The sequence below is a fragment of the Scardinius erythrophthalmus genome (genome assembly GCF_964197995.2).
Source record: "Scardinius erythrophthalmus genome assembly, chromosome: 13".
Taxonomy (NCBI): Eukaryota; Metazoa; Chordata; class Actinopteri; order Cypriniformes; family Leuciscidae; genus Scardinius; species Scardinius erythrophthalmus.
The window spans coordinates 24729695-24873246 of NC_138233.1; the positions used below are offsets into that span (position 1 = coordinate 24729695).

Sequence of the window (143552 nt, forward strand, 5' to 3'; positions counted from 1 at the left end):
GGTGCTCTTTGTCACTGTCAACTTTGAAATCTGAACTACTTCTGCTGCGAAGCCTGATAAGAGACTAGTCCTCCTCTCCCTCATGTTTGGTGAATGCTTTCATCACTGGGTATCTAAAACCAATCAATTACCATGATCAATATGTTTATCTAGGAAGTGGATCTTGTGAACTGGTTGTGAAGGTGAAAAGGAGGAAAATGCATAAAATGTTCCAACTTTAATCTGTTGCAGGCGGCTTCTGGTGTATCACTGGTCCTCTTCGGCTGGATATGACCTATGCTGGCTGGCTGCCAGTTTGCTTGCCCTGCCTGGTGGAAGTTTGGCTCTGACTTACACTCTGGAGTCCTGGGGCCTCATTTATAAAACTGTGCGTAGGAACCTTACTAAAAGTGTACGTACGCACAAAAGCCAAAAATGGCGTACGCAAAAAAATATTCAGACTTATAAAACCGTGCGTACGCCAGAACCTGCGCAGAATTCACTTTATAAATCCCAGTCAGCGGAAGATTGTGCGTACATGCGTCTCCACCCAAAATAACCATATATGGAGCTTACAACGCCTAGTTTTACTATGCAGATCCTCATCTACATATCATTTGCATATGATTATTCATCCACGTGATAACGGATTATTAATCATATGCAAATGATATAAACGGTACAAGAAACATTACATTAATACAAATCAAGTAGTTGTCTATCCTTGCCTTGTTTTTGAATAGCCTACATAAATCAAATAGTGTAAAATACATTTCAGAGAAAGTCTTTTCCACTTGCCGAATTGTATTTTTAATTGATTTATATTTTTAATGAAAACAGATAGGCCTTGGGCATTATTTGCACGAAACTATTTTCTCAGACAATCTGGTATTATCATGATAAGCAATTATCTCTGTGGTTAAAACATTAAAGCACGCCACAGGAAAAGTGTTAAAAAACAATCGCATCCACAACAAATATTTCTATTGATTGAATATAAAAAAAAATGTTGTAACTTTTCAGTATGATTTCATGTTTAAGTGTTTAACTCCATAATTTGAATAGCATATTTAATCTAAATGTTTATATCAGAAGTAAAACATTTAAACTTTATTTAAACTGCGTCAGTTTCACTAAACGGCCCAACGCGCTCGCTGGCGCGGACATTTAAGAAGGAATGGATATTTGCTTCAAGTGACAGGCTTGGTGAGTGAAATTATATTTGTATTATCTTTCTGTATTATGTTTAATTTTAATTCTAAATTCTAAAAGTGACCAAAAAGACATTTAACTCCAACTCACCATCGGTGTCGCCAAACTGCTCCGTCTCCAAAATGTGCGTACGCATGGGTCAGAGTTTGCGTTTAGGTGCGCATATTTTCACGTCAAGTTTTTCTTTATAAATCCCACCTTTTGCGCAGGAACTGGCGTACGCATGTTTTCAGCCCCATTTTGTGCGTACGCAAGCTTTATAAATGAGGCCCCTGGACTGCACTGCATCTCACAATCTCTGACAAAAAAAAAACTTGGATATCCTGTTGCAGTGTCTGCAATAGAGGAATATAAAGGGCAGGTCGAGTCAGGGAGGCCTGCGCTGTGATTGCTTGCAAAGAAGTGGAACATTCTGAGAAAAACCTTCAAAGACGCGTGAAAGGGCTTGTTGTGGGATCTGAGTATACATCTGGAAGAAAGCCATTCATCCCTGTTGGATCTGAGCAGGAGTTAGTGCGTCTTCTCACCTTGCTTTCACAGAGAAACTTCCCGTTAAGGAGGACTGTCTCTTGCTTTTGAGTTTGTCAAGATAAATTGCATCCTAGGGTTTTCAGAAGAGAAGCAAAAGGTGGGCAAATGCTGGTTCTGGGGCTTTATGAAGCAAAATCAGGGAAATCAGTAAAAATCTTAAAATAAAGAAATCAGGGGCTATATCACCAGCTACAAGGATGAATGAAGAAGAGCTGGAAACATGTTACAAAATCACCCTGGATGCCTTGGGAATTAATAAATGAGGATTTTGTGGTCATACAAAAAAAAGTAAAGGGGGTATAATAAATACACTAAAGCTTGGTTTATACTCACCGCGTTCGCACGGCAAAAATTATGTCGGTGTGGGTGTATGTGCGCGAGACCCCATTTCACTTGGCGGTGTGCACAGCATTTTTTGTGACTTTCCGCACAGCTCCGAAGACGCACGACGAATCTAGCTGAGCATATACGTGTCATCACACCGGCACCCAGTTTGGGCGCGTCTAAATTAGACGCATACATTTACAAAATGAGCCTACAATAGCATAATAAGCCTTTCTAATGAACGTAGGTCCATGTTCAATAAAAATGTTCACAAAACTAAATGAAAATGTTTAGTGAAATTTAGAAAATATTTAAGAGATTAATTTAGAACTGTACATGTTCTCATATCCATATATTTTGTTCTAATGTCACGGTGCAGGTATGACCTCACTTTGACGTCCTATCGGCAGTTTGCATCATGCTGGTTCCCTCGAGAAAAACCCAATAGGATTTTCTCATAGGCTATAGGATTATAACTAAAAACAAGCTCTGTGATCAACAAAAGTTTATGATACTTGCACGTTTTGTCCATCAATATAATTATCACCGAGTAACATATTTTGAAGTCGAAATGCAGTCGCCAGAAGTTAAAAGCTAAAGGTAGGCTATAAACGAAGTAGGCCTACACCACAGTCCCACAACTTCAATGTTATACCATCACTGAGCTTCCGACAACTCTTTCAGTTTTTATCTACAAACATTATAAATTTAGATTTTTTTAATTTATTTTATTTAGCCTTTAGAAAAACCTTTGCTGCATGCTAGAGCCAACAGGCTGATGCCAACCAAGGCTTCTGGGCTGCTCAAAATTGTTGTTAACAACATTACACAATATTTGCAAGCCTTCGTTCTCCTGGCTGCTTGATGGGTTCTGTCCTGCTATTTCATCAACATGCATGTCATGGTAGCTGCTTAATTTGCTCGTTGCTAGGATCTTAATCATATCTTGGCCCCTCATGATGCGCACTGGTTTGAGATCAGAATAATTCAGAGCCACTAGGGCATTTTCTGCATCACGGCGATGTTCGAAGGTGTTCACAAAACTATACCCATGAGACAGGTTGGTGTTAGTTTTCATCTTGGCACTCTTGCACAGGACAGATGAGGCTGAATGGGATGAATATTGTATGTATGCAGCTCTTATTTGACCGTTATCCTCTCCTGAAAACCAATTGTAGGATGCTGCCATTTCGATTGTACTTCAAAGAGGATTAATTTTAAAAAAGTTCTTAGAGCATGACTGCTGTGTAGATGCCTTAGGCAGATCAAGCTAATCATATAAACTGACAGCTTTGCTCAAAATATTGTAAAATTCTGATGATGTCATTACAACAGTGACGTCATCACAGGTCAGAGCTTTATTCCTCAACAGCAAAACAATTAGGGTGATTTTAGTATCGTAATATCATCATTTATAGCAATAGGCCTATAAATTAAACCCCAATAAATAACGTAAATAAATAAAAAAGCAAAAATGTAATCAAAGCTGTGGCTTTGAAAAAGCAAATCCTCCCCACAGTATGGGATTTTGGCAGTAGGCTATATCTTAAACATTGGTTTTCCAACACCAACATGGGTTTTCATTTTGGGATTTATTTTTGCCAGTTTTGTAGAATGTAGTATTTGCAAGTGTGAACCATAAAAGAGCTTGTTTTCTTCAGGGGCAAGTCAATGCTGTTTGCATAACCCAAGAGCATTGACAAACACCTATGTTATTATTAGTACTTTTATTTTGAAATTCACCTCGGAAGTGAAATTTTATTTCGTAATCGTTTCCTTTTTCACGTTGTGCGCGGTTGCCAGAGCGCTTGGTCTTATTTTACTTCGTGCGACGTAAAGGACTTCACCCCGAAGGTTGAGAAGAAGAAGAAGAAGAAAATGTAAGTAGCAACTTGTTGCATTCGAATAAAGGATAATGTTATATCACTTGTTTTAAGTAACATACTGACTATAATAAACCCGAGCTGCAGAATTTTAGATTTGCTGTTTAACGGTTGCTGTTTAACGTTAGGCCTTGTTGTGCACATTTAGTCCCGTGGCTTTTTCTTAGTTCATTTCATCACACTTCGTCAATGTGTTGCGTTTAAAGCGGCTATTATAATCGTTCATGTGTCAGAAATGTTCGCATAAATAAAGTTTTACACCAATATGCAATTAATGTAAAGTTAATTTGATCGTTCGTAAGTGAGATGAATGTTATCGTATCAGTTAACCTCGGATTTACGCTCAGCGGACACTTACCTTGTTTAAAGCTATAAAAAATAAACAAAATTGTGATGTGGGATGTTTCTTAAGCATTTGAAAGACTTAACGTTACGTTATTAATATTTTTTCCTGAATTTTCTTCGTCTGCACTGAAACTGGATAGTATCATTGCGATCTCTACCATTTTTTTTATGTTGTTAAATTCATATTTCTGCATTATAGATTCATAATATCATGGATTCATGTTGTTAGCTCTGACTTGCACTGTTCCGATATATTTTCTTTACTAATGCATATAACTTTATGCGTATAATTTCAAACTAACTTAATCAGTCTTCTCGATACAGTGTTATCATTCTGCAAGGTATGCCATAAGCATAAAACATTCAAATCGTATCTGCTGTAGTTACATTAATGCCTTGCATCATAGTTATACTCTTCCACCACCCTTTCTGGTCTTGACATTAATTTGTATTTCATTACTGCTCAGAATCTTTTAAACTTAAGGATAAATGTAGCTAGTCTCACACAGCCAAACCTTCAGACTGACAACAGAAGGTCTGGATTCCATCAAAGACTATAGATTTAGAAAGACTATTCACTCCTATTACTTATGAATGGGAGAAACTGCCATTTCAGAGGCTTTGCAAATATGGCTGCAAAATGAACAGACTTTCCTTGAAAGGGACTTTGCAACTTTCATTGGCCAAAGACCAGCCAAGAGGCCTGACTGACATGTAAGCAGCAACCAATTACAGTTCGTTTTGTTCTGCATCACGTTTTGGGGTGTGAAAATGGAAAGTTGATGTTCATACCATAACAGACCAGCATGCGACCAATAAATCATACTTCCAAGAACGTTGTTCAAATTTACTGCCCAAATGGCTCATCAAGAGACCTGTTTGAAAAACACCTAAGTCTGTTGGAAACATCTGTAGACTTTGTTCTAACAATTTCAAATCAGGCTTGGAAAATAATACTCTTCCCATATCCCATCGGCAAACGAGTAAAAATATCTCTTCTTTTCAACTAAGTGCCTCAAACTCTTGGATGTCTTTTAAAGAGTCTATGCCATGAACTTCACATACTTCTGAAAATCCAGCGTTTAGTTGATCCTGATTAGCGCTCATTGTCACAGTTGTAAACATGAAGGCTTTCTTCTTCCTTGAGGAGGCTTGGCGTCACATTGGCTTTGTTTCCAGGCAGACCATTAAAGAACGCAACGCAAATCTCCTGGAAATCCTGTAGAATTCAAGCAATCAGATGACGACTAAACTCCCAAAGTATTTCCTTTTTTTTTTGTGTGCCTTGTACATCAGAAGTTTATCCAATGGACTGTAGGCATGACGACTAGACCCACTTGTACAGTGGACTCTTCCCACTTTTCATTTTTGAAATGTGGAATTTTTCAGCGGCCTTGGTTCCAGAAGCATTTTTCCTTTAGGGATTTTTTAAAGTCTTTGTTAACTGTATTTATGTGATGTTCTTCAATTCGAAGATAAAAACATTATGCAAAAAAACACAACAATCTCCAGTGGGTGCTATGCAGTGATATATGGCTGGAACTCTATTGCTTTTTATAATTAGGAGTAAAACATATAATTATTTCTATTAAAGGTTGCGTTTTGCACTAGTGAGTTCGGTTTAAAGGTATGTTAAATTCTATTCTTAGTAATTTTGGTTTGTTTTTATATTTTTCACCAATATAGTGCCTACTATTTTGATTGTTCCTGTCCATGTGAAACTTGTTCATAATGTCCATCAAAACTTTTCTATGTTAAGTGATTCGATTTTTATTTTTTACTTTTATAACAGTTTCATTATTTGATAACCTTTTAAATGTTTTTTTTTTTTTTTTTTACTTCATGGTACTGGCACGGTCTGCATAGCAGCCCATTTTATACACTTTTCTTAGAACGTCATTTCAGCTTTCCGATAACAATACTATCCAAAAACAGCGATGAAAAACTTTTGCATCATTTGTTTCCATCTGAATAAAATCGTAAAAAATAGTAGCTTGTCAAGTGTGACACGATTGACTATATTCTTTCTATTTTTGACCATTTTGATATAGTCTTTTCCATTGTGACCACCACAGTTTCAAGTCACAGTTAATGTGTAAAATTTCACTTTTCTTCAGATGAAGATGCTAATCTTGTTCAGATAATCATGTGCTCTCTTTGCACCCTTATGTTTCACTTGAGCCCGACTATTGGTTTGTCTGTTGTCAAGACGTCTTGATGCCAAATTATTTTTGCAGTTAAGCATTAAAGTTGATTAGCTTTATTTCGCTTATTTTTTTGCTCATTGATTTCTGTTTTTTTAGTTTTTGGTCATACAGTACAACTTAAAGACATGAACACTATCTCTCTTTGGTTCTCTCCTGACCATGAAACTGCAATCCTTTCCCTGTCTTTCCCTTTCACATTTAAGGATCTAAATTTGATTGACGTTTTTCCCCCTTCAAAGCTCTATTGAACTTTCTTATTAAATTATACTTATTGCTCTTCATGGTACTTGTAAATCTTCATTTTATGGTCTATTTGGTCAGTGTACCATTTGTACCTCTGTCATTGTAAATAAGTTTTACTTCTGTTACTTGCATTGTATGGATTTGTGGAGCTTACTGTCTTGCTTTCCTATGCCACTGCTAACCATTTTGTGAGCATGCTAGAAATCATTGCTCCATTGTGTTTCTGCAGAGCTGTTTCATTCTGGAGGAGCTTCTTTTCTCGATCCAGGCTTAAATTGACGGATTGTTTTTCTGGGGACTTTTTGATTCACTTTGTTCTTCTCTTTTTCCACTCGCCCAAAGCGCCACAATTTCAAAGACATGTCCCAGAAATTGACCGGTTCTGATGCTCAGAAAGGCTTTGCTGTTGGTCGTGGGCTTTTGGCTGCCGCTGAGACTTTGAACTTTAGTATGGGTGAGACGCACTCGGACCCCTACGGCTCGTCTTCCCAGTCACATAGCGGCATGTCTGGTCTGGGTGGAGGGGAGGGAAAAGACCACGACTCTCAGCTGCACCGCCGAGCAGGTAGCCACATTAGCAATACCATGAAACTCTTCGCCAGCCTAGGTCTGTCGCCAACTGATCTGGACGCACTAGCACAGGTTCCAGAGGAGAACATCAGCGTGGAGACCTTGCCCCATCTTATCATGCAACTTAAGAACCGCAAGATGGAAGCCGGCCGCCACATTGCTAGCGATCTGACGACTCTTTCTTCAGAAACTTCGTACAGAGGCGGCCGAGACGATTGGGGCGACATGCAGGGCGGAAGGTTGGACCGTCCCAGTGGGCAGGCTCAAAGCCGCTCACAAGGTGACTTCGGTTATACTTCCATGCAAGAAACATCTGGTCGAGGGTACGACATGTTAGATTACAGGAGCGGTAGCGGCAGAGACCGCCAATATTCTGAGCTTTCCCGTGACTCCTACCGCAGCCTTGGCATGTCAACATCATCAGCATCTGACGACATGTTAATGCAGAGAAGAATGGGCTCCCCGTCTCAGAGAAAAGTGCAGGATTTCTTGGGAGTCATGCCCCTCATGTTTCCCCATGTGTGCTCCCTTTGTGATTTTGATGTGCACTCTGTCATGGTGAGTAATTCAAGCTGCTTGGCTCCCGCACACACACTTCACTTCCTTTTCTTGAGTCCTACTTGTTCAGAAGACCATCTTTAAACATCATTTGTTGCATTTAAATCAGCACCTCTTAGTTTTGCTCAGAATCAATTTTGTGTAAGAGAAAATGGCCCTAAATCTCATTGGACACTTACAGTATACACTGCTGTTAGCTGTATTTCTGACTTGTTCTTTAAACTTGGTTCCAGTTAGGACAGTTAGTATCTAGAACTCTTTTTTTTTTTTTTTTTTTTTGATCAATTACAGTACTCATTTGTAGATTGCATTCATAGCCAGGAAGGGTAGCTTGCCAAGTTAGCTCTGATTCAGTATGTCAAGGCTTTGAATTGCTATAGATTTCACAGCTAATCACTGTTACATAAAGGTCATGTATATTTATTAAGGATATTTTATGTTTAAGGAATGGACTCAACACACGACAGGGATTCGTCACTCCGAAAACCGCAAACTCCTTCTGCAAATGTAAGTAGACTGCTTTGTGAAAACTGGTGAACTGTTTGTTCAGATGTTAAACTATGGAAACTTGTTTTTCAATTGAACATTTTAAAAGATAAATGCCACTTTTTATTTACTTTCTCCTCTCGCAACTGAGAGCTATAAACTAGCAATTGTATATCATGCAATTCTGACCTTGTAACTCACAATTATGAGTTTATATCATGCAATTCTGAGAAAAAAGTCTAGACAAAAGTCAGCATTGTGAGATGAATAAGTAGCAATTAGCTTTATTTTTTGTTCAGTGGCAGAAATAAGCTTCAAGAGAAAACCCTCTTGATAGTCATTTAGAAACAAGCCTATGGCCTACAGTAGGTGCAGTTCCGCTATGGATCTTTTGGATCAGACATTATCCATTGGAGACCGTTCAGTTCATGGTGATCACCAGAAGCATTTTCCACTGCTGTCTAGCTTGAAAAAGCAGCATCATAAATTAGCCTATATGACTTGTGCACTGTATTCGGAGCCTTCTTAAATTCCTCACACAGATATTATGGAGCTTATGTAAAACCTCATTTGTTCTTCTGCATATTCACTTTTATTGGAGTGACAGCATTCCACCAACAATATAATGACAGAATTTATTTTTGGGTGAACAAAATCTATTAGTAAAAAAATAATGAAGAAATCCAGATTATCACCCTTCAAACAATCAAAGTGGAGCCCTCAAAATAATTCATAGTGGTTTAATGGACCCTTTTCACAGACTGCGATGGCACGTTTCCACATTTATCAATATTGCAAATCTAGTAAAGTTTTTCATATTTTTTTTATTTTTTTTTATTAATGCACATTTATAATGCTATACTGTGTTAAATTATCTTGGCAGTAAATGGTAGAAAATTAATTAACACTGCTACAATGTTGTTTCTAATACAATGGCTGAAGGATTGACAGAAATTTTGACATCTTGCTCTCTTCTGATCAACGTAATCAATATCTCAGTATTTTTACCCTTTCTGCAAAGTTGTGGAAACACTATCATGGATTTTTTTTTTCTATTGGAGCAAATGGGAATACAAAAATTTAGATTGCTGTCGTCTCCCATTCACCACTATAGAATTGTACCAAAATATGACAACTTCTGCTTCTGAGAACCCCAGAAATGTGAAAAGGGTCCATAAAGCTAATTAACCTTTTGTTTTTAATGAACCTTTTAGGTGTTTAAATGTAAACTAACCTCACCTCGTAAAAAATTAATAATCATCTGATTATAGTATTTGACAGCCTGTAATCCTAGTGCATTAAAAATGTAGGATTTCTAGAGATGGTTGCTAATTCGTGCTGTTGCAGTCTTTGAAATTGAATTTTTCATTCAAATGTCATTTAGAGCTCAGTCATTCAAAAACAACTGAAAACTCTTTCCTGTTGTTTTATAGGTACCCGGACTGGGATCCTCAAATGCCCTCTAGTCGCATGTATGTCACTAGTTTTTTTTTTTTTTTTTTTAAATAGGGCTTTCATAAGTATGATACATCCTGATTATTACAAGCATCTGTATAGAGAAGCATATTAAAAATGAATTCTTCTCAGGTCGACATCCCTTTCCCTGGACACAAAGAGTCGTTCGGATGGATTGCTGGGACCAGCTCCAATTGGTGGTGGTCTACAGAGAACAGGGATGAGCTCCAGCTGGGGTAATAAATCTGTGAGATGATGTAGTCTGGTCTGCTATCCTTCTACAAGTTGATCTTTTGTTTGAATGTAGGGTTTTACTAGTGACTTTGATTAAAGGTGCACTAAGTAACATTTTCTCCTGTAAAATAAGTTTTACCCCTAAAGCACTAAATAATACTCATATATGATGAATAAAGATTCCAGTTAATTCAGCATCCTTAGAAAGAGTCTCTGTTATCTTTAAAGGTGCACTGTGTTAACTTGTACAAGTAACTTGTTGAAGATGACAAACACTTTTCTTGTGAAGTCTCAAGTCTGCAACATTGACAGTGTTATTGAACTAAATGAGCTGAGTAATGATGGCCTTTTTAGAGCTGCTTTACAGCTGAAATTGTATTCTTTTCATAATTGAAGAACTTTGCAATATTAACACTGTTGGTTTCCTGTGTCTTTTTGTTAAGCTGCTTAATTTAAATCAGTCACACAATTTTTAAACAACTTTTTTAGGCTCTGATTCCAGTGTGGGAATGACAAGTAAAATGACATCATATGCAGCGGCGCCCAAGGTAATAATTCACTGAATGCGTTTGAAAAAATCTGTTTTTGTTCAAATTGCAGTTCTGCAATTAAAATATTTGTATATTTTATATATTTAGGATGTCCTTTTCAGTATGGGATCTTTTGTTTGAGTGGATGGATATCTTGGTGCTTGCACTCATAAATATTTTTTATTTTAGATAAGAAGTAGGGTTGTCGTGGCAAAATACGAAAGAAAACCGATGTCAACAAACAGCCTGTTTGACTTGGCAAAACCCTTTGGCACCATCTGTGAGCATCTAATACTGAAAAACAAGGTAGTATCTATACATGTATGAACAGTCATTCAAGATCAAAAGTCACGACAGTGTAATTGAGTAAATCTTTCTTTCTCACTCTCAAAGGCTTTCCTGGAGCTGCAGACTCATGAGGAGGCTTTGGCCATGGCTAATTATTATCAGCGAAAACCAGCCATTTTGCATGGGAAAGAGATACACATTTATTTGTCAAAGGAACTGATGGCAATTGAGGTAAGATGAAAAAAAAAATATATATATATATGTTAAAATGGCCCAATTAAGCTTATTTGCTTTATCATTACAGAAAAGTGGAAGGCCAGGCAGAGAAACTAGGCCTGTGAAGAGAGGAGTCAGCCAGGTGGTGTTTTTCTCCAATTTACCACGAGGCAGTGACAAGAAAATGGAGCTACTCACAATATCTCGTAGATTTGGCACTGTTGAGAAACATCTCTTTCTAAATGATGAGGCAAGTTACATAATATGCAGCAATTTCCAGAACATACATTCATTTCCAGGACATACATTTTTAAAATGTATGTTTTGACCATTTTTAAAACAGGCATTTGTTCAAATGGGCAATGCTGAGGATGCAGAGATGTTGGTGAAATACTACACTGTCAATCCTTTGACTATCAATGGAAGATCCATTCGACTGAACATCTGCACAAAGTATAAGACTCTAACGTAAGTTGTCCTTTCTATACAGAGAAACCAATGATATATTTAGAAAGAAAACAAAACCAAATGTGCTCTACATGATGTTCCAGGGTCCCACCAGGAAAGGGCGACCAAGGAAGGGAAGAACCAGCCCGTAAGAGCAGCGGTAGCAGCAGTTCCACCAGCAGAACTGGTGATAAAACTTCATCAAAGAATCAAAGGTCCTCTACTTCCAAAGCCAGAGAGATCTCTAATGAGAAAGAAGAGGAACCAAAGCCTGAGGAAGTAGAGGCCCTGGGAGACGGGGCAGGAGATGAAGCTGATGTTATGGAAGCACGTGATGGAGACGAAGAGGGTTTTGATGAAGATCCCTCTGCAGATGATGTCGACCTATCATGTGATCCAGAGCAAACCAGTGAACAAGCACCAGATATTGATGACACCAACCTAGAGGATGAGGAGGATCCTGAAGTGCAGCAAGCCAGAAATGCATCCAGCGATGAGACCATAGAAGACAAAAAAGACTCTGGTGAAAAACAGGAAGAGACTCCACTGGAGGAACCTGTAACATCTGAGGCTGAGCAGGAGAATACAGATGAGCTTCCTAAAGACCTTGAGGAACAGAATGATGACCAACCTGAAGATGAAGATGCTGAAGAGGACAATGAAGAGCAGGTAGGATCTTTTGCACATTAGCACATCATCTGAAATGCCTCTGCTCAAGCCTTTCTAAGGGTGCTCTGATCAGGTGATCACCGATTACAAATCACTGGAAGCAGTATTGGCCGATCACTTATACCGATCACCGAAATAAATAACAGGACTATGAACTAAACTATCCCTAACAACAGTGTATTTTAACAATGTAAGTGGCGAGACCACACTGAACGCTGTGAGTGTGTGTTAGAAATCAGGAATGGTGCAGAACATTGAGCTTGGTACGTTTTTTTGTTTTCAAACCAAACTTGGGTCTCCAGCCGACAAAAAAGTGCCCCTATTATGCTATTTTAAAGTTTCCTAATGTTGTTTTGGAGTCTCCTGCATGCATCAAAGGTAAAAAAAACTGATTAATTTTCTCATAATATACATTTGCACATCACCACATTTCAGTGATTCTCAAACGACTCGTCAGATGAATCAGTCTCTCTAAATCCCTCCTTTCCGCTAGCTACTCTGTTCTGATTGGCCAGACAACTCAGTCTGTTGTGATTGGTTTACCGCGTACAGTGCGCAATGCGCATGTAGAAAACCAAAACGTCCATTGCCATAACGTCAGCTCTGCTTGCCTTGAGGCTTCCTACACCGTAAACTAAAGACAGTAACGAACAGCGACATCGATTTTACCATATCAATCCGACCGCGAGTCCGATGATGAAACATTGGAAGAACTATTCATTCAACCCAAACCTCCATTGCAAGGACGACTCGAGATGACTTTCTCAGTGATACACTAACTTTACTCAGTTTGAGGTACATTATGAGATGTTCTGTAATTCCTCACCATCAGCATTAACAAGTGCATGTCCATCAACAAACCGATTATTTTACTTAAACTTATTTATTTACAGAGTATTTTTCTAATTTATTGCGGTGAACATGTGGAAACCGTATCAATAACAGTGCATACTTTAGCCGAGCTCTAGCGTGAATGACTGATGTAACACAAATGTTGGTAAAACAAATCTTGCTCCATGCGTAATCTTTCCTCAAAATAGTGAGAACGACAGACAATCTACATTAATAGATAGAGTTTTAGGTAACAGTGGCCCACAACTGATCAGCAGAAGTATTTAAGTAAGACAGTAATAATGTGAATTAACCAGTTAGCAGGAGAGCAACACAATATAAAACTCAAAACTAAGTATTTTGAACACCATCTTTCAAGAGCAAGCGGTTTGCGAATCCTGCATTGAACTCTGAGATTTGAGAAGCTGTCGTCAGTAAAATAAAGGGAACACAGTTTAGGATTATAGGCCTACTGCTGTGATATCGTGGTAAAGATGAATTTTAACCACTTCTTCACATGCTCGTCCTTGGGCAGTGGAAAAAAAACTGGCTTTACCTTAACATTGTAGAGCACAGCGTCTTCTCAACATGCTGCTATCCAGTATCCACAGGAATCAGATGCAGGTTTGAGAGCGTTCAAGTTTTCCCTGGTGTCTGCGCGTGCAATATGCTAATGTTTCGTCTTGACGTCACAACGAAATGAAATCACGTCTAGCTAGTGCGCTTGCCATAATGTTTACGCATTAGGTCAGTAGACAGTCTTTTGTGGCTGTTCGAACATATTCGACCACTCGAATGTGTTTTCGGCTACCTCTGGAGGCAGTTAAATTCTAGTGAGGGAAACAAAAGTCATGTCTATTCTCAGAACAAACAATAGAACTACTGTATATAAAATATATTCACATCCGATATTCGAGGAAGTTAAATTAAAATGTTCAAATTATACTTTCATTAAGTTGATACGCTACTCCACATAAGAACAGACATGCCAACTAGTTACTGACCTGATGCAGACACATAACTGAAGCGGACTGATAGCGTCTTGGTCTGGAGCAAGGTTTACTTAAGGTCACGTGAAAATAAGCGGGGCAGCCAGAAATCTACCCCAATGGCTCTCTATAGCTGCGTTTCCACCGAACTTACCGGGAACAATTCGTCCCAGGAACTTTTTTCCCCCCAGACCTGTTGCTAGCCACGTTTCCACCGCGGTCTAAAGTACCGTGAAGATTAGGCAAATAGTCTGGCTTTACAGTTCCCACTGGATTTCATCCTCTGAATTTAAGCTTAATAAACCCTGAACCTCGTCGTCGGTCCATCGGTTGTATTTTTTAAATTCCATTGTTGATTTGAATAGCAGACGACTGTTACTGCACGCACCGCAACAGATGGTGGTTGAATAAAATGCTGCGTGGAGTCAACCAATCAAAATGCGGCATGAACTCAACCAATCAGCATGTTCAGTGCCGAGACCGGCTGCGCCTCCTAGTATCATAAATACATGCCTGCCGAATCCATGCACTACATTGTTTTATATCCTGCTCACCTTATGACTTAAAATAGTCAAGAAAATCTGAATAATATTTGTTGCAGAATGCTGAACACATTCATAATTTATTATTAATTCAGTGTATATAGAGGTCTATGTTTTAGGGCTGGGGTAAACGATTATTAATTAAACGATTAGTCGGGCGATTATTTTATCGATTAGTCGACTAATCTAACGACTAATTGGAATTAATTATATTGTCTGTTATAGGGTTGTGCCGATAGACGATAGTATCGTGTATCGACGATAGACAGAGATATCGCCGATGGCAGATGCCTTTGACGATATCAATACGATAACTGTCTCGTTTTCCTATTAATGTATTAAATCATTATTATTATTATGAAGCTAGTATATTTACAATTATATTTGCCTTGCCTAAATTCATAACAATAACCACACTTGCGACATCACATAACCACACATGCGACGTCACCGACGCGCGCGTATGAGGACTCCTCAAAGAAAATATTTTTAAAACAGACTAAAAAAAACTACATCCCACAACGAAATTTAATTGCAAGGTGATCCATTCACAAATTGCCAAGAGTGCTTGTTTTAACAGACGCATCATTCTTATACAGAGCCAAGATGAAGACGCGGCATCGTTGTTCGTCAGTAGCCTATTTTGTTTCCATAGCACATTAACAAAATATTTAATGACAGTAAAAACACTAAAAACAGTACAATTACAAAATATTAATTATAATAATAATATCAATAAAATTATATAGGCCGCCTAGGCCTAATAAAGTTACACGAAGCATCTGTTGAACTCTGCCTGTGAAAATCACAAGCAACTTCGAACTTGTTTAACAAGAAATATTCTTCTATTTTTTTCACTGTCAATAATGTAAGTCCACAAGAGAAATATTAAGCCAGTAAATTAAGATGCTGTAGCCTACCGTTAGGCTATATCCACCGTCGTCTCTGAGAGAACGCGCCGTTAATGCAGTGAAAGCGCAGTCCGTTTCTGCTTTCACTTTCAGGGAATGAGCGCGTTTACATGCACGTTATTAACTCGATTATGCTGAATAAACTGACAATGCATGTGGTCATGTAAACGGATTAACCCATTTTCCTTTATCAGAGTCAAGTCATAAGTAAGTACCGATCGACTTTTAGATTTTTGCCTCTGATTTCTCCCGGCATTTAAAACCCGCGTTATTTGGGCTTATTGAAGTGCGGTGCGCATAAGTGAAGTGCATCCATACAGAGGAGGACATATCGCAGACTCCGACTCTTTCTTGACCCAATGAATTAAAACGTGTTTTCATGATCTCGTGCAGAAGCAGCCTACAGTCAAAATGCTGCATCTGTAACGGCATGAGAGGATAATGTGTGTCCGTAAATTTCCCGCTGACATGTTGAAATATACAAGAATGGTCAGATACAAGAATGATTAGGATCTTTTTTTTTTTTTTTTTACCTCACTATACCAGGAAATAACTTGATTTAGCCTAATAATAAACACTCCACCTTTGCTAGCAAAATAGAAAAAGATTCTCATTTAAAACGTAGTAATAAAACAAGCAAATTGATGAGTAAATAAGCAAGTTAATAATCAAATAAGTAAGCCCCGCCCCCCTCGCGATAATATCGTGTATCGCCGATCTCACAGGCTGACGATAGGACGATATGAAAATGGAGCATATCGCGCAACCCTAGTCTGTTATTCGCATATCTCTGTCGAACCGTTAGTCCGATGGATTTCAAACTCGACAGCTGTCTGGGCACGAATAAGTGCAGTGCCAAGTTTGACGTTGTTTGGATGAGAAATGCAAAAGATATCATTTAAATATATCTTAAAAGAAGCATTCAGAAGGTTGTGGTTTAAAAATAAACATTCTGACATAAACACTCTGTCAGCTACAATGTTTACTTCTGAATAATATAGTATAAACGTGATAAATCCATTTTGATTAATTTGAGTAAAAAATGTGTTTTCTTTACCAAGAAAGTGGCAAGATGAAAACCACTATTTTCTGTTTAAAACTTTCACATAGCATCTTTAGGTTATAATAACATAAATAATTCAAATCCAAATTTAGATGTTCAAATATTTATTATAAAAACGGATTATTTTTTCCCAAAAATGCAATAAATTCATGACACTTTTTTTCAAAATGCAATTAATCCATTGAATCAATATAAAAGTTATTTTTCATATTGAAACTGTTGAAAATAAACAGCAAAGTAAGTTGATCCACACATATGACAGCCTCTGAACTCGGTCAATACTAATCTTACATACAGGCACGTACTGGACTAAGCATAGGCTACATTCAATCAGCGATCGCTAAGAAATACCTCCTGAACTTTTTTGACGGCGATCAGCTGTAAAATGGCTTGGTCCTGCGGCCTGCCCGGAGTACAAGAATTGAACGTTTTTTAAAAGATCTCCTGGGGTTAACGTGTCAGCGTGACTGAAGTTTGATGTTGTCGTGAGAGAACAAGCAACAGTCGGCATTACTCTTCCTCCCGCGTGCCTCATCTTCTTAATCTCCTCACATAAATGATTAGATTTCGATGGCGTACGTATTTCTTCCCTACGGCAGAAACCACCACATGTTCATCAATGCCGTCAAATGTATTCATTTTTTTGTTTGTTTGTTGATCAAAAAGTACAAAGTAGATAAGGAAAACTAGGATGCCGGGTGTATTCAAAGTGCCGCCGTTACTGTTTACAATGCGTGTAATGGTGCGCTGTGAATGGTTGAGCGGATTTATAGCATTCTGCAGAGAAAGGAGACTGGCGTTTGTCGCGGTTTGGAAAGAAAGGGAGATAACATGACAGAATAACACAGCAGGCGGTGTGTGTGTGGCGAGCTGTACCTCCGGGAATGGTGCAAAAAATAAATAAATAAATAAAGAAGCGTCAACGCAAAAAATATGACGTTGACATAATCAACGCACCGCTACAGCATTACTATGTTTGGATGAATATTTTCGTTTCGGCTTGTCATAGTTCACTGAAAACTTTAAAGGTGCTCTAAGTGATGTTGGGTGATGTCACTTCTTGTTAACGTTTAAAGTATTGTCAAACAAAATGGAGGCTAGCTAGACCCTCCCTCCTCCTCATCCGCACACTAACCCCCCCCAAACCACACCCCAAATTTTTCTTGTCGGTTATTGGCTGGAACAGTATGTTTCGTGGTGCGGGTGAGCCCGGTGAGGAGATGCTGTATGTGACACAAAATGTTTTGGCCTAAAAAATGTGTGACATCGCTTAGAGCACCTTTAAATTATCATTTACTCACCCTCATGCAAACAGTGCAAAAGCAGAATGTGCTCATGAATCTTTTCCACAAAATGAAAGCATACAGTGACCAGAGGCTGTCAAGCTCCAAAAAGGACCAAAAACATCATAGAAGTACACTGTAAAAAAAAGTCACATTAAATTTATGTTAAAAAACTGGCCACTGTGGTTTTACAGGATGGCATATTGGTGCCTGTATATTTTACTAAATGCATTACATTACTAAATGTATTACATTAATATACCAATCTTCTTGAACTACCATATTCTGCCTTTACCTTAAAATGTAATGTAGAGGCCTCTGGGAATGGCATTTTACTGGTTTTTATATTTTTTGTTATTAAAAAAACATTTATATTATGTTTATATTATATTTTTCACTGTGTATGTTACAATAACTTAGTTAACCAAAAAACTTATTTTTATTATTACCATTTAAATAATATTTTGTAACCATTTTTTTATATTCCATAAGCTGCTATATTCCAAGTCTTCTGAAGCTGTACAATTGTATGGACCACTTTTCTGATGTTCTTTTCATCTTTGGAGCTACTTCTAACTACTCCTTTAATATAAATCTCATGTTCACTATTTTGACATGCAGATCTCCTGACTATCTTATCTGCTTCTAGGATAGTCAAACTGAAACTGACTTTCCTGAGAATATGGATGAGTTTGTTACTCTTGATGAGCTAGGAGAGGAAGAGGATGGCGAGAGACAAGACTCAAAGTCCAGATCTACAAACACATCAGGTAATGTCCTTGAGTAGTCGATGGCTTTAGCAGTGATCCTTCTTTGGACTGAGTCGACTCGACAGTGTTAAATATTAATAAAATGTTACAATCATATTGTTGATAAACTACAATGTCGTTTTTTGTTTGTTTTTTACCAAAGTCAGTCCATTTATTAATGCCTTATTTCATCTTTAATGTTACAGGAAGCGCCAAGGATAGTGGAGTAAGTCACTTATTACTTTGGCACTTTAAAATGTTTTAAAATAGTTTACAACTAATCTCTGTGCATTGATTTATTGATTGTATTAAATATTAATGTGTGTTTTGGAATTGTAGGGATTGAGAGTTGTAAATGTCGTTGGATTTAAACGTGGCTACGGTTATCTAGATGAAATCCTTAATCTTGCCAAGCCATTTGGTAAAGTGGTGCGGCACCTGGTCTTAGACGTGAGGCCTGAGGTAACAGCTCTCAGATATTCTGTTCTTGGTAGTTTAGACCACTTCACTCACTGCAACTTTACCGTAGCTATCCATACATATTTCTGCTGCTAGCCTAGGGTTGGGAATCAAAAATCTATTCCAATTTTGGAATGTATACTTATGGTCAGGAACTGGATACTTGTTAAAATTACTATTCCTCTTATCGACTCCTTTGTGTGCATTTGAAAATGACTTTAAATTGACCATTCGTGCGCAAAGACCCACGTGTTGTTTTCTGTACTGCACAGTAGGGCTGTTGGAACGAATTCCGAAATTCGAATATAATTCGAATATTTAAAAAATCAATACTATTCGAATGCTGAAGTTCCTGTTCGAATATTGCTTTATGTATATTTTAAAAAACATTATGCAATATTTCTCGCTTACACGCATGTGAAAATGAAATGCTTTTGTTTCGTCTGATGAACAATAACGTTTTTGAATCGTAACACAATTGTGCACGTTATCCACGCTGTATCATAACAATACAAAAATCGCGGAGAGCAATGTCTCCACGGAAACGGAGATCACCACTCCTGACAATTTGATTCCCAGTCTACACTACAACGTGAAAACGGAGTTTTCAAATGTATCCACTTTGGAGTGCGTTTACAAAAAAGCCTCGTTTTCATTAATAAAAACGCCGTCTCAGTGTGGACGGAAGGCCAAAACGGAGAGAAAAATATACATTTCCAAACGAAAACGTTTACCAGCTGTCCGCAAAAAGGCGATAACAGACAAACTGACACGGTTTATCTGTGACCAATCAACATCACGCATTTGCATTGGCGTAGACTGTGTAATGTCGTAAACATTAATAATAGGATGAATTTGAGCATTTAATATTCGAATATTATTCGAATATTAAATAAAATAAGGAATGGAATTCAAATAGTATTATAGAGGAAGATTGACAGCCCTACTGCACCGCACACTCATCCAAAGTGTGTGCACAGAAAAATTGATTTTTAGTGATGACTATTGCATGCTGTTTTCTGTGCTGTTAAAATATCCTCGTAACACAGTTAGTTAAAACGCATGTGTAACAGTATATTGGATCTGTGCAGCTCTTAAAGTGATAGCAGCCTAATATTGCTGTTGCCTTCTCTATAATAACATTAATCAAACAATAAAAGATTAAATAACTTTTGTAACTACACTCACCTAAAGGATTATTAGGAACACCTGTTCAATTTTTCATTAATGCAATTATCTAATCAACCAATCACATGGCAGTTGCTTCAATGCATTTAGAGGTGTGGTCCTGGTCAAGGCAATCTCCTGAACTCCAAACTGAATGTCAGAATGGGAAAGAAAGGTGATTTAAGCAATTTTGAGCGTGGCATGGTTGTTGGTGCCAGACGGGCCGGTCTGAGTATTTCACAGTCTGCTCAGTTACTGGGATTTTCACGCACAACCATTTCTAGGGTTTACAAAGAATGGTGTGAAAAGGGAAAAACATCCAGTATGCGGCAGTCCTGTGGGCGAAAATGCCTTGTTGATGCTAGAGGTCAGAGGAGAATGGGCCGACTGATTCAAGCTGATAGAAGAGCAACTTTGACGGAAATAACCACTCGTTACAACCGAAGTATGCAGCAAAGCATTTGTGAACCCACAACACGCACAACCTTGAGGCGGATGGGCTACAACAGCAGAAGACCCCACCGGGTACCACTCATCTCCACTACAAATAGGAAATTGGACAGTTGAAGACTGGAAAAATGTTGCCTGGTCTGATGAGTCTCGATTTCTGTTGAGACATTCAGATGGTAGAGTCAGAATTTGGCGTAAACAGAATGAGAACATGGATCCATCATGCCTTGTTACCACTGTGCAGGCTGGTGGTGGTGGTGTAATGGTGTGGGGGATGTTTTCTTGGCACACTTTAGGCCCCTTAGTGCCAATTCGGCATCGTTTAAATGCCACGGCCTACCTGAGCATTGTTTCTGACCATGTCCATCCCTTTATGACCACCATGTACCCATCCTCTGATGGCTACTTCCAGCAGGATAATGCACCATGTCACAAAGCTCGAATCATTTCAAATTGGTTTCTTGAACATGACAATGAGTTCACTGTACTAAAATGGCCCCCACAGTCACCAGATCTCAACCCAATAGAGCATCTTTGGGATGTGGTGGAACGGGAGCTTCGTGCCCTGGATGTGCATCCCACAAATCTCCATCAAATGCAAGATGCTATCCTATCAATATGGGCCAACATTTCTAAAGAATGCTTTCAGTACCTTGTTGAATCAATGCCACGTAGAATTAAGGCAGTTCTGAAGGCGAAAGGGGGTCAAACACAGTATTAGTATGGTGTTCCTAATAATCCTTTAGGTGAGTGTATATTTGTAATGTATACTGTATATTTTATGCATAGTGCAGTTATTTTACATTTGATTACAGTTTCTATACCTGAAAACCTTAAAACAGTTTATTTCAATTGTATCTTTGTTCAGTTGTTTTTATTTGTGCAATTGCTTTTTTTTTTATTACTGAGTGTTTACTTGTCTTTGATAATGCTTGAAATGTATATTAATTTGGCTGTTTTATGGTATTTTTAAGCCATAGGCAAAAGTTCCTTGTGCAAGTGTTCTTTAGCCTGTTGATTTTTGTTCATGGTATTCAGCCACAATGAAATGTTTTGCAATATGACTTAGAATAAATGTGAATGATATAAAAACAAATTAGGAATCAATAAGAATCTGAATCAATAAGCAAAATCGGAATTGTTAAAATTTAAACAATACCCAACCCTATGCTAGACCATTTAATAATGCAATGCATGTATAAAATGTTTATTATCCATTGACAAGCTGCATTTATTTTATTGCCATTTAGCTGGAGAGAACATGTCTTTGTGGCATTCTGTCAGTTGTAAATCAGAAATTCTTAGAGATTTTTCCTTGAAGTGTTGTGGTTGTGCTCTGTGTTAGGCATTTCTGGAGTTCTCCAATGAACCAGAGGCAAGAGCAATGGTTAGTTTCTACAGTGGAAATGTCTTGCCATCTGTGTGTGGAAAACCTGTGAAGGTTTTTCATTCACACACCTATGCAACCATCCAGGTAAGACTTGGGCTTATTAACTCTCCATGAATAATATGTGAATCTAAAATGAGCAAAATCAAACACCTATATCTGTGTAACATCTAGAGTGGCAAAGTCATCTACGTTGGTAATGTTCCACCCTTCAAAGGCTCAGATGCATCACTTCTGAAAATCGCAGAACCATTTGGAAACATCAGAAGATATTTTCTGAATCCATTGCGCAATGAGGTAATTATAAAAATGGAACTTTCTATTGGATTTACAAGGACAAAATAAACGATATTTGTATGTTTGCTCAGTGCTTCATTGAGATGGAAAGAGGGGAAGATGCTGAGAAAATGGCAGAGGCCTACAAGGAAAATCGACCTAAATTTGAAGGCAAACGACTGGTTGTCTACGTGAGCAGGAAATATAAGCAGCTCAAACGTGGGTCAGTTGGACATTCAGACTATTTTTTTATGGGAAATAATAAAATGGCTTTCCAAAGAATGTTACATGGCATCTGTTTGATAATATTATCTTCTCACAGACAAAGACCACCCAGCCCAGAGACCGAGGATAAACGGCCACTCAAGAGAGAACGCTCCAAGGAGGATGAGGCTCAGAGGAACTCCTCTGGGAAAAGTAAAGACAAAAAAGAGGAAGAACCTTCTGTCAAGAAAATCAAAGTGGATGAGCCTGTCGCTGATAAAGCTAAGGAGATGGACAGTCATGAAGAGAAGGAAAGCCAAAATATTTCAGCAGAAATTGTTCCTGAGGAGAAGAAAGAGTCAGAGGAGAAACAAAGCGAAGACACATCAGAGCTCCAGAATATGGAGAATGAATCTGTGAGAGACTTCATTATTTTTGTTCATATAATGAATTGGATGAGGGTAGCATCCTTACATTAGTGTTGTTAGCAACATTGGTTTGTTTCAAAACACTGCCATTTTGAAACAAACCAAATGTCATCTATCAGAATATTAGAATTTTCCAAAATGATTTCAACTGCTGATTCTAAGATTTTTTTCCAAGAAAAATTCCCATTCTCCCACTTACTTAAATATGAAAGTCTACCATCACTTACTCACCCTTATGTTCTTTCAAACCTTTGACTTTTTTTTTTTTTTTTTTTTTGGGGGGGGGGGGGGGGGGGATACGAAAGAAGATATTTTATCTTTATTTTAGTAGAAAATAAAGTTGTCCAGATATAAGCGTGTGAATAGACAAACATGGTAGGCTGTTTTTGGACATTAAAACTTCTCATAAAAAGTTCCCCAAGCACTAGACAAAAGATTGTACTTTAAAAAATAAATAAATAAATGCTTTCTCACTGCTAACAGGATATACTTAATCGAACCACTGCTTTGCTTGATGTATCCTTTGACCAGGAGGCTGAAGATGAAGAAACTGTTGCTTCAGAGAAGAGTGTGAAAGCTGAGGAAAATACCAATACAACAGCACCATCTGAAACAAAGCCTGAAACTAGCCATTCTACTCTAGAGCCATATGATCCTGATGTCCCAGTGGGTAAGATGACGTTTGACATAACCAAGCTATTCATTTAGTGTTTTATATGAATTTTCTTCAGCTTTTTGGACAGATGTGGCACTAAATCAGTTTGGCTTGCTATAAAATGCTTTAAACCAAACCATAAATGTGTTATAAAAAGCGATGGACCCCAACTAAGGAAATATTTCATTATAATTGTTTCATTATTGTAAGAAGCCTCATTAATGAACCTCATTTGTCCTGTTTCAGGAGTGGAGTTTGTGAAGATGGGGTACTACTGCAGAATCTGCTTCCTGTTTTACTCTAATGAGGACACTGCTAAGAAAATTCACTGCAGTAGCCAAGCACACTATGATAAACTTAAGGTGATTTTTTTTTCTTCTTTATTTGTCCTTGATCATGATGTCAGAGCATGATTTAGATCTTTATGCATTACATTTTGAGGATTCACTTTTTTTATTAGTAAATGTTTGCATTATTACATTGACATTTTTGTGGTTTTAAGTATATGTTTTTTTTCTTCTTATCAGAAATATTTGGAAAAGGAGAAAGCCAAAGCACAGAGTAACGGGACAAAGAAATGAACCATTGACGCTGGAACATCTGTTAATATGTCCATTGTGTCCCTGTGATTTGTTTTCTTTTTCTTTTTTTTAGTATGTTTAATTTTTTTCTAAAAAAAATTAGACTGAGGTATTGCTTCTTTTAATGTAGTTATTAAAACTGGTGCATTCATAAGCAACTTCTAGCTGTTCAGTCATAGCAAATTAGATGTGAAGTTTAACACATTTTATGCCTTAATTGCTAGTACTGTTTTTGTTTTTTCTTTTTTTTTATTAAACTTCCAGCATTCCTCATACTCTGCCTGAATGTTTTTAATAATTCTTCTGTTTATTTTCTATTTTGTGAAAGGAGAATATATTCATGACCCCTTTGTTTAATGTAATTAATCAGTGTTACCTAGCATTTTACAGTAAAACGGCATAAATATGAGTGAATGTCCAGGTTTTTTTTTTTTTTTTTTTATGTACTATTCTACATGTGTATGGGTATGCTTCTGCTTTGGGGCAAATTAAAACATCACTATTTAGAAATAATGGTCAATTGTTCTCCTATTTAGAATTTCTTCAAACATAAGGCATCCCAGTCAGGGGCGGACAGAAACTAAAAGGGCTTAATATGACTGACAGCTTAATTTCCTTAGCTATTTTCTACAATTTTCTTCCTTCATATCTGTCCTTTATCCACCTCTCCTTCTCTTTATTGAGGTATATTTGCCTTATTTCAGGGTCTGCATCACAACATGCCCTGTAGCGTTGGTGCTTTTCTGCAGCAGACAGTGGAGCTATTTCCAGACAAATAGCCTACATGTAAACCATTTGATGTGATGAACAACAAGCTAGAGCGCAGTGATCACGGAGGAAGATTTTTAACCTGTTTATTTACCATATTTTCAAAATTACAAATAATGTTATGCTTTACCCCATAGGTGATTCATTCTAAAACATTGAAAAAAGGGTGAATTAAGGAGTGATATTTACTCTGCTTGTTGTAAATAGTTTGCCAACAAAAACTATTCTACTTTCTGAGAGTCATGTGATTAGAGGGGTGTGTTCAGATCGACTTTCCATCAGAGTAATAGACATTCAGTTTAGGGACACAACATATTTTATAGACTTAGAGCATTAAAAATGTATTAATAAAACAATATATTTTGGTGAGGAGTAGCCTATTATAAATGAATATACAACAATATTGAAAAACTTGCACTAAATTCATAGTAGCCTAATTATTTTAATTCATCCTGGGTATAGGCCTATATTCTGTTCTAGATGGGGGTTAACTATGTAAGATAAGCATAAACAAGTATTGGCCCATTTTTGCCCAAAATATAACACATTATGTCATGGATGCTAGGTATGACAAACGGAATTTGTCCAAGTTGGGTAAATTTCTGTAGCGGTGAATGAGAGAATATCAAGAGAAACACTCCACAATAGTGTTCACAACTTTCAAAAAGAGGGAAAAATAGAGGGAGATTGATAACGGCATCAGAATGTTACTGTCAATTTTGCAAAGAGCGTTAGCTAGTGTTGTTTTTTTGTGCAAAGGTAATATAATGCTAACTATAGTGTTAAATGAACATATTTTTTAATGAACATTTAAAAAACTGCAGGATTTACGATGCTGATGACCGTTAAAACGCGTCATGACAGTATGAAAAGGGTCTATTAGTGCGACGAATAACGTAAATGACATGACAGTTCGAGAAATTTGAGAAGGTCACGAGTAGTTTGCATCCCTGGTTATAAATGTTCGTTTAAAATTGTATAGTTCTTATCTTACCTGACATTCTTCGTAAAGGTGCCACGGCCACGCTTGACTTCCCGCTCAGCTTCTGTGAAGACCAGGAGACCAGGGACAGTTGTAACACGGGACGGTTGTAACACTTTGAATTCCACCAATCAGAAACAACCTACAGTGATGTTACTCACTGTGCTCATGCTCCGTTAGTTTCCCTCCATTCTTGCAAAAAGGGAGCCACATCTGAAACTTCTTGACGGAGTTATATAAAAAATGTTGATATGAAGTAAAAAAAATTCATTGTCTATGAATTCAAACAAGTCTTATTAGAATCACTGTTTTGTAAGCTACAAATAGAAATGGCTAACAAGTGTCAAACTAGCAGTCAAGCTAGCTCACATGAGATGAAAACATGGTTGGTGATACTGTATCACCAACCAAGTTTCATTTTGTAAAAACTAATCAAGCTAAAAAAAACTGCATAGTTTAGCTTTAATGTGCAAATTAAAAGTACTTAAAAGTAGGCTACTTTAAACTTTTTTTGAGGTGTTCTACCCATTAAATAAATTTCTTGTATTATAATTTGACAGTTTCACCTCTTTTTTGTCATGTAGCATGAAAAAAAGGTAATCATTCCTTAAAAACATTAAATGAATAGTCACAATAACATGACTGATAAATAATATTTTTCATTTTGAGTATATGATTGATTAATTATGTATATTTTAGACATGTTACAACCGTCCCTGACGTGTTACAACCGTCCCTGTACACTGGGACGGTTGTAACAGTGGAGATACTGTATTAAAATCAATTTTGCAAATTGATACATATTTCATAAAACCACTTAAATACATTGTTTCAGAAGTTGACAGATTGAATTTTATAATATAACAAATTGGTTATTCCAGTATAAATGGTTTTTGATGTATTGCTAAAATGGCAAAAAGTGTTACAACTGTCCCTGGTCTCCCCTAAACCCCGCCTCCTTAGATTTGATTGAGCTCTGTTTCACCTTTAGGTAAAGTTGACGGAAAGAAATGTCACTGTATCGTTACTAAATTACAGTTAGTATTAGGGACAGTCGTTTTAATAGCCGTTGCATTAGGAGTATTGTTTTTGGGTCCGAGAGAAGGGAATAAAACTGAAGTTGAAAGTACATGAATCTTGACACATGCGCGTTTTACGACAGGGCTGACGTGCTTACGATACAACCGGGAGCGCTATTTACAACAGAGGACACAATACTTTATGGGTTATGCTCCAATTCAAATGTGATACAGAACTGCATTTGTTTCTTTTTCAAAATGGTGCGTATGTGTGCTTTTCCTGGATGCTTCAACAGACAGAAAGCAGTGAGATTACGTCCGCGGGCGTTATCTCCAGCGGAAAGGCTGACTTTCCACAGATTCCCACTCAATGATCCTGAGCGACTGAGGCTCTGGCTGCTCGCGGTTCAACGGGATACCAGTTTACCCATTCAGTCTCTCGAAGTTTTGAGGCTGTGCAGTGAACATTTCTCACGAGACGATTTCAAATCAGACGAGGGAAATGTACGACGATATCTGAAATCAACAGCTGTGCCTGTGTTGTTTTTAAAAATTGAGGTATGTGAGGAGAAAATGTAAACTCTGATGAAAACGAAACCCGCTCCGTTCTAAAACTATTGTATTAACCCTTTAATAAACGAAGACACTGCAGCTAATTAATTTGTTCCACAGAAACTGGAAGGGTTATAACACTACTATTAGAACTTTATTATTTTCTGTGTAGTGCATTTTATGACAGTGCACTATATCTGATTTTCAACATCCAACAGCATGATGGGTTGTTTTGCGCCGATATGATAACAGATAATTCTTTATATTTGAAAGCCGATAACTGATATTGGGCGATAAAGTACACATTTTTATATAATTTTGCGAGGCTGATTACAAAAACAAAAGTCTCACCATCAAAAGCTATGTCCCAAGCACACAATTATAATGTTCTCATAATTTTATGTAGCCCGTATGATAGACTTGCGCTGCACATGTTGCACTTAACTGCATATTTTCCTTTTTTGAAGTGATTCCAATCATATTTCAAGCAATTCAAAACCACCATGGCGAACAGTGTGCATCTGAAGTGTCTCAGCTGAAGGAAATAATAATCCATTATTTATCGGCTTTAATATATCGGCCAAATTTTCTTATTGGCCCGATAACAGTAACATTAAACATGAAGATCGGCCGATACCGATATGGTGACCGATATGTTGTGCATCCCGAGAATTTAGCCCGGACAGGTTCCTCAAGGGGTAGACAAAGATTTATCCACTTCTTGTCTTTGCTGTTTTTTGACCAGGATGGTGAAAATGAAGAGACTGTTACTCCTCCTCCTGTTTTATCTGAGAAGATTGTGAAAACTGGAGAAAAGGGCACTTCACCTGCACCACGTTTAATAAAGCATGAAAAAAGCCATGCTGCTCTTGATAATGTCTCATTTGGTAAGATGGCTTGGTTTTTGCTTATAAATGTTTTCACAAATCCATACATTTGACCTCACAGCCTATCCTGACAAAGAACATGGTGAAAAAAAAATATTTGTTCAAAAAATGCAACAAAAAAAAGGCAAGCAAATAGCACTCTCTTTATAATCCTTCACAGGTATGTGAATCACTGCAGCTTAGCATGAACTCACTGAGTTCTGTGCTCTCTCGAAAATTCCAGTTATGATCGAAGTGTTATTACAACGAATATCTTATTAACATGGTGTTTTTGTTGTTACAATGAGAGGATTCGTGAGAATGCAGAACCGAAGTAGTTTTGACATCACTAACTGTGACACTGTTATTGTACAAAAACGTCTCTGAAACAAATGTTCCTTCTTTTTTTTCCCATCTGAAATATTTGGAAGAGGAGGAAGCCAGATCACAGAGCAATGGAGTAAAGAAATGAACTCGTGCTGGATTTTCTCTTCATATGTCCATTATGCTGCTTTTTTTTTTCTTTAAAAATAGTTAGACTTAAGGGGTTGCTTCTTTTAATGCAGTGATGAAATTTGGTGCATTCATAAGCAATTCCTAGCTGTTCTGTTTATTTAGATGTGAAGTTTAACACATTTTACACCTTAATTGCTACTACTACTACTACCGTTTTTGTTTTTCTCTTCTTTTATTAAACTTACAGCATTTGTTTTGTGTGTGTGTGTGTATTTTGTGAAAGGAGATATAATATGAACTAATTACTTCATTGTTATAATGTAATTAATCAGTCTTGTTCAGATCACATGGGTAACTTAAAACAATCAAATTATTTTGTAAACCCCTTAAAAGTAGTTTTTGTATATTTTATTTTTACTTACCACCATTTGACAATGGTAGCCTATACTTCAAGTGCTTTGTAATACAGAAACACTAAATGTCCAGAAAATATCAATTTTGGTTCTCCCTTGTAAGTAAATCAATGTCTCTGTCTCTGGTCTATATGAAACCTCAGATATTTACAGGTATTTTTGGAAAGTAAAAAAAACAGTGGGCTTTACCCTTTTACACTATATGGTTTAACCTTGGCAGCCAGTTTTCTCTGCTTTACTTTAGTTAATAGAGTTATTGTTACTACTGCAACATCACCAATTACAATAGGTAAATATTGACATACATTTCATTACATTGGTGCTGAATGTCAAGTTATCACAGTTTTATTTTTTTAAAGCAATTATTTCTAAATAAAATATTATGAACTGACTGGTATGTGGTGACTTTTATTTTTTAAAATATTGCGTTTCCGGTTTAAAAAAAAACGAGACAAGAAGAACAGTCATCATCTGATCTGCTGCTTTACAGACCTTCAGTGATCATTTTTTCCAGCGTGTGTAGGTGAGTTTATATAAATGGTTAAGACTAAATTATTAGTTTCTACGTAATATCTGTAATTTGGTGATGATGCGTCATATCGCATTAGCGGAATTATGGCGCTTAGCACCAGGCCCAAACGCAATCGATTCAGCATTCATGCAAAACAATCCCAAATTGCTCTTTATGTTGGAAAAACGAACTCCATCCACGACTCTCCCACTGAGGTAGTTTATATGAAATCACCAGCTTTGACATGCTATATATATATATATATATATATATATATATATATATATATATATATATATATATATATATATATATATATATATATAATGCCGTTTTAATATCTCTATTGTAACTTCGTGTCAAAGACTACATAGAAGTTCTTTGTAAAAATCCTGTTGAAATGAAAGCAAAAGTGATTAAAAGTTGTGGGGAGACTACACAACAGTACGTTGTAAAACCATGTTGAAATGAAAGCAAAAGTGAATAAAGTTGTGGGGGGGAATTTTTTAAAGGTAAATGTATCCAGTTAAAGTTGCTTTCTCTTATCGATGTGTATACAATTTAGCCTAAAATATTAATGAACTAAGAAAAGTTTATGGACATATGTATGTCATTGTATTGATGTACCAAGGTTATTTGCATTACTAATTGTCATAGTACTGGCTTGATACAGCTGAAGTTTTAAAAAGCAAATCCAGTGACATCCACAAGTGTGAATGATTTGATTTTTCATCTCAAGGTAAGACTGAAACAGGTGACGCACCTCACTGGATTCATCGGCAGATCTTTCACCTGGAGCTGTCCTCTACAACATTTTAATATCAGTAAGGAGATTCTCCTTATTGACATCTTTTTAACAGGTGAGCAGCAGCCATCACTGCAAGAGTTGCTTTGTTTAACAGTACCTGAAGGGTCCTACACTCATTTGACCACGTGGAACTTTGACTTTGAGACATGTCTTACAATCATCCATATCGAAACCCGCCAGACGATTTCAGCGCAAACAATGACAAGTACAAAGACTCGCAACGAATCCATCCCCGGGAGTCTAATGCTTACATGTCAAGAATTAGGAACACATCTCAAGAGCAGACATCTCTATCTTCATCAGAAATGTCGATCTTCCCACCTGGTAAGGCTTTGTCGTTTCTGCATAGCTGTGGACTGGATGCTGAAGACCTGAAAACTCTGGCCGAGCTTCCTGAGCATCTCATCACAGCCGATGCTCTTCCTGACCTTCTTGCAGAGATCAAAAAGAAGAAAATGTCTAGCACTTCTAGGTCCAGTGCGCTCCAAGCCAGTACATCAACTCGCTCCTGGGATGATAGGAGCCACACTCAGTCGGTTGAGTATCCATTAGATTTGCCCGTGCGTCAGTCGTATTCCCTTAATCGAGAGCAGGTTCCAACCTGGGATGACCCCTGGGGAGATGTCCAACAAACAAGCTCTCAAACACGCACATACACCAGTTCAGAGCCAAACTATGTGGTTGAGTACAACCATCTGAAAGACAAAAAGACTTATTTTGATAATGCGTCGCCTTATGCCCCAGAACCATCAAGACAGAAAACGTCAGTTGTTTCGCAGTCTTACGCTAACTACAGCAGAGACGTCGGTCAATCCTCACATCTGTCCAGTAGGGACATAAGTCAGTCCTCACATCGCTCTGGCAGAGACGTCAGTCAGTCCTCGCATCTGTCCAGTAGAGACATCAGTCAGTCCTCACATCTGTCAAGCAGGGACGTTGGTCTTCCGTCACTCCTGTCCAGTAGAGATATCAATCAATCCTCACAGCGCTCTAGCAGAAACATCAGTCAGTCCTCGCATCTGTCCAGTAGAGACGTCAGTCAGTCCTCGCATCTGTCCAGTAGAGACATCAGTCAGTCCTCGCATCTGTCAAGCAGGGACGTTGGTCTTCCGTCACTCCTGTCCAGCAGAGATGTCGGTCCGCCCTCAGTTTTTTCCAACCGAGGCATCGGTTCGCACTCACTCATGTCCAGAAGAGACGTCGTTCCCCCTTCAAACCTGTCCAGCAGAGACATCGTCCCACCTTCGTTCTTGCCCAGCAGAGACGTTGGTCTACCCTCGCTCCTGTCCATTAGAGACCTTGCCCCACCGTCACGCCTTTCCAGCAGAGATGCCAGTCAATCTTCTCATCAACGGAAGAAACCGGTGATTCATATAGTGCCTACAAGGAAGGAGGCGTCAGATTTCCATGGGAAAACTCCACCAGTGTTTCCCTATGCATGCGTACTCTGCGAAATCACTGTCCTCTCTAACAAGGTAAGTAGCCTTTTTGTTCTCAGATTCTACATTACCAGCTATTTACCAGACAATTTCAGGCAAATATACACATGAGCGTACCTGGGCATATGAGGTAAGTCCAAGTAGCATGTTTATTATCCATGTAGGAAGCAAAGCATTAAAGGCATAGTTTAATCCAAAATGAAAATGATGTTATTTATTTATCCACGATAAAGACAAAAGTAACATAAAAGCAGTCACCTTGCACGCTATATGCCAAATTTTCAGAAGCCTATAGATAGACTAAAGTCATTGTCCCTCTGCCATTGTCTTTAAATCTCATTCCTGCTTTCACATATATGCGAATTTGCTGCATCATGACCGGTCACGAGACATGCAAGAACCAACGAAGTTTGATGTCACTGATGCCATACAGGGTGTGACGCATGCTCCTGCAGGAATGAGATTTTAGAAATACGGTGGAATGTAAATTTTTCACAGAATAATGACTGGATAATTGACTTACTGGTCATTGTGCTTTAGTTTGACTTATTCTGTTAAGAAATAGAACACCCAAAATTCAAAATCTAGTTGAATTTGATTTAATATTCAGTTGGAGGGCTTGAGATTTATCACTGTGAAATCAGCACAAACAGTATGCATGACATTTGTATAAGCTTTCATTTAAAATTGACATCCATAATCTGTATGGACACAGAAAGTCTGTACATTTACTTTGATTGTCATATTATAAATTATGGTGAGTTATAACTGAATATTGAGAGATGTTACTTGTGTTTTAGGACTGGTCTGTGCATGTAAAAGGACCCCAACATGCTAATAGTCAACTCAGTCTTGTGGAAAAGTAAGTTATTTTCAACTTTGTTGTCAATCATGTTGTCGCTAGATATTCATTTCTGGCCAACACAAAATGTCAAGTGGTTTAAGAAACATATTTAACATGACACATAAGTCAATGTACAAACAAAGAATGTGCAATTCTTTGCGACATTTTATAAAGGAGTAATAATATTTTGTATTTATATCTTGTTTTATTTTGTGGTATAACCTCTTTGTGTACCATTAGATATCCAGAGTGGGATCAGACAATCCAATCTGCTCGAAGGTAAAATTATTCCCCTATTATATCTTTCGTAAAAACACAGCACAATTCCAGAAATTTGTTGGTTTACATGCTAAACGTATAACTCTTCAACAGAATTGAGTCCCGTTCCGAGGATTCAAAGTCCAGATCGGCGCAGGAACGAGGTAAAGCCTTTTCCCCCTCCATAGTCTTTTGATCATCTTTAAGATGTGCTCTTTTATTTTGATCGTGTTTTGTTTTTTTCAGGTGGAACCTCAAGCAGTAGAAATGGATCGTCAAGCAGCAAAATTGCAACATCGAGCAGTAAAAGTGGATCATCAAGCAGTAAAAACCTGAATAAAACCCAAGCCACAACAAAGGTGGGTTTTTGTTTTTGATGTTCTGTTAGCAAAAATAAATTGTAAACACCTGATATAGTTTTACCATAAATTTTTCTCGCCATGAAAAACATGCCGTTGCTGCTGTAAATGTTATAATGTTTTGACATTATTTGACAATATTTGAATACAGTGCAAAGTGGTGTGTGTAAAGTTCGAAGTGGATGAAGTGGACGAAGCTTACTTGAGAAAATTGCTTGGCCAGTTTGGAGCGATTGTCAAAATTATCATGTTTCCTAAATTGGTATGGCATTTTATTTTTCATTTATATATGGGCCATTCTACAGAATTGGTTCAAAGGCAGAGTTGGAAACATCTTGAAAAAATATCAAGAAAAATAAGTATGTATGTAAACAAATTGTATAATATCCCAGGTACACATTTCTAGTAATTGTGCAGTTAATTCTCATATTGTATTTTCAGAAAGTTTTGGAATTTTTTTCTTCTCCCCAAAATATTTGGAATATTTTTCTTCACTACCAAAATGCAATAATATATAATTTAATAAGAAAGGTTATATTAAAGGTGCCATATGTAAAAATTGAGGTAAAAATATCCAAAAAATTACCTACATGCATCAAAAGAATGAGAAGAAATAAGGGCGATGATGTTATTAAAAAAGTGTCAAGTTATAGTGCTGCAGAGATATCAACCTGAATTAGCATTAGCATTACTAGCCACGGCCCGAGAGGTGTCGTAATACCAGTTTCGGCCATGGGAGGCGGTATGCGGGCAACATAACCACCAGTCAGTCAAACATGCAATACACGAATAACTCGCACGACTTGTGGGCATACTTGAACCTGATGTCAATCGTGTGGAAAGTAGCCTACAGCCCACTACTACATTCAAATAAAATCTGATAAAAAAAAAAGGAACAGAACCAGAGTAAACATTGGCACTGCTTTCCATCGCTGGAGACAACTAATGGACATGAAAGAAATGAGGTTCGACTCCAAACTTGCAACATTTCTTTTGGATTGGTAACGTTAAGTAAGATGCTGTTAGTATTTCGTTATAAGTTTGTTTTATATGTTTGTGTAGTTTTTTCGGGAAGTTATAACATAGAAACGTATCGAAGGCTGTTCGATAAACGTATATATAACGCACATAAATATAGTATTGTAATAGTACACATAGCACAATCTCTATAGCTCTTTTTTCTTGCCAACTACGTGACCTATATTATGTTTATTAAATGGCTTTCCTGAGGTAAATCTGACATAATTGTTCTCCAGCTGTGTTATTGACCTCTTCACGCTGATAAAAAACACTGATTGGTCGATATTATGTATGAGGAATACATTTTGGTAAGTTGTAGCCTACTGTATCTTTCAACAGAGTTCGTGTTTTTTTTTACTATTAGCTAACGTTAGTAGAGTTGATCGGTTCACGTGCGATAGGGATCTGTCGTGTAACAATTACAAGCGCCAAAACGGTATTTATTGTTTGAATTCAGTGATAAAATTGACAGAATCTGAGAGCTGAGATTTTTTTTATATCATATAACTAACCTGCTCTGTCTAGTCTGTCGGTCTCCGTGTCCTCTTTGCTTCGCGATTTTTCTGTGCGTGAGAAAATTGATGTGTGATGTGAGAGCGTGTGAAAAGTGTCAATTGCGTGTGTCTCACGGTGAATGCGTGAGAGTTGGCAGCTCTGAATAAGTTACGTTGGCGCTAGCTTGGTCAACATCAGGGAATGCTGTCTGTCAAATTAATGTAATTTAAACTAACAATAAAAATGTAATATGAACAAAACGAATATGAACATATTCACTGGTAAAGGTGAATGGGAGTAGCTTGAAGATGTCATATTCATACTCTAGAGTAGACCAACTCACTTTCTGGAGGTATACTGCCCCCGTCTGGTATGGAATGTGGTGTATGAATTTATTTTTTTTGAAGGATGGCACCTTTAAGCTATTAAGATTTTCTTAATATCTTCTACCTTGTAAAAAAAAAAAAAAAAAAAAATATATATATATATATATATATATATATATATATATATATATATATATATATATATATATATATATTGTGCTATTTTATTAAAAGTTTTCAAAGGTAGGGGTTTGACCGTTAGTATATAACCGTGAGACCGACGGTTATAGTTGAACACCGTCATTACAACTCTATAACCGCCAAAACCGTGTTATTAAAATATTTTTTACAAACATTTTTTATCATAGAGAATGTTTAAATACTAATTAAAAACAATTGTTAACAGTGTGTTATTAATGGTCTACGTCGTTTCCAACTGTATTTGATTCTTTGCCAAGTACCCCTTGACCGACCGCCAATCATTTGAGATAGAAATAAAAGCTATGATATAGTGATGTGCCATCATTATGAGATTTATGAAACAAATGAAAAACATTTGCAATAATAAACATTAGCAATGAATATTTGCAATCGAGAGACATGGTTTTTTGCTTTGTAGAAAACCTTTCTTTAAAGCGAATTTCGTTTTGTACAAATTGTATCTTAATTTTAATAAATGTTTCATCAATCAATTGCATGTATTTAATAAATAAAAAGCAAATATAGGAGACAATATAATAACCGTGACATGGAGGCTCCGATGCACCGCGTTCACTTGCATTGCATTGTGAAGTTGAACTAGAGCGCATCTCATCGTAAATGAATGAAACTCAGCGTAGGCCTATGCCTCATACATTAGCATTAAATATCTTTGCTGCATCCTTTCTAGAACAAACAAGGGCTTTCTTGCGGCTCGCATAAGCAGAGCATTGCGTCGTCCATAGACCGCAAAACAAGCGGATGGCGGGCGGGTGCGGCTTTGAAATCTGGTCAGAAAACGTTGGTGCGGATGATGGGTTATGTGATGCGGTTGCGGATGAACTAATACCCCATTCACGTATCTCTATTGATAACAACATTGAACACTACACAAATATTAATTTTATTCAAACTAAGTTGTCCTATAACTGACGAACGTCGCACCCCCCCCGACGACGGTTATGTTACGAACCGTCACATTTGACTCATGTCATAACCGTCATCACCAATTCTGAAACCGGCACACCCCTATTCAAAGGTAAATCAGTAACAGTTAAAATAGCATTTTATGGAATTACACCCCAAAAAAGTATGCTTACTTGCACAAAAAAAGTTTTTGGTAGTGACGTTCCTTAAAGTTACACACAGATTTTCAGACTTTTGAACACATTTACCTCAAAATGATGGGATGTAACTACGAGAGAGGGACATTTCCTGGTCAAAAATTTAGAGGTGTGTTTAAGCCAATCTCAAAGTCTCAGCCAATCGACTAAAACATTGGTTTTGGTAGTGACATGAAAATGTGGGACAAGTTTCATGATTTACAAAGAAAAACTAAAAATAAATTAAATATATTTTTTAAAAACAACAATGGAATAAAAAGCAAAAATTATTTCAATATCATTTTCATAAGTTGAAATTTTAGGGGTTAGGGTTCGGGACACCCACCTTTCAATTGAAAATACCCAATAAATTATATTTATATATATAAAGCTTACTGATATTTTAAATAGTATTGTGGGTTCCAATAGATAACAGAAGGATCTTAGTAAACATCTAAGATTTTAATACTTAGGCTAAATGCTTTTTAAAAGTGTTTTTTGGTTGTGGACAGCAGTTTGCACCATTTTTGTAGAATGGCCCATATAACCCCTTTAACACATTTATTTGAATCTATTTTATGCTTAAATGGGCTTTAGTAATCGTTCTTGTAATTTGTCAATAAATATTTACTTTTTGTAGGCTTTTGTGGAGATGGGAACAGCAGGCCAGGCAGAGGATATAGTAAAATATTTCTTACACAACCCCTTGTGTATCAGAGGAGAAATGATACAATTTTCTCTGTCTGCAGCATTCAGTTTCCTACAGGTGAATTATGATCATTGGAATTTTATGTTAAATGCTTATGTTGAAAGATTGAAGATGCTGTAGACTAGACCACCAAATATGAGTACCCTTTTCCTAAAATTTTAACTGCAGATAAAGCTGGATATGGTGATTATGTTGAATGATTCACTTCAACTTAATGCACTCAGCTTCTTGCTTCCCAGTCTACGGCACCTAATTCAGTTATATCTTGAAGGTGTCAGGAATATTTTCTAAGTGTCTTGCATCCACTTGATTTGTTTTAGTTTAGAGATTCGGCACTAATGTTGATTGAATGATTTCCTTTATTTCACAGAGTTCTCTTGTTGTGAGCTTTTCACCATTACCTTCTGGAGAGGGCATAAGCTCGGAGTTGACGGCCATTGCTAAGCGTTTCGGATCAGTAAAACATTCGCTGTTTCTGCCAAGCCGGGTAGCCAAACTTATTATTGTGCAAAATTTCTATTCACTTATTCTTATGCCATGTTCGGTCTCTTCAGTTACCTATATATTGTAAAGACTCTTTGTATTTGTACAGGGATATGTGGAGATGGCCAGTGTGGAAGAGGCCAACAAGTTGGTGGAGCACTATTCAACCAGTTCACTCAAATTAAAAGGAAAAACCATTAACGTTTGCTTCTCAGCTGAGTACCAGACGCTTGGGTAAACCCATTCTGCTGATTTTATGCTGACTTGTAAAAACACCTTGTTTTTTTTTTTGTTTTTTTTTAATTTGGACATTACTATGCTAGTGATATTATGAACTTAATTTAATGTAAAAAATAAATAAAAAATCCAATCTGCTTCTAAAATGTTAACATGTTTGTTATTTCGCTCCATGGTCCAGTGATGTTGACAAAGAAAAATCACCAGTACCTTATAGCAGCAGGAGGAGGAGGAATAGCAGCCCAAAAAGGAGATCCCGTAGTTCCCGAAGAGACTCTCCCAGCCCCAAAAGAAGAGCCTCTGAAGAGAGGTCCAGGTCTCGCAGGAGTCACGACTCTAAGAAACGAGAAGAAAGTCGCCGCTCTCGCGAGAAAACCAAGGAGAGCTCTAGACGGGACAGCTCATCTAAATCCCATTCCAAAAGAAGCTCTCCTTCAAAAGACCAGAAACCGAAAACAACAACAGAAGAGAGTGTGGAGGAGATGGTTGAACAAGACAACAATCAGTCTGACATCATGGGGGATGATAGTGATCTTGAAGGAGTGGCAGTTATAGCAGATGACTGTGAAGAACTGAATTCAGAAGATGAGCTCACAGTAGATGACGAGCTAGATGATGAGGAATATGAAATCGCAGATTCTCTGACAGAACAGGATACACTTGAAGACATCCAAACTGTGAAAGAGTCAAATGATGAGACTAAACCTTCAGAAATGGACACGTCGAACGTACAGTCAGAGACATCAGAGTGTGTACCAACTGCTACAACTTCAGATAGATCAACTGATTGTAAGGAAGCCCAGGAGCTTCAACAAGGAGAGCAAAAAGAGATTAAACAAGAAGAGCTTCAACAAGAAGAGCAAAAAGAGCTTCAACAAGAAGAGCAAAAAGAGCTTCAACAAAAAGAGCAAAAAGAGCTTCAACAAGAAGAGCAAAAAGAGCTTCAACAAGAAAAGCAAAAAGAGATTAAACAAGGAGAGCAAAAAGAGCTTCAACAAGAAGAGCTTCAAGGAGAGCAAAAAGAGATCCATCAAGAAGAGCTTCAACAAGGAGAGCAAAAAGAGATCCAACAAGAAGAGCTTCAACAAGGAGAGCAAAAAGAGATCCAACAAGAAGAGCTTCAACAAGGAGAGCAAAAAGATGAAACAGTGGAAATGGAAGAGGTAAACACAACTGAGAGTAACATCTACATACATTTTGAAGTTCAGCAGCTAGGGAAACAAATCATAAAATTGTCATGCCAACTGTCAGTCTCCTATGAGCGAAGGATGGAGAGGAGGTGCGTTAAAGTAAAATCCCTGCCCTCTATTCAATATGCCATTTCACTTGGAAATACTGTGATCAAGATCTTGACCAAAAATGTATGCACCTCTTGATGGAAATAAATGTTGTGATGTTATTTCCATCAAGAGGTGCATCAATTTTTGTATTGACAATGCAAGAGTCAATCACTCTGTAAAGTCTCCTCCAGCACATCCCACAGACTTTCACTGAATTTAAGGCTTGGTGCCAATTCATGTGTGAAAGTGATTTGTCATGCTCCCTCACAACCATTCTTTCACAATTTGAGCCTGATGAATCTTGACATTGTCATCCTTGAATATGGCCATGATGTGTCTTCCTACATGGTTGATTAAGAAATGAAAAGCTACACACTCCCATCAATTTTCAGGTTTAGAAGAACTGTTGCCAAACATATAACATACTAGAAACAATAATGATCCAGTCATAGACTCTTAAGCATTTGCCTATTTAAATCCAAACAGCGACTTTTCTTACTTGTTTTGACTGTATTGACAGTGTATTTCAGTTGATTTGGTAGTGATACACAGTTATTAATAGCATTATATATTTAAAAATATAAAGAAACAAATCTGTTTTGTTCTGTTTGTGTAGAAGGCAACAGATTTTACAGGGAATCTAGAAAGCTTGCCCACCCCAGATGAATTTGAGGAGGAAGTGCTGAAAGAACAAGGTATTTATTTTGCTGCATGTTTGTGTAGTTTTTTCTTTATTAATTTTGGAGATTTCAGAGATAGAGGAAGTATGCTTATTCTGTTTTAGGTAATAAAATGGAGATCTCCGCTTCAAGCACTGAGGTTAGTCGGTTTTATGTGATTTCTTCATTTATTTTTATATACGAAAAAAAAAAAAAGAATTTTAAGAATTTTGAGTTCTGTATAATTTACTTAATTTCTTTAGGAAAAGTATGGCAAAGTTCTTGAGGTGGCAGGTTTTCCAGTGGCTAAAAAATTCAGTGAAAAAGATTTGCTGAAAATTGGGGGAAAATACGGAGATGTTGTAGACTGCAGTTTGGTTCGCTGCAATCGAAAGGTAAAATGATTAAATTCAACATTGAAGAGAAGGAAAAAGTGTATGCAAACCATCAAACTGTTCATATGCAGTCTGTAATTCTTGTATTTCAGTTTAAAACATTATACTTGCATGCATATTAAATGTGCGCCTCTTTGAAACTCGCACAAAAGAAATGGATGTACAAGTTTCAATAGATGTTATCAAATACTTCTGTCTTACTCTTAACAGTCACAAGTCCAAAAATAAAGAAGTCAAATGATACTATCTTTGTGAAATTATTAGCAAAAATAATTTATATAGCCTAAATGAATACATTTCAGAAGATTCTCATGGTGGTTATATGATGTTTTCATTGCAGGTGGAGAAGGCATTAATTGAGATGGTGAATGCTGCTGATGCTGTGAAACTTGAAGCTGATTCTAAAAGGCAGCGCATTAGACTAGGTGGCAAAATATTGAGGTTAACTGTGTCAAAGACTTACAGCCAAGTAAATGAAGGGTAACTTGAAATTTCTCAAATAAAATCCTTTTCCTATTGCTTTATTGTGCTTGGGTGTTCTGATGTGCCCAGTCATATGAGAATCACAACAGATGATGTTTGATTCTGTTTCAGGAAAAGTGTTGACTCTGACTCAGGGATAGCGGATGGTCAGGAACATGTTGAAGAGAAAAATAAGGAGCCCTCATGCTTATTGACGTCCAGTGAGGAGAGTACAGTAGTGATGGCCGAGACTAACACCTCTGAAGAAGCTGCTGAGACCAACACGGATGCAATCATGCAAACCTCTAGTGATGAGGAGGTAAAGTCAAGAAATAATTTAACTCTGGGTCTAAAATGAATCTCTAATATAATAAAATTGTCTTTTTCTGGGGGCCACAAAACATGTGTATCATTCTTTTTCCAATACTTCAGGAAGAGTATGGTAGAGTCCTCCGGATCAGAAATCTTCCAATGCCTGATGAATACAATGATGCAGATTTTCTGAGCATCGCAGAACCATATGGGAAAATAAAACGTCATTGGATGTTTCGCCTCCATCGAACAGTTAGTAAATACATATTCAGAAAAACATATTCAGTGGTTTCATCAATGAAATCTTACAATTCTCTCTTTTTTCCCCAGGGATTGATTGAAATGGAAAATGCCTGTGATGCTGAGAAGGTTGTATCTGCGGCCAATATGGATAAAATTACAGTCGCTGGAAAACATCCCAAGGTTTCAGTGTCTACCAAACATGCCCATTTAAATAAAAGGTATTGAATTGAATTTATGTACTTAATGCACTTGACTGTTCATGGGAAAATGCACATTCAGAACTTTGAATCCATATGGAGAATCTTTAACTAAGAGTCAGGGTTGCAAAACATTTTTTTATAGTCAGCAATTAATTGAATTATCAATTAGTCAAGGGATGTCACTTTACAGTAATGAAAGATGCATTTCTATTGGAAAAAACATTTGAAAAAAGCTGCTTTGGAAAAAGTGCACAACCCAACACAGTCACCATTAGATGTTACTGAGCTAAGTGCAACAGAAAAAAAAGTTAAGTAACTTTGAAATATTTATTCTAATTAAATATTTGTTGGACGTTAAATGTAGGTTTAATTAAATCCTACATCTAACAGGTATATAAAAGTCTTTTACAATCACAGGAAATAAAGTGGAAAACTGGAAAAACTCTTAATTCTGTGTTATAGCATTGTTTATTTATTTATTTATTTATTTATTTGTTTTTAGCCTACAGTGTGCATTGTTTTTGAAGGAAAACAATGTATTTTTCCATAAAAGACGTATAATTCTGAAAATAATAAATCATTGCGTCACTATACTGATTTAGCATCTTTCTGTTTTGTATTGTTTGCTAGGTACTTTCTACATGGACCTAGTGATGGTTCTGTACAAACATCTACTGAGTTGGAGAAGGTAAATGATGAATCCAAAACACAAAACTGTTGTTTTTTTTGTGTGTGTGTGCAGCCATCTATCCAAACAACAGTGAATGTTGAGGTCAATTATTGTCACTATATTATTTTGCAATTTAAACACCTGTCAAATCCTTGTTTTGTAAGCTTTTAGCTGCTGCTTTGCAGTATACCTACTGATACTGTGTGTTTGATGATGAATTACACTGGTTTTAGGAGTTGTGGAGTGATAATCAGGATAACGACTCAAAGGAAGATGAGAAGCAGGTTTCTGACGTTGATGGTGGAAATGGAATGGAGGCTGAAAATTCTGACTGTTTGTCAGAGGCACAAACACCCATTATGGATCCAGTGGGTAAGAGCATGTTTCACTGCACACACTTTAGAAGCTGCTGTTACAAGCCCAACCCGGAAAGATCTGTGTAGGGTTCCACAAACCTGGATATAAGTCATTTTATTATGATTAAATAAAATTATGATTCCCAGAACTGAAGCTGCCCTGGAAATATCTACATAGCGATGGAAATATCTATAGAGCTTCAACGCATTTAAAGGAATTTTTTACTCAAAAACTCACCCTCAAGCCATCCTCGGTGTAAATGAGTTTCTTTTTTCAGCCGAACACACTCAGATATATATTAAATAATAGCCTGGCTCTTCCCAGCTTTGTAATGGCATTGAATAGTGCCCGAGTTTTTGAAGCTCCAAAAAGTGTATTCATTACAATAGTAATCCATACAACTCCAGTCTCTTAATAAATGCCTTCTGAAACTGTGCACGTATGGCCTTTAATGAAAGCGTTCAGGAGAGAGTGGAGTTCCGGCGGAAGGGTGACCTCTGACCCGACATATGGCGTATGATGTAAACTTAGTTGAGAATTGACGAACGCAGAAGCGCAGAGTATAGGGAAAAACAAAACGCCAGTCACGAATTAGAAGTCTAAAACGAGAAGTTTTAAGTAAAATTGCCAAACCACATGAACGCGTGTGTTCAGAGGTCACCCTTCCGCCAGAACTCCACTCTCTGGTGAACGCTCATAAGGCTATTGCCGGTAGACAGTGATTATAGTTTATAAAGTTTTAAATATGGATTTTTTTCTCACAAAAACCCTTCGCTTCGCTTCAAAAGGCATTTAATAACCCACTGAAGTCGTATGGATTACTTTTATGATGAATGCACTTTTTGGTGCTTCATGACCTCGGGCACTATTCAATGCCATTACAAGCTGGGAAGAGCCAGGATATTATGTCAAATAACTCCATTTGTGTTCGGCTCAAAGAAGAAAGTCATTTGCACCTAGGATGGCTTGAGAGCAAGTAAATTATGGGATATTTTTTGGGTGAAATATTCCTTTAATGAAAATGTGTATGGAGCTAGTATTGGCTACCATACAAGAAAAGCAGAAAGGCACTCATGTCTGTGCTATATGCATAATCCAGCTCTGCCTCTGCACAACTGATCTGTTGCACTTTACCAACAGGGACAGAGTTTATTCGACCGGTGGTGGGTTACTTCTGCAGCTTATGTAATGCCATCTATGCCAGTGAGGAAGAGGCCAAGGATAACCACTGCAGGACCCCCTTGCATCATCAAAAGCTGAAGGCATAAATATTTTGCATATCTATATATCTGTTTGCATGTGTATCATATTTGATATTTTATCTGTAATGTGGTAAAACAAAATCTACAGGACTTAAATATTTATGTTCTTATTCTCTTTCTCTTAGGAGCACAAGGAGTGAAACAGTTCGTCATAAACCTTGACTGTAATCAAGCCAATCCGGAAATCCTTCATAGACATTCATGATGATAGCACTCTTGTTTAAGGGATAGTTCACCCAAAATTTTTTATGTCATCATTTACTCACCCTTGAGTTGTTCCAAACCTGTATTAGTTTATTCTTCTGTTGAACTAAAACTTCTGTTGATCTTTTGAAGAATGTTGGTAACTAGACAGTTGACGGTAGCCATTGATTTCCATAATAGGAGGGGAAAAAATACTATGTAAGTCAATGTTACCGTCAACTGTCTGGTTACCAACATTCTTCAAAATATCTTCTGTTGTGTTTGGAACGACGTAAGGGTGAATAAATGACAAGTTGAACTAACCCTTTAATTCACATAATATGTTATATGTGTTGTGATTTCATTTCACCCTGTTTGTTGTGGTGTTTTTCTCTCTCATTAATGATTTTATTAGTAATCAAAAACATTTTATAGTAATCTACAAAAACAGTCCTGTTGTTGTTAAAAGGCTTGTAATTTCTTACAGTGTACTGTATTAAACTTATAAGTAAAACAGAATACAGTAATATCGGTTCTGCTTAAATAAAGTCATATCCAGCTGTCAAATACGCGCGCTTGTTTTCTTGATGCGGGTTTTGATTGGACGGATGAAGTCTGTCTCCGCCCCCAATATGCCGTTTCCATGGCGATCCAACATGGCCGCACACGGTAAGCAGGACGCTGATGTGTGGAATTTTATTGTAACGACTTGATTTTAGCTCAATGTCGTCACGCATTAACCTATGTTTTATTGTGAATACAGTACGTGTCTTTAATGAAACCAAATAAACTGTTTTGTAAAGAAACGAGCAGTCAAATAGTGCCCTTCTGTATCGGATATAGAGGAAGCATCGTCTAGCTAAGTTAATGGTGGCCATTCATAACACTACTGTGTTGTCATGGCATGCAAAGAAAAAATGATTGCTGTTTTGCATTATCTGTTGTCTATGAATCTGAACGTTTATTTTTAATTTATCTGCTAGATCGGGGATGATTGAATCGGGTTACCAAGTTAGTTGTTACCGCTTGTGGCACCAAAACATGGTGAAGCTCGACTCGTTTTGTCATTATTGTAACATACCCACTTTGTTCTTGTGGTATTTGTGTTGCTTCTGTCTAATAGATACTGTAATTTAGAAGTTGCAACTAAAGCTCGCTGTCTGAGAAGACTTCCAAAGGATAGGATTTTTTCGTTGATGTGTATAAAAAAAAAAAAAAAAATTCATGAGACTGAAAAATATTGATAACCAAATGTTATCTAATGTTAAATATTACCTAATTATTTTCATGTATTCAACATAATTTCTTAAAGTTTGCTAAAAACAGATCTATAAATATTTATAGTGATCAGATTTGTGTTAGATTTAGGACCAAAACACAGAGTTCCTCCAGACCTACGTTATGTTTATTAATTCAGTATTTTTTACTTTTGCAGGAAGACAAACTGTTGTATCCTTTCAGGTCTTTCATCCCTTCACTTGACAGTTTCCTTGTTAATTACACGTATATATTTGTATGTTTCTTCTTAACAAAGTCTCTCAGTTGTCCTCCACACCACTGCAGATCCTGTTTCATTTGAACGGCTGGTATTTTGCAGCATTCTTCATCGCTGAGATCCTTATGTTTATCTATAAAGGTGGGGTATGGACTCATATATGTACTCAAGTTTATATACAGTGCCGCTGCTAGCCATTTTGGTGCCCTAAGCATAATTCCTTTATGATGCCCCCCACCCCGACCCCGAGACAAAAAAAACGTTTGTTTTTGCCAGTTTAACTTTTTATTACCGAACATATAACTCAATACCAATAACACAATAGCAGCACCACAGTATAAAACTTAAGAACACTAAAAAGAGAAAGTAAAATCTTCACAGCTTTGCTGACTTTGTAAACATATGTAGAATAGCCAACACACACTACACATTTGAGTGCAAACTTTTCTTGAGTAAACAGAATAGCAAAATAAAAAAAATATCAAAATAATCCAGACATGTTTTTCCCAAATTCAATGTCACTTTTAATAAATTACAATTATTATACAAAATATTCAAACAAGGAATCTTATACCGGAAAAAAAATATAAACATTTAAAACTGAAAGCATGGCAGCCAAGGAGTTATCCCCCTTTATTCCTTATTTATCAACTATTTGATAAATCTAATCTAATCTAATCTAAAAGCTTAATAGAATGAGGTGCAATAATGCAGACAATTCAACAGTAATGTTTGCTTTATATCATTCATAATGACATTTTATATTTTATATATATATATTTAACAGGAATTGTTAGCCTACCATGTGCACTGCACTGACTGCTAACGTTAACTGTTACTGAGAAAGTATTAACCACCGTCACGTCAAAATAAACCATAAACTACTGCCCAATATCTAATAGTAAGATAGTAAAGAAAGTAACAGCTAGCTGGCGTCAGTTATTTGTAAAATAGGTAATGTTTAACAGTAAAATTTCAATTTAGCTTGCACCGAAGTTATAAGTTATAATAACATAGTTTGCTAACATCAACGTCAGCAATTCAATTATCTTGTTCCCACTTTTTTGTTACATACATGGCTAAAATGAGCCTAATAATATTTCTATAGGCTAATGAAATTAAATATTTTTTTCATTAGGCTATTTTTGGTGCCCTCAGCACTTGGTGCCCTGCGCACAGCGCGTGGTGGGAGCGGCGGCGCTGTAATATATATATGTATGTATTTGTGATGTAATCACTGTTTGCTCTGGCTTTTGTAGGGGTGATACTCCCTTACCCACAAGCTAACCTGATATTGGATGTTGTCCTGCTGCTCCTCTTCTTGGGCCTTGAGACCCTCAGACTCTTCTATGGTCAGTGTGGTAAAATCTTGTTTTGTGAGCAGTGCTTTGTACAAGTTGCAGCTGTAGAACTGACTCTTTATGTTCTACAGCTCTTTATTGATCAAAACTTGAAATGCCAGGCAGAGCAATTTGCTGTGTTGCCGTTCAAAGAAATAAAATAGTCACACAACAGATGTATTGGTCTTATAAAAGTTTTGCAAAATAATAATATTAATAATTACTATATTAATTTTCATTAATCGCTTATTTATTCCTTGATATGTACAATACATTTTTCTCTAATTAACTGATTAGACACTTTTTTTTTTCAAAAGTTTGGGGGAAATTTAATATTTTTATTCAGTAAGGAAGGATGCATTAAATTGATCAAAAGGGGTATCACAGTTCTAACAAATATGTTAAGCTAAAAAATTGTTTTTAACATATTTTTAATAATCAATTAATTTAATATATTGATAGAGGTTATTTTGAATTGCAAAAATATTTCAAAAATATTACTGTTTTTACTATATTACTATATCAAAATTCAGTCTTGGTAAGCATAGACTAATTTCAAAAACATTTAAAAAATCTTACCAACCTCAAACTTTTGAACGGTAGTGTATTTCTAATTAGTTAATCAGAGAAATATATATTATACAACCTACATATCAAGGCATAAAAAGCCATAAATAGTTACATTGAATAATGTAGTTGTTATTATTGTGCAAAACTTTCGTAAGACTGATTCCTCTGTTGTGTGACTATTACATTTCTTAGAATTGGAATGCAATAAATTCCTCTTACTGGCATTTAAAGTAAAAACTGAGAGTGAAAACTAGGGAACGCTTAAATATAAGGTGACAGTTACGCATTACGACATGTACTTACTATAGTAATGACAGTAAATTATGCATAATTACAAGTAACTAACCTTAAACCAAACCCTAACTGTAACTCTATAGAAACTACATGTAGTTCGTTAATATTACTCAGTACTTATAACTACAATGTAACCACATCACCTTAAAATACAGTGTTACCGAAAACTAAATTCAGTTCAGTTCAGTTAGTTTAGATTTATATTGTTTGGCTTGATTTTGAAGACATAAATTATTGCATTCTGGAAAACGTGTCTTTCCATTATATCCACTATAATGAAACATTAATGAAATTCAAATAACAATACAGTAATAATTCATATGAATATGGAAAATATTTAAAAACTTCTTGTTTTACTAATTTACTAATTATTATTGTTTTTCCGATTGCCTACCATTTGAATTTGATTTGCAATTCTACATTCTGTTTGCAGCATCAGTTTAAGTTCAGTTAGAATTCTGGGATTGAATTCTAAAGACATTTTCTGCTCAGCTCTGAATGCAGCACAACCCTGCTTTGGCGATGAGTGGATGATTGTCATAACAGCTTGATAACAAAGATTGATTGCCCTTTTTGCTGAGTACACTTTGTATTGGTGAAAGTGCATTGATCCATGTAGCAAATGAAATAATGGCGTGTGAAATGTGACTTTCAGGCTGGAAGGGGAACCTGTGTCAGCGTTCTCTGGCTCTGTGTGTGAGTGTTGGTGTTCTGGTGCCCTGTGCAGTGCTGAGCGTCTACTTCCTGCTGCTTCAGACCTTTGTTCTACGCCTTGAGTTTGTACTCAATGCTGTGCTGCTCTGCTTTTACAGCTTTGAGCTGGTTCTGGGAATGATGACGATCTCTATTTTTTCAAGGTGACTATTTTTGTATTTTTTTTAAACACATTTATCCCATAGTATTAAAGAGGCATACACATTATACAGAGACATATTACATGGATTAGAATAGATATATGAAAGTGGGAATTTAGAGAAGCAATTTTTGGAACATAATTCTCAAGGGATTAGGTAACTGACTTGCTTATTAACATAGAAGGTTTTTAAAAATACTAGATATTTATACCCAATATTTTTTCACTCTCTTTCAGGGCCAACATTTATTAAGTCCATCTGCTTTTTTGATGTCAGGATGAACAATCTTTCAGACTGACTGCTGTCAAAACATGTATGTTTCATAAAACAGACATTTCATATGTACACTTTTTCTAAAATGTATATGAAGCGCCTTAAATATGTAGAACTTGGTATGTTTTAAAAACATTTTTTTATGTAAATATAAAGATTGCCATTATTAAATGGTAGAGTGAAACAATTGTCGTCATACATTTACTAAACACACACACACACACACACACACATATATATACTCTGCAGTTCAACAGTTTGTGATCTGTAAGATTTTTATGTTTTTAAAGCAAATATCTTCTGCTCACCAAAGCTGCATTTATTTGATTAAAAACACCAAAAAACTGTAATATTGTACAATATTATGATCATTTAAAATAACTGCTTTCTATCTGAATATATTTTAAAATATAATTTATTTCTGTGATGCAAAGCTTAATTTTCAGCATAATTACTCCAGTCTTCAGTGTCACATGATCCTTTAGAAATCATTCTAATATGCTAATTTGATGCTCAAAATACATTCATTATTTTTATCAATATTGAAAACATTTGTGGACAAAAAAATTTCAGGATTCTTTGATGAATAGAAAGTTCTATTTCATTTATTTGAAATATAATTTTTTTGTAACATTATAAATGTCTTGACTCTTTACTGTAACTTTTGATTATACTAATTGATACTAATTTAACGCTTCCTTGCTGAATAAAATAATTAATTTCTTATATTTATTCCCCCCCTCCCCCCCAAAAAAGTTCTTACTGACCCCAAAGTTTTGAACGGTAGTGTATAATGTTACAACAGATAAATACTGTTCTTTTGAACTTTCTATTCATCAAAGAATCCTGAAAAATGGTACATATCTGTTTTCAACATTGATAATAATAATAAACGTTTTTTGAGCAGCAAATCATCATATTAGAATGATTTCTGAAGGATCATGACACTGAAGACTGGAGTAATGATGCTGAAAATTCAGCTTTGCGTCACAGGAATAAAAAACAGAAAGACAGTCTTGGTGACTCTATACAACCTTAATCCTAAAACTGAAGTTACACATTTTTCAGATGTTCTAATTGTGTCAACAAATGTTTATGCAAAATGGCTGTGGCTGCTGTCAGGTGAATGTCATAATCCTTATTACAATTGGACAGGATTATGAGCACACGTAGACGCTTCTTTAAAACAATCTCCAGTAATCCCAAAGGTTTCTCGGCGTCCTGCTGCCAGGTTTCATAGGACAACTATAACGCAATTTAGAAAAGTGTAATACTTCACTGACAGCTAAGATAAAATGGCTGCAGTGGACAAGGATGTGGCTGAGAAGTTTTTGGACAGTAATCCAACATTTGCCAAGCAGTACTATGACTCCAGGTTCCGGGCGAAGGTCGTCTCCGATCTTCTGTCGACCACCAAGAAAACAGAAGTGGACGTCAGCTCTTACCATGATCTGAGCTCCATTGAGGAGTGTGAGATCATTTTCGATATGGTGCGGGACATGCAGGAAAACCTGCAGATGGAGAGGGCCGTGTTCAACCTCATGCGGCATCTCACCTTCATTCTACGAGCTGACCGCATGAGTCTCTTCATGTACCGCCAGAGGAACGGCATAGCTGAACTGGCCACGCGAATCTTCAATGTCCATAAAGATGCCACCCTGGAGGAGTGTCTGGTGCCACCGGACAGTGAGATTGTGTACCCGCTGGACACAGGCATTGTGGGCCATGTGGCCACTGCCAAGAAGACCGTGAATATACCTGATGTCACACAGGTAGGATTATGGAAGCTTGTTTCTTCCACAGAATAAAAAAATAAAAGAGGTTTTTGCAACTTTTTATCTTACAATTCTGATTTATTTTCTCTTAATTGCAAGTTGATTTTTTTTTTTCTCGGATTTGTGACCCAAACTTGCAATTCTGAGATAAAACGTCAGAACTGCGATATATAAACTCATAATTCAGGAATGTAAGGAAAAAGTCGCAGATACCTTTTTATTGTTTTATTATGTGTATGGAAACAAGCTTTCATTTAGGAATAGGATAACTAACCATACCTAGTTAACCAGTTATACCATAAATACCTAGTTAACTTTGTAAAAAAGTGATCAATAAATTATTACAACATATGTTTTTACATTGATTTAACTCATCAAAATAAGCAATTTTCATCTTTGTTTATAAGTTATGCAAGATTCAACTCATTTTAATGTCAGTTTAATGTAATTTAAGTTGAAATGACTTAAATATCCAAGTTGATTGTACTTCAAAATGTAAGGCAGCAACAGTGTATCTCGGTCCTGTGAGTTATTAATATGAGAGTGCAATTCACATTATTACCAGTAGAGAGCAGTGCAGCGCTAACATTTATAGTCATTTTCATCAGTTATGATCAGACACACCAAAATATAAGTGAATGACTTTGTGACTATTCAAAAATTTCATTTTTATTAGCAGAATAAATTATAGTTTTGTCCTTCCTGTTTTTATTGAATTATGTATGAACCGACTTTTCTGGCATTAAAAGAAAAGAAAAAAATTAAATAGACCAACAGATATTCCTTATCTCTAAAATAGGATTTTATGCTAATTATAAGGGCCCACTGCTGATAAATTTGAGAAATGTGCAGGAGATGATGTTGCACAGACAGATATGACTGAATGTGTTGTGCAGAGACAGCCATGAAATCTCCCTCTCTCTTTGATTATAAATTACTTTTTTCTTTGGCACACAATGTGCTTCACTGCTCCTCAGACAGCAATATACTTTCCTCCGTACTGCTCATAATCACTTAAAAAAAATGGGGTTTCTCAATCTTTGACAAAGGCGTTATGTGACTGAAATACCAAGTAAGCCTATTTGAAACCCTCAAGGTGGCAACAGCATCCTATCTCAGTTTAAGATGTCTACCAGACTCAGATATGCTGATATTTGTAAGCAAGCACACATGCGAAAAGTGTTGCCCTCTTTTTAAGCGTAACACATTGGACAGTGTGTTATTTTTGTTGGCTACATTCTGAGAATCATATTTCTTCAATTTTTATGTGTATGGCACTGTAGCTCAGTTATTAATATGCAAGGCTAGTGCTGGTGGATTAGAGCAGGTCAGCGCTCTTCCTCAGTTTGTTATGTTACCAGGTCTGGAGGGGATAAAAGTATTTAATCTGAGTTGAATTAGAGCGATCCTGGATTAAATCTAAAGGTCAGTGCCTAACGCCATGTTCCACAAATCAGCAGAATATCAGTGCTTACATTCAACATTCCCTTTCTATTGTTGATGTGGAACAGAATGTGGAGAATTTAATGTTTCAAAGGAACCTGTGTGTTTATTAATATCAGTTATTCAAATATTATCTAGAATTATATTTTTGTCTGATATTGGCCAATTAAAAAAAAATGGTTTCACTTTATGTTAAGGTATGTAATTATGCATGTTAATACTGAGTAATATTATTTAACATTATGTACTTACTATAGGATTAGGGTATGATTTAGGGTTAGTTGCATGTAATTATGTATGATTTAAAGTGTTACCAAATATTTAAATGCATTTCATTAAATACACTGCAAAAAATAATTTCTTATCTATTATTTTTGTCTTGTTTTCCAGTACAATTCTTAAATCAAGATAAAGACAATTGCTTGAGATGCAAAATTACATAAGATATTAAGTAAAAATGTAAAAAAAATATTTCTGGCTTACAACAAAAACAAATATGCCGGTATCGTAAAAAAAAAAAAAAAAAGTTTTCCCCTTTGAATTGAGCATTTTTTCTGACCACATTGGCAGATATTTTTTTTCTTGTTTTAAGCTCAAGCTCACTTTATTTTGATACACTTTTTTTAGAAAACAAGTATTACTCTGTCAAGTTGCTTCTTAAGTAGTGTTATCTTGATTTAAGAATGTGTAGATATTTTAATCTGAAACCAAGACAAAAATAGTGAGTAAGAAAATACATATTTTTTGCAGTGTAAAAATATTTGGGGACACTTTACAATAAGGTTCCATATGTTAACATTAGTTAAATGCTATTAGTTAACATGAACTAACAATAAAAAATACTTCTAAAGCATTCATTAATTTAAGTTAATGTTAATTTCAAAATGTACTAATACAAAAGTTGTATCTTTTAATATTATTTAATGGACCTGAGGTTGATTTTATTTTTTTATTAACTAACATTAAAATACTGTAACACAAATATATTGTATATTGATTTTTAATAAAATGTTAATGCATTTGTATTATTGTTTTACCATTTTACTAGGCATTTTAACTGTAGCAATAAATCCTCCAAACTTTTATTCAAAGGTAAATGAAATGATTTAATTGTGCGCATCAGTGAAGTTTTTGCTTAACACTGATTTAACGTTAACATTCTCACCATGAATAAATGTGCTTCCCTCTCCAGGACAGCCACTTCAGCGACTTTGTAGACATCCTGACAGATTACCAGACCAAGAATGTGCTCGCGACTCCCATTATGAACGGCAAAGACATGGTGGCCGTCATGATGGCGATCAACAAGATCGGTGCTCCACATTTCACTGCTCAGGATGAAGAGGTAGTATTCACTCATATCATCCTCTGTAATACTAGTCAGTACAGCGCTTTGGGTTTAAACTCAACAATAAGTCTCGGTGAGGATGCCAATTTGAAATGTAAACAATGCAGAAAATAATAATATGCATTGTTCTCGCCACCCATATTTTTAATCTCAATCTCAAAAGTTATGACAACAGTTTTTTTTTTTACATTGCTTTAACTCATCAAAATAAGTTAAGCAAGATTCAGCTCTTTTTTGAAGTCAGATTAATGTAATTTAAGTTAAAAATTTAAGGCAGCAACTTTTCGATTAATATTAATACAGTGAAAGCACTTTGATTAAACTGACTTCTACAGAACAGATTAAATGCTCTATTGAAGTAAATCAAACTCTGTGTCTTGTAGACGCTGAAGAAATATCTCAGCTTTGCCAATCTTGTGCTTCGAGTGTTTCACCTGAGCTACCTGCACAACTGTGAAACCAGAAGGGGACAGGTAGGATTTCTTCAAGACATTAACCATTAACGAGACATTTACCAATAAACACTGCCACTTAAAGTCTTTTGTCATTTTCCCTCATATCTTCATTGAAGGTGTTGCTCTGGTCTGCCAGCAAAGTGTTTGAGGAGTTGACTGACATTGAGAGACAGTTCCACAAGGCCCTCTATACAGTCCGAGCCTTCCTCAACTGTGACCGCTACTCTGTGGGCCTCCTCGACATGACCAAAACTAAAGTGATTGTTTATTTATCTATCTATTTATTTATTTATTTATTTATGAATTATGCAGCTGGATTTTTAAAGCTGAAATTATTAATTATTTTGTCTTGACAAACCAAATTCGGGCCAGACCTTCTGACTGTTCTGACTCGGTTCTGTTATTTTCGAACTGATCCGATTTACGTTAAACGGATGATCAAAACTACGAAAAGTTCCATAGACTTTCATTGAGGGGGTCAAAACTTTAATACAGTAACTCTAATAGAGTATATAAGCTTCATCCACTACATATCTTTCACTAGCAACTAGCTTAGGACATGCTAGCAAAATGTTAAATCATGCTAGCAACATTCTAAATCATGCTAGCAACATTCTAAATCATACTAGCAACATGCTAACAACATGATAATTAATGCTAGCAATGTGGTAAAACATGTCAGCAACATGTTAAATAATGCTAGCTGTGCTAAACATGACAGCAACATTCTAATTCAAGTTAACATGCAAATTAATGTTAAAAATGTGCTAACATAGGCCAGCAACATAAAAAAAAAAGTTATCAATGTGTTAACCTATTAATTCATGCTTGCAAAACGTTAATTCATGTTAACAATGTGCTAAATCATTTTACCAATATGGTAAAACATGCTATCAACATCCTAATTCATGTTAGCAATGTGGTATAACGTGTTAGCAACATGCTAATTCATGCAAGCAAAGTGTTAAAACATGTTAGCAACATGTTTAGTCATGCTAGCAACAGTAAAACCTTCAAACTTAGAGCTTTTCAAAGGTAGTTTAAACTTTCAGACCTGGCTTTGTCAAGCCAACATCAAAGTTTGTCATCTAACTTTACTCATCTAGTTTACATGTTACTACATCGTAGTTAAAGACACTTAAAATAAAGTGGGACTGTAAATTGTAGTTTTTATTTGCATATATATTTTCCAGTTGATGCATTTTGAAATATTGTTTTATTTTTGTTATTTCTTTTGCCTGTAGGAGTTCTTTGATCTTTGGCCTGTACTAATGGGAGAGGTGCCCCCATATAGTGGACCAAAGACACCTGATGGCAGAGTGAGTGATACACATTGCATAAATAGGAAATGTGTATTTAGTTAATCATGTCAAGAGAAACACAAAATTTCCCTGAATGAATCCTTTTGAGTTCTTACTTGCTGTCACGTCTGTTGTGTTTGACTTACGCTATTAATTATGCTTCAGGAAGTGATTTTCTACAAAGTGATTGATTACATATTGCATGGAAAGGAGGACATCAAAGTAATTCCGTAAGTTAATTCATTTTTATTGCCTGTTAAATTTTACTGTGCGCTACCATTTGGCATTTAATTAAGCCCACATGCTTTATCATGCATCATTCTACATTACATGCATTGTAAATGTTGAACCTTATAAACATATTAAGAAATGGCAAGATGCAAGCTGGCCAGATAGTTTTTGGGTATTTGCAAGGTTGGACCAAACTGGCCCTCCTATGGAGCCAGATCTGAGCAATAATGATTTTATTATTTTTTGAGATAACTCACTGTCATACTCTTAGCACATATACTCTATTCTTATTCGTATTATTTTATTTAAGAAAATATATAAATTATTTCTTAAATTCAGTAAGGATGCATTAAATTGGTCAAAAGTAACAAAATAAATTCTGTTTCTGCATTTCATCAAAGAATCCTGTAAAAAAAAAAACAGATCACACAAAAGTATTTAGCAGCAACTGTTTTAAACATTGATAATAAGAAATGTTTCTTGAGCAGCAAATCAGCAAATCAACATTTTAAAATATATTCAAATAGAAAACATTTATTTTAAATTGTAATAATATTTTACAATATTATTATGAAATACATGCAGTCTTGGTGAGCATGAGACTTCTTTCAAAAACATTAAAAAATCTTACAGACCCCAAACTTTTGAACAGCAGTGTATATTTTGGATTTCTCTAGACCACCTAGAAAATGAAAGATGGGGTTTATTATAGGAAAGTTCTGTATTGTTCTGGTCAGACGCATATTCGTTGTCGTTACAGTAACCCTACTCCTGACCACTGGGCATTAGTAAGTGGGCTTCCCACCTACGTTGCAGAGAACGGCCTGGTGAGAGTCCAGACCTCCATCCTTCTCCACTGACGCCACAGTAGTCAGACAATTTGAAAGCTATTATGGTTTATAATGCTCCTGTCATGTGCACAGTGAGGGGGAATAGAATGTGCTCCCACACTGAAATGATGGATAATTGTAATTTTGTGAATAGTAATTAATCAGCAAGCAATACCCCTTCTCAGTGAGCGTGACGGCTGCTTTCCCTTCACTCTGTCTTACAGATCTGTAATATCATGAACGCTGCTCAAGACGAGACCTTTGACTTTCAAGTGAGATCACCTTAACTTGTGCTTCCTACATAATCAATTCAATTACATGAACAGTCTTCCAGAAGCTGAATATCTTACCTTTTTTGTATATCTACTAAACTAAATATGTTCCTGAAATATTATTGAATTGAATTATTTTTGTCCTGTCAGAAAGAAGCTCTGGATGACTCTGGATGGACAATAAAGAATGTGCTCTCTTTGCCCATCGTGAACAAGAAAGAGGAAATCGTTGGCGTGGCCACATTCTATAACAGGAAAGATGGAAAGCCTTTTGACGAACAGGATGAAACACTAATGGAGGTATTTGAGGCCACAGTATAGACCAGTAGTGTGTCATAGCTAAATATACAATAATGGATGAATCAGCAGACTCTGCATTATTTATCCCCTTGAAAGCTAAACCAAAGACTTAATGTCTCTTTGAGCTACAGTCCACAGAAAGGACTTTTTTTTTCCTTATTTGTGGGCATGTAATATTTTTTTTTTGTAGTCTTCAGATTCATTTCTGTCTGATCTGTCTAATATTTTTAATCTTCTTGTCAGATTTCTGTCAGATTCATACTTTATCTCAATGTAAATCTGAAATGAAATTGTGAATCTAAACCCGAATCTGAATTTGAATCGGAATCTCAGCCTTCAGTAAATATGAACCTGAATCTAAATGTGAATCTAAACCTGAATCTGAACCTGAATCTCAACCTAAATGTGAACATGAATAAAAATGTGAATCTAAACCTGAATGTGAACTCGAACCTGAATCTCAATCTACAGTAAAATGTGAATGAGAAAGTGTATCTTTACACGACAACGCAATGCTTAAAACGGAGAAGTTTTTCCTTTGAGTTTTCTGCGTACAGACAACACCATTATCAAAACGATCCCCATTCACACGGATCTGTGAAAACGAATAAAAACCCCTGTATTCTGCTGCCAGGCCATTAGATGGCGATGAAACACTATAGACTGAAAACGTAATACGCATATGCATGACGTCATCGCCTCCAGAGATTTGCGTTTTTGTTGTTTACACGGAGACCGGTTTAAAAAACTTGCACTTTGAAACCCGTTTTCAAAACTTTGCGTTTTCAGGCACCCAAAACGCTGTTGTCGTGTAAACGAACGGCCAAATGCATAAAAAGTTTTACGTTTTTAGTTGAAAATGGTGTCGTGTAAACAGCCCCTAAACCTGAATCTGAAACAAACTCAACCTATGGTAAAATTGACCCTGAATGTAAATGTGAATCTAAACCTGAATGTAAATCTGAAACTGAATCTCAACCTAAACATATGAACCTGAATAAAAATGTGAATCTAAACCTGAATAAAAATGTGAATCTAAACCTGAACCTCAACCTACAGTAAATATGAACCTGAATGTAAATGTGAATCTAAACCTGAATGTAAACCTGAACCTGAATCTCAACCTAAATGTGAGCCTGAATGTAAATATAAATCTAAACCTGAATCTGAATGTGAACCTGAATCTCAACCTACAATAAATGTGAATCTGAATGGGAAAGTGAATCTAGACCTGAATCTCATCCTACGGTAAATATGAACCTGAATGTAAATGCGAATCCAAACCTGAATGTGAATCTGAACCTGAATCTCAACCTACAGTAAATGTGAATCTGAAAGAAATGTTTTATCTAAACCTGAATCTAAACCTACGGTAAATATGAACCTGAATGTAAATGTGAATCTAAACCTGAATGTGAGCCTGAATGTAAATGTAATAAATCTGTGTCTATTTCAGTCACTCACTCAGTTCCTGGGCTGGTCAGTGCTGAATACAGACACTTATGACAGGATGAACAAGCTGGAAAATCGCAAGGACATCTTTCAGGACATGGTCATGTACCATGTCAAGTGCAGAAAGGATGAGATTCAGAATATCTTGGTGGGTTTCTCCAACTTGACAGGGCCTATTCCCTAGTATGCACTAATTAAAATAAATTACAGTACATTGGTAATGCTGGTAATAGCAGTACATCATATTTGTACAGTATGATTTAAACTTGATCATGTGGAGGAGCAGTGCTGTCATATATGACACTATGATTGATTGTCTGATTAAAAGGGGTTGTATGAGCATAAAATAATCATCTTGGAATATCAGCAATGTGAAACTGACCTTGTTTTTTTGTGTGTGTTCAGAACACACGTGAGTTGTACAAGAAAGAGCCTGATGAATGTGAAGAGGACGAGCTGGAGAATATTCTGGTAAAACACAAAAAAATCATTCTTCGTTTAAAGTCTCGTTGTTTCATAGCTGTGTGTCTTCATGCTGTTGTCCTCTACAGGCTGACACACTGCTAGACTCAAAGAAGTCAGAGATCTTTGAGTTCCACTTCTGTGACTTTGAGTTCTCTGAGCTGGACCTAGTGAAGTGTGGCATCAAGATGTACTATGAGCTGGGTGTTGTGGACAAGTTCCATATTCCACGTGAGGTGAGTGGTGATGCCAGGTAACCTATTAAAGTTAGAATAAAATCATAAAAAAGCAGTCATAAATCCCAAAAGGTAAAATGTTTAAGGTAGGTTGAACCAGAGTGTATGAGGAGCTTGAACCGGTGCCTCATCTCAGTGATGAAGCCGAGTTGCGGCTCCATACTCTGGGCACATGGGGGTCTCCTAGGGGTCCCCCCACGCCCAGAGTATGGAGCCCCAACTCGACTTATTTTTCGAGTTACATCCGGTCAAAGTTGAAATTTCAAGCTGGCATATCTCTGGAACCAAGCTGAGTTGGGGCTCCATACACCAGGGGTGGGGGGGCCCTATGGTACTCCCCCCACGCCCGGAGTATGGAGCTCCAACTCGGCTTACTTTCGGAGATACGCCCGGTCAAAGCTGGACAGGAAGTGACCGTATCTCGGCAACCGAACCGGTGGGCCCCCTCATGGTGGGCCCCCCACGCCCAGAGTATGGAGCCCCAACTCAGCTTATTTTTCGAGTTACGCCCGGTCAAAGCTGGACTGGAAGTGGCAGTATCTCCGGACCGGAAGGTCCCTGGGGCTCGGGACGGCGGGAGAAGTAGGGTCCCCTCGGGGGCCCCCATCACCCGCCGTCCCGAGCCGCTGGGACCTTCTGGTCCCGAGATAGGACCGGTTACGGGCAATGGACTTTTGGAAAAAACGGCCCATATCTCGGGAAGGGGAGGTCCCAGTGGCTCGCCCTTTCGGGTGTCGGGGGGTCCCAAGGGGACCTCTCGGACCCCGCCTCCCCGAGCCCCTGGGACCTTTCCTTCCGACACGCACGCCGTCCTGTCGGGGGCCCCGGAGCTCGGGGGTGGGCTCCTTGGAAGGGGCCCGCCGAGACCCTACTTTGACCCGAGTTTGGTGTCTCTGGGCGGCCGGGTACCCGAGTTACGGCCGTTCAAATTCCGGGCCCCTTTTCTGCTCCCAAGTCCGAAACCCCCAGGGGCTCTGGTGGCATGCCGAGGAAGGTTCACCGTAAAACATTATCGGTCATGATTTTGCACTTTGAAATTTGAAACTCAGTAACAACTCTGAGGCACAAGCACAAATGAATGCAACAGATCACTCCATTTAAGAACCTTCTCTTTAAGTAAATTATGGCACAATAAGACACCGAGTGCGGAACTCCCATCAAGCTAGTCACAATGAAAATAATGTGGCAGCTTATTATGGTTTTACTAATACTAATTTGCAGGCAGCACAAAAAGATGGCCTTTGAGGTGTTTGTAATTTATTTGATCACAGTCTTCAGCAATAACCACAATATAGTCAGATAACACTAGTAATAAGTTAATAAATTATTTGAGAACATTTAAGAAATATTTCAAGAATTGTACTTAGGAACGTTCTTACGAACTTCTCAGAATTTACTTATTTAGGAAGATTTTCATTAATCAAGCCCCTGGTCTCTAGATATTGCTTGGGTACCAATTTTTGCCCATTTTGTCATTTTGCAAAACAAGGTATCATTTATGTCCACAACACAAATGGTGTAGGGTGAGATATGCTCCTAAGTTGAATATTTAAAGTTATTATCATTGTCTTATGTATGTACACCCTAGCGAGTACCCAACTATTGCTGCTACAAGTCATTAAAGAGATACTGAATTCCAAGATACTTTATTGCACATTGTAAATACAATATTTCCAGTGCCTTGTAAGACTGAAAGCTGACATTGCTTTATCTCTAGACCCTGGTGCGCTTTGTGTACTCAGTCAGTAAAGGTTACAGGAAGATCACCTACCACAACTGGAGGCATGGCTTCAACGTTGGCCAGACCATGTTTACACTGCTCATGGTAAGAGAAAACTCTCTCAGAATAAAAAAGACCTTATTAAGAGGGCCCTAAAAATCTCATCTCAGTCCCCTTAAAATCTGTGCTTGCCTAAGTTACAAGTGTCCATCTTGCTAGAGAAACCCTACTTTCCTAACAACCCTACTTTCCTAGGTTTCCAAACAAACCAGTCCTGTTACCCTTGTAACTAAGCATTTGATAAATTTGCCTCTCTGTTTGGTGGGTGCTAGAGTCGTGGGCCTTTTTTTAGGTAATATGTTTAATGATACGGCCCACCTCCAACGCATATCCTCTGAAATAGCAGACCCTTCTAATTAATCATCCAAGTGTAAACCTGCTCCTGGTAAAGTCATGTGTAATCACAGTGAACTGTCCATACATCAGGAAGGACGGGGTATTGGAGCGCTGGAAGAAATACAGGCCAGGCATTTTCTTCACCGAGCCTAATGAGCCCTCACTAGTCAGCGTCTTGCTCTACAAGAGTGTCTTAAGGAGGCTCCGCCTTCAAGCCCATTAAACCGGTTCTCATGTTTCTTAGACAGGTGACCTGAAGCGCTACTATACGGACCTGGAGGCGATGGCGATGGTGACTGCTGGGCTCTGTCATGATATTGACCACCGCGGCACTAACAATCTCTACCAGATGAAGTATGTACTCATTACTGTCAATGTACCACTGCTCTTATCAAAGAAAACTGTGAATGTATAACAATATTTAGAAATACTGTTTTGAAGACTTTCTCTCTTTTAAATCATCGTTTTTTTTTTTTGAGAGGACACCCGTGGAAGTCATGGGTCACATTATCAATGCAGGATAAGACATGACTACATTTAAAAAGACAGTCACACTTTAGATTTTGGTCCAATTCTCACTATTAACTACAACTTTTGCCTCAATAAACTACTAATTACTGCTTATTATTAGTAAGTAAGGTAGTTGTTAAAGCTGCAGTCCGTAACTTTTGGCGCTCGAGCAGTTAATAAACAGCTAATGGTCTAAAATCGAATATAAACACTTATTATAGGTGTAGCGTGGTGATTCAGGATAAGACAAGAACACGGTTTGGAAAATGGATTCATAATGTACTCGTTTATTATCTAAATTTTAAAAAAAATTAACACAAAGTTGCAGACTGCAGCTTTAAGTTAAGGTATTGGGTAGGAATTGTGTAGGATTAAGAGATGTAGAATATATATTTCATGTATGTCAAAAGGCAACATTTAGATTTGATTGATTTTAATCATGCTAAATTTTGCAAGCTGAAATCTTAGATTGCATTGTGCTTATTTACATTCAATTTGATTGAAAGTCTGTGACCTCCTGGGTCTTGAGAATCATTTTCTGTGATGATTTTGCCAGGTCTGGGAATCCACTGGCAAAGCTGCATGGTTCCTCCATTCTGGAGAGGCACCATCTGGACTTTGGAAAAACTCTACTTAGAGATGACGTAATGCTGAACATTTATTATATTTCTAGACATTTTTCAGAAGGCTTCAGACATCATTAGAATTTTGAACTCTGCAGACCATTGAGAATGTACATCTAGTTGATAAGCCCCATAAATAACTGCTTCCTTACTCACAACCAGCAGTTTCCTCACTGAAATAATTTGTTTTCCAAGGCCTTAAATATCTACCAGAATCTGAACCGAAGGCAGCACGAACTCGTCATCCATTTGATGGACATAGCTATCATCGCTACAGACTTGGCCTTGTATTTCAAGTAAGAAATTTATATTTCAGCCCTGTGGGATATACTTTGTAAATTATTTATTTTGAGTTAAGCCCCGTTCACACAAAGGATTATAACTATAATGATAAAGATATAGTTCCAAAAATCATTCTAAATATAAAAGAATAGCAGAGTCCACACAACACTTATAACAATAATGGCTCCGAGAAACAATATTGTTGGAATCATTTTCAGAAAGATTTTTTTTCCAGCTGATGTATGGTAAAAACATTGACAGCTAATCAGAATCCATCCTGCTTTAACCCTTAAATGCAAGAATGTTTCGCCAATCATTATTATATATTCGGGTATTTAGCGCCCTGAATAAAAATAAAACTCTCCTGATATTAGAATAAGAATTACAGAAGAATAAAATAAAGGGTACGTTTTGGAGTACGGAAGGGTTCAGTTTGAGCAGATGTTTTTATACCATCATCACTGTCCTCGTCAGAGCTAATTTCCCTGTACATTCAGCATCCGGCTCATATTCGTCATCTTAAACATATTTATTCTTTTATTTTCTGCCTGCGGTAACTATGAGTGAAACGACACTTCATCAGACATTGCCACCTTGTGAAATAAAGGTGAATTCCACTTATTCAGTCATCAAAGATTCAATTATTGTTGTGCAGAAAAAAATATACTTACACTGTTACACACCTCGGGTCGTTAGCGACCCTATACAATTTTGTACAAATGTATGGGAAAACAGGCATTCTTTTATAAAAAAAATTTATTGCTGCATTGTTTATAATGAATTTATTGATGTACTAAGAAGTTTGATGTCTAACTTTAAAAAATGAATGAGGAGGATGGTAGCGAATGACGTCCCGGGTCACTAAAGACCCGAGATATGCGTTTGAGGCTTAAAGAGCTTGAGCATTTAAAGTGCTAGACGCCATAACTGCAGCCTGCGATTAGAATAAACAGAACGATATTGTGTGTTGGTGTGGACACCAATATAGTTATCGTCCTTGGTGTGAACCTGCCTTTAGTCTTGCAGCTAGAGGCTGTCAGAGCTGCATATGCATGATTAACATGAATTTAATCATGATGCGCCTCCACAGGAAAAGGACCATGTTTCAGAAGATTGTGGATCAGTCCAAGACCTACGAGAGCTGGGACACTTGGACCAAATACATGATGTTAGAAACAACTCGGAAAGAGATTGTCATGTAAGTGTCATGTAAGAAAATAATGGGTTACAAATCTTATATCAACCATAATATCTGTTTGGCAAATAAGTTGATTTATATACTTGCAAAAGAAAATATGCAGCAGCTTGAATTTGGTGCCATTTAGGGTTCATAAATATGAATTCACAGCATGGTATTTTGGTTTTCCTCACCGCAGGGCTATGATGATGACTGCCTGTGATTTGTCAGCCATTGCCAAGCCATGGGAGATTCAGAGCAAGGTTAGATATTCCTAATGCATAATGCAATGTCACATGCAAGGCCTGATACTACAGCAATGTATTCAAACATCTAGGGCAGCCAAGGGTGTGACTGCATAAGAAAATAAAATTGCTGGGCTCTCAGCCGGCATAATGAGTCTGAAACCCTATTCATATGATAATGTATCCATGGATGGGTTGTTTACATTCATTGTTTAACACTCATTATTATATGCAATTCGCAGCAGACGGCACTGTAGATAATCTCACATGCGTGAGATTATATTGAGCTGTATGTCATGTCTGTATGCTGTATGTTTTTAAAAAAAATGAATATTGCTTCAAAATGTTTAGTTTTTTTTCTAGTAATCCTATTACTATATTCATGAAGTAGATCCAAGAACAATGATGATAGAGCTAGATTTCATAGTTGCAAATGGGACATGTGCCAGGTCTGTTTCAGTGGACATTGTTATGGAGCGATTTTTGCTTCTTCTTTAAGTCATTAATGTTCTCTAATGCACAGTTAATATATTTTACATATAAAGTCCATATTTGCTTCTCTCCAAATGCATCTACAAATCTAAGCTTAATATTGACCGTGGCTACTTGCTCTCTGTCCTGCAGGTGGCGCTGTCTGTTGCTGCAGAATTCTGGGAGCAGGGTGACCTGGAGAGGACAGTGTTGGAGCAGCAGCCCATTGTGAGATAGCGCCTGGAATGAAGGGGTGGGAGGGAGGGCTGAGAGAAAAGGAATAAGAATGAAAAGTTCCCATGGGTCATGTCGTGATGTACTGCCTATTATGCGGTGCAGTGAATCAGAAAGAGCGGTCACAAAGGCCCAGTCAAACAGACTGCTTCCAAACTCCCCATTTTCTTTAGCTGTGATTGGAATTGCAGGAATATAATGTCAACTTTGGAAAAAGTGCCACTGAACTTTCTGCTTTAGTCGAATGGATCTTCACCACCGCTATGTATTCAGTTTGCATCAGTGTGTTGTGGGGTTTCATTTTGATACAAATTAAGCACATGCTGTTTCGTCTACAGCCCATGATGGACCGGAACAAAGCGGATGATCTTCCCAAACTGCAGTGTGGTTTCATTGATTTCGTCTGTGCTTTCGTTTACAAGGTGAGGTCCTCCATTTCGATTAGTAAACAAAACGACATATGGGAATTCATTGATCTACACTTCTAAATGTTCACAGGATCCAGACGAGAGTCCATCAGGAAGCAGATACATAATCATCAGCATAAATGCACAGCGATTGTCTTGATCAGATGTCTGTATACTTGACTTTTATTGACTGTGAACGTCAGAATGCAGGCCTGCTGGAATTAGAGAAAGTGAAGTAAAGACTCACAAAAGTAGGGGTGGGGGGGAAATTGCTTTACATATGAATCGCGATTATATCTTCTACCGATTCAAATCCTTTACAAATTTCAATGTTGGTTAATAACAGTTAGAATGTCTTCTAATCTTTTTGATTAAAAATCTGAGAGATTTCTGTCCCTCCATTGACAACTGCGCAACTACTACTTTGATGCTTCAAAAAATTCATAAAGAGATTGTAAAACTATTTGAATTGAGCAGTTTAGTCCAAATTTTCTGGAGAGACACGATCATTTTATATGATAAGCAGATTGAGTTTAGGCTTTTATTCACATATAAACATTCATCAACTCACACATTAGTTGTGGTAAATGGAAGCTCAAGTATGTACGCTTGACGTGCGAGAACCAACAAGGTTCATTCTCGTGTTACGCAGCACATTTGAGCTTCTACAAGAACCAATGGGGTTCATTCTCGTGTTACGCAGCACATTTGAGCTTCCTCAAGAACCAATGGGGTTCATTCTCGTGTTAGGCAGCACATTTGAGCTTCCACAAGAACCAATGAGGTTCATTATCGAGTTACGCAGCACATTTGAGCTCCTACAAGAACCAATGGGGTTCATTATCGTGTTACGCAGCACGTTTGAGCTTCCACAAGAACCAGTGAGGTTCATTATCGAGTTACGCAGCACATTTGAGCTTCTACAAGAACCAATGGGGTTCATTATCGTGTTACGCAGCACGTTTGAGCTTCTGCAAGAACCAATGAGGTTCATTATCGAGTTACGCAGCACATTTGAGCTTCCTCAAGAACCAATGGGGTTCATTCTCGTGTTAGGCAGCACATTTGAGCTTCCACAAGAACCAATGAGGTTCATTATCGAGTTACGCAGCACATTTGAGCTCCTACAAGAACCAATGGGGTTCATTATCGTGTTACGCAGCACATTTGAGCTTCCACAAGAACCAATGAGGTTCATTATCGAGTTACGCAGCACATTTGAGCTCCTACAAGAACCAATGGGGTTCATTATCGTGTTACGCAGCACATTTGAGCTTCCTCAAGAACCAATGGGGTTCATTCTCGTGTTAGGCAGCACATTTGAGCTTCCACAAGAACCAATGGGGTTCATTATCGAGTTACGCAGCACATTTGAGCTTCTACAAGAACCAATGGGGTTCATTATCGAGTTACGCAGCACATTTGAGCTTCTACAAGAACCAATGGGGTTCATTATCGTGTTACGCAGCACATTTGAGCTTCTACAAGAACCAATGGGGTTCATTATCGTGTTACGCAGCACGTTTGAGCTTCCACAAGAACCAATGGGGTTCATTCTCGTGTTACGCAGCACGTTTGAGCTTCAGCAAGAACCAATGAGCTTCCACAATAACTGCATTTAAAGTTTTTATGATATGGATAGCTAGGATAACAAGATCTTGAATGATGTAGAAGTTCCTTTATTAATCAACAATTTTACCCACCTCCAACACTCCCCCTTTACTCATGTCCCATTCCCCTTGCAGGAGTTCTCTCGCTTCCATGTGCAGATCACGCCCATGCTAGATCGTCTGCTGAACAACAGGAAGGAGTGGAACGCTCTGAAGGAAATACACGAAGCCAAGTTAGCTAAGCTGGAAGAGGCCAAGAAAGCTAAAGAGGAAGCAGATGCTGCCGCAGCAGCTGCCAGACAAGGTAAATAGTGACTCAAACATTGTCTCAATGTTTCTTAATTGTCATTTTGGGATTAACTATTCCTTTTTGCTCATTTACATGTTGTTTCAAACCTGTATTATTTTGTTCCTTCTGTGGAACACAAAATAAGATGTTTTAAAGAATGTTTACACTGATCTTTTACATAAAGTGGGCGCAAAATGACATAATAGAATCAGAAAAGTCCATGCGTCTAGTGCGGAATTCAAGATTTTTTGTGAATAAAGACTTAAATTTCAGTGTTTTTCCCCCTACAAAGCTATCATATTACTTAATATGGACTACTTTTTTGGTGCTTTTTTGTCTTTTTGCATTCAATGTAAGGAAAAAAGCCACATGAACATTCTTCCAAATTTCTCATTTTGTGTTCCACAGAAGAAAATAACTTTTTATGGGTTTGAAACAACGTAAGCGTTTTAAAATATTTTTTACAAACAACTGACAATTGTCGTTTTTCTGCTTTTCCATATCCACATTCTCTCCTCACAGCAAGCGCGGGCCAATCCTCATCTGAGTCCAAGACCTGTGTAATTTCCTAGACGTCAAACTACACAAAAACAGACAATAAGAATGTATGACAATGTACCCGTAATTTGGGCCACTTTTATTATTTCTCTCTGCAGGATATTCCTTTGTCAATTATTTACACTAGTCTTGAGCTTAAAAGTAAAGAATACCCTTTTAATGCGTTTAAGTAACAGACTATTGCAACATTTCCCACACCAGGTTTATGTCATCAACGGGTAGTTTTTTAAAAGCTATAATTATCAAACTTTAGTGAATATTGGCTGAAACTGTACAGAATAGAATTCTTACATACTAAATAACATTTTAGAGAGCACAGTATGAATACACTTTGAAAGTCCACATGAACAATTTTTTTAGTTTTTTATTATAACTATTTATATGTAGAAATGTATAAATAAAAGTGAGGAATTGTAGAGCCTAGCCTCGTCTTTTTAAAGCTTTGTAACTGTGTTGCTGTGCAAAATAAGACTTCTGCCCCTAGGATGCAGTATGCTCGGTTGCACTTGTGTGTGTGTGTGCTAGTACTAACTGTCCCACTGGGACATACATAACAGTCTTACAAAAGCATTGGATAACACCTAGGGGGTGTTGGCCTAATCGACTGAGAAGGATGAGAGCCGATTGGCAGGACGGCAAATAGAGGCGGACTCAAAGCTAGCATTTACGTCATGTCAGACGCAGTCACTCACGTCAACGACTATGATGTCACGTCTTCTGCTACATTTACCCCACTCCCACAGCAAAGAGGTGGAGTCATGAAAATCTGCAACCACTGCAAAAGCCAAAATAAGCTCTGACGTGACTGCAAATACACACGCCTATTCAGATAGATGTGCATCCCCCACATACACACGCAATGCCTTAGGGAATGATTATTCTGACATCCGAATCACAAACCAGCAGAGCGGCAAATTGCCACCAGCTCTCCGAATGGCTGCATTAACAGTGGTCTCATTCAGCATGTTCTGCTACATACCCTCAGTGAAAGGAACCGCCACAATTAGCTAAAAATTCTAGGCAGTCAGCATGGATACAACACAGAACACCATTTGCTATTGGCTGCCATTTCAAAGCAGTAACCAATCAGACTGTTTCCAGCTGAGCTATTCTGTTTACGCAATACGCATTGTAATGTCATTGGGGGAAGTGACGGTCTTAAAGCAAGTGCTGCTGGGTTTTTCAAAATCCTCTTTTTCAAGTTGCTGTTCAGCACTCGTTCTAAGAATAGTGTTGATTTCTGTGGAAGGTATTATTGCGGTCTACTGCACCATTCAATTTATTTTCTTGCTTACAGATGCAGTGCATGAATGAATTACAAAGCTGAATGTTCATTATGGATTTTATTTTTTTGGAGGCAAAACAATGAATATATGTACTTTTTTTTTTACAGTATATGAGGATCAGTTTCTTTCTACAGTTTAATAATGTAAACAATCTCGGAGGAGAAATGTGTTCAGTTTAAAAGGAAGCCATCATTTGCTTTTTTAAAACTATTTACATGAATTAAAATATAATTTATGACATCAAATAATTCCACTATATAGATTTGATCTAGGAAACTAGATTTTAACAATTTAAAAATACTGAAATGCATTTGTCTCCACATTCTCAAGATGTATGAAAATCACACAATACCGAGAGAGAAAAAAAAGTTGAAAATAAAACGCATCATTTCAAGACATCCAAACCTGGACAAATATGCAACCTGTGGCATATAAATAAAAAAACTCAAAATGAAACAAATGTGTAAAAATATAAAATCTTACTAGCAGTATTTACCAAAAACTACGTTAAAAAAGAAAAATCATAGTGAATTTGATAGTCATTAGATGTAAATAGTCCCAAAAAAACATTAAAACAATACAATGAAGGAAAAAAAATGCCCTTTGACTAAAATTTTGTTTCCACAAAAGACAAGGTCTTGAAGCAGCAAACCAATGCGACATGGATGTGCGATTCATTATCTGATGCTCTGGCACCGTAATGACAAACTTTAGATCCCGTTCTTGATAAAAAAAAAATGATCCAAGGTTTAACACAGACAATACAAACTTTCCCCAAATATAATCTGCCGATTCAATAGGAAAATTCTCTCCAATCTTGCAAGAGCATGTACTTTGTGAACAACAAATTGCAGGGCCATAGATGTAGTGAATTAAAAGTGATGTTTTGTATGAACAAAAAAAACAAGTGGAACAAATCAGATGTGCACACACACACACACACACACACACACACTCACAGAGCCAAGCCAAACGATCATGACATTCGTGAAATGGATTTGATGTGATACCGCACTTCTTCTGTATCCAAACATCAAATGTACTTTTTGGTCAACTTGTCTAGCGATTGCTAAAATGAGGGCTGGAAAAAATGTATTGCATTGAAGAAGGTTCCCTTTGGAAGTTGTATTTTTTTTAATCTTTTTTCTTTTATTTTTAATTTGGATCTGTACATTCTATATTGACAGTGTTGAAATGTATTGAAGTGTTCTGAAACACTGAATAAAATGATCTATAACAAATTATATCATCTATATATTTATCTACACAAACACACAAATATATATATATATGTATATATAATTATATATATGTATATACCTTTTATAATATGGCTGTATTGAAAAAGTTTACTTACTTCAGTAAAGAAAACACATTGGATTGTAAAGGAGATCAGATAGGACTGATAGCTTTGTTTTCCCCTAAGGTTTAAGGCTCTCCTTGTGAGATTGGGCTGTCTGTGTATTTTCCTTGAAAAAAGTCCTTAAACGTCGACCTTCTTTGTGAACGATCTAAGCCGCATAAAACATACAATACAAGATCCGATTTCCCCTATAACCCTAAAACGACCAGTCTCTTCAATGAGAAAGGCTCTCTTAGCGATATTGCATCTCAATTGCATAAAAAAGAAAAACATGTTAAAGTAATTCAAAAGAACCATTTCTAAAGGGACACTTTATACAACAGTGTTTGACTTATGAAGCCATATCAATGAAAATTCCCTTCTGGATCTCCCTGTATTGCTTAACGCTGCATCATCGGGTTCACCAACAACCAGTCAGACCCACCATTTAAAACCACATGTTTACCACATCGGTGTACAGCACATAACCATACATCTCATGTTTACACAAGACACAGTGCTATATACACATTATATACTTCTCTTATTTATATATATAATCATGTAAACCAGCACATCTCTCACTTAGTATACATACTAAGCACAAACACTCATTCAGTTTGTTTTCTCAAGATCTTATTGGGCGAATCAGTCTGTAATATTCAGAGGCCGTGTCCAAGTAACAGCTCAGTACCGTAAAAGGGGAAGCCGAAAGGCACGTCCTGATAGGGTACTTTAACACTGAATAAGGCGTTCTGTACTTAGTGTGCGCTCTAGTAAAAGTCAAAAGAGAATTCAGTCATGTAAACATTCAGGTTTGGGGGGTGGGTGTGTGTGTGTTTCGGGATAAAGGGGAGAGGCAGGGAGCAAAGAGAGGCCGACGGACGGCCCTCCCTAAACCGGCACGCACATACATGCGCACACTCGCTCACAACTGCACTAGATCCACAGGCCGAGGGTTCGAGGAGACCCCCGCAGAATAAAAGCGACGGGTCCCAGCATATAATATGGGACAGAGACCCATCCCTAGACCCCATAAAAGACACGGACGACACACAGTTATACACTGGTACACGTTTAGACTTCAAAAAACACACACAAAGGACAAATAGAGAAGTAGCCACAAGGTAAGAGCTAGAAAAAACCCGCAGATCTTCCCCTGTCAGAAAGGAGAGAGTAAAAAAAGAGTGTTTGAGCTTAGAGAGAGCAAGATTATGAGAGAGTGACATGTAAACAAAGCAGAGATACGACCGTATCTCTAATGAGATTGAGCTCCGGAAAGATCTTCCTCCTAGTTTACCGCCACCCTTCTCTCAACCGATGACAGGAGCGCTCCAGTGAGGCAACCGCCTGGATGCCGGTCAGGGCTTTGCTACTGGCAGAGTCCAACCACTCAACTGTACTTTCAAATCAAGACCAATAGGATGTGCATTACAATCGCATTTGTGATGGGTACATTCCATTTCTCGGGAAACAATCAAAACCTTCCTGTCACCCACTGGAATGGGTCGCGTTCTGGCAACTAAAACAGTAATAGAAACTGGTAAGTTAAAGGTGCAGAGTGAAAAAAATGGAAACCGGTTAACAATTGGTCAGCCAAATAGATAGCCCCGCCCCCAAACTCACACCATTGGCTGTGTCAGGCTGCTCAAACAAACAGAGCGATATTTTGATACACTTTGCAGGGTTTGTGTTTACTTGAATCACTTCATTGGAAAGGAGAGAGTATTTTAATGTCAAAAAATGAGCTTTAAGGTAGTACAGTCGGGCTTGGACTCCAGCAGCAAAAGCCCCTCCCACAGCAGAGGAGGGTAGAGGCCAGACCAAAGAAGCACTACCTTGTTTGAGTGCATAGATGAAATCAAGGAAGCACTAAAATTACAAAAAGACTACTTTTTTCTTGACTTTTTGATTTGTAAACTCTACCTTGTAGGATTTTTTTGTTTGTCGTTTTTTCCACTTTTCATCGTAACACACACACGCGCGCACGCACACACACACACAGAGTTGAACATCCACAAAGTTTTGCTAATACAAAGCAGTTATTGTTTATATATTTGTACGACAAAATGGTGAAAGCACCTTGCAGGTCTATGAAGAGAAGACAAAAGGGGTACGAAAAAAAAAAGAATAAAAAAAATAAAATCACACGCACGTCACAACTACCAATGGAAAAGAGTGCGGTTTGCTACGAAGCCCGAGCCACTCGCGACGTCATGAATGGCATCAAACACACACGAGAAGCAGCACTTGTGTCCGGTGTCTCAGAGCTGTTTCTGCTCATCTGCAATCCTCCCTCCCCAATGTCCTCCGATTCCTCAGTTAGAAGTGACAAGGTCTATTTTTTTAATCCAATGTTCAAAATGTAAACATGAAGAAGTGCCTTGGTTGAGGTGCTGAGGCGAGTCTCGGACGGGGCGTGACGCTGGAGGCGTGGTAAGGCGTGTCAGCGATGCAGACTTCTCTGGGCCTCTTTCAGCAGAGCGTCAAAGTCTAGTGCATCATACTTGCTCTTCACCGGACCTGGACCCGCCTCATCTGAACAGAAAAACACTCAGTTAGTTTGCAACACTATTTGGTTACAAATACAATTTTTTTTTAAATATTAATTTTACAAATTTATATTATATTATATTATATTATATTATACTATATTTATTATATTATATTAAAGTAGTAGTTCACCCAAAAATGAAAATACTGTCATCATTTACTCTCCCTCAAGTTGTTTCAAACCTGTATGACTTTCTTTCTTCTGCTGAACACAAAAGAAGATATTCTGAAGAAAGTCGGTAACCAAATGACTGATGGACCCCATTGACTTCCATAGTAGGAAAAAGAATACTATGGAAGTCAATAGGGACCAGCGACTGTTTAATTACCAACCTTCTTTAAAATATCTTCTTTTGTGTTTAGCAGAAGAAAGGAAATCATACAGGTTTGAAACAACATGAGGGAGAGTAAATGATGACAGAATTTTCATTTTTGGGTGAACTATCCCTTTAAGTAATAAAATACAACAAATACTATAATTGTGCATGGACAGAATAGCAAGATAACGTTTAAAAAGGAGGAGAAAATGCTTCCAGTATTTTCTGGTTGGTGTTCGAATGAGCTTTTATTTGTACATTTTCAGTTTAATTTTAGTTTGTTTTAGTAATTGTTTTATGTGCTTTTGACTTTTATTTTATTTACCTTCATTTTATGTTTATTTAAATATTAGAGTATTAATTGAAGTTTTTCCTCTAATAATTATATTCTATTTGAGGTTTTTTTTTTTAGTTACCATAAAAATTTTTTTAATAGTTTCCGTTTTAGATAATATCAACAACACTAGTTGATAATACGGTTATTACTAATACAATATTTGGCCCATTGTTTTCTATCTATCTATCTATCTATCTATCTATCTATCTATCTATCTATCTATCTATCTATCTATCTATCTATCTATCTATCTATCTATCTATCTATCTATCTATCTATCTATCTATCTATCTATCTATCTATCTATCTATCTATCTATCACTACGAGGACAGCATTTTTGTAATCTTTATACCCCACCAAACTTTAATATAGGCTAACTATAATGTGACTCAGCACATTTAGCAAGCTGCTTTTTCATTATCATTGGCATTGCCTGGAACTGACTTCACACGTTGTTTAGTCCCTTGACTTGATGTTATAGCAAAGCGCTGCAGTGTACTGGCCTGACTATATTTAAAACGGCACCCTGCATTTTCAAGTGGGCCAACCAAGAATCAAGAAGTCTTTTTTTTCCTATTTAAATGCAAATGAAGTTGAATTAGGCCGTTTATTAGCTTAGAAATGAGAAGACACCTTCCTCTGACTCAGAACAGAGCACCAGACGTCTGATGTAAAGAGAACATCAAAGAGACAGAAAGCTCTCTGTTCTCTTACCCAGATCTATGTAACGCTTCCTGCCGAACCGCCGGCTGCCGTTCCCTCCGCTAGGACCAAGCGAGTCCCACCTGTGCCGTGAGGTCTGGCCGTTTTGAGTGGGCCTCAGCGTGATCACTCCACAACGCTCCCTACACAGGCACACAAACACAGAGAAACATCAGCACTCCTTTCTCCCACTCACTGCTGAGGGCATGATAAGGTCAGGCAACTAGACGGAAATGGAACCCACTCGGTTTTGATGACCACTTTACAGTCCTCTGGAAGGCCGAAGGCCTCGAAGCGCTTACGCAGCATGGACTGAGTGACGCTGCTCGGAAGGTTGTGAATGTAGATCACTTGGCACTTGTTCTGCAAATGCACAGCTTGTTAGAACAAATACGCTCCACAGCACTTAAAGGAAATGAACAAGATTGCAGATGCATGTATGTATGCCTTTGATAATAAGGTTAGTGCTGCAAGTTGGCTTGAAAACTCAACCTACCACATCATTCTCTTGTCCACACTTTGTCTTGCTCCTTTTTTCAGTTGCTTCGTGGCATGTCTCTGAGCTCTCATCGCTGAAAGAAGGATAACAGGGCTGAGTTATTCCAAATGGCAAAAGAAAGTAGCTAGCGTCTTGCTAATAGCAAGCTGCGCTGAGATTTATGCAGCATTTCCTTTAAAGACTGATGTAGGATATTTCACCCTGATATTACGAAAATTAACAATGGTTTTAATATAGTAAAGGTTTATGGTTTTTGGCGGATTGATTACCATTTGTATAACCACGGTTTTACTACAAATACCACAGTTAAACTATGGTTAGTGTTGAAAAACCATGGTTAATTTGTGGAAGAACCATGTTTTTTGGGGGGGGGGTATTTGTAGTGAAACCATAGTTAATTTTTGTAAGGGATCCCTGACTTCCAAACATTAAGGTATTTTACTCAAATGATGACATGTAAAGAAACAAAATGGAAATGCTAACATTAGCTTAGCCATTGTTTGACTGTCATCTTAGCAAATGATGAAAGATGTTCTGTAAGCCAGATTAACTTTTTATTTTAAATGCATCACTGGCAAACATGTTTTCTTATGTAATGCTGGTTCTGACATCGATATCGTTCCTCTGTGTTGTTATCGTTATAGCTGTGATGTGGATTTCCCTATTCTTCCTATTAGAAATTAGAATAATTATTAAAACTTTATTAGTTATTGTAATCATCCTTGCTGTGAACGTGTCTTGAAACAAGTAACACGCCTTATTAATAAATAAACAGTCATTATGTAAATGTCTTGTTAATCAGTAAATGCTTGTAAAAAGTTTATTTACAGGACATTAGACATCAGTTATCCAACTCTGTGCTAGCCACATGTATGGTATGTCTTTTGTTTATTTTTAGATTAATCTTGCATCATTAAGACACTAGGCAATAGTCAATAATAGGAATTATTAAATTATTTCTAGATAACAGCTTAACTACATTTTACAGCAGCCTCAACTATTCTTCAGAACTCTCAACTCTTCTACATGGTCGTGAATGCTTTTTAGAAGTCGAAATCCCATCATTAATAATTCCGACATGGTATGAACGCACCTTCATCGAGTCATTTCATTTCCCTGAGTGCTGCTATGTTTGTGTGACATCATACACGAGCATTTGGACTTCAACTGGCGATATATTGCACTTTTCGAAGTCGGAAGTCAGAAAGTTCAACAAAACACAGCGATAGAAAAGCCACCAGAGTATTCAGTACCTGAAGGGGAGTTTGCAGCTTGGTGAGGGGGGCGAACAGGAAACTGGGGACTGGGCGTCCAGCTCTGGGGTGGGAGAACGGACAGGTGAGGGTTCACTGGTCTGCTCTGGACTGGGCGTGAACAAAGCAGTGGTGGATTCGTCCTCAGTCGTTTGCTGGTGGTCAGGGACGTTCGTTAGGAGCCTCTCCTCCTGTCCCTCAATCTCCCAGTTCTTCACATCCATCTCATCCTCCTCCTTCTCCCCCACTTCCACATGGCACTGAGAACCGAGTGCCGCAGCCATTCTCTTGCGACTCTCTCCCAGGCCCAATAGGCAGTAATCGTGGTCCCCGTATGCACGTTGCATCCCACCCTTGGAGTCTGTGTCGCCCGTTTGGCCCATCCTGCGCAGCTGGGCGTACAGTTCTGTCTGCTCTGGGAGCTTGCGTATGTGCGCCCGCGCCAGGCACGAGCTCTTGGTGGTGTGCTCAGCTTTTCCGTCTGGTTTGAAGAGCTCATCCTCCACTGGTTTATGAGGGGGTGTGGTGGGGGGAGTCAGGCCTGGAAAACACACGCTCGTTAATCACTACGACACGCACATGAGCGCCACAACCAAATGCTCTAGAATATCACCAAACATTCTGTTATTAGTCACAGTGCACTGCAGGCATTCAATGACCATAATTAATGAAGAGTCAAACACAAACACGCATGTGTAATATATAATAATGACAAACTAACTTGAATCAGTTATTGTTTTTAGTGGTATCTCAGGCAATTAACACCATTGCTATTGCTCATACAAACCTCTAAAACTAAGTTCAGCAATGTATATAACATTTTTAAAGAGAATAAATATAGAGAATACTCAATATTTGCTATGTAGATGGTCCAGACTTGAACATTTGATTTGACAGGGTTCAGTAATAGCACTAAGCCCTTTACCATTCAGTTCATTTAGACATTCACTAACCTAATCTAGAAACGTCATTACCTACATTCTAAATCCTGTGCAAATACTGGCAAGCTACTAGCATGCGTGAGAACATATGAGGCGAATCAAGTGCTAATTGCTCACACAATGCCAAAAATGGCAACACTTATAAAAATACCCCTGACTAAGTGTGTAATATTACCTGCTGTGCCACACAATTCCACACAGAGAGTCTGCTCAAAGGGCTTGTTGGCATACTGCGTGTCTCTGATCAGGAAAATATGGAGAGAGAATATGGAATATATTAAACTTACATGGACAAGAAAAGGGATAGAGTCACAACAACACAATGCATTAGATTTACTGCTTAAGAGTTTTCTATTTGTAGCAGGGTTTGATTGATCTGGGTTATTTTACTCCACATCACGTCTGAGCTATGTATATGCATAAAACAACAAATGACTGTAATTGGTAGAAGAACCTTAGGGCTATTTATATAAAAGTTTTACTGTGAGAGACTGAGTGTTTTGTTACGTAAAAACAGCGACTATACAAGCCTCCTCTAGGCAATTTTAAAGATGGATGGAGTCCAATGGTGGTCTTAAACTTCAGTCCTGGAAGTGTTCCAGGACTCTAGAATAGATTAGATATGAATGGAACACATACCCATTGGATTTGGACGCCAGCGGCAGACAGAGGCAGGACCGTTTCTCTACAACCAGAACAACAGACAGTGTCATTGTTAGAGATCAGCACACACAGTAGAGTACCTGAACTGGCTCTCTGAAGATGCTTAATGGAAACGTGCTTAATGGTACATTATAGGTTCTTCAGATAAGCGTTTGGTTTCAGGGTTCTTTAAAGCACCAGTACATAGATGGTTTTCTAAAGAACTACAGATCAAAAACATTCTTTGAGGAATTTAAAAGGATAAAGGAAAAAACCATACCATATTTTTCTTTTCAAACGTTTCAAACCTATCAAGGTTTTTGGGGTGTAAAACTAACCTAGCTAACCTATTTATTATCTAATATATATATATATATTAGGGCTGTCAAAAGATTAATCGCGATTAATCGCATCCAAAATAAAAGTTTGTGTTTACATAATATATGTGTGTGTACTCTGTATAATTATTTTGTATATATAAATACACACACATGCATGTATATATTTAAAGTCCACATGAAATCAAAATTGACCATATTTACTTTGTTTGCCTAAATTGATCGTTTTGAGGTGAACAATTCATCCATGCAAGTCAATCCACACAAAAAAAATTTTTGGCTTCGTAATCTTGAATCAAAATCTGAAAATGCCCCTCCCCTCTGCATTGGAGGACCTTCTCTGATGACGTATGTTTGACGGCTTGGGTTGGGAAACGCTTAACCACTCCCCTCAAACCAGTCTGTTATAAGCAGAGATGGAGAGGAGGAGCGCTAGAGTAAAACCCTGCCCTCTGTTCAATATTCCGTTTCACTGGGAAATACGTCACAACACTGGAGAAAAGTAGTTTGCAACTTCCGGTTCACGCGGACTTTAAGAAATATTTGCATACATGTACTGTATATATTTATATAATTTATATTATATATATATAAATATAATTTTTTTATACATAAATGACAAATTTTTCTTAAATATATACAAGCATGTGTGTGTATTTATATATACAAATTTAATTATACAGAGTACACACACATATATTATGTAAACACAAACTTTTATTTTGGATGCGATTAATCGCGATTAATCTTTTAGCCCTAATATATATATATATGTATGTGTGTGTGTGTGTGTGGGGGGGGGGGGTATTTCTTCATTTTTTTATATATTTTATATTATCTTATTTTATTATTTTTCTTGCATGTGACAACAAAATATAAATTCCTGCATGCTACACCACACTGACAGTGTGGACAAAAGTTTTCTAAATATTAATATTTATGTATACTGTATTTGATCATTTTCTTTTCTCAGCCATTCAGTAATTTCTTTTTAAATTTCATTCTCAAGACAGATAAATATCAAAATCTAAACTGATATTTTATTACATTTTAATTCAGCAACTGAAAACATGTTCATTATGAATAATGATTTTTTATTTTTTTTTATCAATTAACAAATTCAGAGGCAAAAAAAGTGTCTTTTCATGTGAAGCTATAGCTTAAGGAGTACGTGCAGCATTTTTCCCCATGTATGTATTGAGGTGACTAATGTCTTACCGTCCCTGCTGGATGGGTAATGGCCTTCAGAAGCCTTGTGGGAGTTGGTCTTCTGGCTGCTATCAGAAGGAGGCTCAGTGGGAGGATGTTTGACCACGTTCTCCTCTTCCCTGGATTGCCCAGCAATAGGCTCCAACCGCCCACAGTTCTCACGGACTTTCTTAGCAAACCGGCTGGGGAAGGAGGCTAGCCGGCGAGAACGCCTGACTGAAAAGGAGCCTTCCTCTGGCTCTGGGCTTTTGGGGCGCTTTGTGGCCTTATGCGAGCTCTCACAGTCTGAGTCTTTAGCTTCAGCTTTGGGCTGACGTGCAGGGGAGGAAGAAACGTCAGCGCCGGGTCGAGTCGCAGCCCCTTTGCAGTGGATATAAGGGGGGCTGTGCATTCTGTAAGGCTTGCTTACGTCAAAGGAACTGACTGCCTCTAGCATCTCCTTGAGCAGGGAGTGGGCTTTGGTTTCCCTGTGGCGAGTGAAGGGCACCCTCGGTCTGGTCCCACTGCTGGTCTGGGGAGCCGGTCTCTGAGAGCTCTGAGGAAGGCCACGTGGGACCTGCGAGCTCTCAGGCTTGGTCTTTCGCGCCAAAGCCTCACGCTCTTTGCGATCCCAGCTGGCCTGTTTGCGTATCGGCAGGCAGTACGTGTGCATGTATTTGATGAGCTCCACTACTGAGTGCAGTTCCTTTTCTGAGGAGAACTGGGGCTTTGCTGGCTCAATGCACACCATGCTCTCACTCTCGCTGCTGGATGACTCCTCCTCTTCCTCCTCCGAGTCACTGTCCTCTTCATCCTCCTCTTCCTCTTCCTCTGTGTCCTCGGCCTCCCGTGCGGTGGTGAGGTGGCGGTGGAGTTCAGTGCAAAGACGACCGGTGGGCCTCACTGGTCGTGGCTTGCGCTGCTGTGTGCTTGATTTGTCCTTCTGTGGAGGGAGGAGGAGACATTTAATTTAACCTTTTGATATTAAATACAATATAATATAATAAAGCAATAAGCCTCAAGAGGCTGTCCATTACATGATTGTATTATGCTTGAGAGATTCTGTTTTTCAGTGCATGATGCAGAGTGGTGGATTACAACTTTTATAAAAAAATATTTGAAATAAATGTTGCTCTTTTGAACTTACTATTCATCAAAGAATCCTGGAAAAATGTATCACCGTTTCCACAAAAATATTAAGCAGCACAACACTGATAATAAGCTTAAGCAGCAAATCATCATATTAAAATGATTTCTGAAGGATCATGTGACAATAAAGACTGGAGTAATGAAGCTGAAAATTCAGCTTTGCCATCACAGGTATAGATTACATTTTAAAATATATTAAAATAGTTTAAATTGTCATACTATTTCACAACATTACTGTTTTACTGTATTTTTAATTAAATATATGCATCCTTGGTCTTGGTGCACATAAAAACTTCGTACTGACCCCAAACTTTTAAACGGCAGAGTATGAATGTATAAATTCAACATTTTTCATACATTATAATTGTGTACTATTTACACAATTATAATGTGCATGTGCATGTGTGGTTCAGGTATACCCTACATTATCCCCACATAGATGGCAATATCTGAAATCCATTCCTTGTGGGGACATTTTTTGGTCTCCATGAGGAGAACAGCTTATAAATCATACTAAGTGATGTTTTTTGAAAATGTAAAAATGCTGAAAGTTTTCTGTGATGGTTAGGTTTAAGGGTAGCGTATGGGAAAGTGTGAACAAGTACTAGTCAGGTGAAATCACTTTATCATTCTGACTGGATTATAAGAGCAGGCTGCTATATAAGGAGGGAAGAAGTGCTTCCAATCATTGCGTTCTTGTTTAAGCAATGGTTACCTCCAAGGAAATTGCTGCAAAGAATATTGAACCTGAAAGTACCATTTACCAGATCATCAAGAACTTCAAGGAGAGAGCAGTGAAGAGCACTGCAGTGAAGAAGGCTTTAGGACATCCAAGAGTGTCCAGCAAGCACAAGGACTATCTCCTCCTCAGGAGTCGGCTTATGAAACTGTGTCACCACCAGAGCATAGCTTGCTCAATATTGGCAGCAGAAGGGTGTGAGTGCATCTGCACGCACAGTGAGCAGAAAACTTTTGGACAATGGCCTAGTGTACAGAAGGGCAGCAAAGAAGTCATTTCTTTCCAAGAAAAACATCAAGGACAGACTTAAGTTCAGAGGAAAGTACAAGGATTGGACAGCAGATGACTGGTGCAAAGTTATTTTCTGATGAAGCCCCATTCCAACTGTTTGGGACTTCTGTAAAATCGATTGTCTGAAGAAGAAAAGGTGAACACTACCAAAAGTTCTGTCGTGCCAACAGTGAAGCATCCTGAGACCATCCAAATGTGGGGCTGCTTTTCATCCAAGGTAGTGGCTCTCTCGTAATTCTGCCCAAAAACACTGCCGTGAATTAAGAATGGTATCAAAAAGTCCTGTACTTCTCCCAACGGCCTAGGAGCAATTTGGTGAGGATCCAAGCATTTTCCAGCATGATGGAGCACCATGTCACAAGGCAATGAAGACAATGAAGTGGCGTGGAGATTATTTCACTGAAATTTTAGATCTGTTGCCAGCCAACTCCCCGGATCTTAATCCCATCGAGGAGCTGAGGTCAATCCTCAAAAGGCGAGTGGAAGAGCAGAAGCCCACAAATTGTGATCAACTCCAAAGAATAATAAGGCAAGAATGGATCGCTACAAGTCAGGATTTGGCTTGGAAGCAGTTATCCAGCAAGCCAGAGCGAATTGCAGAGGTTATGATGAAGGGTCAACACTGTAAACCTCTGCATATATTGAATGTTTTTGCCAATAAAAGCCTTTAAAACTTATGAAATGCTTATCATTGTCTATTATCAAATATTCTACAAATACTGAAGCTGCAAACTTTGCAAAACAGAGAATTTATATCACTGCTAATACTTTTGACCACAACAACAAATCGGCTTCAATCAGATTTTACAGAAATCCAATCAGACTTTACACAGTTTTGCTGTCATAAAATAAACAAACCACATGCGCCAAAACAGTTTTATCACTATAATGACAGAAGTAATAAATCGAAACACTTATAGTGATAGGCATTTGCTCATCTATGTGGAATGTAACGAGCTGTCTTTTGTAACACCCTTACTAACTGACCAAACATGCGAGCTACGCAATGCATCTGAAACCCCTAGAGGCAGAGGCATTTCAGAGTGTATTTTGCTCTAAGGTTACTGTGACAAATGTACCGAGGTTAGTTTCGAGATATTCTCTTGGTATCTGAGGAACTACTGCCTGTTTCTTTTTAAGTAATCTCAAACTCAGTGAACATTGCCCTTTAGGCTGTGGCTTTGGCATGACAGATGGCTGCACTCAACTCTAATGCGACAGCGGCCTTAGCCATGGTGCAATGTGCCAAAGCGTAGGGAGTGAATGAGGAACCACGGGCTTCACAGGCTTTAGAACTTTGAAGCGCAAATCCTCAGTGTGGTTTCTAAAGGCTGGCATAAGCTAATTAGGCATTAGCATTGCGGTGGGAATTCGCCGCAGCGTAAACAGGTAGTGAATGGTATGCACGCTTACACTGAGGTTGTTAACTCTATTTCCTATAATGTGAAGTATTCTTTTTGTTCCACATGTTTTGAGTTAATCCTGCAATCACAGTGGCTGGAACTTCCTCTCACCTTCAGCACGGGCCTCACGGGCTTGACGTGCTGGTTCCTGCTGCTATGGCGATGCACGCTGCCGTCTTTGTGCGACTCGAGGCCCGCAGGCACATTAGGGGGCGACAACAGGAGCTTTTTTAGCTGTGGAGGGAATGAGAGGTGAGGGATTAAAATTTGATGGCACACGATGCATTTAAAACTCAGACATTGCAAACAGAATCAATCTCTGACGTCTGCTTAGCAAAAAAGGTTTGCATTTTGTCTTTCAGTACTCAAACATGACACCAAAAGCTCCTGTGTAACGTTTAAAGCAGTTCTGTGCTATAGCCACTGAAAGAACAAGGCAGTTACTGGATATTCAAGAAAATCTGAAATGGAAGTCTGCCAGTCCTAAATGACCAGCGCAACCAGAGAAAGCAAAGTAAGAAGCAGCAGCACTGTGTTGTTTAGTCCCTTAAGCGATTGTTAATGTGCCAACTTGGCAGGTCTGTCCATGGCTCTCAGTGTCCATTGAGGAAACTGAAGGGGCGCTGAGGGTTTCAGCTACTGTGTACCAAACTGTTTTGGCATGCATCGGCCATCTATGCCATGAAAACATGTGCTCCACTGTCCCTGTTCCTGGTGCTTCAATGCACCCCTTGTTTCGCACACAGACTGGCCTCATTTAGGGGTTGAGGTGTAACTGTGACCATTGCCAGCAGAGGGGGCTCTCAGCTCTTGGGTAAGACACTAATACCCAGACTAAACTTTAAGACTTGAAGAGGAAGCTAAACTATACCGGAACAATTCCGTTGTTACTGAATCATCTTACATGGAAATCTATCTTTTTAGACTTGTAAATTTCAGGCATTTTTAATAAAGATGCTAGAATCAAAAGGTTACAAAAAGACTAAATAACTGACAGAAACTTTACAACATTTTGTAACTAAACTGTAACTAATGTTAACAAATTGAACTTTGTTGTAATATAAAAGTTTACATAAAAATATCTATAACAATACCTCTTGGTTTAATGATCATTTTGTTGTATACACCACTGTTAAAAAGTTTGGGGTCGATTCATGATACGGGGTACGAGAGAGAGAGAGAGTGAGAGAGAGAGAGAGCACTACTCTCTCTCTCTCTCTCTCTCTCTCTCTCTCTCTCTCTCTATATATATATATATATATATGCTAATATGCTGAAATTATATTGACCTCAAACTTTTAAGCAGCAGGTTGTATTAGGCTACTGGTATGTTTTGTCCTAGTGGCACCATAAAAGTACTAGTCTTATTCCCAGATAAATGCACATAATTTTCCTCAATTTAGGAATAATTTGTCCCTCCTTCAGACATCTCTTATATAATTTGGTCCTACACCCTGTAAGTTTATCCTTTTTTTGGTAACTCTGAAACAAGTCCAAAAAGAGGCAATAATTATCTCAGTAATCAGATGGTGCCTTTTCATGGAAACCAAACAATGTGGTCCTAGAACAATGTGAATTGTGAAAGGTATTGAGTGAAATGTAAGACGGTCATTACTGTAAGTACTACCAATCTCTATGGTAAAAATCCCAAAACACACATGACAAACTGAAAAAAAAGCTACATCACAATACAGGCCATGCCAACCAATTGTTCAACATTACAGGAAAAAGCAGTGAAAAAAAGGAGGGGAAAAGAGAGTAGAAAAGAAAAGCAGTCAAACGGGTAATAACTGTTATAACTGGTTTCACAATGTACACAGATTAAATTGTTTTTTTGAGCTGAGATGAACAGATAACAACACAGCATATTATTCCAGGAAGTGGCGCCTTAAAGGGTTAGTTCACCCTTTCACACGTTCACACGTAGAGTTTTTGCATAGCGCGTCTGTGTTTCACGTCACCATGTATCACACACATGACCAGCGTCGCCCAATAGTGAGCCTACGTGGTGACGTGCAACACAGATGCGCTACGCTTAAACACTACGTGAAAAGACTCGAGGTCCAGAGATATCGTTATTTTTGTTTGTCAAAAAGTATTCTCGTCGCTTTATAAACTTAAGATTGAGCCACTGGAGTCACTTGGACTATATTAACAATGTCTTTAATACATTTTCTGGGCCAGCAAGTTATAGTGTCCATAAGCCTGTGGAGGAGTGAGACAGCTCTCAGATTTAATCAAAAATATCTTCATTTGTGTTCCGAAGATGAACGAAAGTCTTACGGGGTTGGAACAACATGAGGTTGAGTAATTACTGACATAATTTTCATTTTTGGGTGAACTAACCCTTTAAGAAAGAGATGAGCAAGAGAGAGTAGGGTCCTCTCACAAAAGGTGGGAAAATGGAGGAAAGAGCGCTGCTGTAGAAGTCCATTTTGTCTCCTGAAAGATTAAGAGATCTGGGAAGTAGACATAAGCATTCCCCTAAAAAAGTACCATGGTATTGCCATGTTTTTGGACACTATCATGATGGTAATGTCATGGGATTTGTTGAAGTACACTATAGTTCAAAAGTTAACTGTTGAAAAGAACTCTCTTATGCTCACCAAGACTGTAATTTTTTATCAAAAATATTGCAAAAACAGTGATATTGTGAAATAAGAACCATTACTTCATTACTCTAGTCTTCAGTGTCACATGATCCTACAGATATCATTCTAATATGCTGATTTGGAGCTCAAGAAACATTTCTTGTTATTATCAATGCATATATATATCATATGTTGCCAGGTATCCATGTTATTGCCACCTGATACCACCACAGTACTTTCTTATAAGGCTGAGAGGAAGATAAGAGTAGTGGGATGTGTGGGAAAATGAAAGGCCAGAAAAAAGTCAAAGCCATGTGTCCATGTTCCTCATCCCTGCCTGTGAAGAGGATTCTTTGTTAGATTGGTTGCTTAAAAAGAAACAAAAAGCCCAAAATGAGAAAAATTCAGACCTGTGTTGCCTATCATACCCATGCTGTGGGGTAGTCAGAGGCCCATCCAAATCCACCTTAAACAGGAAGGAAGGGTTCTTACTAGAGATGGTTCTTCCGTCTCTGGGCTCAGTGAGCCAGGGATGGGCTCACTGTCCAAAGGGAGATCATCTTCCTCCTCCTCGCCCTCCTCAGGGTCGTCCCCTAGGGAAGGGAACACAGACAGACCCCCGACTCCGTCCTCAACAATGCCGTCCAGGCTGTCTGTGAGGGCAGCGAGCAGTGCCGCATTTTCTTCCTGAAATAACAAGAAAGAAATGAATTTTAATCTTATAACATTGTCATTCAGTAAAATGTTTACTAAACTAGGCTTTAAAGGATTAATTCAGCCAAAAAAATTCAATTCTGTCATTTACTCACCCTTCATCTTCGAAACACAAATGAAGATATTTGAAATATACTCTAATCATTTTTCCATTGATTGAAGTTCTACGGAAACAAAACTTTCACATATCAAAAAGTACAAAAAGGCATCGTAAAAGTAAAAAGGCTTTTATTCACATATAAACATTGATCAGCACACATACTGTACATATAGCACATCAAATATGGTAAACAGAAGCTCAAACCTGCTTGCTTGACGCCTGAGAAGAAATGAGGTTTGTTCTTGTGTAAAGCAAGGCGGAACCTGATTTCACCAAGTGCAAATTGTTCCTGGATCAACATCTTTGTTGGTCCTGGAAGAACATTCTAATCAACCAATCAGATTTGACGGACAAGTTTAAAGTTTAAGTCAATGTCAACAATCAGGGTTTGGTGCTTCTACATCAGAGTTACATATTCACATATAATTTCCCTCTGATTTTAGGGATAATTTATGGGTAGGGTTAGGATTAGGGGTATGGATATTGTTGGGATTAAATTTTCGGATAGGAATGTTGTTCCAGGATCAAAAAAATATATCAACTCGGCAAAATCAGGATGTGCGGGTTGAGCTTCCATTTACTGTATGTGATCTATGTATGTACATAGATCAATGTTTATATGTGAATAAATAAAAATAATTAAATCTGTTCTCCATATAAAGCAACTGTGACTGAAGCCTTGGATTAAACCTCTCAACTCATATGGATTACTTGAACGATGTCTTTTTGAACTTTTTGAAGCATGAAAGTTTTGGTTGTGTGGACTTTCAATTGATGGACAATGAGAAAATATCAAAAATAGTCTTATCGGTTTGGAACAACATGAGGGTAAATGATTTATGAAATTTCATTTTGGGGTGAATTAAAACGAAGACTTTAATGTTTTCCCTGTAATCTTTCCCAAATTGGGCCCTCAACCTTTCAAGTCCAAACTTGAAATTCTGAATCGTTTGTTGGGTAGTGAACACACAAACGCCATGAGACTGCAAAATCAAGTGCGCCATTTGGGACAGGGGACTGAGGACTATTGTCCATCTAACAACCAATCAGAGGGCAAAAATATAAAAAAAATTAAACTAAAGGCCTGTTCACACCGGGACGAATTTCGCGCGCGATATTCGCCGACGTTTAACGCCTCGTGACTAAACAAAGGGCGCCAATGTGAGTGTGCACACCGACGCGAAAAACGCCACGAGCAAAAGCGTCATTTTTAAAAAAACGCCTCAGGTTCGTTTTTTTGGTTTGACGCACCGCGTCAAAAACTATCCGACCAATGAGATTGCCGCTTTTGCTCACGTGTCTGGAGCTTCTGAAGTTACAGTAAAACACAACTTGGGGGCGCTCAAACACAAAACGATCTTGCCGAGCACACATACGTAACGGCGAAGAAGATATATGCCGAGTAGCGTCTAAACACTGCCGGGAAGAAATAAGACGAGGAAGATGCAAGGCAAGATGAATGTAGAGCTGCTGGTCTCGTTGGTGTCGGAACATAAAGAACTATATGACAAACGCGACAGCGACTACAAAAATCTTGATAAAAGAGAACTGTTATGGAGTGGTATTAAGCGCCATCTAATGTCAGGGAATGAATCTGCATGTTCACTCGGCTCATCGTCAGCGAAAATCACTTGGGTGTGAACACAAAAAACGCGTTGAAAAACGCTGGCGAAAAACGCGCGCCGATATTCGTCCCGGTGTGTACGGGCCTTAAGAACTAGATTTTTAATATCCCCTAACTTGTATGTGTAAGCAATAGTAATAGTACTGTTTTACCACTTATCAGAACAATCTATACGTGCACAATAAAGGAAGTACAGATGATGGTTCCCACCTCAAATAGCTCTGGGTCTCCAGCACTGTACTGTATGGATGCAGGGGAGTGATCTGAGTGCTCGTTACACCAATGCAGCTCACTGAGGCAGTTCACTGAGTCAAAATCACTGGCGTCCAGCTGCGAGAGGTCAAAGTCAGGGAAGTCAGCATCAAGGCGGTCTGAGCAGACCTCCTCTTCCCCATACTGAGAAAGAAAAAAAAAGAAAAAAAATGATAGGTCAAAAGGCCAACATCAGAGGACATTTGAAAAGAACGCACTCCGCTGTAAACGCTGGGAAATCAATAGACATGCCGTGACTGGAGATCCTGAGCTCGTAACAGTCATCTGAATTAGCACTAACCTTCAGCACAACTTTATTAAGGCTAATGAACTTAAGAGTTGAAAGAAGACGAAAAGCTGACCCTGGATTTAACAATGGTTGCACATCCTTGAATTAAAAACCACAACTATGGTTTTTTGGGGTTTGCTGTGAGAGAGAACTGCTAAGATACATGTTTTAAATGTGCATACGTTAGGAATAAGTCACAATGGTAGACTAGTCACCCAACACCACACTAGTGTTAGTTTGTTCTTTTAGTTTTGATTTTTAGAGTGGCTGCGCTTTATTTAACAAGCTGACTTTAGCTGTTAGACAGTTTTCACGGTAAAAACCTTCTCTCAGGAGTTGTGCTTTTAAAGCAGCGCTGCTATAGCCAGTGAGTGTTTCATGCTAAAAATAGTTTAGAAATCACTTTTCTCAAGACCCTTGCTTTCTGTTCCATGATGCTGTACTCCGTCAAACCGCTTTTGAACATGCATCTGATTGGGGTCAGGTGAACCCAAACCAGTTTAATAATAGGGCTTCTCTAAAACAGATTAGTTGACTAACTGTTCAGGCAACTTACACGCTAGTTGATTTTAAGCAGTTTTGCACATTCACAACATGTGTGAAGAGAGAGAAAATGTGTGTGTGTGTGTGTGTGTGTGTGTGTGTGTGTGTGTGAGAGAGAGAGAGCGAGAAAGATACAAAAAAAAATGTGCGTGTGTGTCTGTGTCAATAAGTACTGTGAGAAGGGAAGTGGTCTAAACCCCAGGGGTACAGCAGAAAACTACACATGCCTTAATATCTCCATGTGAGCGATGGAGCTTTGCATTTTGCACTCAGATCATTTGGCTAGTTCCTGTCTGTTTGTAGAGAGGATACCTGGAGGACACCTGGTGTGATGCTGCCTCGGTTTACAGGAGGCCGTAGCATGAATATTCTACAGGGCCGCTGCGATGCATTTTTGATGATTGCTTGCACAATTTCTCCCCTCTCTGTTTCACAGAGCTGATGATTGCACTTATTCAGTTCCCTTTTATTTTCTTACACTAGGCCTGGTCAAGCGGTTGCCATTTATGTCTGTTCACCAAAATGCTGTTTTAAAATGCAGCAAATCACATGGAATCAAACCGCAAAGATTTTCTACAGAGAGTCTCTAAAGCACCTACTGTATTACCAGCTGCTGAGCTCTGATGAAATGAGGTCACATACTGTAGCCCATACCTCTGCACTGTTTTAGCCCAATCTTATTATATCTGCAGCATTTTAATCTGCTTCACACTAAGCTATTGTTGAAAATTCTTCAGATGAAATCTGATGTTGAAAACAATGAGAGAGAAGGATACCAATACATTCACCTACTGTACCATTTATGTGTTTAAGTGATTTATAATGATATTGATTTTAATCTTTTTTATTTTAATAGCATTTTTATTCAATTGATTAATCATTCACATATTTTAGACTACCGTTCCAAATTTTGGGGTTGGAAAAAGTTTTTAATGTTTTTGAAACATTATGCTCACCAAAGCCGCATTTATTTGATCAGAAATACAGTAAAAAAAAACAGTAATATTGTGAAATATTATTATAATTTAAAATAACTGTTTTCTGTTTTAATACGTTATAAAATGTAATTTATTCCTGTGATGGTAAATCTAAATTTTCAGCATCATAACTCCAGTCTTCAGTGTCACATGATCCTTCAGAAATCATTCTAATATGCTGATTTGCTTCTCATCATATATATATATATATATATACTTTTTTTCAGGATTATCTGATGAGTAGAAAGTTCAAAAGAACAGCAATTATTAGAAATATAAATCTTTTGTAACATCATAAATGTCTTTACCTTCACTTTTGATCAATATAATGTGTCCTTGTTGAACAAAAGTATTAATTTCTTCAAAAAAAATCTGTCTGAACGCAAATTTTTTGAACGGTAGTGTATAATAATAATAATAATAATAATATGCTATTATAAGTTGTTTTGCTATCTGAATGGTCACAAATTTAGAAAATTAGGAAGTTAGAAAACTAGATTAGTTTGAATATCGTCAAGCCTATTATTTGTCTGTCTCTAATAATACAGTGAGATGTGGTTATAAAATGAATGCATGTTTACATCAATGTCAAAAGGAATCACAGCAGTAAGGCTTCTGCAAATACAAAAAATACAAAAAATAAAAAAACATGAAATCCATTCCTACTTGCAGCATTTTAAAGGGACTACTTGAGATGCCCTGAAGGAGCACGTGCATGTGCACGAATGCAAGTGTAATGAAGGTGTTCTGTTCACCCATCATCCAACATGCAAACACACACACTTAGCGCTCTCTTCGCATCCCCCTCACATGCCACTGACTCATCTCCGTCCTTTGAGACCCCCTCCCCAGGAGCACAAGAGCTCCAGCTAATCAATCTTTTTTTTCCCCAACCTTTTTATTCTCTCTTGCTCTCTTTTTCAGTGTTATGGAGAGTCTCAATATCAATCAATAAAAATCTCCTTGGGCTCTGAAGGTTTAAGGTCACAAGCGCGAGTGTGAATGCTGCAACGGTAGGGCTGGGCGGTATGATGGTATATACCACAAAACAGTAGAAGTGACTTTGCTATTCCGGATATACTGCCGGTTTATCCATTTGACCATCAATATATACATTTACATATCAATTTAAAGTATGAAAACAACATGTGTTACAGTGCTATAAAATTACACATATTGTCATATTTATACCATATAAAAATCTGGGTCATATCACCCATCCCTATGCAAATGCAAACAGAAGAGCTCCATGACTGCTGATGTTCCAGAGAAGCAGCATGTGTGACCTCTTATCGGATGCACACGTTCCATGAAAAAGTGCAGCACCTCTGTGCTGTTCACACGTGCTGGAATCGTCTGCATAACTCACACGCTGATAAAACCTCAGGTTCACCCCATTAACAGCATGATCATGCTATTGAGGCGACAAAATGCAGTCACATTTCCAATGCACAAAAAAAGCCCTACCAGCTAGTGCTGGACTGATGCTATTAAATGAGCAAAAGTTAATGAGCGTAGCTGACCTACTCAAGGTAAAAGCGATAAGGACTAATCAGTGATCTGTGTAGTCAAGAATGACCTTTCTATTCACTCTCCTTTAAAAAAATATAACTGTTCCATGAATCTCGTAACAAGAAAGGTCATTACACATTAAAATCAGGCAGCGAGGGGTGATTTACGTACATACTGACGTATAAGAATATGCATAGCAAGCCCGAGTCCAAGGGCACACCGAGATAACTCAAAAACAAGCACGTAATAGCATATAGGTTTACATCATCCCCCTGCATGTTGCGAAAATTCTAGCCATGTGGTGCAAGAGTACTTGATCCTCAAAACACAACCATACAAGGCTGACCCACTGTTGACAATGTACTGTCAGTCCCTGGGCATCTTTTCAAGGTATCTGGGGAATTTTATGAATACATTTAAGGATAATTAGAGGCAAAGTATGCAAAAAAAAAAGAAAAGACACAAAGTGTGACCTTTACTTTGTTTGTCATTTCCTACTGCAGGGCGATCAAATTCAGCATCTAAGACAGAACAGGTTATCTGGGATTTCTGTTATGGATGTATAGATAGACCAATTGATTGGCTGATTGATCTGAGTGCAATTCAGTTACACTGCTATTGTAGTAAAGCTGCAGGTTACTCATTCAATCCTTGCATTTACGAGCTAATAGGCTCTTATCTGGGTGCCCTGTCCCTTCTGAGCCTACTCCTATCTAAGATGCGTTATATATAGCTGTTATCCTCAGTCTCATGACTGGCTCTTACACAAGCTGCTTGTGACGGGCCATGCTTTAAATGTTGCCCATGCCAAACACAGATGGAACTAGTGGCTCTCTCCTAAGCCTCCCTCCCCAGAAACAAAGACACAGACATGCACACATGCAGCCCTTTGAGACACATCCTGCCTGGGCTGTTAAATGGATTCCCTCACGACTCCATTTCTCCAGAAGCAACGGGTTCCCGAAGTGCACAATACATCTTGTTGACCTGTACATCCTCACTTACTGTTTGACCTTTGCTCACGTGACGGTAAATTAAATAAAGATGTTAAACCGCAACTCTCCTAAACCCCAAATTGGTGGCTAAACTGAAACAGGAGCAATTAAATTAGCTCTTTGCATATAGTCTTTAGAGGAGATTTCCGCCAAGGCCTTTACTGCAAACCCAAATTAACAGCGGACCGATAGAAGTAGGGCAGTTAAAGGAAGATCTGGGCCACTCGTGTACAGTTGAATGAGACCGATAAAAGACAGATTCATGACACCTCATTGGCCAAGTCTCAGGTTTGGCAGGAACCTTTCTTTTCTATCCCTCTAGGAATTAACTGTCTGCAGCGCACACAACCTTGCTATCCCAGCAGGCCACCTTTATCTTGTCTGTTCTGAAACCAACCTAACCCTTTAAACATAGTGCTTATTGAACCCATTCATCCTTCAGACTTTGCTAACAATTCCCATGTAGTAAATTTCCTCACACTCTCTCAAGACTTCCAATAGTCTAAGTTTCGCAATCAACTGTTGAGACATTCAATTTAATTTCAATTTTTCAAAGAAATTCAATTTATGCCTCATTTTACCACAATTTCACCATGTTATCACCCTTAACCTTATTGAGTCAATGTATTAGATAATTCAGTATTAGACAATTCATGGCCGTTTAGATTCTACATCTTCTAAATTTCCCTTTTGACTCATCAGATATTCCACTTCTCATAACTGGCTTAGACATATTAACCGCCCACTTTTATTGGAGACATCTGCAGTAAGTCTGCATCAGCCCTCGCTGTATAGCCTTCATCTTGAGCTGTTATTCTCTAAAAAACATTTCATCATTAACTTTGACAAGTCTGAGGCTGTGTACTGGAAGTTTTCTGAGAGGCAACCTAACATCCATTGAGCCCAATTTTAATCCTACTTAATTGTTTTCAGATTAGCCGTCAAACTCAGTCTATATCTTCTAGGCTGAGACAGGTATCAAGTGCAAACCAAGGACATTGCACTGGTCCGAGTGAGACGCTATTATGCAGAATGTCTGAGAGCTAGTGCCCTCGAACGCAACCCCACTTCAGCCAGGTAGGACAGTAATGAGATCTGATTAGAAAGCGGATTCTGTGCTTAGAGACAGGACTTTGATAGACTGCCAGTTGAGTTGTGACTTTGGATTCACATGGGAAATAGAAAATAGGCTTAAATCTTTTAAAGCTTCATGTCCAAGCCCAATTCCAGCATTACTATAGATAAATGCATCTATGTTTCGTTTGAAATAACTCCCTCGTAACCGAATTATTCAAGCAATGGTTTATGGTAGTCAAGATGTATTGCACTGGATTAAGTTTATATCCTTTGATCCTTCTTTTTATTTACTTCATCTGAACTTATCACATATAATATATATGTTCTTCTTGTCACATGTGATGTCTAAGGCATGACAGTCATTAGCCTGATTATTCTTAATTGACACCACTTGATAACCCATCGACACTAAAGGCATGTTTGTAAGTCCTTAACAAGATTAAGAGATGTAATAATCAAGTTAAGAGAGGCCAAACATCACAAGGGTTAATAAAAAATAAACTAAAAAGTGGGATTTTTGGCTGCAGTACAAAAAATACCTATTCTTTAAAAATATTTAATAAGGCCACTCTGGCTGAGTTTATATAGTTGGTCAAGATCAAGAAAAAAGTTGTCCGTGAGGGCCTCAGGTGTTGTGTACTTTAGTTGAATGATAGGGCCACATTTATCATATATTGATAACATAACATTCATAACACTCTTAATATGATCCTCTGAGAAGAGGTATTCAAAAATGACCAGTCTCTTTTATTATTACCATATAATTACCAGTCACAATTATTAGTCTCTTTTAAAGACATTAAATATGGTAATGCTGCACCAGACCAATCATATGACTGAAAAATGGCACTACATTTAGCACTACATTGCACAATGTGTGTGTGGGGAAATGGTGAAAACGAATGTATTTGCTTGTTGGTAAAGGGGCCATAAGTTCATAACTTATTGGCATTTTCTGCCTAATTCATCCAAGCCCACTGTTCTAAAAATAGTTGTATTGGTTAGAAGACGATCCTAATAGAACAGGCTGCTGCCAGCTTTTGTTCTTCCATTAAGTCATCTAGGAGAGTGGGCGACCATGGGGAGGGGGTACAGGGATGCTTGTGCACTTAATAGAAAATCACAGCAACTGTTATTAATTTGCAGTTACTCTCATGCTCAGGAAATTTGCTATTCTTATCATGTCAGATCATCATTGTGTCTCAGTTTCTGTTCAGTGTCCAAGGAAGAATCTGTTCTCTAGTCCTGAAATCAAAAAATAGATTAGGGATTTGCAACTACATATTTATAAAAACAACTAGATGAGTAAATGCCAAGTTGAGTAAACGGTCTTAAGGGAGACCTGCATAATTTGGCTGGATTTGAGTTAATCTCATTCTCACCCACAGTTCTTGTGTTTAAAAACAGCTAGACAACACAGAATTTATTCTTCTGCAGGGATCAAAAAAAAAAAAAAAAAGTAATAAAAACTCAGTGAGTGTTTTAGCGCAATTTTCTGACGTCATGGGATCACAACACTAACGCCGCCTTCACACTGGCAGTTGAAATCAGCTCCGATACGGCAGCGAAACGACCGGAAGTCATTCATTTCCTATGGAGATTCGCAGAACGCATGCGAATGGGTCCAAACCAGGTGCGAACGAGTGCGGTGCGAAAAAAATCGTGTCCGTTGGCCATCCGGATGCGTTCAAAAAATGTAACTCTTGCGAAAGGCTACGGACGGTTTCTATCTGAAAATCCCAAAGGAAGTTAGCGTTGCTATGGTACTGATAAACAAACCTGGATTTTTAACTTTTAATAAAATAAATAATGATTTTATAACGATTAGTTGTCATGTCATTTTTTTATTTTCATGATGTTTTAACGTTATTAGGGCAGTTAATACAATTAAATAATTCAATATTTAAATATACTCGCTTCCGAGGCTTCCGACCACTAATCTATATAATGACATATATATATATATATATAATGTCATTCTATATAGATCAGTGCTTCCGACGCTTTTCACCGTTGTGTACGACGTCCGCTGGGGGCGTATTGCGTATTACGGAGCTGATTTCAACTGCCAGTGTGAAGGTGGCGTAAGAGATAGTAAATCTTTTCCTGGATTTTTTTTGTGAGTTCCCGAGATTAGACCTTCCTTAACATAATGCCGAAAACCCGAAGTCTCTAGGTCACATGTGTCAAACTCAAGGCCCGCGGGCCAAATCCAGCCCGCCACGTTATTTTATATGGCCCGCGAGAGCATATGGAAATTTAGGCTGCCGAAAAATTTCGGCCGAAAATAACATTTTCGTTTTTTGGCCGAAAGATACTAAAAAGCCGCCGCGCCCCTCCGTGTTCGGCGATGGTTTGACTCTGGCTCAACGTGTTTTATGACTTTGCGTGCGAGTCCGCTTCCGAAGATGCATAACTTCTAAGCGCGTTCCGCTGTGTGTGTGCGCTGTGCTCTCCGCTCCGTGTTCACAGCGCGTTCTGCTCAATGTTCCGCAAGCAACCTCCGTGTGTGTGTGTATGTTGCGAGCTCTGCTCACGCTCACCGGAAAGGCAAAGTCCGCTAAAAAAACGTGCCGACATGAAATTTCTCTGGACTTGTTTCTTTTTGCAATAGCACTACTGTGCTGTAACATGTGTATAGTCATGGTGTGTATAGCCGTGCTGGGCAACACTGGTAAAATTACTCTCGTTCACTGGTCCTCTCCCTGCTCTGCTCATGGTTTGATTAAAAATAGCTTTGTAGGACTATACTTTATTTTGACAATTGGTCAAAAAATAAATCTGTTAAATCTGATTCTGCTGCATAGAACTGATTGAAGAATAATATATTGATATTTTATATTATTTTAATATATTTTAATATACTGTATACTTAACCTTTGCACCATTTGGATCACTCCGCTTATCTGTTTGCGCCACTTGCATCATTAAGCCAGTAGGTGGCGACAAGTGTCTTTATGAGTGAACAATTGAACTTAAAACTGATTAGTGCCAAAAACAATGATTAACTCAGGAAAGAAACAAGTTGCTGAAACCAATCTTTAATGCTAATATAAATTGCTCATTTGCCTCTGGACACAAAAAGATTGCACTGGTATTCGATTGAAATGTAACATCTATGCAAAATAATCCTTGAAAGATTTCTCATTTAAGGCCATTCTCGTTTGGAATATGTGATTGTGTATTGTCAACAATAAGCAGAAACATTCTGCATTTCCATTTTGTAGTGTGGATCATTCATTGCAATATTTATCCTCATTCTCATTTTTAAGAATCTGTTATCTTGACAAATAATTTATGCTACTGCCCACTGACATGCTTTTAAAGCTATTGTTATCAAAATTTTTTGGCCTTTAAACACCTTAAAATGCACATATGTAGGTCCGAGAAATCCAAATTTTCTCGGGGGAGCATGTCCCCGAACCCCCCTAACTACCTCACATTTGAATAAGCATGACTGTGTGGTAATGTGTGCTGGTGTGGCTACAGTGCCAGGGCTGAATTTTTGAGCCAGTTTACCCTTGCATATATACAATAATACATTATTCTCTGTATCAAATCATTATTACCCAGCCCCTGATGTTTCGGGGTCATCCCCTGATGTTTTTAAAACCTAAAAACACCCCTCCAAATGCATATACAATATTTGTAACTTAAATAAGTAATAATCAAATAAAGAGACACTATATTAACATTTTAAAAGTCTTACAGTTACAACCGGCCCTTTGAGGGCAGCCATAATGCTTAAGTGGCCCTCAGTGAAAATGAGTTTGACACCCCTGCTCTAGGTGGTCTGGTTGAGGAGTAGATAGAAGTACATGTTTGGTGCGCACAGACAGAACAGAAATCATGAGTTAACAATCGCAATTTTGTCCGGTGGAAAATTGAGATAAAAAGAACAAGATGCAACAATAACCAAAGACATACAGTACATCCCTATTATACATGTTAACTAAAAAGACAGAGGACGAGAAGGTACCTTAGGCCGAGATGCACAAAAAAATGCGGTTAAAAAAAAAAACAAGACTCCAAAATTATATCAAAAATACCCACTTGTTTGTAGCTGTGGTGAAAAACTTGAAAGGCAAAAGTAAGTTTTATAGGTCTTGCTTATTTCATACTTTAAAGCTATTTATAACATGCCATCAAAAAGACTCTGGTACTGATAATCGACTGCAACACATGCCTGAAAATCCACCTCTCTGCCTCAGTTCATGTAATAGAATTATATCCATATAATAAGTATACATTAAACTGTATATATGCACATCATATTCTTGTCTTAACTATGGCTGCTAATAGCGACATAATCTCCAGCTTAAATATTTGACATTCAGTCACTGTGAAACCAAAGCTCTCAAGGTCACCCACAGTTCAAAATGCACACCACAGCAAACATGAAAGCATACCCAGCACTGATGTAAATATAGGCACCAGCGCATGCATTAGAAGTCAATGCATGCCTGCAGTAAAAAAAAAAAAAAAAAACCTGAGAAATCATCAGGAGATCCAAAAGGTAGTCAGCAATTCTCTCCACTGCTTCTAACCTGGATCCATTTCACTGACACAATGAGAGCACTAGTCTCAGGTTTCAGAGCCTTGTATAAGGTTGTTGACTGGTGTCACATTTTCCTGCACAATTGTGTAATGCAATGCAGACTTTGTCACAAGACTGAAGGTGAGCAACCCCTCATTATCTACAATGGGGGTCCGTCGCTCCTCAGACTGAGGTTTACCTGCAGTCACGACTGTGGGTGAGGGGGGCTGCAGGACAATACAAGCACTGTTTCCAGGCAGAAACCAGTCAGCAGTATCTGTAATTTAAACAGCCAGAGAGAAATATCAGACTCACCTTGACTACAAATTACCAGCTGAGTTTGATGAAGATGTGAAAGTAAAATAAGTAAAATGCTCTCATTGGATTACGGGTAGAGCTGCTCTCATTGTGTCTAATGCGTTCAATCTGTCCAGCTGACACAGACGGGATGAAGGGAATATGTTCAATTACACCTGAGAGAGAGAGTTAAAAGAAGGAAGATGCAGGGAGACTTAGATGCAAAATGAGTCTTTTCAGACTTGGGTGGCCACAGACAGATCACGATGCCTGAGGAAGATGGCATCAACCCAACTTGTTTCTAATTCACTGGGAGCAGTCAGTGTCTGAGCTCTTAGTCGATGTGCATGGCTGTAATTAAATCAAAATGCTTTTTTTGCTCACTCTGATTGAGCATGGGCAGAAGACACTGTTCGGGATAAGGGGCCGTCTAGAGTGACCATTCCCTGCAAGCCTGGAACCTAAAGCTGCGATGTCCTTGGTATTGTTCTCCATGATGCATGTTTCATATTCCACTGTGTTCCCAGACAGGTTTGCTCCACAAAACACCAACCCCATTTGGGAATCACAGTGGGAAAGCCTTATTGCACAGTGACCGTACACAATATAGATAATGCATGTTGCATTGATAGGTGCTTTGCAGAGAGATTGGGATAATAGGATTACAAGTCCCTTGTTTCCATCTGTTGCGAAGGTCATGAGTCTGGGTCAAACAATAACAACTCATGACCACCACTAGGGGCCAGTCGAAACCTCTAAGTCCCCTGTAAACAGTCCCTCCACATAACCATGTAGACAACATGTGCCTTGACATGATTGAGAACATTTTATAGCAGTTATATATAGATGCCTGGTATCTATTTTAGAGCATGCACATAAACCTGCATGCAGTGTCAAGGAGAGAACCATGGCTCATAGTAAGTGGCACTCAGCCGTAGGTCTTTGCCTCAGATTTAGAACCACCGATTCTTCATTCGACTGCACCAATAACTGAGTGTGCATCTCCAAGACTAAATATGGAAAAAAAATTCCTCTGCTGTGGTCCAGTGGTTGCTCTCCAGCTGTCCCTAAGGAAAATGTTCCAATGCAGAGAAGTGAAAAAAGGCGAGAGAGTTAAACATTAGTTCCTGAATTCCACCAGGCTAAGCACAGCATGGTGGTTATTCAAAGGGGACAAAAGAACAAGGCTAAGAGCATTGGTGCTAAAAACACTGTCGTGCAGAATGTCATGGCTATAGCTATTAATCTTGATCTCCAGTTTCTCTCGCTACGGGCCAAGAAATCAAGGTAAAGAATATTCCCATCTCTATTTTAGGGGGTCACTCAGCAAGCACAGGGTTTGTTTTGAAATCCAAGAATAGACCGTAATGCAGAGATGACATTTGCTTCTTGCATTCAATGGCTGAAAGGACAGTGCTCAGACAACTGTTCAAGTCGCACACACAACTATGCGGTAGTGCCCTGATGTGAGTGGTTAGATAGAAAAAAGATACAAAATAAAAAACAGATCTAGTTAGAAGTAAAATGTATGACCTCTGACTCTCTGAGGCTATATATGATGGTCTGAAAAATAATGTTTTGGCTATTTTGCAATTCGTATTTTAAAGAACACCTAGACTTCAAATATGAAAGTGATGGAGGTTTGCAAAAAAAGACGTAGACAAGGGGTAGCGAAACTTGCCCCTCGAGGGCTACCTTCCTGCAAACTTCAGTTCCAACTCTGCTCCAACACACATGCCTGTTATTTTCCAAGTAATTCTGAACAACTTTATTAGCTAATCTCTTTAGGATGGTATCCCACCAGCAGCAGGGTTGGCTACCCCTGTCGTAGAAAGGCAAAATATACCTGCCGTGCCATCAACAAGTGACATTTGAGAAAAGATCATCCATAGAAAATCTGTCTGGCAACTGCATGTATGCTCTTACTTTTCTATCCAATGAGGACGTTTAGCTGGCTCAACCTTCTCCCCAAATACTCGCCGCTGACTTTCTGAGTCAGCACTGCTGCATGTGGTCTTCAGGCAAATATTGAGTGGTCCACAGGACATCTCTGCGCTGGCTTTCTGGGTGAGCTCTGAAGCGGGAAGATGACTCACCCTGAATTCCTAATGCTCAAACAGAAGGCATAGCCATCTGCCAGCCCTCATCTTTAAGCCATTGCTTTAGCAGCAAGCAGAGTTTGTTACTGTGCGATGTTCTGACATGAATTGTAAGCTAAGTGTGTTGTCTCCTGGCCTTTATGTGCTGCTCGTCTCAGAAGCTGAGCAAATATTAAATAGTGATGAAAAAATTTAACAGAGCTTACCACTTGCCAACTAACCGATAATGATGCTCACACCATTGGGTGTTTAACTGGTGGAAAGGTTTAGCGGTGCGGTGCTGCATTCGGACTTTATGCATTATGGTTTTTAATGGTAATTATGGTGGGGTGATTCTTCTACTTCAGTTTCCCTCTGTGATAATGTGAGGGAGCTTTCATGTCAAGGACATTACACCAGCATAACACATGTGCTATGCTCAACCCCCAAACAGAGGGGGGACTCAAGGTTGTGACAGATTGGCTGCAGCGCTTGGAATCATACCATAGAAATACCACTGGCTCCTTCCTTTTTTTAGATGCATTCTTACAAGGTGTATTGGCAATTTCACTATCCACACCCATTTGGTGGTCCAAGGTTAATCGGTTTCCCAAAAGCTTTCCAAACCCTATACTGTACTACACAGGATAACAGTTCTGACAGTTCTGGCCTGGAGAGGTTCAGGGGAGCAATTTCATTGTTGTCTTTCCTGAAGACAAGAGTTATGGAAACATTTCTAAACAGGTATTGAATGTTTGTGATGGCTAAAGTTAGCCTGAAAATATACTATGACATGTCCAACATCTTATGATGGAAACACCAGAGAAAAGCTTTTTTTTTTTATTGTGTGTCCTGTATATGAAGTGTATCAATATTGCTTCTTTTAATTCCTTGAAACAAATTTTTGGAAGAGCGGCTATGTGAGTAGCGCAAGGTCTGAGGCCCCCTCATGCATTTACACTATGTGCACTCAACCATGACTGTTCAAAGCCACACTAATTCCGAGTGAATAAATTGCTCCCTTTGACAAATTGTTATTAATTCCCCTTTTGGCAGCCCACCAAGACAAACCTTCCCAACACATTTCTAGGGACATTTGTGTAGCATTGTGCAGTTCATGTTATCTTCCTTATTTCCAAATAGATCCTTTAGTGACCAGATTTGTTTCAAATCAGGAAACCCAAATCTTTTGGATATACATATCAACAACACACTATGTTAATGAGTATAATTTTAGAGTTCCTCAATCTCTGATTCATGTGCTAAATGCTTTAGGTGTTTGTTAGTCTATCAAAAGATGCCAGGTCTCATTCTGAAGCCAGACTGCCGGTCTGCCACCTGCACTTTTTCCTCAGTGTGAGTGCGAGTACATCGGATTTGTACTCAATATCCCTTGACAACCCGCACTGTTAGTCTCAGCATTCCTCCTGGATAAGGTCAGGTCTTATTGGTGCAAATATCAAGATCTCTAGCTTGGGATGACACAAGTAACAGATCTCTCCAAATCTGTTGGCACGGAAAGGAGAAAAATTCCAGTATTAGGGTAACAATACCTGACTTCAAGTGTAAAACCCCACCAACCACATCTTAAAGTCCACCTTTGGCAGTATCAGATTAATGTGATTTCCTCCTCTGGCAGCACACATTAATAACAAAGACTAGAAGAGCAGGCACTGAATGCAAGTTTTATTTCAAACAGCACAATCTACAATGTATTGTGCACCACTTGAGCCACATAATAAAAGCCTTTAATAGCTCCTAATGCTCAGCTGATCTCAGGCTGGGTTCTCAAATGGAAAACAAAGAGCTTTAAATCAGCACAGGCTAGTTTTTACTGTGTAATCCATGGCCTCACTTTCTCCCCCAGAATCCTCCATAGCTTTTGTTGTGCTGCTGTGATAAGAAACATGAAAACACACAGGGAACTTGTTCATCTTTGAGGATCTAACATCAGTGAAGTCAGTGAGCAAGCACTCAAAGACCACCAAATGTAAAAGGAAAAAACCTTTAATTGGCTTTGACTGTGGTCTTTGAACTTCCTTGGTAGCTTTTCAGTTTGGACGGCTTTGCCATGTTGTAGTATGATGATGTACTGACTATGAGATTTGCTCATCGTGCCAAAATGCTCTGACCCATTCATTGTCTCTTAGTAATTCAATAAGGTTTGGTGTGTTTAGCTTAAACTGATGCCTAAACTTGTTGCTGAGAAACTGAAGTGGGACAAGGCCAAGCCTGGTAACAGATTTACAAACAAATCCACAATGGTTCTTGGAGGTGATTAATATCAACCCATTCAGTCCTTCAACATTCAATTCACAACAGACATCGTAATTGGCTTTTACATATGAAAAAAGTCTACCTATTCCAAAAGTGCAAGGCCTGTTACATGAAAAATAAAGGTTATGTCACACAGGTTATAAAACAAACTAAAAATACCAAGCTGTCACAGAGCAGTGATCACACTTCACATCATTTGAGTGCTGTCGAGTACACGCTACTAAGTGAAACAGTAGCTGTGTCCCAATTCAGGGGCTGCATCTTCCGAAGGCCGCATTTGAAGGCCGATTGTGTCACAGCGGCGTGACGAAGGCTGTCCCAAGTGGAAGGATCCTTAAAATGTGTAAATTAAACAATCGTATACAGAATTGTTTTTGTAAGTTATAATTTGTAAATGAAACAAAAAATAATTTCCGTGCATTGTTTATTTTTGTAATGCAAGTTCTAACTTGTAAATGTAATAAAGAAATTATTCTGTACATTTATTTTTGTCATGCCAATTAATTTGTACATTTGATACAAAATAAATTGTTCTAATGAATTCTGGGGTAGGCGAGGCTGCGAAGGATCCTTCTGATGTATCCTGCATTCACGGGAAAAGAAGGACGCATTTGCGCGACGCATTTTAAAGGAGACTTCGAAGGACCTTCGAATTGGGACAGCCTTCTTCGTGCCACGGTGACGCAATCGGCTATACTTTCCCCTTTAAATGAGTCTCGGTGCGACCTCTGAAGGCCACGTCGGCCGCGCACTTCGAGGGAAGCGGCCTTCAAAGGATGCAGCCCCTGAATTGGGACACAGCTACTATTCGACCTGGTTCGGGCAATTTCTCTGCAGCTTTTCTGTCACAGATGGAGGAAGTGACTACAGGGGTACAAGTGCTTCAACTGCCATCTGACCAACTGATTTGTAGAATGACTGATTAATTCCTTTAGTGATCAGTTCCTGCCTTTGCATCTTACCAGGCCCCTCGATTCAGCTGCTTTGGTGTCACTGTGAGAGAATAAAAAAGGCTAAAGGCGCTTGTGTCCTTAGCCGCCCCACGTACAGTTCACGTGACTGAAGTGAGAGCTGCATGAGGCAGAAGTACAAGGGAGTGAGGGGCAGAGGGAATTGCAAAAAGAGCAAATGTTAAAAGGAAACAGAAATCAAAGCATCAGCAAACAACGAAGCAAGTAGGCCAAAGCAAAAGCTGGATGCTTTCAATAGACATTTTTTTCCCCCACTTCTCAGCCTTTCACTATATCCCGGCACCATTACAAGGTGCATCACGTTTGTTCTTTCACAGCTCACTGCTCTTGCTCTCTCGCTTTTCCTTATTTCTCCAATCCTATTCACTCTTCTGCACCACAGCAGCTGTCTGTGAGCTGCTATCTGCGGCACTTGTGTCTAACAGACAGCTGTCGCCTGAGGTGACTCCAGATTCCCTTTTGGGCACCTAGCCCAAAGTGGGACATCACCTACCGAAATTCTGCTGATGCTCGCAAAGCAACGAGGGCAAACCCAGTGCAAGGACGCTATGTGCTCCGTCATGCGGCAGCCAGATCAGCATTACCTGTACTTCTACCGTCTGGTAAGAGGCCTTGAGAAAGTGTTCCTCTTCTCCAAAGACCTATTGCACTTGTACGGCCAGATTCCTTTTATGAGTATCTCACAAACACGTCATCTCCTCTTCCACTCTTCCAGTTTCTCTGGATATTAGCCAAAACAAATCCCTTGTTGATGCCATTCTTTAATCTCGTCCTCAACCATGATTATCAATTACTCCATTGGAAGTCACTTAATGAATATTAACACATTGTTACACCCGAAAAATTATGTTAATTGGACAGTGAAATGGATGGAGAGTGCATGGATAGCCCTTAACAGAAGAAAACAGAACTTAAGGCCAGAATATGCATTAGAGCAGCTGGTAATGCACCAAATGACTCTGTAATTACCGTAACCATAAATGACTGAAATGTAGAAATAAGAACTGCATAAAACATTAAGCTATGATCAAATTACTCAAGATATCCTCTGTGTTGGTTTGAACACCCATCACATTTGTAATGCTGAATGGTCATTTCATTACAGACGCATTTAATTAAACAAAGTGCGCTTCCAGACATCTGAGGCCTGCTGCTATCCCCTTGAAGCCATACAACCCCTTCCCTTAAAAAAACACTGGTGATCTTCATTACTTCATCATTTCCCAAGCTGTAATTCCCTCAGTTAAGTGATGGCCCTGTCAACAGTCATCTAAGGAGGTTCGCATCCTTTAATAAAAATGCAAAAATCAGCACTGTTTGCACAGAGTATTCATTTGCTTTCACTTTCTAACCCTTGTTCATGTTATCTTAGGGACCTTTGGCCACTATCGTATCCATATCTTCAAAGTCTGAAGCAGTAATTCTGAAGTCATCAGTTTTTTTCTAACAATACAAGGATGGCTTTGAGGCTTATGATGCAGATAACACAGACTGTAACAAAAGACTCAAAAGTAGGGATAGGAACCGGTTCAGATTTCTTCACGGTTCCATTAACTATTCTTTTAGTACTTCAAATATTTGGCAATATGAAATTTCTTTGTCACATGAGATCATTTAAAAGTTTAAATCAAAAAACTGTTAAATACTTTGTGTGCAATAAATCCAGCGGCTGCCATGTTCAATGAATGCCACAAAGTCATAAAATATGCAGTTTTTTTCCTCCTGAGCGCATGCTATTTATGCCTGTCAAGGTCTAGTCCGCTGACACGCAACAGAAGCTTTGACTCTGCAAACACTCACACCACCTGTCCACAATGAATCCTGTCACTCACACACTATGGCAGACTCATAGTTAATCCTTCACAACCTGTAACTGCCATTTTAGAAGATCCTAGCATGTTTTAAACCGGTGTATATATATATTTTTATATGGAGCTGTAACTACTGACCACAATTCATATATGATATAAAGACACATTGTTATGGGAACTTCTCATAGTTTTCTATAAACAACAATGTTGAATCTTTTCACTATTTTACTTTATTTAAATGATAGCTGGGCGCAAACATGAATCACAATGTGCTGTTGTGTCATTTGAGCTTGAAACTGCACAGAGTTTAAATTGAAAGTGTGCTCAAATGACAAGCCCTCAAACACAAGCCCCCCATCTACTTGCCGACGTCTAGCTGGGCTTCTGCCAGCACAATCACCAGAGATGTCCTTGGGAGCCAAACACAACTTGAGGAATGAATCTGTGACACATCTTCAACGAGCCGCTAAGTCATTACTCACCTCTGCTAGTACTGCACTCATCATCTCAACCTGGTAAATCACCACCTGCCCACAATACAGCCCTACGCCTGCTCGCCCTAAGACCCTCAATGGTCAGGGGTTTTGTGGTCAACTTGTAAACAAATTCACACATAATTTACACATTTGCGACTTGAGTTACAACCCTAAGATCCCAGCCCAGCCCAGCCCAGCCACAATGATTCCTGGCCACAGCTTGCAGTGTCTGTATCTAAGTGATAACGGATGAAATGAAGCACGACGGTTGACAATCTGCCTGTTTCAGGAGGCCGTTGTGCCATTCTCTATGGCGATCGACCAGCATTCGTTTATTTTCAGTGGCTGCGGATGACATTTGGGTGCTTTTCATTAAAGAGAAATGCGGAGAGATGCGTTCCCTAAGGCTAACAACACCACGGACGCCTGGGGGAAGGAAAGGGGAGGAGGGCTGCCTAACCCATCTTTACCTCAGACGACACTTCCACCGAGGAGAATTTTCAGAGGAACAAAGTGAACGCAGCATAGAATGCAGTGCAATGCAATTAATGTATAAAAACAAAGTGGATGGACTTTAAGCATGCTTATTTGGCTTACTTTGCAAAGTGGGCAAAGGGTCAAGAAGAATCAATCAAAATAGATGTTGTAAAGGAAGATTAACCAAATATGAGGAGATAACCAGTGCTTAGTGGTTAAGCTCTGGCAGTTCACAGGGTTAGAAGCGCTAGGTATTACACTAGTCTTTGCCTAACCTGGCCTCTTCAGTGCCGTTATCCTCTCTGAATAGGTGCAAAATGACTCTCAAATAGTTTTTTAAAAATCCATTTAAACCATTACTACAGGCTAAAGGTTAAGTACAATCATTACTCTAGTAAAAAATACACTTCTGTCTGCAAAAGCAAACTATCCATTAAGTTTGTGTTAAAAGTAAAGGGAAATGCCTGAGGGGAAGAGATCAGTACCGAAAACTTGTTTATACAGTCAAACAGTGTTGTTGAAACAGCAATGTCACTGATCTGTGTGGTCGCTGTGCATACGACTTTGGAGTTCACACAGTACCATATTAGGAATAAGTGCTGGATTGAGTCAAATAGAGACAAAGAACATTTGTTTCTCAAAGCAACAACTCCAGAGCCTCAAGGGACAAGGTGAAATCTAAGAAATGTTTTGTCAATGGGCTTGAAAATCAGATGTTGATGATAAGCTTTATGTTCTATCGATGCATCTGCTATCTAATCATGTGCAAAAGCACACGTGCTCTTTCGTACGAGCAGGGGTACTTTGAACTTCACAGCTGTCTGATCAAAGGGGACGGTCTTTTGAGTTTCCACAAACAACCAATTCCCTGATCTGTTGTCTCAATCCGCGCCTTCAAATTCAATCACGCCAGATTACATCCTGCTATAAGGAGCCATAACACATGTAAATATAATCTGCCAGACAAAAGTCTAAGGGCTATGAAACACCTGTTCTTTTTGATGGATCTGCCCCCCTCATTCTGTGACGTCCCTTTTTATCCCAAGCTCGCATTTGAAAAATGATGATAATTTGGCCTGACCCTGGAGAGAAAGGGAAATGTCCATCTCCCACTTCTTATAGCCATTAAACTGTATAAAATTCTGCCATTTTGAAGAGCACTGCAGCAAATCTCTGACAGGCAGGTTAAAACTGGATCAGGCTTTGCAACGAAAGCTGCAGAGGCCCCTAAAGCTCGCAGTAAATAATACAAGATGGCTGTGAGGTGCATCCCTTCCGTCTAAGTACTGACTGTCCTCATCATGTTCACCTGATTGGACATCCAGTGGGTGTTTTATTCCACACAAGCCTAAATCTGCTGTGGTCTGCTCAAGCTGCGGTAATTAGAGCACCAGCGAGCGTCAACGTCTGAATGACCAAAGAAAATGGAATTTTCCAACTTCCATGTCCATGTTTCTTCATTTAAAGGTCTTACATAGCATCTATTCTACACCGTTTACAGCTCACAGCTTGAGTTTGAACATGTAGTAACAATATGAACTCTTTCCCATGTCCATATAAGAGCGATTGCAAAGCAGTGTCGTGTTGTGAAAGCCCTATGGCCTGTGAGTAATTCATCTCCAAGACCTCTTTACTAGATCACCCCACTCATCAGCAGAATACCACACCCAGCCGTAGGTCCCACCTCACAGACTAGTCATCCTCTGTGTATAACCCACATTCCGGTTGGGCCCAACTGAGGTGGACCTCTAGGGCGCATCTTCTCTGGCACTAACAGTCAAGCCATTCTACTAATGGCTCCCTCAGGCACCTTCCACTGATATCAGTGAACTCTATATTCTCTGCTCCCTATGCAAGAAAAGCAGTGTCGATACCAAACCCCTGCATAAGGCTTTACATATTAATGTGTGTTATACACTGTAATGAAAGCAAAACAGCCCCTCCAGCGCCACGGATGCTCCACCGAAAGGTGCCGCTTAAATCGGGAAAGCTCTGTGTCACCTTAAGACCAAAGTATTCGTGGTTTGATGTATTTGTGGAAGCGAGTGGGTGTTTACATCTTTAGGCTTTCTGTCATTGTGAATTAGTGGGCGTCAGGAATTGTAGGATGCACTTATACATGTCAAGAGCTCTGCAATGGGAAAACAGAGTGGCGTTTTTAGCATTAATTTGCACACAGACACTTCCTGCCTATGCAATTAGAGCTACACTTTTATACTTGTATATTTTTAAACAGAAACTCTTTAGAATTATTTTAGTATTGTATTTAAGTCTGTAAAGACAACTAGTGTTGATGTGTGGGCAACTCTGTGAAGGCAAGAACGGAAACAACTGCAGGTCCCCAACAATCCCAGCTTTATTGGAGTTTTGTCCAGGCTTGAAGAAAGAAACACCCTAGTGTGCCTCACCCATCGTGACGACTCTTTCATAAGAGACGCCCCCAAAAACATTCCGGTTACTCCAAGAGCAAGACAATTCTGTTGTGACACTAGCAAAACAAAGCCATACACTTCACATGAAAGACCATCACTACAACCTATCCATGACCCGACTTCTAAGTAGGCAGTATTACATGAGCTACCACCAGTTGGCAACTGTCCTGTGTCATGTGACTGGCCTTTTGTACGCTATCATGCTGGCTGCCAGAGTCTGTGGGCTTTTAAAAACTCGGATTTCCGCTTTTAAGCTGGGAATTTGAGTGAAAAGCACAGTTTTCCATTACAATCTGAGATGTAATGTAGTTTGATTATGATAAAAGCGTGAATCTGCAACACAAAGTTTACAACATGAAATCCACAGAAAGTTTTCAACACAGCTTAGCCTGAAGACTGAAAGTACATATGAGAAAAAGAAAACACATTACTAGAGACCTGTCACAAAAAGACTGTCTGGTGAACTGTTTTCTTTGGGTGAAATAACCTGAGGGAAATACATTCAAAGAAATCAATAACCCATCATGGGCAGGTTAACTTCCTCAATGAACCTCCAGCATATTTTGTCTTCCTCATGAGGGTCTCACTGAGAAGAACTGAGACTCTACGTCATCCATGATGTGAAAATATGACATGTAAACTTCATATTTATAGATCTAGGTCTGGTTTACACCTGATATTTCACATCTAGGGCCTAAAATGACATGGGGTTTGATCTCCTGTAGAGGCTAGATCCTGCTAGACGTCTTCTAACCAAATCCTACAGATAAATCTGGTGCAGTGGTATCATAAATGCAAGGCAAATATTCAAATGACTGTAATGAAAATGCTAATGTAACCCATTGAGATTACTCCTGCTTTCGTCCAGGCATAGAGTCTAGAAATAGGGTCACACACAGCTGCGCTGCATCAGGGGAGACTCTGAAAAGCACATAGAGTTCTGCAAAAGTACATGAAAGGGCTAATGGAAGAGGGAGAAAACATTCTGTATAGTGGGACAAATTCAAGTGTTTGACATAGAATAAAACTGACTCTGGAGTTTTCTTTAGTGATTGCTGAAATTTGCCCTGTGGCAATACACAACTACTGTATCCAGAGCTTGTCTTAGACAGTTTAGCACACTCTGTTTGAGAAGGGCTACCTAAGCCACAGATGGACACTGCATTGTTGCTTAGACAATCATAGTATTACTGGGCAATGTAAAGTGGCTATAGCCTAGTGAGTGAATTTATAATTCATATCAGAGATCCATGCTGCAAGTCAACATTTGAGGAAATCATCTGGTAGGCCTCTAAAATTTTAGACATATTGTACCATAGTAATACCAAGTATCTCAGCGTACCATTTAAATACATATAAATGTGGTAATCAGTTAGTAACACAATACCAAAGTATTGATTTGTTTTCCAGTATAAATGTCTAATTATATTATTATATTAAGACATCATCACATATCTGCACAGGCAGATTTTTAACTTGTTTATACTTAATATAAATGGAAAAAAATGTCAGTTTATTAGGACAGTAATACACTTGTATTAAAGATAAATTCACTGAAATGGTTTAATACCTTATGTACAGTTGTTTCTCTAGTAAATATGTCTTGTTTTAAGATTTTTTTATATTTATATAACTGGATTTTACTACAAAAATACTTGTTAAGAATATGCCTTCACATGTATTTCCCAGATTACATCATAACACTCCTTCCTTATTTAGACATTTCCGACACCTATTTGGGAGTGTCTACAACCCAATCATTTGCAGGTCCTCACTAGCGAAAGGAATGCTAGTGTTTCAAAACAGTCTTTGTACCCACGTTTGACACGTTCACAAAAAACTGGAATGTGGAAGAGGCTGGGTACAGGTTCTTTTAATACAGTGAAACAACAGGAAGGAGTGCTAACAATTACTGTGGCATCAGAACAAGATTTAGAGCCAGTTCAAGATTCAATTCAGTTTACAGAACAAGAATGGAAAGGTGAATGAATTGGACAGTGTATAAAGGTCATTCAGTCCAAGAGCAAACTACTAACACAGTCAGTTGAATTTGCCCAAGACTGACAATCTCCAGAACATCAGTCAAATGTTGGCAAAGCTTGCCAAATCAAAGGTTCATTGTTGAATTAGGTTATAAGTCACAGAGTGCACGTTTGGAGATGCTGGTGAAACTGGTTTTCTGATGGAGTTTTCGAGAGGATAAGAGAGTCAGGTGCTCGCTGAATTACAAAAGAGACAAAGAATCGATGCATAGTCTCTTTTGGTGTGGTTACTGTCCCGAGCAATAACATTCTGTACAGGAACACTGTGTATTTTCGTTGTTGGCACAGGAGCCAATAGTCTCCTCAGACATCTCTGACGGATGAATAAAAGATCTTTGAAGTAATAGTTATTTTTTTTAATTGCTAGAAGATTTTCCAACGGCTGTTATGTCAAATACTTATTCACGCACACAATAGCAATTCTGCAATTCATGATGGGTTTGTATTAGGCCTACAGTCCTGTTGTGCAAGATTCTCTTCTAGAAAAAAACTGCTGTAACATTCCATAAAACAAGTAACTACAGTATGACACAGCAAAATCTCAGACAGTTACTCAAGCATCACAGTAACACTTAACAGACCAGGAAATAGGTCAATTCAGTCCATACGATTCTGGGGTGATTCCTGATGTGTAATCACTGACAACACTTGACCCAGACTTGTAATTAATCAAATATCAAAACAGTTTAAACTGCAGTTTTCGCATTTACATTTAGATCCTTGATTCAAAGTAATTATATCACAATTCGGTCTGTGCATAATACAAAACTGTCATATGGATTCATTCATAAGATTTACATGTATAACACAAGTCATACAGTATGGACTAAGGATGCACTGATATGAAAATTTCGGCCTATACGATATTATTTGAAAAGCCAATGACCGATATTTTGGCCGATAAATCTAAATCCAAATTTGATATCATTTTTGAAAGCCTGATTACAAAAACAAAAGTCTCACCATGTCCCAAGCAAACAATTATAATGATGTCCTCATTATAATTTTATGTAGCCTATATGACAGACTTGCGAAATCATATTTCAAGCGATTTAAAACCATCATGTCGAACAGTGCACATCTGAAGTGTCTCAGCTGAAGGAAATAATCCATTATTTATCGGCTTTAATATATCAGCCAAATTTTCTTATCGGGCCGATAATGATAACATTAAAATGAACATATATCAGCCGATACTGATATGGTGGCAGATATATCGTGCATCCCAGTATGGACTATGTTTAAATCCACAAGCATCTAAACTGAAAATAGCCTTTAAAATATATAGGTGGAGCACAGATCTAAAGATAGAGCACTAGATTTCTCCTGGGTTACTATAATCCAGCTTATTCTTTTGTTTACTTGTGTCACTAGGTGCTGCTTAATAACAGATCTTATTTATTATCATATTTTAATTAACAGGAACACCAATTAGTGTCCACCAAAGTAAGTCAAACAATAATAAGTCAAAAACTACATAAAGAAGAGAGTATATGCTATATTTAAAATGTATAGGCTGGAAGCTAGGGCACACCTTTAGCAGGTCTATGTTTGTACGGTCTGTGTACCTGCTGTTACGCCATAGACTTGCATTTTATGATGCTTTAGTTTACATGTTCCCATTTGCCCACTGTAAGTCCCTGCCAGTCTGAGCTTGCCTTCCCCTGATGCCATGTTGCTATGGTAAGCCTGGTACGCTCCCTTCTCAAAACATGTGGAAATTTCCTTAACACTCAGTTTCAGAACAACAATGTGGCTGAATATGAACAGGAAACTCACTTACTGCATAATCTGAGATTTCAGAAATTAGTTCGGAAGTATAATTACTAATTATAAATATATAATCCAAATATATTTGGAATAGGGCTCAGCGATCAAATAGGCTATCATGTATTTGAAATTATTTTACTGGCAATATAAAAGTAAAATTGTGAGTATCACACTGATTTTAATGACCTTTTCATTTGGCCGGTAAGTTTCCCTGCATCATTAGACTTGAGCTGGTAGGATTGATCAATTCAAAAATCTGATTCATTTGATACTCCTAATAAATAAAAATAAAAAAATACATAAAAAACTTTTAACCCATTTCAGAGAATTTTCAGAGAATACAACAAAATATCAAATATCGTCAAAAGGCTGAAAAATATTGAGCCAAATCACTCCCAATTAGGATATGTGTTTCATCTACAAGATCTAAAGACCAGAACCATAGAATAATGAACATCCAAAATGTTATAGTCAGGTACATTCGATCTTAAGTACACAGTGTGCGTTATATAATCCTCAAATGTACTCGCCAGAGGAGAGGCTGAATCTAACACCGAGAGCTTTCTGCGCTTTTATTTTTATGGGGGATGATGTGATATTCGAATAACACACCTGCAACTTTGTTTAGCTTGCAAATATACAGGCCAACCTGCAACCATGCAAATGGCTCCTGCAGTTGCCCTACTAAACTCATGCATACTGCATTGATTTACACCACTTTTAATTGAGACCAAACAACCATTTCACACTATACTGTGCCATGTGAGTGCTTCAGAGATTAAGATAACACTGACTACGTTTACATGCAGCCAATAACCCGTTCAAAACCGGGATATTAGCAATAACCCGGTCGCGCACGGCCATGTAAACACCGGCAAAACCCCGAATATGCTCATATCCCGGTTTTTAAAAACCCGGATATGATACCTGGGGTACCCCTTTTCTAACCCGAATATTTGATCATGTAAACGCGTATCGGCATATCCCCATCAAAAGGAACATTGATTTGTGTTCTGCGCATGTTCTATTCACAAGGAATTGGTCACATTCACATTGGTCTTTTGAGTAGAGACGGCGCATACAAAAACCTGCGTGCAGTATACCGGAAATAAACCAGAAGTAGAGGTAAACATGGCGAGACGCAGCACAGCACCACACTTTTGGAGCGAGGAGAAAAGCGCAAACAAAGGCGATCGCTATCTGCCCCAAACTATTCATTATCCGCGTACTGCTGCTGTTGTTGTTGTCTCTGGATACAGGAAGAAGAATCGGAAATGACGCATATTGCGTCTTAAGGTTGTCCGTACGTCAAGACGCTAACTGTGCGTCGCCGTTTACATTGGGATATTGCTAATTCCATGTATACAGGAATAACTCTCTCTACTCACGCATGTAAACGGGTTATTCCGAATGTTTCAGAAACCCAAATAGTGACCTTAACCCGACGATAACCCGAATATTGACAGCTTGTAAACGTAGTCTATGTCCCAGAATACAAAGGTTGCATCCATTTCTTTTTTCTGATGAGGTCAATTTAGGACACATGAGCTTTAATACGTGTATGCAACATCCTACATCTTAATGCCTTGATATAAAACAACAGCAAAATGATAATGCTAGCATGAAGCATTTCTCCAGGATACCTTATGAAAATCTAGTGAAAGCTTTAATCTGTCTCTAAAAAATGAGAGCTATTAACCAACACATATCCAAGGTGATAACAGTGGACAGCATAAAACGAAATGGCCACTTCCATTGCAACAAGGATAGTTCATCTAAAAATGACAAATCTGATCATTTATAAGTTGTTTCGAACCGGTGTAAATTTCTCTATTCCAGGGATTCTATGAGAATTGAGAAGTCCACACCACAGTTATAATGAAAACACAAAGGAACAGCCACCTGACAAATGATAAAAACATTGACAGCCAATCAGAATCCATCCGATTTTAAGAGTTTATAAGCAATGCATGCTTATAATAAACAGAATAATATTTTCCCTTGGTGTGAAGTAAAACAGTTGAGGCTATAGTTATCTTTATAGTTGTTGCGCATGGTGTGAAAAGGCCTTTGCTCTCTTATGACTGAAGGAACGATTTTTTGTAGTAACAAACATGGCTATCTTTTAATTGCTGTGAGACTCTTCAAACGCTATTGCCAAATGCTTATTCACGCAACATTGCAAATCACAGTTTATCTTAAAGCCCTGTTGCACAGCATTCTCTTCTAAAACTGACGTTTTAACATTCCAAGTTCCAACATGTAACTGCATTATGAGCATGACACAACAAAAACATCTTATCTCAGGCAGTTACTCAATCATCACATCTAAAAGACCAGGAACTGGGTCAATGATGTGCAATGGACCCATTCATGGAAATGAGTGACCAGCACATTGTTCAAAAGTTCTCCTTGTGTGTTACACAGAAGAAATGCAGTCATGCAGGTTTGGGACGATATTACAGCAGAACGGTAAATAATTGCAAACGTAATGAACACAGGCATCATTTACAGAACACACTAAAGTGAATGTACATCTATAGATTGTCCTCCAGGTAATCTATAAAAGAGAGTTTATGTTACAGCAGACTGAGGACTATAGTTACAGAAAATAGCATTCTAAATAGCATACATCCTATCCATGGTCCCATATTACCAGACAACTCAATGAAAGGGTTTTTAACATTTGATGCTAGTTGAGCTCTTAGCTGATGATGGATTAGTACGGGTACATCGTTGATATCAAGACCCCTTCTTTCCACAGTCTATCCCCTTTCAGTCCAAAATTGACATTGATCTGTTACAGAGCATTCCCAGACTTCCTCACGTCCCCAAAGAGAGATGGAGGAGCCAGATGAAGGACCTCTGGGGCTTCAGGAGAGGAAACAGCCCTTCTAATAAATACAAGTGTGCCCTGAGCAAGGCAACAGACAGCGCTATAAAGTAATTGGAGTGAAAAGAGCAAAACATAAACTGACGATCTTGAGGCTGCAGCCAATTTATCGAGCCACATTCAGAGCTAAAGCCTTTCTGTAAAAACCAAATCAAATTATATTCCTGTGATGTTTTATGGTATCTCATTTTACTCTCTCTCTCTCTCAGTGGATTTCAAATGAATAGACTAAAAATGTGCACTTTCTTCAAATCTGATGTCAAGTGAATTCGAACCAGCAAACTCCAACCAGAACATCTAAAACATCATTTCATTGCCGCTGATTTGATTTTATGGCTCAACTTCACAGCGACAAGGCAAATGATAAGAGAAAATGTTTCAGTAAACAAGCAGACACAGAGCCAATTGTCTAAACTCGCTGTAAAAACCATGTCAACCCTGCATATTTATGATTTCGAATGAGCATAAAATTATGAGTGGAGGCACAGCTGACTGACACAAGCTGTTGGATGTGGGAAGTCATTTCATGGTGTAAATACATTTGCCTGACTCTGTCAAGTTAGGTGACTCAGCCCATATCACGGAAGCTGAACACATAGTACTGCAGTGCCGCACATCACGACAACTGCGAGCTCGCCTGCATGAGAACTGGTGCAGTATAATGTGTTTCAAAACCTTCAAATGTTCAGATTTTATGCAGTGAATGTGTAAATGTCAACAGCTGAATATAAAGATGCAGCGAGGCGGAGAAACAAACTGGACTGATGGTATTTTTTTCCCACAGCATTAATGATAGAACTACGTATCTGTCAGGCCGATAAATCGGATGATATTGGGCCATTGGGGCATCATCAAGTTTCATTTTGGACAATGCACAATTGTTTGCATCAATTCTAAGTACTATTAAAATACAAATTGGGAGCTATGTGTGCATATTTGAATGCAGTCTCTGGCAACACCGCTTCACCCGATTCATATTTATCATAATAAATATTTTCAAATCAATATTTTAAGTAGCCATGTAATATGCATGACAACATGAGGTAAACTGGTCATTATTGCGAATTAATAAGTGGCTCTCATGGAATAGCTATCTATCAAAAACTACCAAGAAACAAATTGGGAGCTATTATTATATGTGAGCATATTTAAATGATGTCTCTGACAACCCCGCGTCACTCAATTCATATTACTCATAATAAATATTTTCAAATCAATATTTTAAGCAGCCATGTAATATGCATGACAACAGGAGGTAAACTGGTCATTATTGTGGCTCTCTGGAATAGATATTCAATTATCTATTCAATTGAATTGAAGTCGACTTAATAACTCTATTGATTTTTATTTTTCTATGAAAGAGTGGGAGCAGGTCTTTTACATTTTTTGTAGGTTACTGGACAGAGAATTCTGAAGATTAAGAATAAAGCGTAAATCCAATTTAGTTTATCCCTAGAAGACGTTCCTGCATGCATCACTTATCTGCAGGAATACAAATAGTGTTTATAAATCAAAAAAGGTGCGAAGCTTATGCTCTTCAGAATCAGATCATCCTAGAGTGTGGATGGTGAATTATTAGTCGTGATCTGAACAGCTCCACTTTGCGCAGCGGCAGCAGTCAGTCAGTCAGTCACGTGCACGCCCGGAGGAGGGAGTGTGTGGCTGTCGTGGACGCGCGTCAGTGGTCCGCCCCTTTCTCATTCTACTACGTCTAAAGGCGGCGAGCGAGCACATGACTGCAGTAACTGTGTTCTATAACTCCAGTCACGAGGATGGAGTACTATTACACTGTCCAGACTGCGCGCGCTCACACCAATAACCCGAAATGAGCACATTTACAGCACTAACACTATTCCCGCTGACACAAGGACAAAGGACAAACACCACCGAGCGCTTTCTCACAGCGTTCAAATGTTTTAAGGAGTCCGAAAACGAGTCGGTGACACCTGACACACAGTATAGGCTACGTAACGCGCGATTTGTGAACATGCCCAATTAAATTAGATTTAATTCGCGAAACAAAAATCATAGCATACTTTTACAGCACGTGTCGGTTTCAGAATTTAAGATGAATTAATGGCTGTGTACCATGCCTTATCCATGTCTAAACATCACTATGCGTATAATTTCAGTGATGTAACGTAAAAGTGTCCGTATGTTTCAAAGTAAGCATTCTAAGCGTTACAATGTAACTCCGTATTCTGCGTGTATTGTATCTATAAATAAACATTTTGCAGTGCGACAACAGCCTGTTTGACATGACAAGCACGAAAGTGCAAAATGCACAGCGTTAATTTATTAATATCGACAGCACATAGGCTACTAGCACATGATGACCGGATAGTTTGACTGCTAAATGGCACCAAGCTCTTGTTCTGTAACAGTTACGCAAACGCTTACGAAAACAATACAGAAGTCAAATGAGCAAAGAGTTCCGATCTCTACACTACATTGTACAAATATACTCCTATATCACAGCTGTTTGTAAACATGTTGTAACCTACCGCGGATTAGTTTGTCAACTTTATACTGGCATACTGCGTTTGTTTAATAGCTTACAGTTTAGCTCAAGCGAAACAGGTCAGCTATGAATACTGTGCAATTATTCATTTTTATCCTGTAATAACTGCATCAATATTAGTACCTGTACCGACTAAAAATTACACGTGATGCTTTAGACAAAAAAAAAGACACACACACAAAAAAACATAAAAAACAACAGTTCTGCTGATCTGTGTTTACTTTTCATCTCTCACAATGAACTCGTATGGAATCAATGCGCTTTCGTTATTGAAACTTCAAGATCCCATCAAGAAACTTAGTCAAGTTAAGAGCTCCCACGTGTCACACACTCACTCTCACACACACACAGAGAGAGACCGGGAAATTGGTGTGATTTTTGGCAAACTGTCGAACACACTTGAACTTGTTTCATTGCACTTGTGAAGTCATTAACCTTGCTCTGATCGCTAATCCTCGAAAGTAGACTTTAAAAGACCGATTATTTGTACATTATTCGTCTAGAAGACACTTTTCGCATGCATGCATTATTTCCTGTGAACTCCACGTGAAGCGCAGACGTCAGGGACTCCAGACGCCGGCTGAGACGCTGTGACAGCATCGATGTAATGATGGAAGTGTATCGCGCCACAGACAGTAACATGCAAAAATACACCCGGGGAATAACAGCCACAATTCCGTTCTACCAGAAATTGTGCGTGGCTTACCTGGCTTCCGGAGTTTTCAGTCAAGTAATTGAAGACAAATGAAGAGAGCTCCTCATCTAACAGTGAAGCGCAGTCCGCCATCTTCTAGAGAATGAGAGGAGAGGAGCCAGAGAGCGCTGCTATACTGCTCTCCCTCCCCGCATGCAATAATGATCTCTAACCGACCGAGGGCAGTATGCTGAGTGTGCTGAGCTCCCTGTGCTTCCCAATCATTTGCTGGATTAAATAAAACCGCAGAAACTTGAATTATTTGAAGGTGCAGGTGGGTTTAACACTCTGGTTGGTGGCTGAAGAAGGATGCATGTTCCTAACTGCAACCGAAGGTGCTTTTGCTGCCTACATTGCGGTGTCTATGACTCATTTATGATGCTAGTTCATGTCTAAAGTCCATGTCAGCTTTGTGCAGATAATAGCGACCACACAACCCACCAAAGGATGTATTTGTTTGCATCCTTTAATATACAGTTTGCATACTCAATACAGTAAACACAACATAACATTTTGGGGCTTTATGGTGCCAAAAAACATAAGCATAAGCCAATAACCGTGCTTGGTTGGTCTTTTGTATCAGCTCCAAATTCTAAAGACAGCTTTGTTAATCATAGTAGACATTTATGGCCGGTTTCACAAACAAGGCTTAGGCCTAAGCCTACTCTAAAATGTATGTTTGAGCTGTTTTAACTGAAAGCCACTTGCATTTGTTTGTCTCAAAATGCACACTAATGGTTTTGTCTTTTTTTTTTCTTTTTTCTTCTAAAGCAAAATGCCCTAATTGAACTAAAGCTTAATCCTGGCTTAATCTAAGACCTGTCTGTGAAACCAGGCCTTAATGTTTACATTTTGGTGAATTTAGAGTGCTTGTTTGATTTAACAAAATACATCTCATTAGCCAGCATTACATTGAATTATATAACTGTATATCCACTGTAAATATTAGCAAAAATATGATTATTTATTATTATTATTTAACTGTACTAGAGAGTCTTTTGACTTTATATTTGAGGCACTTATCTTTGACCCTAATTAGTAAAATAATGAAATAAATATGATAGATAAAAAGAAGTTGAACTGCCTACTGTAAGCCTGGTCCCAGCCTATGGTGATAAAGATGAGTAGAGCATTCAAATCTATGAAAACAATTAGGGTAATTACCCTGTAATCAGACTTATTGATTGGCTGCTCATGTCAAGTGCAGTTTTACAGTCACTCACAAGCTTTCTCTATGATTTGGGGATTTTGACAGCTTCAAGTAACCTCAGTATTACGTATTACTTAACTGATTGAGTTATTTAATTCAGAGTGACATCCCAAAGATCACCAGTTGACTCTTACTTAAGACAAGTTTAAGAGTCAACTGCCATATAAATGATATGCATCTAACACATAAATCTTATAGATATTAAGATCAACTTTTTACAAGGCAAACTAATACATCTGAATTGACAAGCCCTCGAAGGACCATTACAACTTCTCAATCAAATCAGAAATGACCCCAAGGCCCCATCAGTCTATTGAACTGTGTGCTGACTGGCCGGCTATCGACCAAACACATGCTGTTTGAATGTTTGAGGTCAAAGCAAAAGTTTGATTCCAACCATGCCTCTTTGAAAACACACTGAATACAAAATATTATGCTCTTAGACGCTTGATCGATAAAACGTAGGTTGTGCTAATTCTTAGAGCAAAAAAAGAAAACAAATGGGACAACAGATGCAACGAAAACCAAACGCTCAGTGACGTTCGAGACAGGATTTAGAGTGGGACTTCAAGATTGTTCCTTAAGCCAACAAGCCCACCTTCCATAAGAGTGTGAAAGGTCACTGGGGGGGATTTGACAGCCCTGAGCGTCTGGAAGGTGTCTGACAGCTGTCAGGCTAGAGGAGTTTCTTGTCTGTTGGAGTTATCAGTCAAGAGAAGAGTCCATTTCATCAGTCATATCATTTCATTGATTATGCCCCAATGTATGGAGGTCAACAACATTGTGCCTTCAGCTGCAGTTGTCCGAGGACAGAAATCGATAGAATTCACACATTGTTTTCTGATCCTGAAGCACGCGTGACGTTTTTTCATGTTTTTGTTTGCCTTGATCAATGAGACAGCATGTTGCATGTGCTGGTGTTAGAGTCTATGCACACTGCAGACATCTCTCACCGTGCTTTATGACTGGAAGGTGATTTAATGGGGGCCTCCGTGTGAATGGACAGGGCACTGAGAGGAGACAAATCAAAGAGCACACTTGCTTATGCACCAAGGGCTGTTCCAATGAATTTATGAAGATTGTCACGTTGGAACATTGGTTTCAATTTCAGAATGACACTTTCAGAGTCCCAATGTTGTGAAATACCTTGTTGGGGAATCCATACATGTGCTAGATGTTCATTGTGAAGTATATTCTGCGCACTCAATTTTAACTGTATCTTGCATCAGTGTTTACTGGCCTTCTTATGCCAAATCTCATTAATGTTTCCTTGAATACAATAAGAAATCTGCATTTCAGAGATCAGTTAGTTTTTTCAATCAAATAAATACTTTGAAAAACCTTGGAAAAGAAAATGCTGGCAAGTGAAGTCAGCATGTTTCCTGACTGCATGTAATGTCTGAAGACTACATTAAACGCTTTATTCTGTTCAGACTGAGCTATTTTAGTATCTTAACAGTTGTGTCCACGTAAACAAATGGCCCATACTCACACCTTATACAGTATGTGGAGAACGATCATCAGCTGGTCACACATCAACAGCAGACATCTTGCTGAAATGATGTTGCACTTCAAGAGTGATAGAGACAGTGTTTATTCATTCTTGTCAACAGAATCCATAGCTCCTGAAGATCAAATGCATTATCCATTTATTTGTATTACATATATTCAAATTATACCATGGTCTATCTGAATACTCAATTCAGATTGGCTGGAAGTTGTGCATTAATGCCATTTATATAACGGATAGTTCCGGTCCTTGATACTAATTGGTTGAGCAGCGTTCAAAGCTGTTGTAAATTACTCAACAAACATACACCTGTGACCGCATTACATTAGTATTACTGCGCAACTGCCGTTTGTGATTCTTTGTTGCCGCATGTGTTGGAACTACATTGCTTGACGGAGGAATAAATGTGTTATAACATTATATTTTTTGTTGCTGGTGTTTATTTTACGAATAAAATAAATAGTAAAATGAATATTTTTATGGAGTAACCGTTTTATAAAAGCAATAAGCCCCGCAAAGCCGTGATTTACAGTGAATTTAGAACAGGTAATGGGGTTTTAGGGCACTCCTTAGCTGTTCTAAATTCACTGTAAATCATGGCTTTGCAGGGCTTATTGCTTTATTAATGCGCAGGTAGTTCCAGTCAGTTTAATTACCATTCTATATCAATGCACTACTTTCATCTGTGCATTAAAATCATTTAATGCACACATAGCCTTGGATTATCCTTGCCAATGAAATAATATTGGAACTCAAATGACTTAATCATATATTATATAATGCCATATATATATATATATATATATATATATATATATATATATATATATATATATATATATTATATATGTTCCAAAAGTTGTATGGTAAAAAATATTTTCATGATTTATCACAACTTTTTTTCTTTTGTCAAAACAACCTAGATAATTAATGTGGTTCAGATAACATAATATTTAGAGTTTCTGTTGATTAAACCAATCTCCTTCATTGTATTAACTCAAATTTATAATTTCAATGAACTCATACTTTTTAGGCAACCAGGTAATTTACTTTTTTTAAGTTAAACCAACAATAATTTTGTTCTTGTTTTGTTCTCTTTTGCTGATTGAAAGGGAATGTTCATTCTAACCTTGAGCATTGCTAAGCCATCAAGCTCAGAAGAGCAAGCTGATCCTGCTTTAGAACTACTGGGGCATTTAACTACAGAAATATGTGACTTAATTATATATCCTGAAGGGTGAAGTCTAACTCGCAGAATGACCGGATCAAAATGTGCCACTGTGTATGGCAGTTAAGCAATCTGAACTACAAGGCAGAGTTAAAAAAAAGCCATGTCGTGATTGGAGGAAATGCCTGGGATACTACAGATATGCAAAGCATGCAAGGCAAGACACGCTGTGATTGGCTGGGGCTCCTCCTGTCTCTGTGCATAGTAGGAGAAGGAGTGAGTGGAGTAAAGCAGGCTGCATTAGAGACTTGCTTCCATGAGCAAACACGTGCATGCTTGTCACATGACTCCTTTTTCCATTGCCGCCTGACCGTGCATAGTGCTTACGCTTGCCATGTTGGTTAGATGAAAAGACAAGGATGATTTCACAGGTGAAAGTTGAAAGTAAAACTGTCAAATCTTACACAAACACTCAGGAGCAAAGGTGAAAAACAATTTGAGCAGGCTATTGCCATTTCCCCACCTAAATATTAATTTGAGACATATAAGGAATAGGGAAAGCATGCCAAAATGAAGTGACCTAAAAATAGAGATTTATTTTAATATGTATAATTATATCCTACTTGCCAACCAGTAAAACATTTTATTTTGTCATTCATCTTCATTTAAAAATATAATTAATATTTATAACAAAATATTAGAAATAATAAAGCAACTGTGCAGTGGTGTGGTGGATGTACCTGGAGACTTTAAAGCAGCATCAAATACCATATTTTGTTAACTGATTATTTGATTGACTGAACCTTGGTTGAGTGAAATATGTTTGAAATATTGACCTAAATCAATGCAGCATCTGTTGTGGTGTACATTGATCTTGGAGACACACACACACACACACACACACACACACACACACACACACACACACACACACACACACACACACACACACACACATACCCAGCACAGAAAACTTTCAGCCATTTTACATAAAAAAATAAATAATAATGTGTATGATTTATAAGCTGTTTTCCTCATGGGGACCAAAAAATGTCCGACCCCATAATGTAGGGTTTACAAAGCCTCAGTATTAATTATTAAGTATGCCAAGTATTAATCTATATAACTTAGATAATATTTTTTCGGAGGTGAAATAACTTTAATCTGAGTAACAAATGAAGATGGTTGAAGTGTATTAATAATTATTATTTATTGTATCTTCAATTACCTTCTGTAAATGTAAATAATGAATGAATTCTCCTTTAGGGATGTCAAATTTAGAAATTCAATCTTTAAAGGAGATAAACTTGTTATAATAAAATAAATTATGAAGGTGAGTAATACCCCTTTGACTCCATTTACAGAAATAAATAATCTTTTTGTTAAAATAAAAGTCAGGGTTATGCCAAATTGGAGAATGCATATATACAGGGGTATATATGCATTCTCCAATTTGGCATAACCTTGACTTTTATTTTAAAAGATTATCCATCGATTTGGTTATTTTTTTAATTTTCCACCATAGGAATTACATTTTTCTGAGGTGAGAGACTTTTTATTTCTTTATGAAAATAAAGTCTGAGTAATGAGACTGGCATACAGTATAGCCTGACAACATCTCATCTGACTGCAGATACTGAATTAGGACAACACTTTACTTTAACTGTGTACGACAGAAGAACACGTCAAAATAATAGTCTTGCATCAGAAAAATACTTACAATTATGTTTTTTGCTATTTTTTTCTTTTAGACTACACACTCACACACACTACTAGTCAGTAACACTTTATTTTACAGTGTCATTGTTACATGCAGTTAATATAGTAATAACTAGCCTATAAATTATGCATAATTACAACTAACCCTAAACCAAACTAAGTACATGTTGTTACTTAATATTACTCACTTAATGTATAATTACAGTCTAACAATGACACTTTAAAATAAAGTGTAACCAAACGGTCTTGGGACCCACCTTTGGGTCGCGACCTACCAGTTGAGAAACACTATTTTAGGTTGCTTTCACACTTGGTTAGATTGCCTGGTCTGAACTCGAGTTTGATTGCTCCCCCTGCCCCCGCTGGATTGTGTTCACATTACCGGTATATTATTTGGGTACAAACCATGGTGTGTTTGCGTCATCAAAGCAGCAGCATAGTGTTGCACACCACACTCTTATATTTTGGTTTTTGAATCTTTGATTTTGTTTTCAAAGGATCAGAACATACAAACCAAACTCTGACATGAATTGAAGCCCTAAAGGACCCTTAAGTTAAATTGGGAAAAAGTCCATCTTCTGGGAATAGGTGAAAGCCAAAATTAGAGGTTTGACCAAGAAGCTCAAATCCTCACTTTTATCTTTGACCTGAACTATCTGGAATTTCCCATTATTCCAGTGCATATCACAACAAGGGTTTGCTTTGAACAAAAGATAGAGGCCTTTTCTGTCTGGGGTCTGTGGGCGATTGACCTGCGGGGCCATGTGCAATGGTTTGAGAGTGTCTGAGCCTTAGTCATCCCAGCATGTGTGTACACTGCTGCATGTGTGGCATTCCATCACTAAACCTACCAGAGTCTTCAAAGACACACCCATCAATGCCTTCAAAAGTAACCCAAACACCTTTTTTTCACTATTCAAATGCTCTGTGTTTGTGAACTAGGCTTTGTGGAAAGTGCCTAAATTCAACATAAATATTCATTTACCAAACTTGTAGCAACTGGCTTCTCCCCATCTGCATGCCCTATTTTCACTGCATTTGCAGGAAAGAAGGTGGCCGTTATTGCTTCTGAATAATTAACCATGCAGTAATTATCAATATGGGTAGGAATGGTTGCCACCATTGCTGCAAACCACCAGAAAGAAGTGTGTTATGTTTGTAGTGACACTGAGATGCTGATATCAGGCCTGGAGTCCTTAAGGGAGTTGTTGACATGTGACTGTCACAGTGTTGGACAGCTGAGGGGTAGAGACCAGAAGGAGATGCCCATCATGGTCAATCAGGATCTAAAAGATTCACTGTCCCAGAACGCCAAGAGAAGGTGCCAGCTGAGTTAGCTATACATGCTATATAGCAAGGCCATCCCTTTCAGTCATCCCTTGAGTCTATTGACCACCCAAGCGTTTAAAAAATTAATGAGTATGAAATTTCCCAGACAAGGTTTCCTTTCCAATGAATATAAGTGGCTGGAACAAGACCCTTCTGGATTGGATTGCTAGTTTGTTTTAGTGGCAGTGTTGTAACAATTATCAATTTGGCAGTTGTCTTGATCCAAAACGACTTACAATCCATTCATTGTATACATTTTATCATGATCCCAGGAACTCACTTCAGTAACTGCCTCCCATTTTGAAACCGTAACATCAGACAGGGTTGATTTGGGTCTCAGCTGGGTCTTTGTTTTGTGAAGGATCTAGTGTTATCAGGGCATGGGAGAGGTTGAGCTATAGTCTGTGCTGATAGCCCACCTGCTGAAACGCTGAGTGCACAGCCAGATGCCGCCCAGCCAAAGTAGGCCAGATTAGAATTGGAACCAATGTGCAGTCTAGTGCTCCTCCATTCTCACTTTGCACGCCCCAGCGCTACGTTACTCGGCCTCCTCTGAGACACGCTGATTTATGGCCATGAGCACCAAGAGGGACAAATGGATCTAATCCCGACAGCACCGTTTCACAAGCTTAGTGACAAACACGTTTAGAAATATTGAAAAATGCTTAACAATCAAAGTCATAAACATTGATCCTGTTCAATGAGAAGGAAGACCTTGAATTGCAAGCGCTTGGAGACAAGCAATCGCACACACATACACATGTATGAGTTCACCGCATGAAAGAGCCCACATCGAAGTGGAAATCTCTATAAATCTCAAGGACACAATAATGTGCTTTTTGAAGGACATTATATGAGTTCAGTAAACTGTCACCTTAGAGGGGGAACAGATGGAAGGGCAGGTAAGAATGGGAGAATCTTTTTTGGTTTTTAGGTTTTTTTTTTTTACATTTATGCAATCTTGGGTAGCCCAAGGGCATATCTGGAGATATCGTGGGCATATCTTGACATTTACACAATGAAGAATTATCAACAGAGCAGAGCTTGAAGGAAGGTTAAACAGTGCAAAGGGAGTCTCTCTCCACATGTGACATTCACACCAATTTCGCTTTGCTCATGACTGAGCAGTAGGATCACATCACTCACAGTCTTTCAATATCCACCACCAGACCCACACTTTCAAACACATTTAGCATAACTGACTATGCAAAGAAATTCCACACAATAGCCTGTGATTACCTAAATGATTGGTTGCTTTGAGCCAGTCCCATCAGGATGACTGCAGATTGATGGAAGGAACTGACCCCTAGCCTCTCGTTTTCTCTTCCCTTCTCTGCAATTCCTTGCCACTTCGGAGCCAAGAGACATGGACCCTGATAACCCTACCTTCTTATCACAGAAGCACACTCCCATGGTGCTGAATCCGTAGGTAATTGAATCATGCACAAGGCTATTTGTATGATTGTGAATGGTATTTAAAAAGGGGACTGTCAGGTGGTGACTGGGTATGCTGGCTTCCTCTCTCTGAAAGATGCTATTGGTCCAATCCTTGCTGCAGTGGTTAGTCATATGGGGATTATACAACAGCTACAATTCACTTCATTCCATCTTGTGCTCACCAAGCAGGAAAATGGAGTTAAATATAATTAAATCTGGTGGCATCTCTGGATAGGTCAAGAATACGTTTGCACCAATGAAGATTATCGCGTGTAAACGTGACTCACTTCCATTTAACTCAGACCAAGGATGGGAATCATGGATTCTTTCATAACTCTGTTACGTAAGAGGCTTCACAGATTAGTTGTTCCCTAAAGATGATCTTTTCTCCCATTCACATCAAAGTCTTAAAGAGCTTGATGTGTAAATTTCCAACTGCTAACTCCTCCATAACCCCTTTCGCTGTGATGATGAAGCAGGAGAGCTTGAGTCTTGAATCAGGCCATAAGGTGAGCTCCACAAGATGCCGTTTGAAATTTCTTATAACTTACATTTGGTCACTACATTACAATCCCATGTGACTTAGATAATCCTTGACAACCAAAACAAAGCCGTTCATCTTTTATCGGGATGGCTCGGTTGGGGGCCTCCAGCTCATATGCCCACATGCTGTTAGTGTTTTCACCAAGTGTCCGACCCTCAGCAACTTTATTATCACAAAAAAATAGATCTCCAGCAGACAGATTCGCTTACCGGGGAACGTATCGAACCAAACCACTTGACTGGTTGAAATGACAAACTGATGAGTTTTCCATTGGGATTCATATATGCCTGTCCCTTGACTGGAACATGCTTTGCTTCATCAAGAATATTACTGCAATTAGGAATGGGTCTCTATTCTTGTTTCTCTAAATGGGGAAAGATGTCTAATGAAATGTCAGTGTCTTTGATTTCCTCTGTCTGTCTCTCTCAACAGCTGTTGTTGGAGGTGGACCAGAACACTAGCTTACTAAGTCTGCTTAATGTAAGCACAGCTCTGCAGGGTAGGGGAGGGTCTTTGGCTTCAACCATTGGCTCATCCTGCCCAGAGCACATCAACCATCGCAACATAATTAATGTGTATTTGTTCATCTGTTAAGGTACATCCGTTGACCTTAGAGATTGGGGGCTTGGCCAGTGGAAGAGTGAGATGTGATGAGAGAAGTGAGGAGAGCACAGGAGTTGAGCAAAAAGAATGATGCTAATAAAACCAAAAGAAAACAGATAAGAAATATATCTTATATTGTACTACCTATTGCATACTCCCATTGAAACAAAGCCTTACCCAGCAGAACTCTTCGTGAGCTGCTGCTATGAGATGAGAGCTTTTGCAATTACACAAAGATTATCCAGCACGTGACTCACTGAGAAATCCCCAACCCCACAAAATCGGCAAAAAATAAGCTAGCAAAAAAACGCAATGACAAAACCTGTTCTAGTTTTGGCATTTCATGAAAACAAAGCCAAAAAGATGAAATATGGGGAAGTAGGAGTTTCCCTCCTTAGGGGAGTGTGAGAATCAATCAGGTTGAGACAGGTCTATGACAACACATTCCCAACGAGACAAGGAAGTGAATCCTGATTCATCGGTGGAGGAGGAAGTGCAGCAAGTTCAGGCAAGATCCCCCCTGCAACGCAGACATTGTCATCTAATACTTTAGTAGATACATTCATCTTCCTGTCTCTCTCTTTTGGACATATCAAGAATAACACAGAAATCAGGAACATAATTCTGCAGCCCTTAGTTTTGGTCCTATGAAACATGATGGCTAGACATTTGATATTCAGCATTGAATTAGGAGCAGCCTAACTTAACTGACATTATTGTTATCAAATTTTGTTATTACTGCAGTAGTTCACACATCTTTAAGCAGGTTAGTTGAACTCTGGTCACTGTGATAGAGTATGAGGCCCATCCTTTTTTCAAGAACTGTAAACGTGGAGTTTATCTTTTTTATAATTGAATACTTATCAAATAGGAATGATAAAATAAGTATAAAATAGCCTTTGAAAGAGAGCAAAGGGTAAAGAGCATGTGTGCCAATAAAGACTGCATTTACATCACCTTTCACTCGTAAAGCGTTGTGATGTCCAAAATAAATGCAAGGAAAAAAGAGAAACCAAAATGAGAATGAAAGGAACAGAATAACACACACACAGTTCATACACGTCATTGTTCTTCGTGTTTTTCTGTGTAAGATGCTTTCTGCATCTTATGACAAACCTATCAGTAATGTGATTTAATTATACTCTCAGATACTATAGTTTAGACAGAAACAGGAAAGCATCCAGATTTACAGTAATTATGTGAATCAAAACCCATTACTTTTTCCCAAAGTTTTATGATAGCATGCAGCTAAGCGAATGGAACAATACTCTATAAGAATAAAAAAAGATAGCATTAGCTTAATAATTATTAGCTTAATAATTAATATTGCGTGAAACTATTTTGTTTTTATTGATACCTTTCTGATTGAATGAATATTGATATTACTGTAAATACTATGCATCTATAAATCCTATGATTTACTATATTTAAATTGCATTAATATAATTAAAAATATAATATAATATATTTATATGTAATAATACATTTATAATCAGCCTGTATTTGTCTTAAAAGATTTGTGATTCAACTGTATCTCTCTTCTAGTTCCTTTTTCCTCGTAGCCATCTTTTTTCTTTTTTTTTTTTTGTTATTTAAATTAATATTGGGATGACTGGCGTGACATCGTCATTTATTAATTATTCGTCTTGATCCAAGGGCAGCGCAAGTTTGGCCAAGTCCCGTGATATTCAAGACTGCCAAGTTCTCTGCTGCCCTCCACGCCATGCAACCTCGGGTGACTTGGAATGTTTGCATTCATTATCTTATCTATCCTGATGAAATCAATCTGCTGATAAGTGTTGAGGCATTGAGGAAACGCTGCATGCATCATAGAAGGGAAAAAAGTCATAAAAAACGCTGTTGGTTATTGTCTACAAAAGAAAGTGGAGCTCATGAAATGATTCCAAGATGCTGCTCTAATTCCTTTTATCTACAGATCATTATTCACTAATGCTTTACTGCTTTCTGGATGAATACCTCAGAGATTGTCTGATTATGAAATCACTTTACATGGAAGTCTGGAGCTAATAGACACCTGTGAAGGTACTAACAGGAAATGTGGAATTTTTTAAAGTTCTGTTTCAGATGAGGGATTGGGTGTCACAATAACTGCATTCGTTTTGTTTGTACAGCAGCTCCAAATCGCAACTGTCAGATTCTCTCAGTTCAAAAAGGATCAAATTGAGATTTAAGAAAGCTCTTACTGGCTTTTTGTTCATTTAGTAATCCGCCCTGGCTGAGGTACGTCAAAGGTCAGTCGGCTTGGTTTTATGGCACAAGAAAAAAAAGCATCTGTCAGCAACCCAAGCTCAAAACACTCTCATTACTCAAGGACAACTGCCACAAGTGGAAGGTTAGTTCCACACGAATGGCCTGGAATTCCAGGGGTGTCGCTCCACGTCTGAGAGTCAGCTGCTCTGCCAGGGTGACCTCCAAGCCCCATTTACATCAGAGTGCCGCCCGCTCCCTGGGTCACATGTGGCTGTCCCATTTCAGCAGCGTCTTGAATAAGGATCTCTGTTCGGAACAACCCTCTCCCTCCCTGAAGTTTCTCCCCAGAGAAAAGCACTGAGTGAGACTCTGGTTTAAGTCAGTGGAGAAGCAGCCCACAGATCAATGGCTGTGCTTGGTCACATGGGGAGGGGGATGCTGGTGGAGATGATAAGCTTCCATCTAATTACACTGCAAGGCCATTTCAAGGCCGCTTAGACCCTTATTCACCGCACCTCTGAAGGAATCAGCATTCATTCTGCTGCGCTAAATCAGGTGCTTTATCAGAACCCTGCTGTAAGCTGAGTAAACACAGGAGAATCAGAACGAAGACAACAGAACTTGACAACTAGATTTTCTTTTTTTCTCACCACGATGTTGCTAGGGTGTTCTGGGTGGTTGCTAGGGCATTGGTTATTTAGCTAATGTCCCTACATTGTGAAACGTTGTTTATTAATCATTACTAATTTGTAAAATTAAACAAGGGCACATTAAAATAAAGTTTGACCGAATAATGTTATTAAAATTGTATTTTAAAAATAATTTTATTTTTTTTATTTGCGAATTTGTTCAAATAGCTTATTTGTTTTTCTGAATTTTGTAAATTATTTTTGACTTGACCAATGAATAACAGTATATTTATAAATTTAAAGGGATAGTTCACCCAAAAAAATTTAAATTCTGTCATTAATTACTCACCCTCATGTCGTTCCAAACCCTTAAGACTTCCGTTCATTGCTGAACACAAATGAAGATATTTTTGATGAAATCTGAGAGATTTTCAACTGACATTTTGATGCTTCAAAACGTTCATAAAGAGATCGTAAAACGAATCTACATGAATTGAGCAGTTTAGTCCAAAATTTCTGAAGGGACTCGATCGCTTTATATGATTACCAGATTGAATTTAGGCTTTTATTCACATATAAACATTGATCAGCAAACATAAACAGAAGCTCAACCAAACCTCATTGGTTACTGCAGAAGCTCAAACGTGCTGCGTAACACTAGAATGAACCTCAATAAGGGTCTAAGGACAAGTTTTCTTGCGTGCATCCGTTTTTAAAGCGTCTTAACTGTCATACAGTCTGACATTAATGACAACTGAGATCTTACAGTGTGACGTGGCTTACAGCGATGATCATGTACGTACAGTTTGACAAGCAACAATCGTAAAGTACTATTATAAATCGCAGTGTGCACCGACTCTTAGTTGTAAAGTGTTTTTTTTTTTTAGTCAGATCTTCTATATTTCCTCTGGCTCACAGCTGTACTTTTCCTACCATGTGACTAACCAGAACCAGTTGCCAACTTCCCAGGATATTTGGACAGTTGGAGTGGAGGAATTCAAAACAAGAGCGTAGCATCCTCTTACCAAAGCACCGTGGCCACGCCTTTTGGACATTCCCCCTTGTTATCATAACGGCATGTAAAGGTTAAATCCAACATTGTTTGTTTAAAATACACACATGGATGATAGCGCGGAAAACAGACCTCATGTGATCTTTAACCCTTTGCAGGTGCAACAAACTTGTGTTGATGTGCGGGTAAAGCCCGTATAAGGCAGCTGTGCTTGTGTTGGGTTGAGGGTCCCATCTTGGTGCAAGGATGAAGCTGTATGTCATGATCTGACACAGACAATTCAACTCACCTTGAGTATGCCAGAGATTTCAGTTGTTTACTCTCTTAAGTCATATGAGGCGACTGTGGCTGTGAAATGTTTCTCTGCGAACCGAGAAGAATAGAAAACATGGAAAACACATTGAGTTGTGCACACATGCACACAGCAGGTGTAACCAACAGATGCAGCTCCATTAGATTAGCTCATAAAGCAACGCGCTGCCGGTAATGTGAGGAGTTCAGCATGTTAATGCGACTCGTGCATCTCTCTCGATCGCACGCATGTGGAGGGTGAAAAGCACTCAGTGCATTTAACACAACAAGAATAGAGCAGCTGGGAGTTTGGTGAGCAAGCGCAGCTCACCCTTCAGGTTCTGTTTAAAGTTTAAACACATCCAAATGCGTAGTTTGGCTCCAGTCTGGCTGTTAGTGCATAGGCTGGTGTCAGTAGGGATGTGCATGCGTGCTTATTGTCATGTCATGTGATCAGCTCTGGAAATAGCCGCCTGTCACAAAGGAGGAATGGATCCGTGTGCCCTCTCCGGTATGGAGGAAATACAACTCTCAAAGGTGAACTTCAACCCCCTCCGTTCCCGAAATAACCAATGTAATTTCAATGTCTCACAAACAGTGCAACAGAGAAAGGGAAAGGAGCGAGTGAGTGACATGCCAGGAAAGAGCAGGAGAGCTGATTCTGTGAGAGCGAGAGCGAGAGCGAGAGAGATACGGTTCAGCTTTGGTTTCAGGGGATGGCAGTAGATTCAGGCCTTGAATCATTCAGTATTGATGAAGCGGATAATGGAACGAGGTACATCTCTACTGCATGTATGTTTACCGTCCAGACCTGCAAACGTGTGCAGCCGTGAATGTTTAAAGGGATGAGAGCAAAGAGACAAATACATCAAACCGGAGCAGAACACAGCTATGTTCACACTGCAAACCAGTGTGTAATTCTTATTTATGTTCTTAGTAGCCGTTCACATCATATTTTAAATAAGGTTCATTACAGATAGTGATCTCATATTAAAGGTCCCGTTCTGCGTGATCCCATGTTTCAAACTTTAGCTAGTGTGTAATGTTGTTGTTAGAGTATAAATAATATCTGTAAAATTATAAAGCTCAAAGTTCAATGCCAAGCGAGATATTTTATTTAACAGAAGTCGCCTACATCGAACGGCCCGTTTGGACTACATCCCTCTACTTCCTTCTTTAATGACGTCATTAAAACCGTTCTTTGACTAACCTCCGCCCACAGGAATGCTCCCTCAACTCTACCGAAATTCGTTTATGTACTTGCGCACTTCTTATAACTTACTGTGTTTACTCAGCTCTTACGGTGATTTTCTGAAGTAAAACTGACGCTTCATCTTTTGTGTGATGTACAATAAACTTTATTAAACTCATCAGTACATGTTTGATCATCATTCAGACAGCAGACTTGTAGGCTATTAATAAATAATGGATACATACAAGCAGATGACAAATACGTTATAATAACCGTAATTAAACTACTAAACTATACCTGGTTCATCTCTATACAGCACTCTGACTCTGTAGGCATTATTGTCCGACTCGAAATGAACACATCATTCCGTGAGATGAAATTGTCCTGAGAGACTGAGCACGAGCTCATGAAGCTCCGCCCCCTGTGTCGTCCAGCAGCAGCTTATTTGCATTTAAAGGAGACACACTAAAACAGCGCGTTTTTCTGAGCCCCAAAAAATGGCAATTTAAATATGCTGTAAAAAATTATCTGTTGGGTATTTTGAGCTGAAACTTCACATACACACTCTGGGGACATCAGAGACTTATTTTACATCTTGTGAAAAGGGGCATAATACGGGACCTTTAAATATCAATTTAGAGGTTTTGATATTATCAGTATTCACATTGTTTTCAGTTAACTTATAACTTCAATTTCTGCTTTTTTTTTATTTAAGTTTTAGTAATTTTAGCATATATATTAAACGTTTTTATTCAGTTAGTTGCCATGATTCAATTTTTTTAAGTCTAATTTTTATTTCAGCTGTAGGCTATTTCAATTAACAAAAAAAATGTTGGGGGTTAATTTTAGCTAACAATAACAGAGTGATTCTGTATAATTGGATTCTATATCATTTTTGCATTTCAAAAAGTTAAAGAGATAGTTCACTTTGAAATTAAATTTTAGTATGTTTTAGCTTACCTCAAGGGCATCCAAGATGTAGGTGTCTTTTTTTCCGCAGTAGTTTAAATTTTGATATTTTTAGGTCAAACCGTTCTTGTCTGTCAGTCATTTAATGCAGGTCTGTGGTCACTGTCTCAAAGAGCATGCACAGAGTCCAAATTAAAACAATTCCCCATCGTCCAAATTAAACAATTCCCCATCGTAAGTACACATTGATGGCCTAAGAAACGAAACGAGCGGTTTGTGTGAGAAAACGAACAGTATTTCGTTTTTACCTCTTACACACAGCCACGTCCAGGTGATCTGAGGGCGCGCGCGCATCCTGGTGTGTGACGTGTGCGCAGACTGGTGCATAGATATATACACTAGATGTCGCCTTGTCTATGGCAGTTCATTGGAACGAATGTCTTTAAGGCGGCATCTAGTGTATATATCTATGCACCAGTCTGCGCACACGTCACACACCAGGATGCGCGCGCCCTCAGATCACTTGGACGTGGCTGTGAGACACCTACATCTTGGATGCCCTGGAGGTAAGCTAAAACATACCAAAATTTAATTTCAAAGTGAACTATCCCTTTAAGGACAAAAAACCGTTCACTACCAGAAATTCTTTCCAGTATCTTATTGAACACATATTTAATTGTAATAATTCAGAGCTTGCCAAAGACAAGTTACTTCCTTTTTTTACTTTTACCGGGGGGAAAACGATTTCTTTATAATATTGTTTGTCTAATCTGTTACTGTCAAATTCTGTTACACACTTTAAACATTGTTATTCAGTAGTTTGACGGTAACATAACTGACAATTTAAAACCTTTTAGCCAAAAATGCCACTTGCTAGCATAAATGCTAAGAACACATAGCACTAAAGAATTCATGATTAAAAAGACTTTTTTAACAACCCACTGTGTGATCAGTGATCAATTTGGTTTTCCTTTTGATATTGTGGTAACAATTTTGACGTTTTACAAAATAACTCTTGGTGTAAGAACTTTTTAGATTAAAATATTATCTCAGAGAGAGCACACATACCTTCAGATCTAATCAGTGATGGAAAGTGACATCATTTCCTGTATCTTACATAGTTGTGGGAGATAATTACACCAATTTAAAGGCAATGTATAGTATGGTAACAGAATTGACACAATTTATGGACATTTTTTTTTTATATAAAAAAAAGTATTTTTAAAAATGACTATTTAGGGCTTTTATAAATAAAATAAATGAAACATTACCAAAAGAAAAGTAAAATCAAATATTTTGATTACAAAATGAAACATGATGGAACAGTGTTAACACTGTTAACACTGACTAATTCGGACAAGGAATCATGATTTTCAGTTATATAAGACACTTTTTATGGAAAACATTATATTGTTATGGCCTGTACCATCTTGTGATTCATGACAATGAGTAAAAAAAATATTAAAATAATTAAAAATATAACCAATATAACAGAAAAAAAGAATGACTTTGGACACCAAATTATTAGCCTACCTGCAATTATAGAATCACCCAACAACACTGGTGTTAATTTTGGGATATTGCATAAAAAAAGCTGTATAAAAACCCTATGATGTGAATAAAAATTCCAGACCATGCTTAAAAAACAATCAGAAAACATGTGCTTGGTTAAGATTAAATAAACTCCTTTATGTGTATAAAAAAACCTTCATGAATGTATGACATTATAAGCATAAAAAAAAAAAAAAACATAGCACATAAAACCAAAGGCTATATATTTCTCTTATGTAATGAAATCATCAAGTTGTGGCTCACTGTAAGAGTCTAGCTGCTGAAAATGGAAACATCTTGTTAACACTCCAAATTTTCAACCTGCTAGATTCAATAATTTGACTCTACAGGCTAACAGTGATGAGCTAGACAGACTGTGGGTGAAACATATATTTATTTTAGAAGACCATGAGAAAGAGAGAGAGAGAGAGAGCGAGAGGGGGGGGGGGGGGGGGTGTTAGTGTTTCCATCTTTTCCTTTGCTCTCCCTGTGGAACTGTTTCTGTCAGAACAGTGTCTCTGCATTAGCTCAGCGCTATACGCTTCCAGCTAGCTCAGCGAGGTGCACAACGTACCCCAGGCAACCCAAGTCACCTCAACACCTGGCTGAAGGCTTCTCATTAGACAGTGCAAGCCATGCACCTGTAAATCAGGAGGGAGCGCTTGCTGTAGGGCCATTCTGTTAGCACACGCATAGAAACCCACTTAGAGATTTGATTAACACTTCCAACGTGGCACAACAATCACTGAAGCAAAGAAAGTCACATGTACTTTAGCCTATATGTAACGTTTACAAGTTTGGGGTCAGTATTTTTTATTTTATTTTAATTATTACTTTTATTCAGCAAGGATGCATTAAATTGATCTGAAGCAAGGGTGTTAAACTCAACTCCTGGAGGAACACAGTCCAGCTCTGCTCCAACACACATACCTGTAATTTCCAAATAAGCCTGAAGGATTGACTAGCTGGATCAGATGTGTTTAATAAGGGCTGAAGCTAAACTCTGCAGGGCTGTGGTCCTCCAGGAACTGAGTTTGACACCTCTGATCTAAAGTGACAGAAAAGACACTTTAGATGCGTTCACAACATATTAATTAAAAACAACGTATCTATGGCATACATCTCAAACTAACTGTATTTACATACGCTGCTTCCTTCTAGCTGAGTGACACATTACCAAATCCAACATAACTGGAAAACCAAGATAAATAATCTAGCCTGCTAGTTTGTAGTAAGAATGATTTATATGAAGACAAACATTGCAAGCGCATTTGGTGGTTTTCATAGTGATTCATGCAGCTACATCCAATAAAGGAGTGACTATTTCTTTGTCTGCAACCTCTAGCGATTAAACGCGGATATGTACGTGAATGTGTGTGTTTTTGTGGGGAGTGGGTGGAACGGCTGCACTGACTCACTATAGCAGAGACCAAGATCAGCTAAAACGCTGATGACTAATGGAGGGAGAAGCTTGCCTTAAAAAAAGAAGCAAGGAAACAGAAGAAGAGGTGGGCTTTGAAAAATGCATGCACCCCAAACCCAACACTGCTGGGTTTACCTCAACTGCTGCATTTCTCATAAGAACATGCAGATGTATTATTGAGCAGCACAGTTCCGGCCCAGGACATAGAGGTCACCACATCAATGCCGTCAGCTGAAATAGCCAGAAGTCAGTGTGCAAACATGCACATGAGCAGCATGTGCACTGAGCTCAAAAACACTTCATTAGCATTGCCCTAAATAGCCATAAAGTCTGTCCTCTAAATAAAACTAGCGTTAAATATGCATTTCCTGTCTGGGATCTTTTTAAGAATGTAAAATTTAAATGTAAACATGAATAGCGTAAGGGTGGGGCAGCCTGGTTGTATAAAAGCAATGCAGACATCATTGATGACGGGCGTTTTCTATTGCATTCAGTGAGGGATTTTTTTTTTTTACTCAAGCTCATTGTAGTACAAGGGTTTGGCTGTGTTTGTAGGAATCTTCTGCTGAACTTTGGAATGATGTTAAAGTAGATATGGAGGCTATGGTACAGAAATATTCACTAAAGTCTTGACAACAGAAAAGCTACTGAATGTATATACCATATATCCACAATATATCCACTGAATATATACATATCCACCTGATATGGCATGTTAAAGGGATAGTTTACAGATTAAAAAAAAAAAAGTCTGTCACCAACAGTTAATCACTTATGTCATTTCAAAATCATAAAGCTTTCGTTCATCTTCAAAACACAAGTTTTTTTGAATAAAACCTGAGAGACATTACTGTAAAATAATTTGGGTAACACTTTTATTTTAGGGTGTAATCCTCACTATTAACTAGTCGCTTATTATCATGCATATCACTAGGATACTGGCTGTTTATTAGTACTTATTAAGCACATATTAATGCCTTATTCTTCAAGACCATATTCTATATCCCTTAATCCTACCTAACACCTAAACTTAACAACTAACTACTATTAATAAGCAATAATTACGAGTTTGAGGCAAAAGTCATAGTTAATAGTTAATTAATAGTGAGAATTGGACCCTAATCTAAAGTGTGACCAAAAATGATTTTAATTTAAACGGTAAAAGACTGTAAACATGATGCAGTAAAAACCTGTTAATTGGTAGAAGTTCCCTTACTATATACGGTGAATAACTGTAATAGATCTAACCTTACATTCCCTGTAATTTTACAGCAAAATACTGTTAAATGTACCGTTTTGGAAGTAAAAAGAACAAATCATCTTATAATTTACAGTGAAAAGTCATAAACTGACATTTCCAGAATTCTCTGTGCGACACTTTACATATTAATAACATATATGTATCTTTTATGTATCTTTTGTTGTTAAATGAATGTTTATTGCCTAGTGTCATGACTGTTACCGTGATTGCATTTTGTAATTGTGTGTATGACACGGTGTACTACCTCAACTTGTGGAAAAGCTACGTGTGATGAGATTTGATTCATCGTGTGGTTTTCTCTTTATCGGTTTATTTATTTATTTGTAAATTACTGTTTTAAATTGTAAAATTTACAGGTTGTTCTGTTAATGTGTCTACATTTTTATTGTATTTTTTTTCAAAATTATTCTGGCAACCACAGGTGCCGGGATTTTCCTACCCCAACTCCCCAAATAAAAACTTTAGAATTTTGTTTTAAAGAAACTGTTAAAGTAATCTATAATCAAGTGGTTTAATCAAAGCTTTCTGTAAAGACACTATCGCTTTAACAGATTTAATTTTGGCTTTTATTCACAGATAAACATTGATCAACGCACATACATAGAGCACATCAGATATGGTAAACAGTAGCTCAAACCTGCTTGCTTGCACGTTCAAGTTTATGTTTATATTTTATGTGCTATGCGTTGATGAATATTTATCACGTTTTGGTGAGTATGATGACAGAATTTGCAGGAAAACTATCCTTTAAATACAGTGATAGGGCATGATGTCACACTGGAACTTGCCATTTATACTGTAGTGTACACCCTATTACAGGCTTTTCAGCAAATTTTAAACAATTTGTGAATCAGCCAAATAACACGTTACAACTTTAATTTGGAGGATAGAAATAACAAATGATCCTAAATTAAGACCTAGGCGTTTACAAAACCATTAAAACCATTTGTGAAACTGTACTTTTGACTCCAAATCTTAGTTACTGAGATGCATGTGACAACTTGAAATCTCCCCTATACTCAACTCCTCTAAATGAAAAAAGAGGCATATTTACATGCTAACTGTTATGCTTGTAATTTTAATATCCAGAGGTCACAGCTTGCTTACCGGTATCTGTGAAATAATCATTTACAGATTGTGCTGGCAGCTACAGGCTCACCTTTATCCCGATAAGCGTTCACTGTTTTGTTAATAGTTGGCTTTGAATTAACCATGTGGTCTGCTGGTTGACTTTTGCATGAAGGGCAAGCGGGTGATAAACAGGTCATGGAGGTAAAAGAGGCTGAAAAACAGAACCTGTACACATTAACTCAGGCTCTTCCTGGAATTACAGGGGACCAAGCAAACGGTCTCTTGCTGGAGGCTGTGCTGTCATAACAACGTTATGAGCTATGCTATAGCTCACGGGATGGAAAAAGAAATCATCCTTGCTTTATCCTCGCACACCACACCACACACGAGACGGTGTCTGATGTCACAGTGGGATACACTCTGGGATTACATCGTGCATCAGCTGGGAGGATGAATTAGGCAGGATAAACATCTGCCTGCATGCTTATCAGATTAGAGGCCAGAGATGGAGCGTTGGAAATATGGAAAAGTGGTTTGGTGTTATGATTACGGTCAACTTACATTTAAAAAGCATTTTTTCTATGAACATGACAATCTGCCCAGTCAAGTATTAGATGCAAACAGCAGGACATTGGTGCATTCAAATAACAGTATTGGTTTGCACTGTCAGGGTTTTCCCTAGCACTGACCAGTGAGGTTGGAAAGCACAGGAAGACTGTCCTGTCCTGTCCTGTCCTGTCCTGTCTTGTCTTGTCTTTGCTGTGGATTGCTGGACCGCTGAAGCGGCCATCCATTATTCAGCTCGTGGGGATGGGCGGCTTTATATCCTGGGATTAAGAACTCAGCACTGATGAGCACATCACGCTCTCCACTGACACGCATACACACACACACACACACACACACACACACACACACACACACACACACAGCGGGAGGCAGGGACACAGAAAACACACCTCCTCCGCATGAGTGCATCAATTCTGGAGTGAAAGCCTGGATATCTGGATCGGAGCATCTAAACCTTGGCCGTATCTTGAAGGCTGCTCCCTATGCGGTATCGAACGCATATAATTCATAACACAAGTATCAGCAAACGCAGGCATGAATGCATGACCAACATAATGCCCAAGTCCCAGGGTCCATACTTAGTCAGCATGAAATCAAAATATTTTCTAAAAGCATTTTACAGATCTTATTGTGAACAATTCATTCATGGATATGTATCATTAATCAAATGTTTTGACCTTGTAATGTTTAATCAAAATGTCGACAGACTTTTCTCTGGAGATATGTGCAGCGACCTTAAAAGGATAGTTCACCCAAAAAAAATGTTATTCTGTCATCATTTACTCACCCTCACGTCATTCTAACCTTGTACAACTTTCCCACGTGGAACACAAGGAGAAAGTGTTTTTTTTTGGACCACAGTGACATTCATAATATGGACGAAACAGTTATTTTTGTAATTATATTTCACATAGGCGTTGTAAGTGATCCTTGTGCCTTGTTCTTTAAAGGGTTAGTTCACCCAAAAATGAAAATTCTGTCAGTAATTACTCACCCTCATGTTGTTCCAACCATGTAAGTCTTTCGTTCATCTTCGGAACACAAATTAAGATATTTTTGATGAAATCTGACAGAATTCTGACTCTTCCATAGGCTTCCAGTGTGACCGAAACTCACCGACCCAGAATAGTTATTAAAAACATCGTTAAAATAGTCCAAGTGACTCCAGTGGCTCAATCTTAAGTATATCAAGCGACGAGAATACTTTTTGTGCGCAAAAACAAACAAAAATACCGACTTTATTCCACTAATCAATTCCTTCTCTCTGGGCCTCGTAGTGTTTTTGCGCTGCGCGTCTGTGTTGCACGTCATCACGCATCACACACATGACCTGCTTCGGCCAATTGTGAGCCTACGTGGTGACGTGCAACACAGACGCGCTACGCAAAAACACTACGAGGCCCAGAGAGAAGGAATTGAATAGTGGAATAAAGTCGGTATTTTTGTTTGTTTTTGCGCACAAAAAGTATTCTCGTCGCTTGATATACTTAAGATTGAGCCACTGGAGTCACTTGGACTATTTTAACGATGTTTTTAATAACTTTTCTGGGTCGGTGAGTTTCGGTCACACTGGAAGCCTATGGAAGAGTCAGAATTCTGTCAGATTTCATCAAAAATATCTTAATTTGTGTTCCGAAGATGAACGAAAGACTTACATGGTTGGAACAACATGAGGGTGAGTAATTACTGACAGAATTTTAATTTTTGGGTGAACTAACCCTTTAATGTCCTAGACTTTTACCCCTGGTTTCACAGACAAGGCTTAGGCTAGTTCCAGACTAAAATGCATGTTTGAGGTGTTAAAGCAACTTGCACTGACATGAAATATCTGAAAATATGTCATATCAATTGTTTTGTCTCAAGATGCACACTAATAATGTTTATTCTAAAACAAAAACTAAATGTCCTAATTGAACTAAGGCCTAATCTAAGCCTTGTCTGTGAAACCAGGCCTTAACTTTGTATACTTAAACTCAGACCAGTGTGTCATGTCCATTTATTTACTTTAATAGCTGTGTAATAAGAGAGATAATGTGCAGTCATGGTCATTAATAAAAAAAATAAACTCCTTTATGGATTTATTTTGCGATAATGACAGCTGACTGTACATTATGCCTTACTTACTTGATTCTTCCGATGTGAGGGGGTGGTTTTGAGCATCATGTTACCTCCAGGAAGAGTTACAGGAAATAAGAACAAATCCATTTATTATAATTTTTTTTGCATCAGCATATCAACATTGTTCCACCTTGGATATAGGTTAATAAAGGCTTAAAGCACGAGCAATCGATCGAGTTATGCAATGTTATCAAACAATCTCAAAAGATAGTGTTCTGCGATCAATAGTAAAAGCATAAATCACAGATGCCAAAACATCTTTGGGAAAATATCCAGCTCTCACTTTAACCTACAGAAGCATTAAATCTGTAGTGTATTCAACAGCAGTGCTGATCAGAAGAGCCATCTGTTAGATTAGAGCCCAGCCTACAGGTGTTCTATTCATGGCACCTTCGCATCACTCATCACATACGCAGATGTGCAGAGGGCTTTTAGAAACCACACAGCAGCTCATGTTAAATTACACATATATTAAATTTAGACCCTATATTAAAGTTAGTTCGTCATTGCGGTTTTGGAAAATGCAAACAGCGATGGTTTGTACCAAATATCTCTGACTATGTTCGGAAAAGAATGTTTCCATTCAGCAAAAGACTGTTTTAAAGGTCACATCCTGATAGCAATCAATAATAGAAGTGGTCTAAATATTTAAGATTTAAACACCATCAACGCCGAAATGAATGTGCAGCAGTCAGATGGAAAAGGTCAGTGCTCTTTAAGATGTTTACATTCATTATTATTGTAATGTTATGTGCTTTGAGACATGAGGTAATTTAACACCGTCTCTCGTGACGCTTTGCATATTCTGCTGTGTGTGTTCACGTGTGGCGTGGCTTTGGAGACGCTCTGGGATCTTTCGAAGCTAGCTCTCCGAAATTGCCTAGCCTACCTTTAAAGGCAATATACAGTATGTAAACAGTATGGTGAATAAATATCTCAAGATTTCAAAATTGTTTTCACATGAACTCTGCTTTAAATCAGAGAGTCTTTTACAGTTCTTTTGTATTTGTACTGTAATCATGTTTAAAATTTTAATTTTGCGGTTTCAATAAATGAATTATGATAAAAACAAATCGCTTATGGATACTTTGACATACTAGAAATGAAATGTTGAATACATTGCATTTTGGGACAAAGTATGCATATTTGTACTTTTTGGCAAATGTAAGTCAGTCGTCATATTCCACGCATAGAGAAAATGTGCATATATCGATATATATAGTAGCTTATACATATTGCAAACAGTGCAGTCATAGTACAGTAAAAACAATCAAACAAACAAAATATAAATGGTACTGTGTATAGTAGAACAGGTATGACAACTGTACTATATACACTCACCTAAAGGATTATTAGGAACACCTGTTCAATTTCTCATTAATGCAATTA

At 38.2% G+C, this 143552-nt stretch overlaps 5 protein-coding genes and 1 long non-coding RNA gene across 12 annotated transcripts; 5 read left to right on the forward strand and 1 right to left on the reverse strand.

The window, feature by feature from the left end:
* Positions 1-3790: 3790 nt before the first annotated feature.
* LOC308701093 (uncharacterized protein) lies at positions 3791-24670 on the forward strand. 5 transcript variants are annotated; one of them, XM_081383149.1, is made up of 21 exons: positions 3791-3926; positions 7067-7852; positions 8298-8359; positions 9772-9810; positions 9926-10029; positions 10517-10575; positions 10747-10863; positions 10951-11076; positions 11150-11311; positions 11405-11529; positions 11613-12177; positions 18446-18566; positions 18752-18771; positions 18885-19007; positions 21967-22095; positions 22183-22305; positions 22377-22507; positions 22607-22904; positions 23448-23586; positions 23818-23933; positions 24099-24670. In XM_081383149.1, exons 2-21 carry the CDS (start codon positions 7085-7087, stop codon positions 24150-24152), a joined length of 3381 nt encoding a protein of 1126 aa, XP_081239275.1. In that variant the 5' UTR covers positions 3791-3926; positions 7067-7084; the 3' UTR covers positions 24153-24670. The 5 variants fall into 5 exon arrangements, 4 of the variants coding, with proteins under 4 accessions (XP_081239275.1, XP_081239274.1, XP_081239276.1 ...); XM_081383148.1 differs by having other exon boundaries at positions 3793-3926; positions 6954-7852; XR_014031390.1 differs by having other exon boundaries at positions 3848-3926; positions 6954-7852; positions 22377-22503.
* A 2185-nt stretch (positions 24671-26855) lies between these two features.
* On the forward strand, positions 26856-29599 carry LOC308700882. The gene is made up of 3 exons (XR_014031367.1): positions 26856-27479; positions 28219-28360; positions 28771-29599. It is a non-coding gene; the product is annotated as an uncharacterized lncRNA (long non-coding RNA).
* A 9-nt stretch (positions 29600-29608) lies between these two features.
* Positions 29609-44590, forward strand: matr3l1.1 (matrin 3-like 1.1). Its single transcript, XM_081382746.1, has 22 exons — positions 29609-29731; positions 30459-32002; positions 32767-32828; positions 33051-33089; positions 33183-33232; positions 33315-33427; positions 33579-33689; positions 37210-37335; positions 37649-37765; positions 37871-37995; positions 38180-39161; positions 39895-39973; positions 40063-40097; positions 40201-40332; positions 40673-40812; positions 40927-41113; positions 41227-41358; positions 41437-41567; positions 42180-42237; positions 42453-42591; positions 43717-43838; positions 43964-44590. The coding sequence occupies exons 2-22, from the start codon at positions 30674-30676 to the stop codon at positions 43976-43978; spliced, it is 4224 nt and encodes a 1407-aa protein (XP_081238872.1). The 5' UTR covers positions 29609-29731; positions 30459-30673; the 3' UTR covers positions 43979-44590.
* An 18-nt stretch (positions 44591-44608) lies between these two features.
* On the forward strand, positions 44609-49194 carry tmem216 (transmembrane protein 216; the record flags this gene model as incomplete). 3 transcript variants are annotated; one of them, XM_081382748.1, is made up of 6 exons in its annotated part: positions 44673-44690; positions 45457-45470; positions 45564-45657; positions 46776-46868; positions 48376-48577; positions 48811-49028. In XM_081382748.1, the coding sequence occupies 6 exons, from the start codon at positions 44678-44680 to the stop codon at positions 48824-48826; spliced, it is 432 nt and encodes a 143-aa protein (XP_081238874.1). The 3 variants fall into 3 exon arrangements, with proteins under 3 accessions (XP_081238873.1, XP_081238874.1, XP_081238875.1); XM_081382747.1 differs by lacking the exon at positions 45457-45470 and having other exon boundaries at positions 44609-44707; positions 48811-49194; XM_081382749.1 differs by lacking the exon at positions 48811-49028 and having other exon boundaries at positions 48376-48581.
* Positions 49195-50142: 948 nt separating this feature from the next.
* On the forward strand, positions 50143-67891 carry pde6a (phosphodiesterase 6A, cGMP-specific, rod, alpha; the record flags this gene model as incomplete). Its single annotated transcript, XM_081382703.1, has 22 exons — positions 50143-50619; positions 53258-53410; positions 53797-53886; positions 53985-54125; positions 55113-55187; positions 55335-55399; positions 56161-56227; positions 56455-56502; positions 56653-56802; positions 58259-58402; positions 58660-58725; positions 58806-58952; positions 60670-60777; positions 61313-61422; positions 62135-62222; positions 62397-62497; positions 63574-63681; positions 63860-63923; positions 64530-64604; positions 64949-65032; positions 66763-66931; positions 67439-67891. 22 exons carry the CDS (start codon positions 50143-50145, stop codon positions 67486-67488), a joined length of 2580 nt encoding a protein of 859 aa, XP_081238829.1. The 3' UTR covers positions 67489-67891.
* On the reverse strand, positions 67494-118498 carry ppargc1b (peroxisome proliferator-activated receptor gamma, coactivator 1 beta; the record flags this gene model as incomplete). The annotated part of the gene is made up of 12 exons (XM_081382702.1): positions 67494-72640; positions 74025-74155; positions 74257-74375; positions 74509-74584; positions 75765-76305; positions 76881-76945; positions 77345-77390; positions 78904-79816; positions 82567-82689; positions 85539-85733; positions 87695-87880; positions 118418-118498. 12 exons carry the CDS (start codon positions 118496-118498, stop codon positions 72549-72551), a joined length of 2568 nt encoding a protein of 855 aa, XP_081238828.1. The 3' UTR covers positions 67494-72548.
* Positions 118499-143552: the final 25054 nt, after the last annotated feature.

Coding starts and splice junctions, on each gene's coding strand:
- LOC308701093 (XM_081383149.1), top strand. CDS start 7,085: ATGTCCCAGAAATTGACCGGTTCTGATGCTCAGAAAGGCTTTGCTGTT. Junction 8,360..9,771: donor CGCAAACTCCTTCTGCAAAT/GTAAGTAGACTG, acceptor GTTGTTTTATAG/GTACCCGGACTGGGATCCTC. Junction 11,077..11,149: donor AGGAACTGATGGCAATTGAG/GTAAGATGAAAA, acceptor TTATCATTACAG/AAAAGTGGAAGGCCAGGCAG.
- matr3l1.1 (XM_081382746.1), top strand. CDS start 30,674: ATGTCTTACAATCATCCATATCGAAACCCGCCAGACGATTTCAGCGCA. Junction 37,766..37,870: donor CGCTGTTTCTGCCAAGCCGG/GTAGCCAAACTT, acceptor GTATTTGTACAG/GGATATGTGGAGATGGCCAG. Junction 40,813..40,926: donor TACAGCCAAGTAAATGAAGG/GTAACTTGAAAT, acceptor ATTCTGTTTCAG/GAAAAGTGTTGACTCTGACT.